Raw genomic sequence first — 144,179 nt, forward strand, 5'->3', positions numbered from 1 at the left:
AGAATTACTCAAAACTTAAGGTATGTGAATCTTAAAATAAACCAGGTTTGAAGGGACCTCAAGGATCCAAACTGGTCCAAGCCTACTTGGGAAAAGCAAGGCCATCCTTTCTCCCCAAACCTCTCTGCTCTCACCTGCTGGAATGTTGTTTCCTACGGAAGGGGTTGGGAAAAGCTCATGGAAGGTTGAAATCAAGGGGCTGCACACCTCCAGCTCCCCAGCTCTGCAGGAGGGCATGGCTGCCTTCACCTTCTGCCTCCTGCTCAGCCATGCAGCCAAAAAAGTGTGAGATGGTGATAGCGAAGATGATGCACATGAGTGGGGCAAAGACCCACCACAACCCAAAACCCTGAAAAAAAAATATTAATGACAAATCCCAAATGCCCAGACCTTTACACAAAGTGATAATGATTAATTGCTGTTTTGAAACAGTAGCATGTTTGTGTAAAAAAGCAAAACCCAACAACTGGAGTGGCTTGAAGAACAGTCTGGAACTGAAGAACATTGTAAACATGCCTGTGTGACACAGCTTCCAAGCTTTCAGACTTACATTACTGAAATTATAGATACCTGTAATGCTGGCACTGTATCTTTGGCAAGTTCAGTGGCAATATATACATCAACCTTTCCACCAGCTTATTGCTAAATCAAGGAAACAGTTATAGGCTTCCTTTCTTTAAAAGCAGCCTTATTGAAGAGAGAATTGGAACTGTGTATTAGACAGATACAAGAGGAAAAAATAAATCACAAACCCACATGGCTTGTTGTGAAAACTCTTGTGTTTCTGCTAATGCTGGTAAATCAACAAACCACTGCAGCAAACCCTCTGCCTGAACACAGTCAAATATTTCTTTCACTGATAGAATAGAATAGAATAGAATAGAATAGAATAGAATAGGACTAGACTAGACCAGAATAGAAAAGAGTAAGAATGGAATGGAATAGAATGGAATGGAATAGGATAGGATAGGATAGGATAGGATAGGATAGGATAGGATAGGATAGGATAGGATAGGATAGGATAGGATAGGATAGGATAGGATAGGATAGGATAGGATAAACCAGGTTGGAAAAGACCTTTGAGATCATTGAGTCCAACCCATCACCCAACACCATATAATCAACTAAACCATGGCACCAAGCACCCCATCCAGTCTCTTCCTAAATACCTCCAGTGATGGTGACTCTACCACCTCCCTGGGCAGCACATTCCAAGGGCAAATCACTCTTTCTGTAAAGAATTTCTTCCTATCATCCAGACTAAACCTCCCCTGGTGCAGAGGACTGTGTCCTCTTGTTCTGTCGGTGGTTGCCTGGGAGAAGAGACCAACCCCCACCTGGCTATAACCTCCCTTCAGGTAGCTGTAGACAGCAATAAGGTCTCCTCTGAGCCTCCTCTTCTCCAGGCTAAGCAACCCCAGCTCCCTCAGCCTCTCCTCACAGGGCTTCTGCTCCAAACCCCTCACACCAGCTTCGCTGCTCTTCTCTGGACACGTTCCAGCAAGTCAACATCTTTCCTAAACTGAGGGGCCCAGAACTGGACACAGGACTGCAGGTGTGGCCCAACCAGTGACGTGCCCCTTCCATACCGTTGAAACCAAGAGCCGACACTGAGGCAGGAAGAGCATCTGATAGAAATGACAACTCCAAACCGCTGTCCACGTCAGCAGAATAACGACAGAAAGTCAGACTTGTTGACGCATTTTATTGTGAGATGGGGAGTCTGGTAAAAAACTAGAAAATGACCATGATGTAACAAGGAACTTAAAAATGAAGTTTCAGGTTTGTAACATACATACATGAATACAGGAACAAATTGGCACAAAAATGTTAAACGTTGTTCCCAACACTGTTTATAAGATTATTCTAATTTGGCTTACTAAGGAAATGAGAGTTTTTATGGTTAGACTAATCTCTTAATAAAACTGCAGAGCATCATGCTATTAGTCACACAGTGAAATTCAAAATTTAAGAGCTTTTATATTAAAAACTGGGTAAAGGTAAAATGAATTGATTGCAATTGTAAAATTAATACATTCCCATTTTAATTCTTCTGTTCTACAGTCCAAGGCAAGTATAAATGTTAACGTAACACTGTTAAATCAAATCTCAATGCAAGAGAACCAATTGCATCTCTACTTTAAATCTTATCAACTTTCCAAATTTTCATACTAAAATATATTATTGTATTAATACAAACTACAGTATTATACACTACACTGTGTAATAAATAAAGAAATATAAAAATAAGACACATAAATATAAAAGTTTTCTAAAACTAAAAAGGTACATATGTCAGTAAGAAGGGTATTAATACTGCCAGGTTTGAAGACATACAGTACAAAATGTTGCACAGAGCTATAAACTAAAAGAAATAAAATAATACTGATAGGTAAAAATCAGCTAACATCGTTAATAAATGGGGTCCATAATAACTAACATTTGAAAGTACTTATGAGCCAGATAACATGTCATGTATGTGTCTGAAATCAAAAGTAAACCAATAAAGCAATAAAGCAGATTAGAAAATTTCCCTTGTAATCGTTGTAGAGAAATTCTGCGAGTCAGGTATTAACCCAAAACACCACCAAATAATTAAATAATGAACTATACCCAGTGTCCTTACTTCTCTGATGGCTGAGTGTTTTGTTTTTTTCCCCATGATTAGTTTAGAAGTTTGATACAAATCAACAAATGCTAGTTATTGTAGGCCACATATTGGATCAAGGCTGCTTCCAGCCTTCGTAATACTGATAAATGGCACTTACAGCACACAGGTCTTGCATAAGGCCAAAGGAGATACAAAGCTTCATATCATATCCTTCATATGGTTACTACATACTCCAAACACAATTACAAACACCGATTTTGACGACTTTGCTGTCCTTACCAGTATCAACACTGTTAGTCCCTGCAATCAGAACTCAACGACAATCTTTTCAACTACATTTTTTATCACATGAGTAAGAAACTCCAGTTCTTCTATCATCTGCTCTCTTAAGGCTAACAATACACTTTAAATGATAATATGCTCTACTACAACACCTAATGTCATCAACCGCTACCTGCCAGGCTGGATTCACCAAGGTAGCCAAGCACTGTTTGCGACTGCATTACAGGTTTCTGCAAAAGGGAATTTTTGTAGTGCAGAAGTTCTCACATTTTGAAAACAGAAGAAAATACTGAAGTGGATTTAGGAAATGTTTTACCATTACCAAAAAAAAAAACAAACCCCAACCAAACAAACCCAAAAAAACCCCACCCCCAAAATAATAATAATAAACAAAACAAAACAATCCATCACATAAATCTCTCCCAATTGTACAGCTCAGAAATGAACCAACTGAAGAATGAAAATTAATACTGATAAAACAAACGATGCCAGATGCTTGTCTGATAAATCAGGTTTCCTACAACCTGTCAAATCTTTGCTTCCAGAAGTCACTGTATTTTTCTAATCTGCTTCATGTTACAAACTTGTTCCTAACTTGGAAAACTGTGTGAAAAATTACTAAGTTTGAGGTTCAGGCACACGTGGATTTCTTTTTTTTTTTTTTTCTTTTTTTTTCTTTTTTCTTGTCTTCTTCTTTTTTTTTTTTTCCTTTTTCTTTTTTTTTTACATATATATTTTTTTTTTTTACACAGTAGTGAACAGAAATCACAGTATGCAGGCTACTGCGTTTCCATGAAAAGCATGTATAATATAGAACCAACTTCATTACCAACTTGGTGTTGTTTTGTTTTTCCTTATAGAAAAAAAAAAAAAAAAGGATCATTTAAGCTTCATTTGTTTTTCTCTTCTGGCACCTGCCCATTATTCTGTATAACCTCTGGTTCTGCATTGCTTGCTTCATTTACAGCTTCGTCATTCTTGTTACCTTCAGTTTTCCCTTCTTCTTCTTCCTCCTCTTCTTCATCCTCTGCTTCTTGTAGTTTCCTACATTCTTTTTCTTCCTGAAGTCCTTCTATTTCTTTTTCTTCCTCCTCCTCTTCCTCTTTTTCGCTCTCTTCCTCTTCTTCCCTGGTTAAACTCTCTCTCTCATCTGAGTCAATCTGCGATGGGGATGCCCTGGCACCAGCATGCTCGTTGTTGAGGACCTCCTGGCCTGTCTCCTCCTGCTCCGTGCTGTCACGCTCTTCTGCCTCCCTTTTGCAGTAGGAGTAGCGATGATTCATGTGCTGAGAGTAAGACCCCGAGTGTGAAAACCTCTTTCCACACTTGTCACATTGGTAGGGCTTCTCCCCAGAGTGCAGTCGCATGTGTTCGATCAAATGGTGTTTGTGTTTGAAGGCTTTTTTGCAGATTCCACACTCGTGAGGCCTTTTACCTACAAAATAAAGCACAAACAGTTGGACACCTGGCAGCTGAAGCTGCAAAGAATTGATACTGCTGTTTTCATCACACAATGGTGCTGGTGAACGTCTCTTCCAACCTGGTCTGGTCTATTCTATTCTATTCTATTCTATTCTATTCTATTCTATTCTATTCTATTCTATTCTATTCCCAAGAATTAATAGTTCTGTGTAACAAGACTCATGCATTGCCAGCCTGAATTTCTCGCTGCAGCCCAAAGGGCAAGAATAGAATAGAATAGAATAGAATAAACTGGGTTGGAAGAGACCTTCAAGATCATCGTGTCCAACCCACCAACCAATCCAACCCACCTAAACAACTAACCCATGGCACCAAGCACCAAGCACAAGGGTACATTGTCACAATTATGAGGATAACTTGTGAAGGTTTTATAGGACAGTTGACCATATGTATTGGGTTGGGCTAGCAGGAGTTAATTCTCCTCACAGCATCTTTCTAGTGCTGTGGGTTTTTTGCAGCAGTAGTTGATAACATAGCAGTGTTTTGACTACTGTTGAATCCAGTATCCAGGCTGTGTCCTTTCAACATTTCCCTGCCCCAAGAGCACATTGAGGGGTGGGCAAAATCTTGGGAGGGGACATGACTGAGCCAGCTGACTCAGACCGGCCAAAGAGGTATTCCATACCATATGACATCAGCTCAGGTGTAAGAATGAAGTGAAAGAAGGAAGTGTGGGATTCATCCATGGTGTTTATCCTCCCAAGTAACCACCAAGCTCAGAGAGCCCTGCTTCCCGAGACCGACCATCATCCTGCTGGTGGGAAGTAGAGACTACCATCTCTCTCTCTGCTTTTTGCTTCTGTGTGATCTATTCCTGTTTGCTTATTAGTGTTATTAAAATTGCTCCTATCCTATTCCTGGCTTCTGTTATATTTTTTTTCCTTTCTTCCCCTGTTCAGTTTAGAGGGGGAGTGACAGAGAGGCTTTGGTGGGCATCTGGCCTCCAGGCCAGGGCAAAACCACCACACCACAGAAGGACAAACAGATTCTCAGATGTAAATTTTAGCACAAAGCAAGTGCAAATACGAGTAAATTAGAAAAGAAGGTGTTTTTTTCTGATTCAAAAGCATTTTAACTTTTCTGTATTGACAGAGTAACTAATTCCACTGAGTTTTTATATTGTTTTTTTTGTGAACCAAGGAAGGCAAAAGGCAAATAATGCTAAAATCTAGGTTGGCACAGGCCTTATATACCAAACTTGATGGCTACATTTATTAAGAAGAAAAATCTGCTTTATTTCACTTAGTTCTCTTTCTGTCCTGTTTTCCAGCTTTCTACATTGTTGCCTTGCTTTTAGAGCCTCTTATAAACATAGCAGGAGCCTAGTAATGCTATTTTGATTTCAACACTCCAAACTGTTAACACAAAGTAACTTTGCACAGTCTTAACCCAGACATGAAAGACAGAGACAAGAACACAGCAATATTTTTGGCCCCAGTACTCAGATGATCAATGCCTCCACATCAGCATATACTAAACAAGCAGTGAGGTGAGAGTTGTTCCCTCTTGCCAAGTAACAAATGATGGGATGAGAGAAAATGGCCTCAAGTTGCACCAGTTGAGGTTTAGATTGGGTATTAGGAAAGATTTCTTCACTGGAAGGGCTGTCAAGCATTGGAACAGGTTGCCCAGGGAAGTGGTTGAGACACCATCCCTAGAGGAATTTAGGTGTGTTCAGATGTGGTGCTTATCAACATGGCTTAGTGGTGGACTTGGCAGTGTTAGTGAACAGTTGGAACTGATGATCTTAAGGGTCTTTTCCCATCTAAATGATTCTGTGACTCTGGACACTGCACTTAATTTAAAAATAGAATGAAAACAATAATTGTGTATTGAGAAAGAGTCTCAGGACAGGGAAGCTATGAAAGCAGATAGTTTTTAACAACTACAACCTGAGAAACGTGATCAAATGGTAAAAGGCAAAAGGGAGTATTTTGCCTTTTTAATTCCATATATGAGAAGAAATGAAAACATTAATGTGCAGAAATAAAATATAGGCACCTAACCAATTAAAAAAGAAAAAAAAGATTTGTTTTAACAGACATCACAGAAGAACTAAGCAACAGTTATTATTTAAAAGAGCACAGACACCAGAATGGGAACCAAAAGGAAGACCTATGAGAAATTCAATAGAAAAGTAAAAGCCAAAACAGTGTTCTTTCAGAGTTGAGATTCCATGCCTAAGGAATGGCTGTTGAAACACTTCAGATCACTACAAATGTGGCTCAATCTGCAAATCCCTCATGCTACAGAGACACACTGCTTTTCATGTAAACTATCATACACAGAACACAACCCTTTCCCTTAATTTATGACTTCTATGTATAACCAGGCAAAGTAAATTTGAAGTAATACATCCTCAATTACAGGTTGTGGCTGGCAGATGATTGTCCATGAGGCAGCTGGAAGAAGCTCTTCCTTTTTCTATTCAGGGTTTCAGGTCTTACAGGTTAAAAGGAACACAGAACTGCAGTTGTGTTCCACAGATATACAACACACAGGATTGTAAACAAAGCTGAGCACAGATGCTAAGAAGGACTATTGCACTTCCCTACAGTTTCTGAGAACTGGATTCCAGTTGAGACTATCAGTTACGCACTACCAAAGAGAATGATCTGAATCTGCTTTTTCTAGTACATACCTGTGTGTTCATACTTGTGTCTCAATAATGAACTGCTCTTCTGGAATATTTTGTCACATAAATCACAGGCATACATCCCATTCTCTGTCTTTCTCATCTTTTTCTTTGGGGGTGTTGAATCAGAATCATTTTGATCTTCTACATTCGATACTCCTTCTGAGCTAGTGTCTTGCCTTTCATCCTTAAGAAAAATCATGAAACAGGTAGAATTCATTAAAAAAACCCAAAAAGCACTGATGCAGCACATAATTCACAAAAGTAAGCTGATGCTGCACATTCCCATTCAATTCCCTAAACAGCCAAACAAGACTGTTCAGACTTACACAGTAAGAAAACCACAAATAATAACAACCTTTTGCTGTATTGCTCTGCTCTGCAATCCCTGCCACCATACAGATGCAGAATTCTTACTGGGGCTGACTTTAATCAGATCCAAACCTGACTGTTGGCCAGGTCCAAGCTACACTGACACAGCACATTTTAAGGTTCCTAAAATAAAGGCAATGGTAGGAAGGCGAAGAAGATTACAGACCTATCAAGTACCTAAGCTAGAAGAGCAAATTCGATATCTAACTGCATTTAAACTAATGTTTGTCATGCACATTTTGCTACCCTGTGGATCTGGTGGAAGTTTAGACTCTACTTTTAGGTGAAGTTTTCACAAAAAGCTGTTTAAGTTCCTGTATGAACTTCTGCCCTCCTCCTCATAAAACTGGCACAAATACTCTGGAACCCAAGATACGGGGGAACTTCAATGTTTCACTAAGAAAAAGTTCCAAATACCATAACTGTTGTCTATTTCTAAGCATTTCAAGGGCTGCAGCTCACCTGCAGGAAGCCCAATGTTATCTGCTGGTTTCAGCAACATCACTACAGACTTAATTTATTGCATATTAAATTTGAACATGAAAATGTACAAGTTAGCTACCTCAAATATTGTGTCTCTCAAACTTTAGCATATAAACAACCTTGTAACTCTTCAATGCTTCTCAATTTCTGACAATACAGATGCCTGCTTAAAATGCTGAAGAGCAGGTTACTAAGATTTAACTAGAAATGCTCAGTCTTTACATGAGCCACTTCACTGTGCTGCTCTACCCTTACCTCAGCACACACAGGTCTTTCTCAGGAGGACTGACTCTGATTAGATCACATCTGGACAAGCCCAGAGAGAAACAGGGCAGGATACAGGACTGACGGATGAAGAAGATAAATACCTGCCTCACTTTCAATTCAGAACACATCTGAATTTTGTTTAAATACCATTATGGTGTAGGATGAATCCAGCTGCTCTGCAAGTCAGGAAAGCAGAGCAGCGTGAAGGGAGTAGCCAAAAGTTCCAGAGAGTTTATTTGCTGGATGGTGGGGAAAGAGGAGACACAGAGCCAACAAGAAACACAAGCCATGGCTTTCAATTACTTTGCAAGCAGGAGAATTAGACTGCCTTTAAAATACTGAGCACTGGTGACCTAGAAGACACTTCTGAATGACTGACTGTGGTGAAGAACTGACTAATCCATGCACAGAACTAGACAGTTTCTGTCAGCCTGGACTCAAGCTGCCTGAGCTAACTAGTCTTGGAGGGGACTTCAGAGTAACATCATCTACCCATCACCAACGAAGCCAAATAAACCTGACAGATCACACTGACACTTTTATTTCACTTATCTGACAGTCTTCTATCAGCTCAGCATGGATACAGAGTGAAGGCATCATACAAAACAGACAAATGCAGGGACTGCAGTACCTGATTTCCATTGGCTTGGGTCTGTTTTGGAGGCGTTTCTTGAACTGCTGGACTAACTGTAGTAGAGTACGTATAAGCAACCTGTGGAATCAAAATGGTTTGCTTATTGGCAGCAAGAGCTCTCAAGCATGGGACACTGTTCTGGTCAGCAATGGCAACTATTGTAGGTAGCTGGGCAGTGACTGTAGGTATAGCAATATTTATGGGATTGGCACTTGGTGGGATAACATTTACAATAGGATCAGAGTCTGTAACACTGTTGTCCTTTTGTGGTTCTTTTTTTGCACAAGTTAAGTTCAAAGGTTCTTCTTGGACAGAGTAAACACTGTTCTGGTAAACACTAGTTATGGTAGATCTTTCCAAGAGCTCTCCTTGTTGCTTTGGTAGCGAAAGGTCAAGAGGTTCGACTTGCGGCTCTTCCGGTGCACCCTCTGCCGTGCACGCGTAACCCTGTGGATTTCTGGCCGAGGAAAGGTTTAGTGGCGACGGGGATGGTGTGCTGCTGCGTGAGCCATTTAGAGCCGATTCCCCTGGCAAAGCCTCGGATTTGATTGCACTGCCAGGATTCTGCGGGTTAGCTGTGCCGTTCGGGGGCTCGCTGGCGTTTGGAGCCGCTGCCTGATCGTCGTTACCTGCAGGACTGCTTAGCTTAACTTGTTCAGGAGAAGACGGTCCAGAAGACTGCACAGAAATCTGCCCAGCTTGCATTTTTTCAAACCACTTTTTTACCACATCCAGGGGCAGGTTTACTGAATCTGCAATTTTCGAAAGCTCTTCTGCGCTCGGTTGTGCATTTAATGCGTAATAGGCTTTTAGGAGCGATAAAAGGTTCTTTAAGGGTGGCTGACCAGGAGATAAGTTGTTCTCCCCAGTTTCTGATGGGACAGGGGAGCTGGGCTTCTCAGCTTCTGTTCCACCGGGTTGAGGAAGCTGAGGAGGATTTTTTGTTTCATAGTGCTTTAATTCTTGAAGTGCATTAAGATCTCCTGGGCAATCATCACAAAGAAGACAAGTGCTATCATTGGTCTCTCCTTCACAGTTCTTATCTTTCTCAGACTTCACTGTAAGATCTTCTGGTAATTTCTCATTTTTGCAACTGTTTGCAGGAACAGAGTTCTCTTTTTTCAGGTTTTGTGGAACAACCTGAAGTTGACTTGGCTGCTCCAAGCTATAGTTGATGATAATTTTGGTTGTCCCATCTTGGTCAACCAAAGGAAGACTGATAGCTGAAATGAGGGAATGGCCAGCTTGTTGTATAGATGCATTGCTGATTGTTTCTTGTTCTTTGGACGCAAGATTAGCATGATTGTTTTCCAATACTTGCCTTATTACATTACCATCCACTGCCACTTTAAGTACATTTTGAATGTCACTTAAGTTGATGCTTATGGGAGACACCAGACCTACTGTTGGTAGAACAACAGCTTGCACCACACCCTGAGGAGAACTGGTTGCCTGCAACGGGCTACCACCACTGAAAACCCCATTCTGCAAAGGGGTCGAACAATTAATTCCTGAAGCGACCACTATGGGCTTGAATTCATAATCCACAGGTTCAGTTTTAATTTGGTTAACAGGAAGTTGCTCTTGCAAGGGCTTGTTTTCTATCTTTTGTCGTATCTGTGGTCTTGCTGGGCTACCTGGCGATGCAGAAAGGGAAGGGGAGGAGCACTGAGACGTCTTGAGCCCTGAGCGGGCTCGACCATTCACGGGCATCAAACCAATACATTTCTTACTGCTGATGTGGGAACTGTAGGAACCAGAATGGGAAAAACGCTTCTTGCAGTTTGGGCACTCGTATGGCTTCTCTCCTAAAGGCAGGCAAACAGAGAGAAAAGGCATATGCAGGACTTTACTAGGTTACAGCAGAACTTCATCAAGCAACAGTGACTAGAAAAGAATGCATCAACATGAGCCCTCCAAAAACCCCAAACAAGCTAGGCAAAAAACAACCAAACCCCCCAACCTACACAGTGAATTGAACAGTAAGAGTAATGATGACATTCAGAAACCTGAACCTAGGGTCCTTTAATAAGCTTATGATCCACTAACAGGCATAGGATGAAGGCCACATGATTGTGCCATGTTGCAGTAATTCCCAGTAGCTGTCTACATTCCACATAAATGAGGCTACATGATACTTGCAGATTTCATTAAACTCCATCAAGTTGTACCACTACTAGCTTTAGTATTACTACTACCTTCAGAACTGCAAAGGCTACTGCAGAATGGACTAAAGAACTAAAGAACAAATTAACTAAAGAACAAATGCCATCAAACAAAATCATAATCGCATAAGGAGCTCTGTACGTTCTATTGTGGCAAACCCAAGCACAATACAGCCATCTCTCCCTACAATACTCATCAGGTGAAAACCAGCCAAAGTCTAGGTAAAGGGAAAACAGATGTAGAAGACAGATGTTATGTTTGCCTTCAGAGATGAACATCATCTTAAATCACCAGGAAGAGGCATACCACTATGCAATCACTACACCCTGTGCTAGAGAGGCAAAAAAGGAAGATCCAAAGCAGCTGGCTTGCTTCAGACTGCAAAGTATGTTGACTGAGGCTTTCCCACTCACAGGCACAGTGCCACTACCCTTTGGAAATGCAGTGAAGATGATGTTTGCTGAAGAAGGACTTCCAAGTGAGGATTTATTTCATTGCTATTATGTCTGAGCAACAAACAAGAAAGGAATAGATGGCTGAAAACCTTCTTTTCAGACTTTCTGCCAGTGGGTAAATTTGGGTTAAAACAGAAACTGGGAATCTCTTTTGAATGACCACATTTAAATGGAACTGGTTGCCCAGGGGGGTTATGGGTGACCCCTCCCTGGAGGTGTTCAAGGTTAGGTTGGATGAGTCTTTGAGCAACCTGGTCTAGTGGAAGGTGTCCCTGGGCATGACAGAGGGGTTGGAACTGGATGATCTTTAAGGTCCCTTCCAACCCAAGCCATTCTATGACTCTATGAACTTACTGCTATATCTTAAAATATATTCTAGATTAAATTTCTCATTAATGGGAGCTTTTCTTACAAATGGAAACTGTTGAGACAGTATATTCTGGTCCTAGACCTGTGTCCTGAGACTATTTTAATATCAATAGTTTAAAGGATGACAATCATAGCCACAGTAGGAAGCACAGTACTTATGTCCTGATTATTATCAATTAACGTTTTCTAGCAAGGCTCCTGAACGACCTCCAAGCATCAATTAAAAAAACAGGCAAGTGAAAGACAATCAGAAAGATGCCTCTGTCACAAATGAAGTTCTCCTCAACTGTGAAAGCCTAAGCTGCAACTATAAATCCTCTTGAGTTATTCCCCACATTTCCTGTGCCTGGCTGAAGGCTGCACTCAGTGCTTACAGAGTCCCAGAGGGAAAAAGAAAATAAGGGCAACATTAGTATTTTAAACTTAAGACTTACAAGACTTATATCACATCAAAGCTATAAAGAGTAGAAATGGCAACATGAGTACACAACTCAGTGCTGAGTTTATTTACCACTGTGGATTCGTAGGTGCTCCTTTAGGTGATGTTTATATTTAAAAGCTTTCCCACATTCAGTGCACTTGAATTTTCGATTACCACTGGACTGCGTCACATGTCTCTGTAAGAGAGAATTTGCAATGATTGCAGAGGACAGCATGCAGGAAAAGCAGCTTGGAGTTTCACATGGCGCCACAGAAAGCTCAATAGCAAACTGAAAAGAATCAATCATGGTTTGAAGAGGCTGAAGGTGGTAGGTGGTCTGCACGGAACAGAAACAGATGAGAAGTCAGGTGAGAACTGAACCACGTGTATCTCCTGAAGAAGTCTGGTGGAGTAAAAACAAAAATAAAACAACCCCAAAATATATTTGTCCTTTCTCCTAACTGCACTGAGACATGTTATGTGAGTAGGAAGTTCCAGGATGCACACTAATGCTACTTGTGAAAGCAAAAAAACCCCAAGAGAAACCCCAAGCCCACCACCCACAGAATATGTCACACAGGACAGAGAAACATTAAAGCTCCTAAAAGCCTGTTTAAAGTTTAATCAGCTGACTTGATTTTTCCATTTACATGCTTCCAAGTGCTTACTGTTGGCCTTGGATTCCTCTGTGTAATGATGCCACAGGATTGCTCAAGAGAAGATGGCTCAGTGACAACAAAGGCACTCTCAGATATGAATAGTTCTCAAAATAAATGCAAAGAAACTAAATAAAAACAGATAACAGCGTGGAGGGTACACAACATTAAACCCCTTCGCTATTTACACTGAAGATCAAGAGAGGTGATTCTGCCACATTGCTCTGGTAAGACCTCACCTGGAATACTGCATCCAGCTCTGGAGCCCTCAACACAGGAGGGCCATGGACCTGATAGAGAAGGTCCAGAGGAGGACCACCAAGATGACTGGGGGGCTGGAGCACCTCTGTTACGAGGGAGCTGGGGTTGTTCAGCCTGAAGAAGAGAGGGTTCCAGGGAGACCTAAGAGCAGCCGTCTAGTATCTGAAAGGGGCTACAAGAAGGCTGGAGAGGGACTCTTTGCAAAGGCCTGCAGTGATAGGGCAAGGGGCTATGATTTGAAATTAGAGAAAAGCAGGTTTAGGTTGGATATCAGGAGCGAGCTCTTTAGCATGAGTGTGGTGGAACACTGGAACAGTTTGCCCAGGCAGGTAGACGAGGCCCCATCCCTGGAGATATTCAACGTCAGGCTCAACGAGGCTCTGAGCAACCTGCTCTAGTGGAGGATGTCCCTGCTCACTGCAGGGGGGTTGGACTAGATGATCTCTGGAGGTCCCTTCCAATCCCTAGCATTCTGTGATTCTGTGTGATTCTGTCAAAGAGTGGCAGCGAGTTCCTACACCTCAATCTGATCTGCTGTGGCAGCAGTGCTGAGAGCAGACACTCATCCACAGCACACAGACACAGCAGCTGGGAAACAGGATCTGTGCTGGAGAAGTGAGGATGAATAAAAAGGCAAGATGCTGTTACTGTTCTGACTTAGGCCTTTAGATCTGAAGAACTCTCAGCTGTGCAGTCTGCTGGATGAGTCTGATCACTCTGCTATGAGACGTGCTGCCCAAATTACCAACCCTCCCTGTTCTACACCTTGTCCTCCTTCGTAGGATACAGATGTTAACAGGAGACAAATTGAAACAAGGTAATGTAAATTGCTTCCAAGTACTCTAATGTGACAGTTCCCATGGGAGAAGTATTTGGTTAAGCTGCAGTTTTCACCTCTCAGCAGATACTGCTCCCATTCTCCTTGGGGTGGGCTCCTTCCCATCTCCTGCTAAGCTCCGCAGTGAGGTCTCCACTCTGACTTATCCTGATTAGCACTTGATCCCCCTTATTCCCAGGTTTGTCAGCTGTCTCTTGCTAGTCCACATAGCTTTTCAGCTTTGTTTAACTGCCTCTTGAAGATGATCTAGTTGATTGTGCCTGACTCTCTGCATTTCACTTTAATGATCCAGCTTCAATGAGTCTGGAGGACCATGTCAAGATTTACTTAAGCCTGCAGAGAATCAGTTACTACTGTTTGACTTGAGATTATACAAGTCAAAGGATCTCAGCACATACACAGCTAGTGCAGATGCTGGACTACATAAATATTCATACTAAACATTACTGAATGCATTCAATCTGTCAGAAATGTTTCTGCTCCAGTCTTTAAAATTCAATCTTCTATGTCCAAGGCATGGAAGCTCACATTTCTCTTATCATGTTTTTAATGAGTTTTCCTGTTTTCCTGGTCATAGCTATGAGCTGCTTTGAACTTTCTGCTAGGCACTGTCTCTATTTATTTCACCTTACCTTCTTGTAATTTTTGTTCCACTTTCCTGCATCTGTCCTATAGATTTTTTATAAAAGAGCTCAGAGCTACTCTCCTGGATCTTCTTGAAAGCTGAGCAATCATAACTCTTAAGTATCATCTCTGATACTTTCTCACCTTCCTTTTCTCAGATTGAAATGGTGTTTTCCTCTTTCAGTACTATTAAATCCATGCTTTTTTGTGCCTCTGCTGTGTGATTTGTTTTTTAATGCACTGTACAAGACTGCTGTTTTCTGCTCATTAAAGAATTAACCACAGCATTCAAAAAAGACTCCTCTGCATTCCTATGAGGACTCAAGAAGACACATCAGCATTAAAGTCTGTAACAGAATCACAGGACCTTCCCTAGTGATGAGATAAAAGCAAATCACATCCTGGGCTGCATCAAAAGAAGCGTGGCCAGCAGATCAAGAGAGGTGATTCTGCCACGTTGCTCTGGTGAGACCTCACCTAGAGTACTGTGTCCATCTCTGGAGCCCTCAGCACAAGAGAGACAGGGACCTGCTGGAGTAGGTCCAAAGGAGGGCCACCGGGACAATCAGAGGGCTGGAGCACCTCTGCTATGAAGACAGGGTGAAAGAATTTGGACTGTTCAGCCTCAAGACAAGAAGGCTCTGGGGAGACCTTAGAGCAGCATTTCACAATATCTGAGTGGTACAGGAAGGCTGGGGAAGGAGTGTTTAGAAGGGCTTGTAGCAGTAAGACCAGGGGCAAGGGTTTTGAACTGGAGCAGGGTAGATTGAGGTTGGATATAAAGAGGAAGTTCTTTACAATGAGAGTGAGAAAACACCAGAACAGGTTCTCCAGGGATGTGGTAGAGGCCACATTTCTGTAGACATTCAAAACCAGACTTGGTGTGCCCCTGGGCAGCCTGATCTAGTTGGAGGTGTCCCTGCTGACTGCAGGGGGATTGGACAAGATGACATTTGAGGGTCCCTTCCAACCCAATGCAATCTGTTCTTTAGTTTGGAGAGGAGACTAAGGGATGACCTCATTAATGTTTATAAATATGTAAAGGGTGAGTGCCAAGAGGATGGAGTCAGGCTCTTCTTGCTGATGCCCAACGACAGGAGAAGGGGCAATGGGTGGAAGTTGAGGCATAGGAAGTTCCATGGAAACATGAGGAATATTTTTCTCCCTGTGAGCGTGATGAACACTAGAACAGGGGGGGTGTGGAGTCTCCTTCTCTGGAGATACTCAAAACCTGCCTGGATGTGTTCCTGTGTGGCCTGCTCTTGGTGATCATGCTCTGGCAGGGGGGTTGGACTGGGTGATCTTTTGAGGTCCTTTCCAACCCCTAACATTCTGTGAAACTTCCTATATGAATGAAAACACCAGAAATCAGATCTCATCCTTCGATAGCTATGGCAAAAGTCTGACTTCAACACCCAACACAAGCGCATGCTCCAGGACCAAGACCTCAGTGCATTCCAATGGCACTCACTTGATCTCTTCCTGATTTGTGCGAAGTCATGTGGCGGTCAAGCTGCGTCCTGTAGGCGAAGGTGTAGCTGCACAAGGAGCAACTGAAGTTGTCTTCGTTCTTCTCGTGGCGGTATTTGATGTGTTCCTTCAGAGAGGTGAACCGCTTGTACCCTCGGTCACAGTACGGGCAGGTGAGCAGCTGGGAAAACGCATCAGGTGTTCCTACATGGGGGGCAACACACCATGTTTAAATACAGCTAGGTGCCAAGCTGACTACACCGTAGAATCATTGAATGCCTTAGAGTCATTGAATCATTGGAAGGGTTCTCAGAGATCATCTACTCCAACTTCCTTGCTAGAGGCAGGGACTCAATCTTTGAGGTCTCTTCCAACCTTAGTGATACTGTGATCTCAACTAGACTCAGCTGCCCAAGGCCTCATCCAACCTAGCCTTAAACACCCACCAGGATGGAGCAGCAACAACCCCCCTGGGCAGCCTCTTCGAGAGTCCTGCCACCCTCTTACTGAAGAACTTCTTCCTAAGACCCAGTCTAAACTTACTCTCCCTCAGCTTCAAACCATTCCCCCTTGTCCTGTCACTAGACACTCTCATGGAAAGTCCCTCTCCAGCCCTCCTGTAGGATCCCTTCAGGTATTGGAAGGCGGTGCTAAGGTCGTCCCAGAGTCTTCTCTTCTGCATGCTGAACAACCACAGCAGAGGTGTTCCAGCCTTTCAATCACCCTTGTGATTCTCCTCTGAACTCCCTCCAACAGCTCTGTGTCCTTCTTATGATGGAGACATCAGAACTGGATGCAGTATTCGAGGTGGAGTCTCACCAGAGCAGAGTAAAGAGACAGAATCCCCTCTCCTGCCCTGCTGGCCACACTCTTCTTGATGCAGCCTAGGATATAGTTTGCCTTCTGGACTGCATGAGTGCACTGCCAGCTCACATTGAGCTTCTCATCAATCAACACTCCCAAGTCTTTTTGCTCAGGGCTACTCTCAGCCCACTCTGCACCCAGCCTGGATTTGTGTCTGGGATTGGCCTGACCCAGATGCAGGACCTTGCACTTTGATTTGCAGTGAACAAACTTGCTTTATATTTACATATATCACTGTAAGAAAACATGTGGCTGCTAGGAGCTCCATTTATTTTAGAAAAGGGTAAATGATTATTAATTTTTGACCCCCAGTGTTACATTGCTAACTACAGTCTGGTATGGTTGCCCCAGCGTACACTGGAATCATCACAGTAGGATTACCCAAAATGACACTTCTCAGTCAGTCCCTCGGACTTCCTAACACAGCTACTCTAGGTGTATCTCTAAATAGTGGCCTGAAATTTGTGAAACATGATTTAAGATTCAGTAATCTTTGCAGATCTGGTTAGCTCAATCACAGTCAATCCTCAAATCCCGTTTACAAACTTAAGTCTACCACTGACACATTTAATACTCATCCTGTTTTCAGCTCCTAAGGAATAAATAATATTTTCAAGCTGCAGACAACAGTTTTTCTTCTTTTTTTTTAACCTAACACAGAATTGTAAGTAAAAAGATAACTGAAAAAAGAATAAACCAGAAATGTGGTTTCTACAGACAGAATGATTTGCCATTGGAATGGGCTGCCCAGGGAGGTGGTGGAGTCACCATCACTGGAGGTGTTTAGGAAGAAACTGGATGGGGTGCTCAGTGCCATGGTTTAGTTGATTAGGTGGTGTTGGGTGATAGGCTGGACTCAACTATCTCAAAGGTCTTTTCCAACCTGGTTAATTCTATTCTATTGCTGTCTACTTCTGGTCTTGTTTGAATGGGTCCAGGAGGGCCACAAAACTGATCAAGAGGGATAGAACATCTCTGGTTGCTCAACTGGGAGAAGGCTCTGGGGAGACCTTACTGAGGGCTTTCAAAACTTGAAGGAAGTTTGTAAGAAAGGTGGGGACTGATTTTTAATTCCAGCTACATGAGGTTGTCACTCAGGTACCCATATAACTGAATCCCAGTGCACACCCTGTTTCACAAAATCAAGTAGTAATGTTTTTTGCATGGTGATCCCATCCTCTAGTAATTACTTGACTAAGATTTTTTCCCCCCCAAAGCGGCATGTGTATGTATTGCTGACTCCTAAAACACAACAGAATACTACAAGTAGTTAGTACAACTTATTTCCTAAGAACTGAACTGCTGGTCTATTTACCATTTTCATCCTGACCACTAGCTTCTGGTGTGCCTTGTCTCTGGTCCTCCTCAGGTGCTTCAGGATAGATAACTGCTGTATCTTCTTGCTGAAGGAATTCTTCAACGTTAGGGTCGTGGTTTTGTTCATTTTCTGCATCAGAATCACATTCATCTTCTTTTACTAAGAGTGAAAAACACACAGAAGGCATGAAATGAGCAGTTTAAAAATACGATTCAGTAAGTCACGTCTCCAAACCACCCTCTAGCTGAGGATCTCAAAATTCTTTACAAATACTGGCATTGGTCAAGTCCTGTGAGATGCAAGTTTTAAAACACAGCACCAGTGGAATAATGACATTCAAAAATCTGCTTGGAGAGAGTTCAATGGAGATCTATGAGGCTGACTGGGGGACTTGAACATCTCTGCTATGAAGAAAGACTGAGAGACCTGGGATGGTTTAGTCTGGAGAGGAGAAGGCTGAGCGGGGATCTGATCAATGTCTACAAATATCTGAGGGGTGGGGGTCAAGATGAAGTTGCCAGGCTCTTTTCTGTGGTGTCCAGTGGTATTTCAAGGAGCAACAGGTACAAGCTGGAACACAGGAGCTTCCATCACAACACGAGGAGACACTTCTTATGGTGAGGGTGACAGAGGCTGCCCAAATAGTCTCCTCCTCTGGAGACTTTCAAAATCCACCTGGATGTGTCCCTGTGTGACCTGCCCTAGGTCTGCCCTTTGGCAGATGGGTTGGACTCAATGACCTCTGGAGGTCCCTTCCAATCCCTAACATTCTGTGATTCTGTGAAATAAGGCTTACCCTGACAACATCTAAATACTAGATAGTATAAATGGCATGAAACTATTAGCCAGAGAAATGACAACATATCAAACATCAGTTTTCATTTGGTTCTGAAACTGAAGTACACATTTTATATTCTCTTTTGTAGAATCAGGATAAACAGAAAAGTTATTAGCATTAGCTTAAGTTTGTTTTGGTATATTCCTTATTAGTTCAAAACAGTATCTATTGTATTCTACACAACTACCTCCAAGAGCAGTGCTTTTACTTGCTTTCTCTCAGGGGCCAATGGTGTGGTGGTACTGGGGTCAGCCCTTCTGTGAGAAGACTGCTCTGAGTCACTGCCAGCAACATCTCCCCACCCAGGGCAGCCAGAAGGAGCCCAGACGTATGCTTCCTTAGCTAAAACACTGTTCACACTCCAGTGTGGAAGATAAAGGGGTTTATAAAGACAGGTGGGAGAACTTCCAAGACTTCAAAAGGCTACTCACCCAGCCAAAATTCAACAGCACTTTATGAATAAGGGACTCAGATTAACAAACAAATACCTGTACATCCAACTTCATCTGTCTGAGCTTCAGGCCCCAGGATTTCCTTTGCTTCTTTTCCAGCTGAAATAGTACATTTCACAAAAAGAAAAGTTAGTATTAAGACCACACTCTGAACAACAACAAAATAAGCCACACACATAACAACAACTTAATATTTGAGCTATTTCTACAGCATTTTTCCCCACCTATGTATTGTTTAGAAGAGCTGCATTCAAACACCACATATGGATTGCAGGGTACTTCAGCAGTGTGTAATCAGCTGAACCACAAAGAAGAATCCAGGAGGACTTTATAGCTGCCTTCCAATACCTGAAGGGATTCTACAGGAAGGCTGGAGAGGGACTTTCATGAGGGTGTCTAGAGACAGGACAAGGGGGAATGGTTTGAAGGTGAGGGAGGGCAGGGTTAGACTGGATCTTGGAAAGTTCTTCAGTAAGAGGGTGGTGACACTCTGGAACAGGCTGCCCAGGGAGGTTGTGGATGCCTCCTCAATGAAGGTGGTCAAGGCCAGGTTGGATGAGATCTCGGGCAGCCAAGTCCAGTTGAGAGGTGACCCTGCCCATGACAGGGAGGTTGGAATAGATAATCTCTGAGGTTCCTTCCAACCTAAGCCATTCTATGATTCTATGATATTCCACAGTTGAAGAAACACAATCCTAAGATGAAGCAATACTAAACACTAACCATTATTCGATGAGATGTAAAGACAAGGACAGCATTTCTGGATAGCAGAGCATAACAAAAGAAATCCATTTACAGTATTTTCCCCAATTAGCAGTTTTCAGAAATGATTGCTAATTTGCTGGTAATATCTGCAAGAGATATCTGTATGTTCTCTTTCTTGTAAATTGTCTAGAAACCACTTATGAGCCTGTGACTGCTTAAACAAAGAAGGATTTTAAAGACAAGCTCCTCACCAGATCAGCTGTGCAGGACAAAACCATTTCACCTATCAATTCCAACATTCAGTACGAGTTTGCAGTTACCAGACATCCACAGAACTAAGACTGTGAAGTCCACCTGCCTCTGAAACTCCACCAGCTCCTGCTGAGCTGCAGCACTCAAGGATGCAGCAAGGAAGTTTGAACTCACTGCAGGCTGCTGGTTTAAATCCATAAATAGATCAAGTCGTTCCCAGCTTACATTTGTTGGGTAGCTTGGGCTGGGAAGGTCCTGCTGGAAAAGCCACTGTGGAAATTTCTGAAGGTCCCTGGCTTAAGGCAGGTGTGCATATGAAAGCTGTGTTTGTTGCGTCTCTCCTTTACCAGTAGTAGCTCTACTAATGTATGTGAAACCGAAGTATTATTTCACAGTTTTATCATGGAAACATTGCAGAGCTACACTGCAGAAAAAGCCTTAGATATTACAGGTGGTTAAACCACACAGCTGCTATGAGCTGAAATAGCAGCTATTATACTTCTATTTACCTTACTGCGCTCTACTTCAGTGCAAAAAAAGTCCTTTGGTTTGGCTTGTCAAACCCCTAGGAGATTCTGGTTTTTTAGTTACAGGAGAAGTCAATTTGTCCTTTATATGGATGATAAACTCCAGGAGAAGGGTTCTCAGATAACACCAGCTTCCACAAAGGGAAAAAACCCCTGTTAATTCAGTCTACTTTGATAAAATCCCACAGGCCCAAAATGCCTGCAGGTAGTCACAAGCAAGAAATACACTTAAAAGGATGTTGTAACTCTTAAATCTTACTATAAATCTCAACTGGCACCTAACCACCCCCCCAACAATCTGCATTTTATTGGTCAGTACTGGATTGTGATCTGCTCATATTTTTGGCTCACAATACCAAAGCCTTGGTTCAGAGTTTGCAAGATGGATGGCTGCATGCAACGCAAACTGAAAGCCCAAATTCAATTTCTTAAAACCAATCAGGATGCAAACCCACAATTTTTCCTTTGAAAAGGGTTACTGATTTCTCTCCATCATGAAATAGGCTCTGTGGAAGAGGGGGGGGATATCAGTAAGTTATTACTCATTGTAATTTAAATTACAGTGTCTCTAGAAAATTCCATTGGCTTCAGTACAAATAAAAGCTATGCTTCCCAAGGGAAAGTAAGGAATTTATGGCACTGTAGATTAATCTCAGTGAAGTGATAAAACTCTCTCAATTCTAATAATAATAACCTCTCTTTGGTACTGTCTCTTCCCAATATCTACAAGAGGGTTGTAAGACATGAAGGAACCCTTTTCCACAGGGGGTGATCTCTAATGCTGCAGGAATAATTAATCATTGGAAAAATGTTAAGTAGAGCTCTATCTTTATAGCTACGTACGGTCCACACACAAAGGCAACTTTGTAATTTTACCCTCAGAAGCCCAATTACAGCTGCTGGGAAGAAGGGAAAGGGATGCAATGATGGAGCAGCAGATCTTAAGACACTGTTCTGCCAAGCAGAAGTCACAGCTCGGAATTCCAGAAGAAATTTGAGCTACCTGCTTACATACAGGTCTCCATGAATAGCATCCAGGGCATGAATATCCATCTTGGCATAACATATGGACATACCAGACAATGTAAAACATGTTCTTGGACTTCGGTATCTCCTCATTGCTTATGAGCAGCTTCTTAGCCATATGGGGTGACTTCCCAGGGGTCAATGTTAATGGCTTTCAGATGACAGGCAACGATGTGTACTAACAATTAGCACGTATGACACAATCACTGTGTCATAGGCTGACCATAAAAACCTCTGCATGGGTAAGGGAACTGATCCAATATAAAACACTAGCAAAATAGCAGTTTTGGTTGGACACAGAAAGACAAACTTCACTGAAATTTTCACTGCAGAGAATGGAATCAATTCCAAAGCCCATCAGAAGAGTTTCTAATTGAAAATCTTTAGAGCTGATTTTCTGATACACATGCAGCAAGCACCATTTACAGCTTACAACATTGCCTGCTTCTTTGCTCCTGTGAGTGGAAACTGCACCTAAAAGATGCCACACATTTTTAGCCTTCCTCCCAAATGAAATGAATACAAAAGAGCAAAGCAACCTTGCTCAGTAGCCCACCACACTGGGAGAACAAAACCCATCTTACAGCACACAGGCTTGACCTCACATCTTGGAACTGAAGGAATTTTGTGAGGTAACAAGATTTTTTGAGCTGAAGGAATTTTGTGAGTTGCAGGAAGTTTGTGAGTTGCAGGAAGAGAAAGAAAAAGCATAACTCCATGGATTTTAAAAGGTTATTTCAAGGTCTAGACAATTTGATTTCTTTTGAATGCATTTTTCAAAGGCACTTCTTAGTTCTGAGTCTGAGATTTCTAGATACTTACAATACATAATGATGCTTTTTATGTATATTTATATAGTAAGTGAGCAAGTGTAGCTTTTATTTTTGAATTGCAGAGTAGGTTTTACTGTCAACTAAAGCAAATTCCGCCCCCCCCCCCCCCCATGCTGCAGAATCATTGCACACATGCATGCTGGCACGCTGCCAACACCTCGTGCAGGATACACGTGGTTTGCTGTGTCAAACCCATTTGAGTGTTTCAGTTGAACTCCTGGAGATGTACACCTTATATTTAAAACACCTGTTGCAAAGGTCTTCTAGAACTTCAGTTAGAACGACTGGAAACGGAAGGAAACCAATCTGATGAAGAAATGTTACGTGTGCTGTTTCTATTCTTGGCCATTTGTGACCAGAGTATGTAAAAAAACTCAGTCTCTCAGGTTCAGCTAAACCAAGGGACTTTCAGACTTACTAAAACTGTTACACTGGGGTTTTTTTCCCCCCTGAAAATAATGGCCAATCCTGGAAATGGTATTAGTGTTGCACACACACCAACCCCAGCATCACTCATCATGCATTCAACACCTTTGTCCACATTTCTAATGTGCAACTAAGAATGATTCATAGATTCACAGAACGGTTTGGATGATGATTTTCAGCTCGCATCTTTCATTCTATGAAAGATACCAAAGTAAATACAGCCATCACCATAGCAAATCAAAGCTCCATAAAACTTCCACAGGACACTTATTCCTGAATACTGTGTCCAGTTCTGGTGTCCCCATCATGGGGGACATGGAAATGTTGGGGCGAGTCCAGAGGAGGGGCACAAGGATGATGCAAGGGCTGAAGCACCTCTGCTATGAGGATAGGCTGAGGAAGTTGGGGTTGTTCAACCCAGACAAGAGAAGGCTCCAGGAGGACCTTCCAATACCTGAAGGAATGCTACAGGAAAGCTGGAGAGAGACTTTTCATAAGGGCATCTAGTGACAGAACAAGGGAGAATGGTTTTAAGCTGAAGGAGAGTAGGTTTAGACTCTATCTTAGGAAGAAGTTCTTCAGTATGACTGTGGTGAGACTCTGGAATAGGTTGCCCAGAACAGTTGTGGATGCCCCCACTTCCCTGGAGTTGTTCAAGGCCAGACTGCATGAGGCCTTGGGCAACCAAGTCTAGTTGAGGCATCCCTGCTCATGGCAGGGAGGTTTGAGTAGGTGATCTCTGAGGTCCCTTCCCAATTTAGCCATCTATGATCCTACAAATCTTTTGTCTGTCTAAATGCTGATGACAGTCTCTGTCAGCAGGGGCCAAAGCAGAGAAAACTCTGCTTACATTGAGCTTCTACAAGCACAGCAGAATTTGGTTCAAGTGCTGCAAATAAGCAAATGAATTTTAAAAGATTCAAAATGGCACATTTGAAACAAGGCATAAAAAAAGAGATGCCATCACATGTCCTGAGTTCTGAAAAAAACCCAGAAAGCTGTCTGGGGCAAGAAGCTGAGCCATGTAGGTAACATCTCCAGGAAACATTCAATCCAAAGAGTCTTGACCCAATGCCTCTGTGAGCCAGTGGTCTTCTTCACTCCTTATGTCAGGTTTCCTACACCTACGCTGGAAGGGTTCAAGAAATATTCTATACACAGCCCATTTGTATGTAACTGCAATTCCTGATAGATACAGCCTGCTGCAGAGCAAATATATTATAGAACTAAGAAAAAGACCTAATAATTTAGCCCCCAAATCCTAATTTCCCTGCACAGCATACCTTGGCAACAGCAGCTATGTAAAACCAGGCTGAGTTGATGCTATTCTTTGAACTCTCAGCTGCTCTCTCTCAGCTGGATTGCAGTTAGGGACCATATGACTGCTTTCCATTTATTTAGATGTGAGGTCATGCAATTTGTCTTAAACCACCAGTTTTCACAAGGTGGATGCTGAAGAACTGTGGCTGGAGCTGAGAGACAGACGGATATGCCATAAAATGTTTTGTGTCTTTCAGGAGATTAAGGCAAAAGTCTGCAATAAATTCTGCTAATTTATACATTTATCCCAATTTGGCTCCAATGTAAGCATGCTGTGTGACATTATGAGACTCCCTATCTGTTTCCAGGCCCATTTCCTGATTGCTTCAAATTGTCAGATTCTAAAGCTGCTGCATAATACATACAAGATTTACCTCCTTCCAGTGTTTTCAAAATACAGGTCCATTACGAGTAAGATAGCCAATTCTAAAACTAATAACCTAAAAATTGTTGGCTTTTCTTTTCCCTAGCTATATTTTACATGGAAAAACGCAGGAGCAGCTCACAGGAAGACATTTCTATCTGTATATTATTTTATTTCATGGTTTTTTGGCTTACTGCTTGTTCCTCAAGCTGAGCTATGCCTTACTGGGAACCTTAGAATAGAATAGACCAGACCAGGTTGGAAGAGACCTTCAAGATCGTGTCCAACCTATCATCCAACAGCACCTAATCAACCAAATCATGCAACCAAGCACCCTATCAAGTCTCCTCCTGAACACCTCCAATGATGGTGACTCCACCACATCCTCGGGCAGCCCATTCCAATGGGCAATCACTCTCTCGGTGTAGAACTTCTTCCGAACTCCAGCCTAAACCTCCCCTGGTGCAGCTTGAGACTGTGTCCTCTTGTTCTGGAGCTGGTTGCCTGGGAGAAGAGACCAACCTCTGCCTGTCTACAACCTCCCTTAAGGTAGTTGTAGAGAGCAATAAGGTCACCCCTGAGTCTCCTCTTCTCCAGGCTAAGCAACCCCAGCTCCCTCAGCCTCTCCTCACAGGGCTGTGTTCCAAACCCCTCACCAACTTTGCTGCCCTTCTCTGGACACACTCCAGCAAGTCAACATCCTTCCTAAACTGAGGGGCCCAGAACTGGACACAGTACTCGAGGTTACTTACTGGGAGTTATGGCAGAAACCTGCCAGGCAAAAAGACTTGGACTAACTCAAAGCAAGTAACTGGTTTCTGCTCACCCTTGAGAAAGCTGCATCTACAGATCACAGTATCACAGTATCACTAAGGCTGGAAGAGACCTCAAAGATCATCGAGTTCAACCTGTCACCACAGACCTCATGACTAGACCATGGCACCAAGTGCCACGTCCAATCCCCTTTTGAACACCTCCAGGGACAGTGACTCCACCACCTCCCTGGGCAGCCCATTCCAATGACGAATGACTCTTGAAGCTCCTGTTCAGCAAAGCCAAAGGAATGAATGCATCTCACAGTTAAATAAAGAACATAAAATATATTACAATAAATCTAAGGGAAACAACTTCTTTGATGGTGAACATTACACATTATTCCAGCAACAAAGTGACCAAAAAAATGTCTACTGAATCTGTATTTCAGAAACCTTTCTGCACATAGCAGCATCAGTCAAAATGAACATACCTTCATCTTCCCAGCAACTGTTTGTACTCCCTTCTCTTTCACTGCTTTCTGGTAATACTGTATGGTCTGTTGGCAAGTCATCTTCTGGCACACTAGCATCACAGTCTGCTGCATCAGTTACACTTTCTTCTTCCACTATATGCAATTTATCTTCATCATCAGAATCTGAGTTCGCTTCTACCACGTTATTATAGTTGGTGACTGCAGAGGGACAAAAACCAAAAACAGTGGTCAATATACTCTTGATTTACAATGTGGAGGCCCAAAGCTTTCAGTACTGTGGCCATACACTGTATTTGGGTTATATGGAGTCACATTATTATTTCTTCTGTCTATACAGGGATGGCAGTAGCTTCCAAGCACCTCGGACATAATGGCAACACACAAGAAGGTAACACACAAGAAGGCATCACACAAGAGCAGACCGAGAGGGGGATCTTATCAATGCTTATCAATATCTAAAAGGTGGGTGTCAAGAGGATGGGGCCAAACTCTTTTCAGTGGTGCCCAACAAAAGGACAAGGGGCAATGGGCACTAACACAGAAAATTCTGTCTGAACATAAGGAAAAACTTCTTTGAGCGTGACAGAGCAGAGGATCAGACTGCCCAGAAATGCTGTGGAGTCTCCTTCTCTGCAGACATTAAAAATCTGCCTGGACATGATCCTGAGCGATGTGATTTCAGTAAACCTGCTTCTGCAGAGGTGGCTGGATACCCCCAACTTCTACCATTCCGTGATTCTGTGATCTGACAGTTGTTGGGCTGCCACCATTGCCAGCAAACAGGACACCTCTCACTTCTGCACACACACATAAAAATGCAGCAGAGTTGTCTTCTGGGACACACTGAAGTGTCCAACTGGATCACACCTACTTGGATACCAGCATCACTGTATACTTCCTTTAAGATTATTATGACCTGCTCAATAGTTTGTGAAACATTTAATACTGATAATCAGCATTTTGTTCCAGACAGACATGTATAATGAGGATGGGCTGTATGTAGATAGCAATCACTGCGCCAGAGAAGGGATAAAACCGCAGGGAACAGCCAGCACTGAAGACCAATTGACACTCCAGAGAGGGCAGTTCAGTCCTAGAATCAGAGTATCATAGGGTTGTTTGTTTGGAAAAGAGCTTTAAACTCACCCAGTCCATTTTCTAACTCTATCAACTCTACCAAGTCTGGTGCTAAACCATGTCCCCCAGCACCACATCTCTGCAAATACCTTCAGGGATGGGAATTCACAGAATTATAGAATCAATAAGGTTGGAAAAGATCTCAAAGATCAAGTCCAACCTGTCACCCAGCACCTCATGACTACTAAACCATGGCACCAAGTGCCACGTCCAATCCCCTCCTGAACACCTCTAGGGACAGTGACCCCACCACCTCCCTGGGCAGCCCACTCCAATGGCTAACAACTCTCTCAGTGAAGAACTTTCTCCTCACCTGGAGTCCAAACTTCCCCTGGCACAGCTTGAGACTGTGTCCTCTTGTTCTGGTGCTGAATTAAACCTCTTCCTTGAGGAACCTGTTCCAGTCAAGAACTTTTCTTCCAATATCCAATCCAAACCTCCCCTGGTGCTACTTGAGGCCATTTCCTCTTGTCCTAACACTTGTTACTAGGGAGACTTGCTGAGAGAGCCCATCTTAGGTGTGTAAAGAGCAATTGCTCTTGTCCACTCCTGTGGAGCAAGCCCTTGTCTGCAGTTAGCACAACATGGTAGCTGTGCTCACCGAGTCCATCTTCCCACTGCCTTCTCCTGCAACCAACGGTATCCTCATGCTCTTTATATGTGGATCAAAGGGTAATAAATGGAAACAATAAGTAGATTTGATTCAGAAGGGCTAAAGTAGTCCAGATCCAGGCTAAAATGTTCTTGTAGTCACATCCAAAGATCACAGTAAGGACTCAGCAGGATGAATGTGAAAGGAAAAATCTCAGAGGTGACTTAGAAAGAAAAGCTCACATAACATTTTCCCCAGGTACCATCAGAAGGTAATAACTCTACTTTTTCAGCATGGAGAACACATTGTGAGAGTTCTTGTGGACAAAGGATTACAAGAAAATGTGTGTTTCTGTCATATGGGAGCAGATTATTGCTAAAATAGGTCTTTATTTGTTAGCACAGAAGGTCATTTACAGCCATTTCAACTCAATCTGGAATGATTATGCTTTCACAGTCTGTTGAAATGTTTTGTTACTCACTGAAATTAAGTATGAAACATTCACATCTATATGTGTGTTACTTCTTCATTTAAAGCCAAGTTTGCACTTCTTGCTGAAATGCTTTGAAATGCAGTTTAAGAAAGAACACATTTATTGATGAATACATTAATAACACTTGTCTTGGCTGCAGCGCTCCTCCAGCTGTTACCAGAATTACACCTGGGAGGCACAACCACCCTGCTTCATGATACCTGCATCCTGTCACTGTTAGCACACAAGAGGACTGATTCTTTCATGTGGAATCCTGCCTATTAAGGTAGATAAATAGCAAACTAGACTCCTGCTCTTCTGAAGTCAGCTTTTTTTAAAAGAAGCAGATATTATAGTAATTTGAAAATGCATCTAAGCAGGGGAAAGTGAGTAACATTATCAACTGACAGCTACTAGCTCATTTCCTTCCAATTCAGGAGAAAAATGTCTCACCTAGAACATGCATAAGTATGACAAAAGAGCCTTCTGAATTTAAGACAATCATTCTGTGTTTCCATATTTTATACACACAGTGTTATTTGAAACAATCTAACACCCCATTATTCATGGTATCAACCTCTTCTAAGACAACAAATTCAGGCAAATTGCCTAAATATTCCTATCTGGTCCATTTCAATTCATAAATTGATATTCACTTCATATTCTGTAACTGATTTTGCAAAGTAAAATAGGTACCTGTAAGGAGGGTGTAATGTCATGTGGAAGACAAGATATATTCCACCACAGATTAGTTGCCAACAAGGCAACTGAGAAAACAGCAAGAACTTTAACATTCCTTTTCCCCTCTTACAAAGAGCTTTGGAGGAAATAAACTGCCAAACCTGCATCTAAAAGGTGGGATGGCCAGGAAACCTACACACTAAACACAGCAGAAAGTCATAAATTCATAGAATGGTTTGGGTTGGAAAGGACGTCGAAGATCATCTAGTTCCAACCACCGCCCTGCCATGGGCAGGGAAACCTTCCTCTAGCCCAGGATGCTCAAGGCCTCATCCAACCTGAGTTTGAACACCTCCAGAGAGTGGGTAAGCATGACCTCCCTCAGCAACCTGTTCCGTGTCTCACCACCCTCACTGGACAGAATTTCTTTCTAGTATGCAGTCTAAATCTCCCCTCAAGATTAAAGCTGTTCCTGCTCACTTTATCACTACAAGCCCTTGCAAAAATTCTTTCCCCAGCATTCTTATAGGTCTGCTTCCGGTACTGAAAGGCTGCTCTATGGTTTCCCCAGAACCCTCTCTTCTCCAGGCTGAACAACCCCCATCTCTTGCAGCCTGTCACCATAGGGGAGGTTCTCCAGCCCTCTGATCATGTTTGTGGCCTCCTCTGGACCTGCACGAGCAATTCCAAGTCCCTATTATGCTGATGGCTCCAGAACTAAATGCAGTGCTGCAGATGGGGCCTCAGCAGAGCGGAGCAGAGGGGCAGAATCACCTCCCTTGTCCTGCTGGTCACACTTCTTTTGATGCAGCCCAGGGCACGGCTGCCTTCCGGGCTGAAACCACCTACTGCCAGCTATGTTGAGTCAAGCATTTCAAATGGTGGAAACATCTCCATATCTCCAGGTAGCTCCAACTAAATGATTGCATGCTGGTTTGCCTCTACAGCATCCTTCTCTCACTGCAAACATGGTGGGGAACACTCAGTTTTCCAGTAAACTCAGCATTTGTAGGACCCTGCCTCATGTTTTCAGACTGCAGAGTGATTGCTCCGGGGTTTTTTTCATCCCCAGCAGCCTCACTTACAGGACATTAGCCAAAATAGGATTCCTCATTATACCTTATACATTCCATGAGGTATTTTTTATATATATATATATACAGATTATAACCATATAATTATATGATTACATATGAAACATAATTTCCTGACATGCCATTCAGCAGGAATGCTTCAACTAACTGAGCTGTAGCAGGGTGATGGCATCTCCATTTCACAGAGAAGGAACTGGCTACTTAAATCCAGAGGATTCTTTCAACAACCCTGGTTCTGCCACATCAGAGTAATGCAATTCAGGCCTTACTTTTTGGAGGACTTTGCATTTATACAGCATTTTATATATTCAAAGGAAACTTGCACTCATTCCAAATGCAGCTGAGCTCAGAGCCCAGGCACCTTGGCCTGCGTGCCACAGCAACTTGATACAGAGAGATCACCTGCAAAACCAGTGGCCTGCCAGAATCACGTACAAACCTTGAAAGAGAGAAATTGTTGTAATATAGAAACCCAGTCTTTCAGTGGAGTTTCAAATGCCTTGGAGAGTGTGCTTTTGATTCCAGCAATCCTCTCCTGAAACTACTAAGTTTTCCAGCAATTAAGGCAAGGGTTCTGGAGGCAACAGCTTCCTTTTAATAGACACCCTTGATTCATTTCTCTGGGCACCATTCCTCCTGTGAGAAAAACTATGTGATCACATAATTAAAGATCTTATCGTCACATGTACATGCGAGGGACAAATTAAAACAGCTTGAACAGCCTTCATGATGACATTTTCCAACTTGTTTTGGTTCTCAACTTTCAGAGTCAAGTGTTTCATTTCAAAGAATATATTAATATTCTTCAACAGAAACAAAGGTTGAAAAACAATCAAACCCTGTAATTTAATGTATTTTTATCTAATTAAAATTATAATTACAATCCCATTATATGGTACTATACAGATGCCTGCTCGGCTGCAAAGCTTGGGTTTAGCAATGCAGATCTGCTCCTGCCCTGGGAGACTAATGGGTGGGTAGCAGAGGGCTGCTCTCTTCCTTCAGACACGCCTTTCACAGCTCTTTGAAGATGTTAAAGAAACCCTGGAACTATGGCACCTGGCATCCAGCTCCAAAGCTAACCATCCTCCCCCATTCCAGTTCAAGTCTAGAGTCAAATTTAGACCTTTCCTGCCACTGAGATTTTCTTATTTGCATGTAGAATTTACATCAATCCAGAGACTGGAAGGAGAGACTATTCAGACAATAGCTTGCTCTTTCATTAAAAAAGGGTCATTATTTGCAAATCCAATAGAGAAATGACCATTGCAACCCCCTCTGTCTCACAGAAAGACTGAAAGCCTTCCTTTTGCAGATCTATAAAGCTTCCATTTTTAGCAAGGAAGAGCTGCAGAGCACTGAAAAGTCTCAAAGCAGCATGCTGCAAATTGCATTTTCTAAGTTACTTTTCTGCACCAGCCCTAATAGGAGAATTATTTCAACATCATGGGGTTTTTTTATGATGATGTTGGTATACATATATAGGCATACACTTCCAAATCTGATTTGGGGCTATCAAAATTGAGCCCCTCACTATGAGAAAGGTGTCAATGATCCTCAAGGTCTCTTCCAACCTTAGTTATACTGTGATACTGTGAAGTGTGTCCAAAGGGCAACAGAGCTGATGAGGAGTCAAGTGAACAAGTCTTATGAGGAGCAGCTGAGGGAACTTGGATTGTTTAGCCTGGAGAAAAGAGACTCGGGAGGAGACCTTCTCACTCTCTATACAACCCTGAAAGGAGGTTGTTACCTAAACACATATGGTTGCTGTGGTCAGGTCACCTTACTAGATGATGTAATATTCAGAGTTGATGCCAATCCACACTGCAGATGGGAACAATCATGCCTACGATCTTCAGGTCTTGCAAACAAGTGGAGGAAAAGGTTTTTATTCAAGCAGCAACTGAAATGGAGGAGGTGCTGGTGGTCTCTCTTTTACTTGACTCTCTGTACCACATATGACACCTTGTCCTAGAGCTCCATTGCCAGTCACTGATTTTTAACCCTGCACTGCAGTACTGAGTGATTTGCATACTGGCCAGCATCCGTATCTTCTGCATCATCGTTTTTCTGTCTCCCATGGGTACTTCTGAAGCTTTCCTATCTCTCCTCTGTCAGGATAGCTGTTAGCAGTATAAATCCAGACTATTTTTGAGGAGTATGGAATTCAATCCACTTTCGTCTCTAACAGATGGTAGTTACCAGCTCTGGCTGGCATCTGTCAGCAGAAGCTCTTGGCTGTCTGGAAAGACCATGCACAGCTTTCCTTTCAACCACTTGTATGTCCTGCACTCAAGAGTCCGTTGAGAATTTGACTGATCCCTTCAAAAAGTAAATTGTGAAAGAGAATGGATGACCTGGTTGCATGTAGGAGGATGGAACAGGGTAGATGGCCTAAGAAGCCCCTCCCCTCTACAGGCTGAGATTTTGGTGCCAGTCACATTTAATAATGGAATGATCAAGGGAAATTTTTCTCCTTCAGACTGCAGGCAAGAAAAATGTCCCACTTCCACAGGTGCTTGGCTATGAGTGCATGACCTTCAGTGTTTTAATTCAGATCAGAACTGTGTTTTTGAAGTGAATCTCCTGATTGCACCCACTGTGCTTTGACTCGGGAGCATGCCTTTTCTTTATACAGAAGGAGAAGATACACTGTGGTAGTGCATCCCAAGTGCATTGCAGTCACTAATGAAAATTTACTCCAGAAGAGCAGAAGAGCTGTTTTTTGAGGCCACTCTGAAACAAGGACTGTGAGTATTAGGTCCCCAGTGGCAGCAGTTTTACCATATATTTTTGTTGCTCTTTCACTACCCTGCCTGCGGGTACCAGATGCTATCCTTGCCCTCAGGAACAGCAACTCTTACAAATCCTTCACAGTCAGAGGTTTTAGATCCCCCTCCTGACTTGCTGTTGTGCTCAAAGAAATGATACAGATGTAAAATGTAGTCATTTGGTTATGTCTTTGACTAGTTTGGCAGAGTCAAAGGGAAGGCATCTATTCTTCTGCCCAGAGCTCACCTTAGTCATGGGCAAAGCAGGTGGTTGGCTAAAGCAGCTGCCTGCCAGGAGCAGCCAAAGCAGCAGATTCCCCAGCTGCTCTCTGCTTTTGTTCACCTTCCTGACAGAAACATCACTGTGCCCCAGAGGGAAACCTGGAGCTGCATAGGGACTAAGTTAGCCCTAAATCAAGCTATGAACCAAGACAAGCAGCAGCAAAGTTAATTGCTGAGGCTGGAATATTTGCCAGGTTTGCTCCAAGTATCACTTATGTCATCTCAGAGTCCAGTGCCAGAGCTATGGCCATTGCCCTAATGGTGGGGAACCGGTTGTGACTTAGATCATCAGGCTTTGCTCCAGAACTTGCCATATAAAAAGAAGAAGAAAAAAAAAATAATATTAAAAATCAACATTAAGGATTAGATTGGTTTTAATGTCAAATACTGACTGATTCTCAAACCAGGATTTAAAACTGACAAGCAGAAAATTGGTATTTACACCACTGATTTTAATGTGTGCTGTGCAAGCCAATTCTTTAGTCTTACTTTTGGTACAGCATTTAGAGAGCAGGTTTCAGGATGTGGTCCCCTTGTAAAAAGCATTTATTCTAAACTCAGACTTTCTTTGAGTTGACCAGAAGATCAAATAATCCAGCAGTGCTGAGTTGTTGTTTTTTTTAACATACCTTAGTGTGTAATTGAGATTCTGGAACTACAAGGGTTTTATCATGTCACAGCATTCAATCAAAATGTGTGACTGGACATCAGGATTCAGCTGAGAGGTGGAGCAACACTTTGAAAGAGATTTTTATTAGTTAAACAAAATTATCAGAAATGGGCTCAGCACATACAAATATTTAGACTTGCATTTTTACAACTGGTCATGTATTTATATAAACACATGTGGGAGAGGGAAGTCTGGTCCCTTCAGGCAGAGGAAGGACCGAATTCAGTTCCCCTTTTCCTGTGTGACCACGCTCACGTGTGGATACGCCTAAATAAACAGTGAGCCAATCTTTTCTATATAAAAATTAGATTTATTCTCCACAAATCCAGCACAAACACTGCTCTTAAAACAAGAATGACTTTTCTGAAAATGACAAGTAAGCCTTTAAATTAAAATTTAAAGTCGATTATTTCAGAAACTAATCTCTGGTGTGGAGTTGTGGATTTTTCCTTGAATTATTTAGTTAAGAGTGTAATGCAGTTTCCTCACACTATACACAATGAGATCTTGTTGTAGGGCATTCTTACTGGGTTCAAGCAGCTGCTTCACACTGTGGGTTCTCATAGAATGGCTTAGGTTGGAAGGGACCTCACCTACTCCAGATCTACTAAGAGATCATCTACTCCAACCTCTCTGCCAGAGGCAGGAATACCTCTCAACTAGACCTGGTTGCCCAAGGTCTAATTGATCTTGAACACCCACAGGGAGAAGGTATCCACAACCTCACTGGGCAGCCTATTACCAGAGTCTCACCACCCTCTTACTGAAGAACATCTTCCTAAGATCCATTCTAACCCTGCTCTCCCTCAGCTTCAAACCATTCCCTCTTGTCCTGTCTCTAGACACCCTTATGATAAGTCTCTCTCCAAGCCTTCCTGTAGGATCCCTCCAGGTACTAGAAGGCAGTTCTAAGGCCCCTCTGGAATTTTCTCTTCTCCAGGCTGAACAACTCCAGCTCCCCCAGCCTGTCTTCATAGCAGAGGTGCTTCAGCCCTTCAATCACCTTTGTGGCTGCCTCTGGACTCACTCCAACAGCTCTGTGTAAATTCCTATCAGAATGCAACAAACGCGATTGGGTCATTCTTCTTGTGGGGAATGTTGTCTCATGCCATCTAATGATTCTGAGGGCAGATTTGGATGAGGGAGTGATGAACCCTGCTTCCAGCTTTTCGAGGTTTGCTTCTGTTGCCACCCAGGTCACCTGCCTTTCGTAGGGGCTCTCCCATTACAGTATATGCTAAGGAAACAAAGTCTTTCATCACCACAGCCTGACTATTCATCTTACATTTCCTGCATTCATTAGTTTTAAATCGGAGAACTAAAGATTCTTTTCCCTGCAAAAACCATCTTGAGTTTGACTGAATATCTGTATCATGCTGTATTCAGTCAGCACAATAATATACTTCTCTGTTTTAGTACTCTGATCACTAATTCCATTTGAAGACAGTTCTTTTTTTTAATTAGAACTGTGCCACATCATACATCTTCTCTACATTTAGCACCGTAAAAATCCAGAAAGCAAAGCTCATTTTCTGCAATTCATTTTGCATTCCCTCACTATTAGGGCAATGAAAGCCTCAAGTACAGAGAGTAATTTATTCTTTAAGAATCAGGATGCTGTAAGCAGGAAAGTGAGCAACAGGAAGAGGAGCAATTATAGTTCATAAGATGTATGTTTCAGGGGTTTAAGTCAATATTTCATCCTGATTTCAGAAGATATATAGTAATGATACAAAAATAGTTTTATTGAATAAATAGTTAATCTTCAGTGTTATCTGTAACACATATGTTGAAAACAGGGCCCTTTCTAATCATCTGTGAAAGTAAAGCTCAAATTAGTAACAAAATTGTTTTATGGAAGAATGGACATTTTTGTGCTAAGGTTCCGTGCTTATACTGTGGGCAGAACAGGCCTGTATGTATTAGACTTCAGATATGCTTGTGTGGTGACCTGTTTACAGAGCCTTACAGCTCTGTAAGTCCCAGTCAGAGTCAGATTTAGTTTTTACAGTTCAAGATAAGATTCTCTTCAGTGGTCTGCTTCTTGTCCCCTGCTGCTCATAGCTGTCTGTGCAGCACTAGTGGCTGAGGATGATGTAACTTCTCAAGCCATCTTTGCTTTTCACAGAGCAGCAGCTCATGGTAGAGATCATAGAATCAATAAGGTTGGAAAATACCTCAGATATCATCAAGTCACTCAACACCTCATGACTAACTAAACCATGGCTCCAAGTGCCACATCCAAACCTCTTTTTGAACACCTCCAGGGATGGGAACTCCACCACCTCCCTGGGCAGCACATTCCAATGGCCAATAACTCTTTCTGTGAAGAACTTTCCCCTGACCTCGAGCCTAAACTTCTCCTGGTGTAGCTTGAGACTGTGTCCTCTTGTTCTGGTGCCGGTTGCCTGGGAGAAGAGACCAACCCCCACCTGGCTACAACCTCTCTTCAGGTAGTTGTAGAGAGCAAGAAGGTCCCCTTGGAGCCTTCTCTTCTCCAGGCTGAAAAACCCCAGCTCCCTCAACCTGTCCTCGCAGCAGAGGTGCTCCAGCCCCTGATAATTTTTGTGGCCCTCCTCTGCACCTGCTCCATCAGGTATGTGTCCCTCCTGTGCTGAGTCCAGAGGTGGACACAGTGCTCCAGGTGAGGTATCTATGTACACCAAAAAAAAATTAATTACTTTGCAACTAAATAATTCACAGCTTTCTGTCCCTCGATTCTTGTTTTTTAATAGGAATGGAAAAAAGTGCCTGCTTGCCTTCCAGGAGCTAGAGATATTTAGAATCTTAATCTAAGATCAAAACCATCAGAGACCAGTCTTACTCTCATCAGGAAGACAGATGTCTGCTCACATTCGTTTGGAGCTACTACTTCTATTCAGGAAGAACATCTGATTTTTCCCAAGTAAAAATGGATTTGTTCACTCTGATTTTAATAACACACTAAAGACACGTCATTAGACACAGGGTAAGCAATCAATTAACCTTACAGAGTTAAAGAAATAAAAATGTCAGCCACATATACCTGTTCTATGCACTTGTCAAAGTGCAGCTTCCCCTCAGAAAAAAAAATGAGGTACAACTGAGCAGCATAAACGTTCTAACAGCGGTTTAGCAAACAAGGAGCTGTCAACTTCCAATAAGCTATTATTCACACCTCTTTAATCACTGCCACAGAGTCGATTATAAATAGCCTCATACATTTTTAAATAAGGTCATTCTGAAATGAAACAACAAAGAGGGTAGTAAATATTCCAGTACATAAGCAATTTAAATTCTACAGCATAACAGAACTCTGCATTCTCAAATACTCAGTTTAAAGAAAGCCAACAAAACCGCTTATTAACTGGTGCAGTGTCAGATGTGCAATCTCTGGGAGATCAATAAAGCAGCCCAATTATGTGATAGTTCGCAAACAGATCTGAAAGAAATGGAACTATTAAGACCTGCTTATAAAATCCAGCTACAACAGTATTATTTACAAATACACAGTGATACAAATTGAATTAATACAATGCGTGCATTGTATCAGTGAATCTGCTACGCCAAGATTTGACATGAATATGAAGCAGCCTCTCCGTGCTTTCCCAGAAGCAGAGCATAAATAAACGACTTAGGGAGAAACCTGAGTCACATGAGACCCTGGTTTTCTACTTTTCTGAAGATTTTCAATAATTAGAAATGAATACAAGAGAAGGAAGACAAGAACTGCACGCGCAGCAGACAAGTTCTTTTTGCCCCTCTTGCTCAGTTTTTCCTCAGGTTCAGGAATACCTGACAAAAGGTTACGACAAAGTAATACCAGTATCAAATCGGTACAAATTAGCTGAGGGGTGGAGGAAAGCAGCTAGAAATGTTTATAATTATGCAAAGCTTTTCTCAGAAACACAATAATAACAACAACTGCGGATGTTAACAGCAATCTTTAAAAGTTAATTTAACACTAGCAGAAAAATAAAGAATTAGAAGGAAAAACAAACCACAAGTAATTCCCATCACTGACTCCCCACGGAGCTATTATTATGATAAGTACTGGAAAGCTCCTTCCTATTACAAGTTTTGTTTTTCTAATGTGATACTCATCTTGGCAGAGAGATATTTACCTCCAGGTCTGCAAAATGATGAAAGAAATTCCTGCTGGTACCTTGTGCTGCCTCTGCCCAAATAGCCCTTATGGCTCTGTTGCAGACAGTGTATTTCAAGAATTGGGTTTCATGTGTAGGGGAGCACAATACCACACCACTCTACGCACAACCTTTCTGAGGTGTCCAACTCTGTTACAGTTTAAGCCTCAATTATCTTTCAGATTGACCTCAAAAGCATTTTGAGCCTGAGGTGAAGTTTATTTAGCTCACAGGCTGCTATCTGATTCTTAAATGAAGTAATATTTCACACAACAAGCTCATCTAAATCTTTCAGGCTAAAAACATAACTTAGCATTACAGTTGCATGTTCAAGTACTCATGCATCTGGAGAGACACAAGAATGTGAGTTCATTCTGCCCATACTCCATACTTCTGGCCATGGCCAGAAGCTGTATCCCCACTGCACCATGCTGTGCCTTCCTGCCTTTTCATGTTCTAACCATAAAGCGAGACCTTCCAGGTAAAGGCATTCAGATCAGTTAAGAACTTCTGAATTGTCAAACCCTTTACCTACATCCAGAAACACTCTAGAAATCAGTGTAAAGGCTCCAGTGGTGGTTTTTTCCCAGTCTGTTCCCATAGTAAGGCAGCACTGCTATGCTAGGCAGCTATACCTTCTAACTGGATTCCCATGTCCTAAATAAAGCACAGCTTATGCAGTGAAGGGATAAAATTGCAGCTGACCACAGCAAGATCTACATAAAAGCAAGACATGACTTTAAGGAGCAAACTTTACAATTTCAGTAATACAGAAGTAGAAAAGGTTCAGATGTCAACAACCTCTCTGCAAATGCTCATTTCTGCATTAGGCATGTTACTTTTTCTTCCACTTCAGTGTCATCTCAGTCACAACAGCCTTTACTGAATACTTTAAGAGGGAAAGACAGCAACAAGAAGTTAGGAAATAGCTTACCCAAAGAAATACTCCTTGTTAACATTCATACCACCGAAGTCTGGCTTATGCCTCAAAGCTTGTAAGCTTTGCTTTCTTAGGTGTATGCCCTCCATCTAGCTTAAGTCCCACAATTTGTTTCTAATAGCTAGGACTATTAGATAGCTGCAAGTTCTATAAATTGCCCCCTTTTCTAACCTATGTCAGGGAAATGGATGACTGACTGAATAGAAAGTGACTTTTTTTCCCCTTCAAAATAATAGGCACTACCTTTTACTCTTTGTGTGTCATCTGCTGTTTTACATTCATTGATAAACCACCCCTGATTTTTCCATCTGTTCTGTAGAAGACAGAACCTCCTACCAAGTTGTTTTGGACCGTAACAAACTGTCTTACATGCTGTTTGTGGGATGTTCACAACCAGAGTTTTCTGGAAGAGACACAGAGTCAACTATATGCGACTTCTTACTTGCAGGAGCATTTTGGGAGGGGAAGCTTCAAACTCTTCTTAATACTGAGAGAACATCGTCATTGAACTGTCTGCAACAAAACAGAAACCTTTCTCCTCATTTGATATAGAAATTGGTTTGCAATCTGATAGCTGTGAGAAGACTCATGCATTGCAGTTTCAATGGCTGCTGCAAGTCTCGTGACAGTTTGCTTTCAGGTGTTTCACAACCTTGGAGAAGCCATGGAGGAATATTAGGTTCTGATAAAGGGAAGAAAGAATTGTGTTGCCCACCACAGTAAGAAGAAAATAGTTTGGATCTACTAAGAACTAAAGAACTGTGAAGGTTTTTCAGGACAAAGCTACTCAGCACTATCATCAGACACCAAGGAACCCATAGTCCCATAGTGACACTCCACAAGAAAGTATGAAAGGATCATACAGATGAAATTGGTCAAGTCCCATGATCTTAGAGCACCACCGACAATGATACATATTCCCAGCACCAAAACAAGCAAGTGCACACCAAAGTATGAAACATGAGCCCAAATACCAATGAAAAGAAGTGAAGACATAAAACATAATAAAACAATACCTGCATTTGTATTCATTTGTATCAGAGGTGACCTCTATGAAGAGTAAAAAAGAAAAATAAGGATTGAGTTTTATAAAATATATATAAAAGAATACACACACTTACAATCACATATATACATATAAATAACCACAGCTGTTTGTGAAGTGCCTGACATCCTTGAAAAGCATTGCAATCTATTTGACACTCAGCTAACCTACAGGGAACACAATATTATTGTAAATCCTGCAAGGGAGACACATCCCCCCCACAAACACACCCACCTCCCCTTGTTGCCTTGTTTGCACTCTTACCTCTGCTGAGAACAGAAGCAAGAGGGGAAAAGGGAACAAGGAAACAGGAAAGGTACAACTAGCTAAGACCCAAAAGAGTTAAAAAGAAACACAACCCGCATGATAGAAGAATATTACTCAGTATGTTAGGGGCAGTGGAGAAGCATGTGATACACATGCAGAGATGAAAGAATCACAGTAGCTACACCTATATGAACTGTAAATAAGAATGAAACTCAGTATTCACACAGTAAACCCTTAAAAACTAGCAGGTGGGCAGCCCACATGGGATGAAATCTCATCTAACCCCTTCCAGATCATTTTGGGGCACACACAAACAGGAACCTGCACAGGAACATGAGTTCACCGCAGCAGAGGCACTGCCCGAAAGCACAGCCTTTTCTTTTAATGTCTGACAAAAGAAAAGTATTTTTAACTGTGTGAATCTATGCTACTGAATTTCCTTAACCTACCCAAGATAAATTGAAAACCCACACTAGCTAGTCTGCTGCCCTGCTTATGAACAGACAAGGACCGTGGAGTCCTGGTTGGTAGTAAGTCATCTATGAGACAGCAATGTGCCCTGGTGGCTAAGGTGGCCAATAGTATACTCAGGTGCATTAAGAAGAGAGTGTCCAGTAGGTTCAGGGAGAATATCCTCTCCCTCTACTCGGCCCTAGTTAGAATTCATCTGGAATACTGTGTAGTTCTGGGATCCCCACTTCAAGAGGGACAGGGAACTGTTGGAGAGAGGTCCATGGAATGGAGAGCTGTGAGGATGGTTAAGGGACTGAAGCATCTCTCTTATGAGGAAAAACTGAGAGACCTGGGAATGTTTAGTTTGGAGATGAGAAGGCTGAGTGGGGACCTTATCATTGTCTACAAATATCTGAAGGGTAACTGTCAGGAGGATGAAGCCAGTCCCTTCTCAGTGATACATCAGTGATTGCAGGAGGATCTGCACACAGCAATAGCTGCCCACAGGCCTGAACAGAAACACAGGGTACAATACAGCCAAGAGCTAACCAGCAGCATTCAAGGAAAGGGATCCTTCTAAAGCTCAAAATATCACCTCCATCACAAGGTTCATGTTTTCTAAAGTTTAATTTGCATGCTTTCAATGTTCCCTACTGAGACTACGAAGTGCTCAAATTCCTTCTGGCTTTAGAGTGTGCTTCTTCCTTTGCTTTACATTTACAGTGCTGATGCCAGGTGACACACCAGGGACAGTGGGCACTTTATTGAGTCCCTGGAGAAACAAATCAGAGTAAGCAGATGATACATTTATTTTATGATAAATTTAACTTGCCACCAGGTACAACAAAGGAACGAGGTGACACCTAATCTTCAGTTCTGAACTCTGCTTAGCTCAGGCAAACGTGGGCTACTCGGAAGCTGTCCTGCACAACCGGCTGCAGTGTGGACACATCAGCCCACGTTCAGCTGTCCTGTCACACTGAGTATGTCTTCTCTTGGCTTACCAGTGGGGAATTTCCAGGAGAATTTTTACTTTATCCTGCTGAGCAAGGAATTAGAACGATGAAAAAAGGATCAGTGACAGAATGGCTTAATGTGGTTCTTGCCAATAATCTGAAAAGATGAGCCAGTTGTCAGAAAGTATCTATGGGAAGGTCTATTTTGCTTTCTGAAGTCATTCTGAATTAGCTACACACTTGTGCAGCTGGTAGGTCTGTTCAAAAGGAATATGACAGGAGAGGGTTTTCTCCTACTTTATATCTTACAGGTTATATATACACACCCAGGTCCACATTTCAATCATCCCCAAGATGAAAATACATCAAAGGATGACTTCTATACCCCATTTTGATTTTTTAAAACTCCTTATTAACTTCAAATGCTGAAGACAGACTACAAAAAGCTTACTAGTAGTAGGAAACATCAATAAATTAGTACAATACTTTGGAATTGAATGTACAGCTTCCTGAAGAACACCTGAACAACATCAGCAAGCGTCTTAGGATCCACACTATCACACTTCAAGAGGAGCAATGTTAAAAGTAGTTCCATTCAGATAGAGGCTCTCACCCCTCATGCTTCAATTAACCTAGCCAAAAAATATTTCTGCTCATTACACCTAATAAAATACTTCAGACAGTAAATGTAATTGGTTATTTGAAAGATCAGGTTTGAAATTACTTCACACAGGCAGAATTCCACAGGTTCCCTCTCTGTTAGGCTTGGAGAGCATAATGATAAACATTTATTTTCAGAACACAGAAAAGCATTCAGGGAAAGATATTTCTCTCTCTTTACTGTTGTTATAATTACTCTAAAATATAAAGGCAGACTCCACTGATAATGACAAAGAAAAGCCTACATTTACAAGGTAAGTGATAATGAGTCCCTAACTTCTCTTTCTAGCTAGTAAGGGAGAACCTCACATAGCAGCAGGGAGGTGAGGGGTGGAGAGACAGAACACGTTGTTCCTCAGACCTCTGCCAGCTTTATGAAAGGTCAGAGCCCGGGGCTCCAGCTTCCCAGAGCTCCTGGGCTTCTGCTGACCACACAAGAACAAGAAATGAGAGTGGGAAGGAGGCAGATTTCCCAGCTAAGTGAAGGGCTTGAGAAATCTCAGGACAGGTGGAGACTGCAGTATCAAAACAGGCTTAGATAACAAAAAAAGGTCTGGAATCCAGGTCTGTAGGTGCATATTTATGACTTTATTAATTAGCAGCTTAGAATCTGTGTTGTACACATTGGGTAGCATTGCCTGCTCAGACTGAAAATTGTTCTGAAGACTATCCTTTTGTTTCCTCCTGTAGAGCTTTGCCACAAAGTATTTACATGGCAACCTCTCCTCCCCAAGGTTAGTTAACCCAAATCTGTGTACAGAAAAACCTTCTTTAAAACATTCTCTAAGAGCAAATTTGAAATAGCCACATTTAAGCAAATGATAAATAGAGAGGTTTGAAGGTGAGAAAAAGTTTCTCATCACATAAAGTTAACTTAAAACTTGAAACTCAGACTTGATGTTGGCGATTAGAAAAGAGGAAGTGAAAAGGCAAAGGGAAAGTTATTTTTGCACCTTACCATGTGAAATTCAAGCTTTTATGTAAGAAATGTTTATACACTAATTTCAGCTGCTAAAACCAATTAAAAAAAAAAAAAATTCTAACTTAGCTTTAGAAAGTTTCTAAAACCAGACTGATAAGAAATGCCACCACATAAATTATTCCTCCAAAATCAGTGACAAGCAGTTAACAGACGACCGACCAGAAATGTTCCATCTGCAAGCTGTGACAATTACATTATTTCCAGTAATGCAATATCTTCTATACCCTAATCATTAGATCTTTCTTATTTAATCTAACTTTCAGCAGTGTCTCAGTAACACATTTTAGTCACAAAGCAGCATCAACTTAATGACTCAGCATCTCCGCCCGAGTGGCTGAAGGCTGTACACTGCACAGCCTGTCTTTGCTGTGCAGTCCACCTGCTGAACACACACCACTTGTCCACACATCTCCCTGCAAACATAGGAAACAAGTCATGGTAGCCCTTACAATTTTGAAATCACAGGTAAGAGACCAGAAGAAACACTTCATTTTTTATTCTCTCTGCACAAATGTGGTCTTTAGGTGTGGTAACAACTGCAATACAGAAAGGAAACCCTGACTGTCACTTCAGCAGATAAAGATGTCATCCTTACAGCACTGGCTAGGAGCAAATGTGTATTCAGCGACACAGAAGTCCCTGCAACACTGAAAGAAGTTTTCTGCACTGAGTAAAGAAGAAACAGAGATGGTAAAGTATTAGCAAGTGCATGACTAAAACAAGAAACTTCAGAAGGACATGAAGTGTTCCGAAATTTCAGAAGCTAACAGTAGTTGGCAGCTTGAAGTGAAATAAAAATTCATGGTACTAAAGGTTTGTTAGTATTGGAAGGAAAATGTCATATCTGGAAATCTGTATTCTAATTCTGACACTGTTCTAAATGCTCAAAGAGAGTGGTGGGCAGGCATGACTGCTAGCTTTGAGATGAAACACAGAAAATCATGCACGTGAGAGGAAAAGAAAGCTAAAGCAGGCCTAAGTTTTGAGATGCTTTGGGTTTTTTTACTTGTTTTGGTTTTGCTTGTTTGATTGTTCTAAGACTTGAAATTTACCTTAAGTAATTTTTCTTTAGGTCAGTGCTTCATTTCCCTGCTGTAGTTTAAGATGATCTTTAAAAGTTGACACTTTGAGGGTTTTCTGCAGGACACATTAAACGACTATTTCACAAAAAGAAAACTCTGCTGCCACAAGTGTACAATTTCTGGGGTGTGTTTGATGGAAATGTGGCCATTAGGAGGAGTAAAGCTGTTAGTTTTTATTTCAGAGATCAATAACATATTTTTAAGAAGGAAAATGTATTAACAAACTTGAATTAATGATCCAGCCATCTGCATCCTCACAGAGCGGAAGGCTGAAAGTCGCTGGCAGACAGCATCTGCGTGGCACATGACACATCAGCGTCCTGACTAACACAGTGCAGGGATTAATCTGAAAAGCATCGAGGCTTATAGAAGAGATAAGAGCAGGCTCAGCCTATAAAAATAACTCAGCATAGATTACATTAAAAAAACCCCACATAATCTGGAGTTAAAGGAGATTGCTTAGAGGAAAATAATGGCTCCATCTGCAGCATCAGGCTGAGTCCCTAAGATGTTTCACTTCTGAGTTTTCACTTAGGTGATTGCCTGTTGTTTCTCCACATGACTTCTGTCTCTCTCAGTGTACAAGACAAGCAATGATCTCTCACTAGGCAGGCAGTCAAATTTCACCTGCACAGGTATCACTGAGTGATCACTCACTCCACAATTTCTTGCATTCCTTTGTATTCATGTACTTAAACATCTTTATACCACTCTGACAATAGGAAGACTTTAGTCCACCTGACAGAGACCATATTAAAATCCAAAACCATGCACACAAAGTTGCTCAATGACTTGAAACTTCAATTTCAAGTACTTCAGTCCAAGTTTTTAAAAGTATTTCTCATTTTGACAGCCATGTATACGTGCAGATGAGAATTTCAACACTGCAGCTGCTCCTGTGAACACCATGTGCTTCCACTGAAGTGACCTGAGAAGCAGTTACAGAGTCAGAGCAACCTCTGTTCACTGACCACTGAATGAGGAACAGATGTGATGGAAAGTATAGAGCTATAATTAAAGATCATTGTAACCACTACTGTTCCAAGTATGGAGAGGCCATGCTTCACATTTTACATTTGCTCTTCTCCTTCAGCTGGTGACTGGGCTGAACTCTCAGAGCTTGGCTGTGCTGTGTAATGCCTGCAATCGCTCAATGCTCACACTGCACCTCAGACTTGCACCTTTACTTTCCTCTCAATGATGCAAATAATGTTGGGAAATTTATTTGGCTTACAAGAGCTTCCAGAGATCTGAAATAATAGCATATTTTGAAGATATCAGTGCAAAGCTAATTAAAATCTCAAGACTGTCTGTAAGACAAAGCTTCACCTGCACAGGAAGGATTCTCTGGAACCTTCAAAGCCTCTGCAAACATTTATGCTCCTCACGTCCACTCAAGCTTGGCTGATAGCAGCCCTGGCAAGGCATTGCAGCCTGCTCTTGGATTGTTTCCTTAGAGCCTTCGCTTCCCCATCAGTTAGTTTGCAAGTCTCCTCTTTACGGTTCCCTTTCATTTAACCCACAAAATTCAAACAGGTCAATGTTGTATCAAAGTAATGCAAGAGGAATAGAGAATTTTAAAATCCATTTAAAAAGCCTTTTCTCAATGCAAGCATCATTGGGCAGAAGCAAAGTTTTGCAGGCAGTTTTTCTGCAAATTAAAAAACCTTTATTGCTTTATTATTTTTCTTTCAGATGATATCCCAAGATTATAAGCAGTTAAGGAAATCATGTTAAATGGAACTACACTCATCTCTGAAGGTCAGCAGCAAAATCTTGCTGAGTAGAGTGGGTTTCCAGCCACAGATTCAATTTGGGTGATAAAAAAAACCACCTACAAATGATCATTCTGGGGACTCTTGTAATTACAAGAGCTATTATGATTAGTAGCAAAACATTTGTATAACTATTGAAGATGGAATACACCTTTTTTAACAATTCTCTGATAACTAAATCTTAACAACATTGCACTTGAGGGCCCTGAATTTCACATACAGCATCCTCAAGGCTACCTTACTAGCCATACTAGAACCTTCTTTCCTGACCTTGAATCTGCCATCCTTTTGTAATCCTTTTGACAGCAGCCAGGTACTGAATATCATCACCAGATTCAACTCAACCCATGACATTCTAGATACTTTTTCCCCCAACTAATAATCAAGTGAAAATCCTTAACGAAATCATCAAAGAATTGTGCTCACAGCTTATGACAAATGATTTACTCCAAATTCACTTCAAACTTTGCAAAGCTGTTCCAGTGCAAACAGGAACCTTTTCATGCACACTAAGGTAGAAATGCAGCATAAGCTCCAGAGTGAATACAGATTTTTTTTCCAAAGCAATAGGCAGCCAAAGAAAAAATTACTGCTTTTACAAGCATTTATAAGTGCTGCATGTATTTAATACATATTTTAAACTGTTAGTCAGATGTTGGTTCTAAGATTAAGTCTGAGAGTCTGAGGCTGCTCTTTGAGGAAAAGCTAGTGATTCAGATGTTTAAGAATGGAAAGGAAAGAAAAAGAACAGAGGAGGGCAGTGTAGATTTTTGTCAATTAATCCTCTAGAAGATAAGGAAATATTTGCAGCTATTTTTAGCCACTGCTTCCTGCTGTTTTCCAGCCTTAGAATGTTTAAATCAAAGCGCCACTTGCAGGTAAAGCTGCAACTATGACAACTTTAGGAAGCTGAAGTTGTTCCAAGGAAAGGGATAAAAACCCCAAAACCAGTAACAACAAAACAAACAAACCCAAACCAAACCAACCAACCAACAAAAAATCTCAAACAACCAACACCACAAAAAACCCCAACAAATCAAACAAACCCTTCTAACGCCTCTTGCCTATGTGATCTGTGCCATCTGTGTGATCTAAAAGGGTCATGTTTTCAGTGCTGCAATGTAAAACTAAACACTAAAAAACAGTAGAAAGAATATCAATCACTTGATTAAAGAAGGTTAAAAGTTAAAGAGAACCTAACAAAGGAGAAGAAATAAGCATTGTTAAGAAAAATATTAGTTAGCAAGTTTTGAAAGCAGAACAGACTAAGCTCACTAGTTGCCACATTACCTACTTAAAAATGCTTTCTATTTTGTCTAAGGAAGCACACCAAAATATATTCCATTTCAGTTTTACAGGTGGCCCTAATTTAAAACAGCAAGAAAATGATAAACTGGCAAAATGAAGCAACTGATCTCCTCAAGACTGTTTGTTATTTCAGTTGTCACATCCAATTCCAGCCCAGTTACTACCATTAAGGGATTTTTTTCCCTCCTAGATTTCACTGAAATCAGAGAGAGAGATTTATTTGTTTAGTACACTCGTAAGAGGTGGAGAAATCTAGAAAAGAAATTCAGAACTATTCTTACATATTTAAGACCAAAGATACAAAAGGTCACCTAAGTATTTTTTTACACAATGGCACAGGCTACTTTTTGTTTGTTTGCTTTTTCCTCTGTGTCACAGGAGGAAGGTTGTACTTACTGAAGTTAGGTATTGAAAGAGTCATGATCATAATGAAATCATATACACACAAATACAGATCGACAGATTGCACTGGCTTGAAAGAGACCCTCAAAGAGGCATCTTGTCCAACCCTCCTGCAGTGAGCAGGGACATCCCCAACTAGATCAGGCTGCCTGGGGTCACATCCAGTCTGATCCTGAATGTCTCCAGGGATGGGGCCCCAACCACATCCCTGAGCAGCCAGTTTCAGTGTTTCACTACTCTCATTGTAAAGAGCTTCTTTCTTACACCCAATCTAAATCTACCCTGCTCCAGTTTCAAGCCATTACCCCTTGTCCTATTGCTACAAGCCCTTATAAACAGTCCTTCCACAGCATTCCTCTAGGTCCCCTTCAGATAGTGAAATGCAGCATATACCCATGGACAGATGGGCGGAGTCCAATGGGATGGCATTCAACAAGTCCAAGTGCCGGGTGCTGCACTTTGGCCACGGCAACCCCATGCAGAGCTACAGGCTGGGGTCAGAGTGGCTGGAGAGCTCCCAAACAGAGAGGGACCTGGGGGTGCTGATTGACAGCTGCCTAAACATGAGTCAGCAGTGTGCCCAGGTGGCCAAGAAGGCCAATGGCATCCTGGCCTGCATCAAGAATAGTGTGGCCAGCAGGAGCAGGGAAGTCATTGTGCCCCTGTACTCGGCACTGGTTAGGCCACACCTTGAGTCCTGTGTCCAGTTCTGGGCCCCTCAGTTTAAGAAGGACATTGAGACACTTGAATGTGTCCAGAGAAGGGCAACGAGGCTGGGGAGAGGCCTTGAGCACAAGCCCTATGAGGAGAGGCTGAAGGAGCTGGGATTGTTCAGCCTGGAGAAGAGGAGGCTCAGGGGAGACCTCATTGCTCTCTACAACTACCTGAAGGGTGGTTGTAGCCAGGAAGGGGTTGGTCTCTTCTTCCAGGCAACCAACACTAGAACAAGGGGACACAGTCTCAAGCTGCACCAGGGGAAGTTTAGGCTCGAGGTGAGGAGAAAGTTCTTCACAGAGAGAGTCATTTGTCATTGGAATGTGCTGCCCAGGGAGGTGGTGGAGTCACCGTCCCTGGAGGTGTTCAAGAGGGGACTGGATGTGACACTTGGTGCCATGGTCTAGTCATGAGGTCTGTGGTGACAGGTTGGACTCAATGATCTTTGAGGTCTCTTCCAACCTTAGTGATACTGTGATCTGTGTGCTTAAGGTGATAAAACTGAAAACCAGCACACAGAATTCTAAACTAGTTTTACATCTAGTGAAAGCTGGGTAAAGCCAGTGTAATTCCACTAGCAGCACATAGAAACAGCCACATCAAATGCCTTTCGAGTACTGCTACAGGCTGTTGGTAAAAAGCAAAACTATGTTCACAAAGTTTCTAAAACAGAAGGGGAAATGTGGAAATCAACTTTCAAACACCCACAACAAAACAGAAAATGAAAGTTTTCACAAGCACTCACATAGTCAGTGCCTAATTTGCTGAGAATGTTTTCAGTGCATTTCATAACAGCTGCTAAACATTGACAGAGCTCTAACTCAGAGCAGATGTGAAGCTCACTGCTGCTTTTAACATGCTGAACAAAACAGCTAAGAAATGTGTGAGAGCTCAGGTAGAAATATTGGTTGTCATCCACTCAAAACACAGCAAGTGCCTTTTCAGGTAATATACTGCTATACCAAATAGCTCTTAACTATAGCAAACAGTGGTAACACTGCTAGTTTGCCTCTACCAAAACAAACAACAACAAAAAACCCCACCCAAACAAAAAAAAAACACACCAAAAAAACACCACCAAAACCTGGAGAATCTCAGAATGGTAGGGGTTAGAAAGGACCTATAAGCAAAACCCAGCAATTTAGAAAATGAAGAGTGAAATAGAGAGAGAAAGTCAGATGATCTAAATAGAAAGGTAACATCTTCACACAGCAATGATGAGAAAACTTGATAGAGTGACATAATACAGTGCACTGGATCATACAGAAGACATTCCATAGAGCAGAGAGATATAAATCCTTCTAGCTTGACTTTTAATGTGGGCAGAGATTTTGATTCAGGAGGTTACTGCTCAGTTTGGATGGTTTGCTGCTCCTCAGCATCTGCCATGAGTCCCCATCTTTCAGTGGTTGAGCATGAGCCTTATTGTAGCAAAATCAAACAGCCAGCTGTCATAATAAGAATAAATAGTTAAATAATCAACAGGGTTTGGAGGCTGAAAGATCAAGCAGAAGGACACACCAAGCAGAGCAGCCCTACATACGCCCACTGATCCTTGAAGGTGTCCAAGGAGATGCTGGATACTGCCTGGTGGTACTCCGCCCAGAAATGTGAGTCCAGAAGGACTGAGATTGCAAGATGTAAGGCATCCCTCAACCTTTGCAGCAGAGGGAGATGCAGCAGGTGGGCTAGACAAGCAGCATGAGATCCTCCAAGGTAAGCTAAATATAGCCCATGAGCTCTCTAGTCTTGGCTACCTGTCAGAACCAGCACATGGTAAAAGAGCCCTCAAATCTGCATGCTGGGATGGGGAGTGAGAAGCAGGTTCTCAGCAAGGTTTCCACCCACTCTCATGATGACCAAGTAGGATTCAGGAGTTCTGAGAAGCTTTCAGGTTCTAAAGTGGTTGTGGTGGAAGCCTAGAAGCTCAGAATAGTCTTGGAAAAGACCTTTTGGTACAAGGATAAAGAACTGCTGGTCATACCGGAGCCCTTAGAAGAGAAATAAGCCCATGGTGCTACACTGCATGCAAGAAAGCTTCCACCACACAGGAATCTCTGTGGAGTCTGGAAATAGAAGGTGTGAACCTGAGTGCAGGGGCAGACCAGGTCCTAATCCCACCTTCCCTTCAGGGATGACCTCAAAAACCATACCTCTGTAACCAATGCAGGATATTCATGAGCTAGATCTGTAGTCAGACACAGTGCAGACAGCCCTTATAATTAGATCTGATGACTGAGCTGCAGAAAAAGAGGCAACAGCTTTGATGAGTAATTTTTTTATCTTAGAAGACACTAAAAACCCCAATAATAGACCAAACTTTACTAGTTTGCCTCTGGTTGATTTACACAGTCTCACCACTAAGGGGGGAAGAACAAAGGGACAGCTGAGGTCAAGAGGCAGAAGAGAAGCTCTAATTATCTTGTCATCACAGTTGAGGGATAGCTCCCTTTTCTAACAGACCAAAGAGGAACCCAGGCAGCTGTTGTTATTCCAAGAGAGCTGTTTAAAATTATGCAGGCTAGAATGGCAATTAAAGATTGCTCAATACTCAAGCTGCCATTAGAATACCAGATTTTCACTTGCCAACTTTCTTAGAGTTTTGGCATATAATCTAATTCGAGGCAAATATTCAACATGGATCTTATCTGTCACACATCAGACCCAATCAGCCCAAGAAACTTAAATAAAGGAAAAATTCCAAAATCTTAGCAAAATGCATGTGCACACGCAGAGAAACCTCATCTTTGTGCATTCTGACACCTTAGTGTGCAGCAGAAGGAACCTGATATGTTTAACAATGTGAAATTTATATGAAGTTGCCTTTTACTGGGTTTGTCCCCCAGAGATGGCCTAAAATACATCTTTAAAGCCCTGTGGGAACAGAGTATTTGTACATACTCGTACATACTAGTAACATTAAAAAAAGGCTGAGATCCACAACAGCACACAGCAAGCCTCAGTAGATTCCTTCAACTTTATTAGCTCAGATTTCTAAAAACTGTGGCTATCCCCCCAATATTTTCTGGGGTTTCCAGGCTCCATTTTCACAGGAATAAAAGTTACCAAGTCGGAGCATCCAAATGGATTTACATAGTACACAGACACGGTGTCTTTAGTCCATTGACAGTATCTGGAAGAGTACTGCCACAGTGGCACTAGGGAAAGTTTTACAATCTATCTTTAACAAACACTACCCCAGGCATAAAGCTGGTCTTTTTAAAAATGGATTTCCCCCACAGTTTTATCCCTTTAGTTAGGTAAGCACTGAAAATAAACCCCAGAAGCCAGAAAGTTTCTCCTATGCTTTCAACTACTCTGTGCTGACACCTAGGCAACATAGAAAGGAAAATGTGACTGGAATACAAAGAGCATGAATGAAGCAAGGAAGAGGAAAGAAGTAGATTGTAACAGAGCTGGTGAGTGGGAAGCTGCAGGAAGCTGGCAAGTGAAGATTTGAGCCTACTTGGCAAGGGCAGTGGGAACTAGTGGGAGGGTCAGTGGAAAGCCAAATCATTTGGGCAAAGAGGATGGGAGACAGAGGTGATTGACTAAAAGTAAGAAAAATGGTAAAGAACTAACAGATGAAGAGTGAGAACAGACATGCTGAAAAGGTGGGATAATGCTGGGAACAGAAGGAAAGGCACAAGCAGGCACAATTACCAGAGCTGGGAAACTGGGAATGCAAGGAAAAGGACAGAGACACTATAACTGGTGCTGAAGGCAGCAGGAAGAAGGCAGTCATGTAAGCTCTTTTCTAGTTCTCCTGATAGACACAGGATAGGTGGGAGCACAACAAGAGGGAACAGAGATCAAAAAAGGGAGGGAAAATGTTCAAAAGAAGGAGGACAAATAATCCCAGGGATGAAACAAAGAATGTTAGTCAGGAAAAGGGAATCAGGTTAAGCTTCCATAAAGATACTGGTGTACACAGAGTGTGATTGATAAGGAACTATGAATGATGCAGTTGAGTATCATGAACAAGACTAAGACAAGCACCCCAACATGCACCAGAAGTAGGAGGGATGAAAGCAAGAGAGGAGAAGTTTTCATGGTCAGAGCAGCAGGAGAAGTAAAAGAATCTGTGCCTTTAGAAAGACTTCTTCAAATCTTCTACTGGGACATGTAACTTCTCAGCGTTCTCATTGTTCTCTCTTAGCAAGCACTACACAGCTTGCTAGCAAAACCTGCCTTTTGCTCTAGGGTGGTGAAGGCAACCAGCAGCAACAGCCCAAGCAATATAATTTTGTGTGGAATTTAAGTTTGCAACCCGCTGATAAACTGCACACAGGCTGACAGAATGAAACCGAAAGTGAAAAGCCATCAGTCAAGACTCTTCAGTGCCACTTCTCCCTCTCTACACCAAGCTAAAGTAATAGGAAGCCATTATTTACGTGGTCCTTCCCACCAAAACTGTATTGCTATTCAATGTAGAAGCTGCACCTCCACTGGGAAAGAATGAGAATCTGTACGTGGTGCTGGCATCGTTGGCTCATTTACTGCAGCATTTGCAAAGTTGTGAATGACACAAGGACTGCAGTCTGACAGCCTCTTAAGCTGATACAACCACGTGCTATTCCTGTCTTTGCCACAGAGTCTCTGTTAACACCAACCAGGCCATTTCAATCACATTTCTTACAGCTACTTTCTCAGTTTTTCAGATATCCAGCTTAATTTGCTCCTAAAGCAAACAGCTACTAAATAATCAGCTGCAGCATCAGCCAGTGGGAGCTGTTCTTGGTATTACACAGTATTTCTGGACTTCAGTCAGAAGTTAAGCAGGTTTAAGTATTGAGGCATTTGAGAACACAAAAAGTCACCTGAAAAAACCTTCCTTTTATAATCCCACCTGAAAACAGCTCTGTGAAACATCTCCCTTATGAGGAAAGGCTGAGGGAGCTGGGTCTCTTTAGCTTGCAGAAGAGACTGAGGGTTGACTTTATTAATGTCTATGAAGATGTGAGGGGCAGTGTTGGGAGGATGGAGCCAGGCTCTGCTCAGTAATCACCAATGACAGGACAAAGGGCAATGGGTGCAAGCTGGACCACAGGAGGTTCCATGTGAACATAAGGAAAAAGTTCTTCACTGTGAGTGTGACAGAGCCCTGCAACAGGCTGCCCAGAGAGACTGTGGAGGCTCCTGCTCTTGAGACATTAAGAACCTTCCTGGATGCACTCCTGTGTGACCTACTGTAGGTGATCCTGCACTGGCAGGGGGGTTGGACTAGGTGATCTTTTGAGGTCCCTTCCAACCCTTAACATTCTGTGAAATGAGACGACAATTGTGAAGCCTTACAAATATCCATTTAGAGGGAATTTTTATTCCAGAGGAGCACTAGAGTAAGACACAGAGCCACACAGGGAACAATAAGGTGGAAAACCATTGTGAGTAGCTTGCTATTAAATACACAGCAGACATCTGCACTGAAACTGGAGTTCTGTGGAAAAAACCCACAAGTGATGAGGAAATGAGGCAATTATCTATACATGTACATCCACACACATTCACTAAAGATTATTCACACCTGTGTTTGGAGAAGACAGAACAGAGGGGAAAACACTGAGATCCAAATTAAGCGTGTGCTTTGCCACTCTTTAATCTCTGAATGCTCACTTAAAGCCAAACAAATATTTAAGCACGTAGATCAAGAAGAATGACAAGTGAGAAGGGTTTCATTTGAGGGCTTATTTCTCTTTTTAATAGAACATGGATCCCAAGTTCTAGAATAACAATCTCCAGGTGCTCCATTTGCTGTCATGCTTCTTTCAAAGTGAATTACATTTTACAAGATTTGGGTATCAACAATTAATTAAACTCAAAGTTGTAAACTATGTTTGCAGCCCACTTACTACATTAAAAGCTTCTTTTGCTGCTAAAGTTTAATGAGTAAAATTGTCAGGAAAAAGACACCAATGTTTAAAAGCAATCCTTTTCTGGTCAGATGCAAGTGTTTGTTTCTTGGTTAGAGTATCCAAAGATCTGGCAAAGGCTGAGAAGAAACAAATGGTTTCTAATGGTAAGAGGAGAACCTCTCCTGTGAAGATAGGCTGAAAGAATTTGGGCTGTTCAGCCTAGAGAAGAAAAGGTTCCAGGGGGACCATAGAGCTACATTTCAATACCTGAAGGGGACCTATAGGAAGGCTGGGGAGGAATGTTTAGAAGGGCCTGTAGTGATAGGATAAGGGGCAATGATGATGGGTTGGACATGACGATCTTGAAGGTCTCTTCCAACCTGGTTTATTCTATGCCTTGAAACTGGAGCAAGGCAGATTTAGGCTGCACGTCAGGAGGAAGTCCTTCACAATGAGAGTGGTGAAACACTGGAACAGATTGCCCAGGAATATGGTTGAAGCCTCATCCCTGGAGACATTCAAGATCAGACTCAATGTGGCAGCCTGATCAAGCTGGAGGTGTCCCTGTTGACTGCAGGAGGGTAGGACAAGATGCTCTTTAAGAGTCCCTTCCAGCCCAATACAATCTGCAAATCCACAATGCCACGCAATTAGGTAGGTCATCTCTTCTACCTCTACACCATGAATAAAGAACGGGTGATGGTGACTCACTTTAGAGGCATATCAAAGGCATGACTAAGGATGAATCTCCCTGCAAAATATAGTAACCCTTTGTTCAAAATAAACCTCTAAACCTGTCAATCATTTCAAGAGAATAAATATAAATTCACAGCATTGCTGACATGTTCTCTCCTTTGCTACATGTGTTCTCTTAAGCTGTACTGGGAAAGCATGGTCTTAAAGCCTTGAGCAAAAAAGAAACCTAGAGAAAGACCGCAATCCAACATGCAGTGCATATTTAAAGTGGGTGTGCTTCATCTGAAACAAAAATTTCCATTCCTGCAGCTGAAGACTGAAGAGAGAATGTATTTTAAAAGTCTTCTCTCATAAGAGGCAACAGAAAAGGGAATGTTGGGGAGTGGTATGCCTCTTGAAAAAGAAGAAATTTACAGCAACTCCATGGACTCTGTGGAGTCTGCACCACTCTGGTTCAGATGCAGAGTCACTAAAAGTCTGCTGTTCCCATTTTTAATGTTATTTGTAGTCTCAAGAGGAAAATTTGATTTGACAGTGAATTAATGTGTTCTTACAAAAAAAAATTTAAAAAAATCTTAGTTCTGTGGTAGCAGCAACTATGTAAAACAACTACATTGCAGCTGGAAAGCTCCCAAACAGAAAGGGACCTGGGAGTGCTGATTGACAGCCACCTAAACATGAGCCAGCAGTGTGCCCAGGTGGCCAAGAAGGCCAATGGCATCCTGGCCTGCATCAAGAATAGTGTGGCCAGCAGGAGCAGGGAAGTCATTGAGCCCCTGTACTCTGCACTGGTTAGGCCACACCTTGAGTACTGTGTCCAGTTCTGGGCCCCTCAGTTTAAGGACACTGAGAAACTTGAATGTGTCCAGAGAAGGGCAACGAGGATGGTGAGAGGCCTTGTGCACAAGCCCTATGAGGAGAGGCTGAGGGAGCTGGGATTGTTCAGCCTGGAGAAGAGGAGGCTCAGAGGAGACCTTATTGCTGTCTACAACTACCTGAAGGGTGGTTGTAGCCAGGAGGGAGTTGGTCTCTTCTCCCAGGCAACCAGCACCAGAACAAGAGGACACAATCTCAAGCTGCACCAGGGGAAGTTCAGGCTCAAGGTGAGGAGAAAGTTCTTCACTGAGAGAGCGGTTAGCCATTGGAATGTGCTGCCCAGGGAGGTGGTGGAGTCACCATCCCTGGAGGCGTTCAAGAGGGGATTGGACGTGGCACTTGGTTTAGTCATGACGTTTGTGGTGACAGGTTGGACTTGGTGACCTTTGAGGTCTCTTCCAACCTTGGTGATTCTGTGAGTCTGTGTGAATATGATACTCTGATACATAATGAACTATAAAACCATTTTCAATATGCCAGTATAAGAGTTTTGGTTAAGTTTCATGGTATGTTACAGTTTCCCTATCCTTAGGGATGGAGGCTAATTATAGCTGTGGTAAGCAAAACCATTTGCCCCAGTTGAATGCTTTAAATATAAATCAAGACAAGGGGAAATCAGTTTTTCTACCACAAATTTTATCACATTTCATTCCAGCTCCCTCTCTCAAATTCTCTCCTTGTATGCTTAAGAAATTTGTCTTAACACTGGCAACAGCTGCAGTTTGTGCCACCTGATACTGTACTTCTGAAAAGTAGATTTTTACATACTTGAACTCACAATCAGCTGTTAGAACACAGCAATGCTTAGTACCAAAACTCAGAGCAAAACCCAGCTTTGATGAAACTGCAATTTCATTGGGGTCTGTGTCCAATTGCTTTCCAATGCTGCTTTCTCCTTTGGTCTGTATCTACACCCTATTTGCCACTTTGAATTTGCAGGCTGTCATTCCCCCTCTTTTGAATTGTGATTAGAATTCTCATACATTTTTGCTTAAAACACTGTCTTGTCTTTAAGAGGAAAATCCCTCCCCACTACCTTTTCTTTAAAAACAACAAGAAGTTTAAAGAGTAAAGTGAAAAAATTAATTATCTACTGCAATTTTTACAGAACTAAATCTACCAGGTCCAGTTTCAAACCATTGCTCCTCATCCCATCACTCCAAGCCCTTCTAAGTAGTCCCTCCCCAGCCTTCCAGTAAGTCCCCTTCAGGTACTGAAATACAGCTCTAAGATCTTTCTGGAGTCTTCCTTTCTCCAGGCTGAAGAGCCCCAACTCATTCAGCCTCTATCCATAGGATTCTCCAGCCCTCTGAACATCTTTGTGGCCTCCTCTTGACCTGCAGGTCCATGTCCATCTTGTGTTGAGGGCTCCAGAGCTGGACAGAGTACTGCAGGTGCAGTCTCACCAGAGCAGAGTGGCAGAATCACCTCTCTTGACATGCTCTAGTCACGACAATTAAAGAATAGCTTCAGAGACAAGAAAACAAACAAACAAAAAAAGTGTAAAAGTTGACCACAGTCCTTTGGAAGGATCCTGCACTAACATATCTTTTCTTTTTCAATCAAGAGTTGTTTTTATTGTTTTAGATTAACATTTTAGTCTGAGTTTACCTTGCATTCTTCAGACACAAGATACAAGAGTTCACCAATTACTGCAGTGAGGAAGCAAAGGCTGCCAAAGGTCGGTTCACTGAAAATTATTAAGCATTGGGCAGGGGAGTGAAATATGAAATCCATCTGAGATGGGGGAAAGTCTCAGTAGCTAGTTACTAAGGGTAAAGCTATTGCAGAGCACAGACAATGAGTGTGCTGGTCTGACACTGCAAAGCAGCATCAGAACAAAATAACACAGAACATCTGACCAGGTCCAGCGCTATACACCACCATTCATAGACAAGTAAGCATAAGATCCTTGCTCTGAGGTTTTGAATGTAGGCCATGAGACATTTGATACAATACTAAGAATAGGCGAACCTATTTATCACACACATCACCTCAAAAACCAGACAACAGAAAAGCTAACCCCCCAAAACTACAATACTGTACCTGATTCAGGCAAGCAAGAGGATCAGCTAGAGTTTGGAGCTCAGGAGAGTAGACTCAAAAGTCAACTTCTGACAGACTTAAGTATAGAATGTAGCACTTCATATTCTTGTCCAGTGATGGCTTTCAGAAGTGTACAGGAATAAACATTACAGGCAGCTCTTTTATGTTAAAAAGCAAGGTAATGGAGTATGATCATACTATCCTAATCAGATAGATAAGGTAAAATACATACTATCTGCCTCAGCTGGACTGTATTGTTCTTCACTATTCATTACAGTGCATATTTTGGTATCTATTTCTATTCAAATAGAGAAATATTTAGCAATACTTCTTCACCTACTGCCCTGAACACCTAGTCTCTGATAATTATTTCTTGAGTGCTCTTGTTTCCTATCTAAAACACCTAGAAGCCATTAATATGTCATAGCTGTGTAAAATTACTTTTCATCTTTAATCTAAAAGCAAGGAGGAAATAGTAACACTGGGGTTCAAATCAAAACTATTAGTTCTCGGGATGTGCTCTGGTTTAAGTGAAAGGAGAAGGAGGAGAAAGAAGGATCCTTTTTCAGGGGTCAAAGTTTTCCCCTTTTAACTTGCATGGAAGAAATAGAGATCTTTTGCATTATCAAAAGTAGTAACTGGACATCTTATAAAACTGCTTCATGTAGATTTAAAAACAAGCTAGTAATAGAAAAGTATTTTACAACTGGAAGTTATGAAGTTTCATAAAGGGAAGAGGGAAAAGAAGGCAAAAGGGTAGGATATAGTAAAGAAATAGTAGCATTTGGCTAAGGGAACCAACACCCACTTACATGCTGCAGTGGGATCTGCATCTTCCCAAGAGTGTAACAGGATTTATGATGGGCTAGCATTCTTTACCTATAAAATGTGGCAAGTCCCTTCTTCCACCTGACCTTTCTGATTTCCTTTGAATTGTCTTTCCATAGCCTCTGCACAAACAAGCCTGTGGAGGAGGTATGCAAGTCACAGAAACACACTGATGTGTAACTTCATCATTTAAATAGTGAAGTACTTTCAAGTACTGAATTTTTTTACTTGCCTTTAATAAAACATAGAACAATACTTACAACAAAAGCTGTTTGTGCTCATATTACACACAGGTATCAACAATCCAAATACAAGTACTATGCATAAACAGGTTATTTGCTTAAGGGTTTATTTATTTGGTGCCTATAATACAAACCAAGAGAGACTTCAAAACAGACTACACAAAGTATTTTAAAGTAGATCATGTCTACAGAGTTGGAGAAGATGACTTTGAGGCTCCCTTCCAAGCTGATACAATCTGTGACACAGGAGAACGAGTTCATTCTGCTCATGGCCAGAAGCTGCATCCCCATCACACAACGATGCTTCTTGCCTTTTCATATTCTCATCATAAAGCAAGAGTGACCTCCCAGATAAAGGCATTCACATCAATTAAGAATTTCTTAATCATCAAACCCTTTAGCTACATCCATAAGCACTCTGGAAATCAAATCATCCTACAGGACAAGAGAGCAGGTGCAAGGCCATTGCTCAGAAGTCACACATGTTTTCCAAGACAATACCTATGGTGAAGCAGGTATATCACCACACCACCCCCCCCAGTAACTATTTCTGGCTACACTGAATGTTTCATGTCCTTAAGAAAAACTGCATAGCTTAATGACAGTTACATAAGAGAAGGCCCATACTCCTTGACCAGGGTACAGCTGCCACTACTGTGCTGTTCCTAGCCCAGAAACATTTATTTGGAAGATGTATCTAGGCCACCAGAAATAGGAAGGAAAAGGAAGAAGAAAGTTCAGGGCCTGTATCATCAAACAGCAACCCTAGTACTGCTTTCTGATTATTCTCCACAGGAAATTCATCCAGAATTTTAATTTGAAACAATCCTGGTTCTAAGCCTTGCATATATGCCTAAAATAAGGGATAACCCTCAAGGGAAAGCCCTCAAAAGCAATGCAAATATGAAAAATGTTTATGGAATTATGGGTTTAAGTGTTGCCTGCTTGGTTCCCTGTTTGGATTTACATGTTCAATGCACAGTAAGAAGAGTACTAAGATCACAAAACACAGAAGTTATCTTTCTAACTTCTGTGTAACTTTGCATTACATAATGGCACAAGGGCAACAAAAGGAGTCAAGCCCTCTCTTTGACAAAGACTCTGGCTTGGTTTGGCTCAATAAATATCTGAAACAGGACTGGCAAGCTATGCTAACAGTCTGACATTCTTCCCCACCCTTTTGTCCCTCCCAAACAGAGGAGACTGGCAGGGTTTATTGTTGCTTTGCATAGTAGAGCAACATGAATTAATGTCATTGTTGCGCTGGACTTGGAACAACTTTATTTCAACACACTTTTCAGCATCAGTATGACAACAGCATCGCAGTCTCCTTACTTAGTGTGCAAAGCTTAGCCAAGTATTTTAATTTATTACCACTTATTTTCAATTAAGAACTATTAAAGGCACAGATATAGAAACTTTTGCCTCTCCATTAACAGAGATTTTAAAGCATACTTCACTTCTGACAAGATTATGCAGCTTAAATATTGAACACAAATAGAGTAACTGCATCCAAGACTTTTCCATAGAAGAATGAATGCTTTGCTACAAGTGTTCACAAGTTCAAGTCAAAATCTAGTTTTGAAACTATACTGGTGGCAGTCTAAATTTCATCTCATCTGGAGTAACATGTGTTCAAGCTGTATATTTGACCCATTCCCAGGCAATGACAACCAGCTACAAACAAATACAATTCCACCAACAAGAATGCATCAACCTTCTCCTGTGAAGAATCCTTGGGCTGATTACAAAGCTGCTGTGCCAAGCTCTGCAGGAGAGAAAGCATGATGCAGCAGTTTCCATTAGCACCAACTCTTGCACACATCTTACAAGAGCAGAGACTCTTTAAATAGTTTGCAAGGACACTCTGTAAGTTGTTTGGCAACTGAGATACATCGAGCTTCCCCTCCTCCTGCTGCTGTTCTACACACTGACCAGGGAAGGAGACGCAAGGGTAAGAATAAAACCAAAACCAAACCAACAACAACAAAGGGAAGTTAGTAGAAGAGATGGCAGGATGGTAGTTTACACTGAGAAATACAGTTCACAGTCTCAAAGGACTTTTTGAAATCCCTCACAGCACCCAACTGACATTGACTATAGATAGTGCAGATTTACATTGCTAATTCAGAGCACTGCTCAGTTGTAGTCTTCCAATGAGTTCCATAAGAAGGGAGGATGTTTATGGAAGTCAGAATAGTGCTTTAATTTGGTCCAGCAGCTTTACATTTTACATACTAAAACACTCAACATTTAAACCTACATTAGACAGCTACACAGATTAAACTGTTTGTGCCTCTTAACATGAAGCATGGGAAGTTAAACACAGAACAAGTGCCATTTCTCCAGTTTCCTTTCAATTTCCTCTTCAGTCAACCATTTTTTCCCTTCTCTCCCCTCTTCCCCTTCTCTCTTCCATTTTTTTTTTAAGCACTACTTCACTGTAAGCACTTTTTCCTCTTTAAACTTACTTTTTGTGTGTTCTACAAATCTGCATTGCTCAGTGCAGCTGTGCGGTGGATTGAAATTTCCCCCTCCAACATTAACTTTGCCAGACCAGCCCAGTTGGAAGCAAATGAAACTGATGCTAACTACGAACTAGACAGCATCTGGAAATGTTAAGAGTGAGCAGTAACTCACTTGAAAGCAGCACAAACACGTGGATGAGCAAAGATTATACAATATACAGCTGAAGAGTAAAGAGGGATCTGTTATAGTTATAACAGGAGAATCTTACCACAGCAGTACATTACCGAGGTATGGGACTGCAAACTGCTATGCTAATATGAAATGCTTGTAAAGCTGAAGCATCTACTTCATGCTGAGCACTATCACCCATGGATCTGCTCCACTGAAAACAAACCATGCTAAATTTTACATGTAGTCAAACTGCAAATGTTTGCCTCTCTGCTACGGTGGGGGCCAGTCACACTTAATTTAGAAGCGGTTTTTAATTGTTTCAACCTGTTCTTCATGCCAATAAGAGAAGTGTACAGCTTGTGTACAGCGAGTGCAAGCGCTCAGGAAGGATACTGAAATGCCTCCTCTGCCCTGCTTTTCAGGGAAAACTGAAAATACAAACACTTGTGTAGCTCGTGACACATTCTTCAGGAGTTTAATTTGCAGCCCTTATGCCAGATGAATATGCAGTCCTACACTGCTCTCTGCAAGGACAACTGCTGTCTTCAGAGATAAAATTCCTACACAGCAGACACTTATCATAAGAAAGACAGAGTTTTGAGTTGGAAAGGACCTCGAAAGGTCATTGAGTCCAATGCCATCTGCAGTGAGCAGGGACATCCTCCACCAGATCAGGCTGCTTGGAGCCCCATTATGCCTGACGTTGAATATCACCACAGATGGGGCCTCAACTACCTTGCTAGGCAGCCTGTTCCAGTGTTCCCCCACTCTCATAGCAAAGAACTTGTTCCTAACATCCAATCTAAATCCACTCTTCTCTCGTTTCAATCCTTTGGAAACAGTCCCTCTGCAGCCTTCTTGTAGGCTCCTTCAGGTACTGGAAGGCCACTCTTATGTCTCTCTGGAGACATCTCCAGGGTGAAAAACTTCAGCTCCCTCAGCCTGTAGTAGTGTTCTCCCCCAGGCATCTCCATGGTCCTCCTCTGGATCCATCCTCTGGATGCTTCCTGTGTTGAGGGCTCCAGAGCTGGATGCAGTAACCAGTTGAGGTCTCACCAGAGCAGAACGAAGTGGCAAAATCACCTCTCTCAACTTAAAAGTAGCATTTATCAAGAAGACAAATGAAAAGAATAAAAAAAAGTTAAAGATCCAAGTGTAGGTTACCTAAACCAAGAAGATGCCCAGGTAGATGATGAAAATCAACAAGCATTACATATAAAAGCCTGTAACAGAACTCTTTGTCTTGCTTCTGCCCCAACACGAACAACCTCCCAAGCAGTTTGCATATTTAGCTTTACTAAGCAAATTTAGATATTTAGACATCAGCTGTCAGTTAATACCATCACTTGAAAATGAAAATCCCACTCTAAATTGACTAGACGTTGGAAGGACCATCTTTTAGCCTGGTAATTTCCCAACTTCCCCATGAACAACTTTATTTAGCAATGCATGGGTGGGCATAGCAGATTAAACACTAATGCCCAGCCATAGTAACAGATCTATCACAGAAAGTGTTGGACAAATTAACTGATGTGAGGAGACATTTACAGAGAATCCAGCATCAGTTTTATGGAAATGCTCTCCCTTTCCAAATTAGAAAAACCCAAACCCACAACAAAACAAAATGAGAACTGCCCCAGAGCCCCCAAACATCACCTCAAAACTAATATTGAAATAGAGATGAATATTTCAACTTGGAAGAGAGGCACAGAAAAGGCTTCACATTAAAAAAAAGGGGGAGAAAAAAGTAAGTTCAAGTATCAGTCTGTACTTTAGCATCTAAATTTAAATATTAACCTTCATTCTACCTTCCTATTCCTGCCTCTCATCTAAATTAGGAGACACAGATCATCACTACTTAAAATGAACACCAAAACAAGTTAATTATTTCAGTCTGCACAACACATGCTCTTCTGGGCCAACTAAATATCATCAGGACACTTTGACTGGCATTTACACACAATCCTATCAATTACCAAACCTCTCAGCTGAGCACCCAGGACAACACAGTTACAGATCTAGGCCATCTCCACACCTAACCACAACATCAGTCCAACACCATTACACTTCTACGCCTCACAGTCAAATATTCTCTCACTTTCTGTGCAGTGTAAATACACAGCCTTCAGTCAACAAGGGATGTTTCCAGCAAGAGGAGCTGGTATTAATGCCTCTGGCTCACTGGAAGGATGAGCTAGGCTAATGGCAGGCAGCATTAGTCTTGTTGGGAGGCTTTTTCCTCAACAGAATCCCTTCAAACAGAACAACAGTCTTGCCAATATTGCTTAAAGTCAGGCCCTTCCTCTCTTCAACCTTTCCATAAGGAACATTGTTAAGATTAAGGGGAATGCTATTTTAGGTTTAATAGGGAGGCTGTCTTCCCAGAACACAAATATCCTCTACTATCCTAGGACACACACTAGTGTAATTAGTTCAGCAATCTCCTTGCCATCTCAGAAGAGGGGACATAGCTTGTTTGCCCTGCTTCCCAGCTTCACTCCCATCTTAGATGGGTAATCACTTACCTACACTTTCTGCCTCGCCAGTTAAGACCACCCCACCTTACATGGCAGAATCTACTGCAGAAACCCAGGCATTCAAAACCAGGCTCCCAAGCACAACTGCAGTGAATGGAAGACTGACACAAAAAAACATGGATTACAGTTTCAAACCTTCCTCAAGCATTGCAAGCATTAACGTGCTAGAGCCTTAAGGAGAAGCAGAAGCTGGAGGTCTAGGGAACCTCCATGGGCATGGGTGCTAGCAGTATGCCAAGGGCACACATTTGTGCTGCGAGATTACACAGTCTCCTGCAGAAGCATTTTTCTTTCATGTACTGAAGTGCCTCAGGATGGTACTTGAAAGCTTGACAAACACAAACTATTACAGCTTGAAGAACCTGGATAAGCTGAGTATTTCTTTTAACTTTGTGAACAACTGCACTGCCTAGCTCTCAACAACCTTTACGTGTAGTAAAAGCTTTACAGCTGACAGGCTTGATAGCACAAGTATCTAAAGGTATTCATCATTATTATGCAATAATTTGTCTGTTTGGGTATGCTGTCATTTGTCATCCTGCACAGTGCAAGAGGAGATGGTTATTAATACAGACAGACACAAAGGAGGTTCCTACATTTCTGAACGTGCCCATTTCCATCTTGCCACAGCACTTCTGGATGTGGTCTCAGTATGAAGGTCTAGATTTAAAACCCTGCCAGATATGATTTAGAAATATTAATACCATAAAAGCCTTAATTGTACTGACAAAAGCTGCCTTTCAAATTTACTTTGTCAGGAAATACTGCAATGTGCACTACTACAAATTAATATTTTGCTAATATAAACTGAATTTAATTAGAAGCAGTTATTAATAACACCACTTCTGGTTCTGCCCCCAGTGTACAGTCATTCTCCATTGAGAGCATTACTCTGAATTACACAGCACTTCACAAAACATCTGCAAAACATTCAGAGGAACTCCAGGCCAGGCCAGCATTTACTCAAACCATGAATGTAAGTTGTTTTGACTTCTGAAACTGCTCTCCTGGAGTTAGTTGATGGGTGTTCTGATAACTTCTGTCCTCGTTATATGAGGTCACGTTTCGATTTAATACTAGCAAAACTATCATTCAAATTCTTGGTTTGTGTTTCATTTGGTAAATGATCTGGTTCAAGAGCTTTCATTTTTCAGGTAAACAAAATAAACTAAGAATAGTCTTGGCAAAAAGCTTAAAAATAATTTCAATCAGTTTTCAAAATAGCTCTGCTTGAGGGATTGCTCTCGATGGCTCCAGTCCATCACCAGCCTTAAATAAACAGCAAAGTTTGATTTCTCCATTGTTTCATGGCAGCTTGAATTGAAGAGTACATTTAATGTATACAGTTCGCATTTTCTCCAGCCTGGGAAGATTTTGCCATCTCTTGCATATGCTTGAGCAGATTAAAGTTGTAGGACACGTTAGGACTTTCAACAAGGATATCCATACACCAAGAAGGAATCCAAATAGCCTAGAAAAAATAGTTCACCAAAACCAAGCTTTAATCTCTGATTCCGTATTTACCTGGAAGAAGCCTGAAGTCAGAAATGGAAAAAAAAGGCATCAAGAGCTAAATAATGCTAAGAAGTTTCTAACAATTTTAGAGACCCTTGATAGAAAGTCATTTGGTCCTTATTGCTTTGAAAATGGCCATCATCATATTTGTCATTGTTATAACCCATGGATCAAGTAGCATTGCCAAAGCAATGAGCTATTTATGAAGACAGTAACTGAAATGCAAGTCCATGGGAGGAGACCCTAACAGTAAGTGAAACACCTTTGGATCAAGCCTTAGGAAAAGCTCTCCATATAATTCTGGGGAATTCTATGAGTAGTTTAGGTTGGAAAGGATCTTAAAGATCATTCCATTACAACCTCCCTGCCATGGGCAGGGAAGACTTCCACCACACCAGGTTGCTCAAGCCCTCATCCAACCTGGCCTTTTGTTTACCACCACCAACAAATGAGTCATCCCACATTACAAAGGTTGATGATTATATAAAAGTGGCAGTCAAAAGCAGCAAGTAATACCCTGAACATTCAGCAGATAAGTTCTTACAACATACCAAAGGCAGATTATTGTACAGAATTTTCTGCAGTAACTTGGTGCCTAACAAGACATCTGCTGCAAGTGGTTGGACACTGCTGACAACACTTGGGGGCTACAAATTACCTAATGGTTCTAAGGCACAGTGAGTGGGAGATACTCTACATAAAGCATTGATCAAAATAAAACAAATCAACCCAAAAACTCCCAAACCAAGCACCTTAGAGCCAGTGTCCCAGACAACTGTTCAGATTACCAGAGTCTGATTATCAGAGCCAGATAGCACCAAAACCCAAACACAACTACTCTGTTTGAATCTGGTGAGAAATCAGGAGTCAAACACTAGGAAAAAATTAAGATGAGATTTATTTTTCCTCCATAGGGCAGATAGATCCCCCCTGCCCCGATTCCTGTTCTTTCAGGATGGCTATGTTTAGCTCCTATCTGAGGATAAACTACAGCAGTTGCTCTATCACCTGATGACCCCTCCCCCAGCAGAGCAGGGGCAATCAGGAAAAGGAGAGAAGAGCAACAGGCTGAAATGAAAATGGATTTAGCAAAATAGCCAAAGTAATACCAATGCCAACACAAGACCATAAACATTTTTACTTAGCCCAGCAAAGGTGCAGCTGTCACAATTTCCAGGAAGACAGTCCTGGAGAGGGAGGAGGAGCAGAGTGAGAAGCCCAAGCAGGAAGCTCCTCTCTCCTCAGCAAACTTCCATCTTTATAACCAAGTGTGATGCTGCTGATCTAGGATGCACCTGCAGCCAACTCAGCTCAGCTGTCCTGGCTGACTCAGAGCTGCTCATGCCCTGCAGCCCAAGGCTGGCCTGGGATTCTGTGCCAGCAAAACCTTGACATAAGCTAGCAAGGAAAAGCAAGTGTGTAATTTGAGAGGAAACCGTGAGTGCTTATTACAAGGAGGTGCACACAAAATCTCCAAATCCTTCCAACTAGACAGTTCCAGCAAGGCTAAAAGAAGTCACTTGTTTCACTTTGTCAGCACTTGCACACTAGTGGGGGAAAGAAGTGAAAAAAAAAAGGGTGGAAAAATGACTAAGAGAAACAGTGAGATTCAGTGTGGAAACAGTGAAGTGGTTAGCTATAAAAACCTTCCTTATAGCTAGCTAAGTCGAGCTGAACTTCTGTACCTTCTGAAATCTCTTGAAGAAGAGTGCAATGAGACAGGCATTTATTTCTTCAGTGAGGTGCATCAAGGTTATTAAAGATAGACTTGTTACAGTTACTTTAAAAGAATGCTTGTCTTTTCATACCACACATCCTTCAATACCCTGAGGCCGGATTACACAAGAGAAGAAAAACCTCTACTTAAAGTCCTCCTTATGATTTGAGTGTGCATTGCATGCGATGCTTTCACAAAACAGCTCTGGCCATGCTTCATCATTTAATTTATCAGCTTTCATTGTTCAATAACAGGTAAACTGAGAAGGACTCTTTTTCAACGTCAAAAACATAGCATAATTGTGTTTCTTTCAACCTGAGAACAAAGGTAACTCCACTGAGGATTTCCTGAGACATGGCCATTTCTTCTACATAGCTTTACTCAAGATGCAAAGGCTGCTCTGTTTTACACATCTGAAAGAGCCACTGTAAACTTAAACTCAGGTTTAAGTAAGCCACTGTAAATATAAACTGAGGTGTAACTGGCTGTCTAGGTGAACTGGGATAGGCTTCTAAGCAAAGCAGAAGATAACAAGCCATAGAGTGATATCCTCCATCCTCAGGAGCTGCAACCACACTGCCAACTTGGATGATTACAGGTAGCTCAGGAAGCACCCTGGTTAAAACAACAGTCTCCCTCTAAAAGCTCATCTCTATTTAACCATAAGATCTGTATTTCAATATAAGGTACATGGTGTTTATCTAGACATTTCTTTGTGCTCCAACGAGATAATTTACCCTGATAGTTACTTTGCTCCTCACTTGAACTCGGGATTCAGAACCTGTAGGTTTTAGGATTGACTTTAGAAAACTAGAACAAAGTGTGTGCATGTGCCACCTCATGCTGCACAGCTTTTAGATTGGGAAGAAAACATCAACCTCCTTCTGCTGAACCACACAAATTACTTAGCAACAAACCCAAGGCAACTTTGCTCCCATTGCCTGAAGATACTAACAGACATTGGAGCTGCTGTCCACTACACAGAAGTTCCTAAGCTACATTTCTTCCCCCAATGAGTTCACTTGGATCAATTCTGTGAGATTAAGAGGTAGTTAACATGCAAAAAGCCTGAAGTTTAATTGTTTCCGGATTCCCTATTCATGACCTCCTGTGAAACTTAAAATAAGGCCATTCCATCAGGAAATGGTACAACTCAACATGTGCAAAAGAAGTTCTGGACACATCCCATCCCTTTCAGAGGCATCACTGTTTTAAAGAGAAACACTTTCTGGAGTGTATGTCAGTGATGTCACTGAAGGTCTCTAACACAAAATGGATACAGCAGTATGGCCAAAAATGCCTAACCAGCAGCCTTACAAATCTCATTTTTATCTATGTCTGAAATACTCTGGCACTTTACTATCCCCCCTAACTCTATTTTGTTTACTGTAGTCAGGGAACACGCTCCACTTCTCTGTGCCATAGTTTCTAGATCTTAAGTGACAAAAAACATATACTAAAGACTGTAAATTAAAGAAACAAGCCTCAGTTTCCTCAAGGTGCAATGTTATCTTAAATTTATCTTTCTAGCCTGAGGATATAAATCTTCAGAGTTTAAAACACAGTGAGGGCAGGGAAAAAAAATATACTTGGAAGAAGTTTCCTACTGTTCTCTTGTGGCAATCCAAATACCAGGCTGATGTCTAACAGAAGTTATCTTCCTGTAATAATATTCAATCTCAAATTGTTTTCTTCAGCACTCCTTGCTCCTAAATTCTTCCATGATTTGCATGGTTCTGTTCACAGAGATCTAAAAAGGGCATTACTCCCCAGCAGACATGAAGCTGCACGCTCTTTTGGTGCCTGGACCTCTAGGCTTCTAGACAATTCAGTGTCTTACTCTAAGATGCAAGATGAGACCTTGCACCATTCCCTGAGAGAGAACAAAGGCTTCAACATGAAGTCTATCACAAGCTGAACAGAAGGATTACAATAGTGAAGAGTCACAAGGGGTGCAAATATCTCATACACTTAATTTTCCCATCGTGATTTGTTTTGCTATACAAGGATCCTCAGTGCAACGAAAAAAACCCCACCACACCACAAAAGTCCTTTGTGCAGAGGGCAAGTGTAGCTGAAATAGTGCCAAAAAGACTGACATGCTTTTTGCTCCATCTGCCTGCTAAAGTCCACACGAGCAATCAGCCAGCTGTCTCTACTGTTGCTCTCTAACATACACAAGTCCCTGAAAGACCGGGAAAAAAAGTCCCCAAACCCCCATCCACACACAAAACCACAGCAAAGAAAATGTAATGCTGTTGCCCAGAAAAGGCTGGAAGACAGAGGAATCAACAGGACGGTCACAAGGAACTCCAAGCAACTATTTTTGTGTCGTTTAGAGAGGATGAGAGGGAGCCTCACATCATGCTACAGCAGCATGTAACAGGCAGTGTTTGACTAGCAGTGGCAGTAGACTTATAATCAAGGAGATTCAACGTAACTCTTGCATGACATTAAGAGAACAACGCATGCAAGCTATTGTTTTAATGAGCAATTATCTCCTGGGCTTTGGGTAAACGCTGCCACTTTGCCAGCAAAAAAACCCCAAACCCAACAAACAACAAAACAAAAGAAACAAACAACAGGGAAGGGAGGAGGAGATGCCCACAACAAAACCGCTGCTGCCACCTTTTTCCCTTTTGCAATACAATAGGGCATTAAACAGGATGAAGCCTAAACAGATGTAAATGTAAAGGAAATACTACAAGTGTGTTTAGTCTCATCTCTACAAAACCATATTAATCCACATTGTCTTCATCTGCATAAGTGAAAGTACACTTATGCCACTGGAGGGCTCTTAAACCTGAAGATGTACGTATTTGGGCTCTGCTTCAAGTAGTTTTTACTTACATTTTCAAATCAGAGAAGCACAAATTTTGACCCTTTTGCATTTATTTAATGCTACTATTACACCTTGATCTCAAACTTACATGCTTTGCTTTAAAATTAGTATTATCTCCTACTCCCCCCCAAATGCCAAGGTATCATGATCTGTGGCTTGTTTTGAAGTAAGATAGGAGTAGAAGAGTGATCCAGGGTGCTAAATCTTAATGAAATTAGAATTCTTAAAACCTCAGTGGGAGGGAACCCCCAAACCTTTATTTTTTCCAAATTTGCATTCAGTTCTTGGCAAAAGAACATTTTAAAAGGCACACCAAGGTATGTCACAATTTGTTCTCTCTACCCGCTCAGATTACTTATTTTTGAGCTGTAGTGGCTTCAGACTTTCTTTGCCATTGTGTTGCCTGAAACCAGATTTCTTCTTGACAGTATGTGCCACAACTGCATGTTCCAATAGTGCAGGCTTACCTGTATACTAGTGATTAGAACTGACTCTCAAATATTTAATACAGACAGCTTTGGAAAGCCTCACAAGCAGCTCTGGTTTAAATTATATGTTGCAAACCTACGCTGAGGGAAGGGAAAGACAATTTAAGACATCCTTTGTATTGGTATTATAAAGTCATCTTCAGGCATTCATTAGGAAAAGGATTGCCCAAAAGGAAAGAATGACATCTTTAGATACAGAAACTGAAGGTATCTACTTTGATACTGCTCCAGAAACATTGTGTATGACTCAGAGTTTACCAGTGTAAGAAATAAGAAGCCAACAAACATGTTAAAAACAAACAGCACCAATGTAAACAGAAAACCCTACCAAATAGGAGCATGATTTAAAGTACCTTATACTCTTTTCCTCCTCATTCCCTGCTTTACAGCAAGTGGGTTTTTCAGGGCTACACTCTCTTAGAATCTATCTACCAAATAATTTAGAAGTTAAAAAAAAAACCAAAGTCAAACAACTTCAGAAGACTTCATTGCCACATCACAAAAGGTGGCAAATGGAACATTTGAAGCATTAAGCTTTGAAGCAGTTGGTAGCACATAAGACCCTTAATGGGAAGGTCATGAGTTCAAGCCTGCAGTGGGCAGTAGTGACAGGTTGGACTCGATCTTTGAGGTCTCTTCCAGCCTTAGTGATGCTGAAATGACAGTTATTCCTGAATACTGTGTCCAGTTCTGGTGTCCCCACTGCAAGAAGGGCACAGAAATACTAGAGTGAGTCCAGAGAAGGGCCACAAGGGCTGGAGCACCTCTGCTATGAGAACAGGCTGAGAGAGCTGGGATTGTTCAACCTAGAGAAGGCTCCAGGGAGACCTTATAGCTGCCTTTCAATACCTGAAGGGATCCTACAGGAAAGCTGGAAAGAACCTTTTCGTAAGGGTGTCTAGCAATAGGGAAAGGCGGAATGGTTTGAAGCTGAGGGAGAGTAGGGTTAGACTGGATCTTAGGAAGAAGTTCTTCAGTAAAGGGTGGTGAGACTCTGGAATAGGTTGCCCAGAGGGGTTGTGGATGCCTCCTCAGTGGTGGTGTTCAAGGCCAGGTTGGATGAGGCCTTGAGGAAGCAATTCTAGTTGAGGTGCCCCTGCCCATGGCAGGGAGGCTGGAGTAGATTGTCTCTGAGGTCCCTTCCAACCTAAGCCATTCTGTGATGCAACAGTTAAAGTGGTCACTTCTAAAAACTAGTCAAGGGCAACTTTTTCAGACTGATAGCTTTGGAACAAGTACAGACAACTAAACCCTTTTTATAGAAACCACATTATTAATGCAGAAGTATGCAAAGTCTATATAATATCAAGCTGTTCACAGTTTAAGCCTTCCAACTTTAACATATGAACGAGAATTTTATTTGGACACGAATTACAATGCAGCACTGTATATTCTTCTTCCCTAAAATAGAGTCATGGAATCATAAAAGAATTTGGGTTGGAAGGGACCTTTAAAGGTCAAACTCCCAGATGTGCTGCTATTGCCATCCCTCCCATGGTAGAACATAACTGGCTGCAACTAAGGGACAAAAAAAGGATTAATACAATTAGAGAGAAAAGTAAAGTAGAGTGTGGCAGTTTCATAGTCCTGATGGAGAGGACGTTCTTCTGAAGTAGACTAAAGTCTAACTGAAGGAGTTTAGTTCTTGCTGAAGTGTGGTGGGTTTTGAGTGCTTCTATTTTTTGTTCAAAGTCAAAACTCACAAGTTGCTTGCAGTAAGTATGGCATGTTAATTAGTTTTAAACAGGTCATAAAAAAGTCATAGTTCACATGCAAAGCAATTTAACCATTGACTGAAATCTATTCAACAGGCAATGAAGCTTAACAAACTGCTTCTTCCAGAGGTCTAGGCAAAGACAAGTTCCAAACACTCCTGGAGTGAAAATGTACACATTGACCTTTGTTAGCAAAACAAATCCAACATGAATCTTGCAGCCAGACTGAATCTCCCCCTTTGGCCAGCCCTCCCCTCGCCCCTGGCAAATGGAGCATTAAAAAATCACTGTCAGAAAATTTAAGTGAATTTTTCCACAAGTTGACCAACCATAAAATGTATCTTCAGGAGGGGGAGGAGGAGGAAGCCATCATTAACAGTTAACATTTACAAAAAGTTACTGCAAATCTGTGTGTATTAAGCCAGTCTCAAACTCATAACAGTCATGAAACCTCTCCCTCCCCCAAGAGGGGAAACAAATGGGTGGAAGATGAAAGGATGGGAGGCCTGAAGACACACAGGGAGAGACTCCCTTGAACATCATCTTAAGATTTTTGAATCCTACAAATCCAGTTGCTTTAATACAGCTGACTGTAAGTACTAGCTGTGTTAAATCTTAAATTTGTCTGCTAGCTGAAAATCTCCTATTAATATTTTACTCTGTTACATAATGCTTCCTTCACACAGAGATATGTTCCAGAATCTCACATCTTTATGTAATAGGAAGCTTACAATGCCCCTGTACAACTTTCCCCCACGTTTCACATTAAATTAATATTAAACCAATGCACCTCATCCCACAGGACAGAGTCTGCCATGTTTCCTTTCATGCTTGCTTCTCTGTGCTCTCCTCGTGCTGCAGCCCACTTCCCTAGAATGGGTGCAGAAGCTGTGAAAAACAACCCAGTACCACTTCTGCCTGCATCTTCCCCAAACACTGGATAATATTCCTACTTCTCTTCTTCCCCCACAGCATGATACAGAAGGAGATAAGCAGTTGAGGAGAAGGCCTCCTGTGGATGGTAGGAAATGAACTTAGAACAAACCAAACATCTTCAGCCCAGGTAAGCACACAGGAAGTGTCTGTAAAATGCATACATGCACCCTTATTCCAGTGCTTTTCTGGTCACACTAATAAAGTCATTATTTTCCCTGCTCTTTGGCTCATGTGATGGCAAGCAAAGTTGTCAGAGTATCGCTGAGACTTCAGTAAAGCCTCCAGCTTCTCAAGAAACAGTTCATTGACAGTTACAAACACACTTTCCTTCAGGGTTTTTATGCAGCCATAATGCCTGGACCATTCCTTCAATGCATCATGCAGGCAGGAGATCTTTACAAGAGACTTAAGGGCATGACTTTGCTTGGCTTGCATTCATCTTACTATTAGCTACAAACACATGACAGTATTCAAATATCACCTTGTGGGGTCTACTACAGAAAAATATAAAACCAAGACAAGCCAAGCAGCAGAAAATATCTGATTCCAAGACTTGAAATCCTCACTCAGTTTTGCACTTCCACATTCACGCTTTTACAGTGCATGCACAAACACCTCATGAATTCCTCCATCTGTATGGGAGTGCTTTTGTTCTGCCTTTTTTCAGCTACCATTCCCTCAGAAAGAGCACTGCACCAACCACCTGTTCTTAAAGTTGGATTCCTGATCCTTTTGCCTGATTTTCTTAAGTTCCTTAAAGAAGACAAAATAAAAGACCCCCACAAAATCAAAAAACCACCTTAGAACTACCTTCCTCCCCTAGAATTAAAGCACAGCCTTAAGTCACATCAACTCTCCTGTGACTACACTGGTTCCCAGAAGCCTGAAGCTTAAGGCTTGGGACATCTCAACTCCACAAACTCCCTTTTATTAGCTCTGTCTGCCAGCTGCTCTTCTCTTTTCATATATAAAATAATCTTTGGCAGCATATGGCCTTGACTGTGCATGTACATTCAGGCAGGTTCAGGCTAAAAGGGTTACAGGCCATTTGTCAAGCTGTATCACATTTCCTCCACACCCTTCCTCTCGTGAGTAACCCAACGCCGCTCACAGCCACAGCTCGATGCTCAGGAGCGGCCATGGCCAGGGAAGGCTATTATTTGAACCTAGGAAAATGTGCTGATGCACATACAGTCAATTACAGCTACTCAAATCAAGGGCATGACACAGCAGAAGTTAAATTGATCAGAAATTAACGGTTAATCAGGCTTGAGGAGGCAAATCTGGTTGTCAAAAATTGCAGTTTTATTGGGGCACAGACCTCGTTCCTGCGTTTGGCCAGCAGGTTAGCACCAGCTCAGAAAGGAGGTTGTGCTATGCCATCCTTCAGACTCATGGGAGAGGAAGCCCACAGTCTACATGCTCAGGAATCCTGTTCTACTCAGTGCAGCATGAGCCTTTCAACTGAAAGGCTTTGGCCAAGCACAGATGGCCTAAGAAAAGGACAGATCTAATCACTTTTACTGGCTTATCCGAGCATTTCCAAACACGTTACAGGAAAATCAGTTTTCTCATATTAGCTAACTCTGTGACTGTCATAGCTACACTGATCACAAGAGACACTGCCACACCTCTTGCCAGCATCACTGAAGTGACTGTAACCAGCTACTGTCTTGTCTTTGGTGACCTACTTTCTCTGAAGTACTATAGAGCTTTGGGACAAGGTATCAACGGGTGGTTGGAATGTCAATTTCCATTCCCCCACCCACAACTTCACAAACAAGTTGTTGGTACTTTAGGATTAACTGTATCTACTGAGCCAAACACTTTCCATTCTAAACCCTACATTGAAAGAGAGGCAACTGTTTGTAACAGCAGAAATATCTCTTCTTATTCAAAACAAACACCACAAAGCTATATTAAGAGAACAGGGATGAATTGTGAAAGATCACACCAAAAGCTTTACCAAGAGAATCAGTCTCACAGATCAGTGAACAGCTACTTTATAATAAATTCTTCAGTATCAGGAAAAGGACTTTTCCCACCTCTAGGCCAGATACCTTTGGGGAAAAAAAAATCATTTACTCCTCAGTATATAGTTAATTATGGTCAAGGAAAGTCTGTGGATACTCCAACCCTGGAGAAAAGGCCAACAAGTTTCAGAAGCTGAACTGCAATGTTACATGAAAGAGAAAAATCCATCTCGCTTAGCCAATGCCTCTGAATTTGCTCATTCCTAGATGTCCTAGGTGAACAGCAATTGAATCCATGTTCATTGTAATTAGTTACTACACAGTGCAAGAATATGGTGCAGAAATCTGCTCAGTCTATCTACATGAGTAAATATGAAACAGCCACTTATGAAGAGGTGGCTGCGTTTCAAAGTTTTTTGTCCAAAGCCAGTGGTGGCCTAATGCTTGAGAAACAGCAGAGCCCCTTCTGTTTTGAAAGCTTTCAGAACGCAGATCTGTTTGAGACAACAGAGCATATGGCACCACACATGCTAAACAATGAGACACACTAGCATGCAGCAATAGATTCTGGATTTACAATCTACTCTATCACCTCTGTCCTTATTTCCTATTCCAAGCAACTGCAGAACACTGCTTGGGGCAATGAGAATACACCACAGTGTCTACCTTCATGATCTTGCTAAAAGTTATTTCTAAGATGCCCTAAAAGAGGGAGTTCCTCTCCTGACACAAGACCAAGTAGCCATCTATAGGAAATACTCTTACTTTGGGACATGCTACTCTTGGAATTGCTTACCCTGTTTCTGATGGAAAGGTTTGAGCTTAAATAACAGCAACAAATTACAAAACTTGGCTTCTGAAGATATTCCTACGCAGAAACTTTGTCGTGAATTGTTAAGTGTGCCATTGAAATCATTTAGAGCACAATGTAAGAACCACAGGAATGCCCACTCAAGATAAGGCCAAGTATCATTCCTACACCTCAAGAAGTTAAGAGTTCAACAGTTTAAGCATACATAACTTCACTTCCCTGCAGTCCTCTCTCTTCCCCCTCCATCAGCATTCATAAAAGCAGAGTAAGATAGATGAAGAACAGAAAACATGCAAGAGGTGACCCATGACCAGACAAGTGTTGCCTGGAAAATACAGTTCTTTGGGGTCTTTATGCCAGAAGGCATCCACACAAATATTACAGAAGTGCCAAAACAAACTGCAAATAGCACTGCAGCAGTCCTCTCTACTGAGCTCGCTGATGGCACAGTATCATAGAAGAGAATTACCAAGTTTTCCTGTCTCAGTCCAAAGGTAGAGTGGGAGGAAAGGATGGTGGCAGCACATGTTTATATAGTGCAAAAACAATGAAGCATCACAACATTTCTAGAAGTTTGGTCTTTTGAAACAATTCATTAGCAAGCTGCACTTCAATTCCCACAAAGGTGCTAAAAAGGAGGTAACAGCTTTCAGGTTTGCATCACTGAAAGCACAGCCACGAAGTTGCATTCTCCAGTTCAAAACACAAGCCGAGCTCTTCATTTACAGCTCACCTCCATGGGTGACAGTGGAAGCCTTTTTAATAGTGCTTCTTGCCACACCAAATAAATTGTGTTGGCTGTGCTGTTTATCAATGTAACAAAAGCATGTGGCAACCTGGAATCGGAAACAGCAAAACAAATACCGGTGACATCTATTTCTAAATATGAGTGTCTAGATTCTGAAACCCTGAATTACTGAACTGGAGTCTGAACAGCTTCTTACCACTAGCTAAATGACACACATCTTGCCTGGAAATGAGCTGCAGAACAGACTGTCAGACATCTCCGCATTAGTCTGCTTTGCGGTTTGTTTCATCTGTCCCAACCACGTTTTCAATTGGTTTGGATTTTCACTGAGCTCAAAGCTACAGAAATACTCTTCATGGGACTCTTCCCAAAATCCTATACATTAGAAGCTCAGGGCAAAAACTGCACTTATTGCATGCTTCTCATGCCAGTTACACAGGGGGCTGGATCTACTGTAGTGCTAATAGTTTCAAGGTAAGAAATTCTCATATGAATAGAACTTTTTCCTCCTCTTTCCTCTCCCTTAACATTCACTGACTTTCCAAACTATGTCTGACAGCTGCCTGGTTTCTACCCTGCAAAGCTGTTAGAGCTCAGGGTATCAAAAACATTGCTAAGCATTTAAAAGAAATTCCTTATGGGTCCTTCTCAGATGTTACTCCTCAGGAAATGCTTTGAACCTGCCCCAAAACTGTTCTGACTCATTTGAAGCTGCTTCACTTGACTAAACAACTCTAGCAAAGTAAGTGCAGAACACACAGGTTTTGAATGGTCCCTCATCATGTAACTGCTGCTTTGGTGGTTCAAAATAGCCTCTGGAAAATAAGACACCAGCTGTCCAGGCTCCAGTAGACACCACAGCAGGGGTCTCAACTTCACCAAAAATTGCTTGAGATACCTCAAGGGAAATCACTGACAGATATGATAATGATGTTAGCAATTAGTGCAGTTACAAGACAAGTGATGTCTATCAGTTAGCAAGACTGTCTTGGTTAATTTTTTTTCACCTTGATTCCACAGCAGCAGGAACTTGCTGCTGTTACTTGGCAGGGAGGAAACTACTAAAACACTGAAGTTGAAAGCAACAGGTTTGCTTTGTACTTTACAAACAGCACGCATTTTCCTGACCTGTTCAAACTAACAAGTACTTAACTGCATCAAAAAAAAAAATTCCATTACAAACCCCAATTATTTAACAGAGGTGTCACTGTCCCTTCACACACAAATACAACATGTGGCTGAGAAAGTGAATCTAGCACATCCAGCCCCCAGAGAAAGTATGGCCATGTGCACTATTCAAAAACTCATATTTGGTTTCTGAGCAGGTAAGTGATGTAAATAATCCACAGTTCTACTTGAACAGAAGCTTTACTTGCTGTCCTCCTGATAAAACCCAAGAATCCAGACATCCTCCTATGACCCTTTAGACAGCACACATAAGTCAAAGTGGAAGTGGTGTAAGAATCAGATTTTAACTCGTCTCCAATTTTCCTGTTGGGGCAAATAACTCTCTAATGTCTCCCAGATTTCCCCAGCACTGATACCAGTGCTGTTTGCCAACTCTTTCACAGCAGTATACAACAGAAGGATGCAGGAATACCCAATTTAATCAAGGATATAGTGTAGAAGGTAGGTAGCTATCTAAAAGAGTATGTGAGAAGGTGGCTGCTTAGATTCTCCATGCTTAGAGATGTATTGCATGCACAGTGTCTTAACTAAACTGTGTTTCAGTGAGGTTTTCTTTTCTTAAACAACCAGTATCTGAAAAAGTTTCTCAGAACACAAACAGGTTTTATTGCATAACTTTAAGATGTTTTGATTTCTACAGAAATAGATTAACATAATGTTTAGTCCATGAAATTAAAGTAGTTCTTTTCAGTGGCAAGTTGGACAAGTATAAAACTTCTCATCTAGATTTAGGTTCTCCACAATTTTAAGTCACCTGACAACTCTCAAGTCAAAGGCAGGACACAAGGAACAGGTACAAGCTGCTGCTTCAAAGCACACAGTTACTACTCCGATACAATTATGGGAAGGAAGGGCACACAAGGACTCTTGCAAGGCTGTATGAATTTTTATCTGCTGAACAAGATACTGAAGAAAACTCACCACCAACTTTGAGAAAAGAGTTACAGTCCCCTCTAAAGTCTACTCCTGAGAAACCTGCTGGGACTGTTTACCCTGGAGAAGAGGAGGCTCAGGGGAGACCTTATTGCTGTCTACAACTACCTGAAAAGAGGTTGTAGCCAGGAGGGGGTTGGTCTCTTCTCCCAGGCAACCAGCACCAGAACAAGAGGACACAGTCTCAAGCTGCACCAGGGGAGGTTTAGGCTTGAGGTGAGGAGAAAGTTCTTCACAGAGAGAGTTGTTAGCCATTAGGATGTGCTGCCTAGGGAGGTGGTGGAGTCACCATCCCTGGAGGTGTTCAAGAGGGGACTGGATGTGGCATGTGGTGCCATGGTTTAGCAGTCATGAGGTGTTGGGTGACAGGTTGACTTGATGATCTTTCAGGTCTTTTCCAGCCTTATTGATTCTGTGGTTCAAAAAAAATCCCACCCATTTGACATTAGAAACTGAAGTTTTACAAGAGGTAGTTACAAGCCGAATTCCTGTGGCACATCTACTGTGTGTTTCAGCACTCCACTGATTCATTGCAATGGTGCAAAGCTACTCCTGTTCTAAGTCTCTTTCCCTCCATAAATAAAGTTGAAAAACCTGCTAAGAAATAAAACCTGTATAAATATGAAAATTAAAGATGGAGGAATTTTAGCTTTGCAGAGAGATGTAACTAAAGCCACCTACTTGTTTAAGCACCACTCTTCAGGTGGCTCTTCTGTGTCCTCTAGTCATTTAACTACTAAAGGACAGAACACATCCTGTGGTTGGTGAGCACTCTCAATATTGAGAGCATGGCAAAATCTAAGCTGTTTGTATACCCAGAGAGACACTCTCTGCCTATGATGAAATCTTTAAAAAGTATTAATACAATAAGAAAATAAGAAAAAGGAGTAAGAAAAGACACTTCTGCATCTAAGTTGCTCAGTTATATAATTGATCCTTAATCTGAAAAAAAAGGCAATTACTCTAACCACACTGAACTCAAGGCCATTGCACTGAAAATAAATAAATCACTGCTCTTGAAAAAAAAAAATAAAATAAAATCCTAGCTCTTTAGTGTGGTTTGTTACTATTCAAAGTGGATTGTCCCATTACCAAACCTCCCTGACCCGATGCCCCACACATCAGCTTCACTCCTGATCATCAATGCAGTACAAAAGCACTATTTAAGCAATCAATAGACATTAACATTAAGTTAAAAGCTAGTTGTGACCAACTCTGATAGCACAGGCAACTGAATAAGAGAAAACTGAACAATTCAATTGCTGTTTCCTAACAAGACTTCAAGATAGCATACTAGTTGGAGGCAGCTCATTCATTTCCTGTTATGAGATAGCAGAAACCTCACTTGAATCAGATAGGTCCCACTACAGCTCAACAAGGTATTCTGGAAGGAGGTGTTCTGAAAGGGCAGGAGCAAGACAGGATGCTTGCTTCCCAGCCAAACAAAGATACCAGTCTGAGTCCCAGAGAACTGCAAGATACTGAAGATCAGACTGTTAGAGAAAGCACTGAGATAGGCATCATCTTCAAGATGTAGCTGTTAGCACTCAGGAATTTCAACCACAATTCCAATTTAAAACAAAACAAAACAACAAAAAACCCAACAACACACACAAAAAATCACAGGACAGAACTCACAAGAGCACATTTAACAAGAATACGAAACAGTTCCTCAGCTGTCAGAAATTAAAACAGTAAAGAGGGGGAGAGACAGCTCACTGGTACCACAATCCAGACTTTATGCATCACTAGCTGCCTAAGTTCCTACTATCATCAGTGGTACCTAAAGCAGATACCTATGTTCAGTGAGCTGAACAGCTCTTCAGGTTCACTGACTAGGTCTCTGCAGACTATAATGGGAGCACGAGCAATGAGCTCACACCCTGGCATCTAAATTTAGGTGCTCTAGTCTGTGAGCCAACTCTACAGTTTATACAGCCAAAGTACATGAGCATGCTGGTAGGCTAAGCATACACATGCTGTAAGCAACTGCTGGGATGATGGTCCTTTAAAAAGCCCTTTTCTAAACCAGACTCTCATGAGAAAATGCAACTAAGTATTAGAAGAAAGCCTGGCTGATAAAGCACAAGTTGAAGTCCTGAACTACATTCCATACATGTTTCAGTCAGCATGCAAAGCAAATGGTTTCTTGATATACATAAGGAGGGAGATACCCTGTCCTACAAAAGTTGTCTTCAAAAATAGCAACACATTTGAGTAACTTCCAGCACACAACTGCTCAGGGAAAATATCCTTCATTCATGAACTGTGTGAGCAGAGAAGGGCTGACAAGGATTTATCTACTAATTAAGCATTATAGTTGTGCCCCATTTTTCATGAGATGCTATATATATATATATGCACTCAGTGCTGGACTTACAAAACTAGAAAGCTAAATAAATGAAGGCTGAGCAAAAGAAAATAATCTATTCTATTTAAAGAAAGAACAAACCCTACACTACAGCAGCCAGGAGAATTTGAGTTAGTGTATGCTTGGATACTACAAAATGACAATGAAGTACCACTTCTGTGAATTGCTGTAAATGGACCACTTGTTCTTAATCTGTCCCAGTTGTGAGATAAAATAAATACAGAGAATAATCTCTGCATAGATCCACTTGTTGGCAGAGCCAAGGACTGCACCAATTGCTTGCCCATAGAATAATGCTGGGACCATGTGTTCAACAATTCTTCAGGCTAGCGCCCTTCTCTCAGCCCCCCAGTATCACACAGTTGCAGAAAAGGACAAGAGCAGAACGCTGTGTTCTTGACCCTTAAGAGGCCAAGTCACATGAGGTGGTGATCTGCCCCCAGCTTTCCTGGTGACCAGGATTCTCCAAGGTAGAGGATGACTGACAGCTCAACTTGTTCTCCTTGGGGTTGTCTGCCACCTTGACCAGGAATGATTTCCACTCAAGGACTAGGATGTAAATGCATAGATTCCAGCAGCAATTATAGGGAAATTCGAACAAAATATTGCTGAAAATAATGTGACATTGATTCTACATTATTCTGTCTTCTTGAAGCCTCACAAAAGCTGTCACTTCCACGCTTTAACTAAGGTTTCACGACTACCAGAGCCCATGCTTTCCCTAAGCCTCTTATTTCCTTCATCTCATACTTTGTCAAGTCGTGCCCAGCAGTAACCTCTCTGCTATTTCACCTGAGCACATACATTTGTCATTATTTTGACTGCCCTGTATTCCCTTTCAGCTACTGGGGCAGGAACAGCTCGAAGAAAAAAGCCAAACCAACCAACAAATAAAACTCCCAGAACACAATTCCACGGTACGAGGAGTGCAGAGCTGTCAGCTCATTTAAGTCTTCAGTAGTTGCTATTTAAATAGGATCAATGTCAGTTTTAAACGAACAGGCAAAGTAACTTCAAGCTTGCCTTTTGGAATGAAGTATTCCACAACATAACCAAGTCAGAGTATTTAGCTAAAGCTCACAGTGAGAAAAAAACCAACACCTTGGGGCTGCCAGACATGCTAGAAGGCTCAACTCCACTGTCCCCAGAGGGAAACCTGGGGCCAACCCCACCTCTTCCACATTTTGAGGTGAGGCTGTTCACATGGCTTACAGCACATGTAGGTTTCAGCACAGTTTGAAGGAAGGCTTGACACCAGTGGACTCCAGGCATCGGAAGGCAGGCTTTCCAAATTAGCAGGGAGATTCTGCCGTGTGGCAAGTTGCAGGGGCAGATGAGCTGAAGGACCCCTGCATGGCAGGCTTCTGGTCAGTTATTCTGCCCAGGAACTGTGGCTTTGAAAGGACTTCTGCCTGTGCCTTTATGGTCTAAATTAATCCAAACGAGAAAGCCTTTAAGGCTCATTACAGTTTATTTCTTTCCCCAGGCACCTTTTTTTAGGACAGTAAGGGGAAATACAAGACCAGACACATTAAGTTTACATCACTGAACTGTCAGCTGTTGGTACTACTGAAGTATACAGCTGCCTCTTTAAACTAAACTGTGTTTGTGACCAACTGCAAAATCAGATCAGCAGCACACAGCACAATCGGTTTGCTCTTCCCATGATAGATTATTAGCATTGTATAACTTCCAAAACCAAGAGCATCATTACTTTCTTAATATTCCTATCACTTAGAAGAAGGAATAGTCTTTTATTCTTATCTGAAAAAGAAATGCTGCTCATTAGCAGGTATGACTGGCTGTTCCCTTGCTCTGCCACTAATTCACTTCCTGGCTTATCATTTCTCTATTGCATGCCTTCCCACCTGCAGCTGGCAGAAAGGAAACAGCTATTTCAACCTTCTTGGAAGACCCTGGAAGCAACTACGGATGTAGCTAGGTACAAAACAGCAGGCTTATTTCCTTCAGCACTGCTTCTCCAGTTCAGCCTTTTCACTTCTCAGCTGGTCGAGTTGCTTCTCCAAACCCCATCTTCACACAACCAGAAGTCAATAAAACCAACCCAAGAGAACACAGCAGATTTGGCAAGCCACAGGAGCATTAGTTGCTAGAAAATGTTTCTTAACATCTCAAGATTAAAATGGTCTTGGGAAAAGGAGAGCATACAGAGAAACTTTTACACAGCATGTATTTTCTTAACCTGACATAAAAACAGAGAGGCAGAAGTAAGAGAATAAATGCTGTTATATAATAGCAGCTTAAGTGTTATTTGAAGAAAGGGAGGTTTGATTTACCAGCTAAAAAGCTTTGAAAAAGCAAAAGGGAACAATGAAATGCTGCCTTTTAGTTATGATTAATACAAGAAAAATATTTTCTGGTATAATTTACAAGTACCCAAGACTGGTAGATGAGAGCTCATAACAACTCCAGAAAACATGCATCATTTTCACTGAAGTATGGTGGAATTGTTCAGAGCACTGCTTACTGTGAAACAGTAAACACTGTGGCAGGTGTTAGTAGGTTAATATTCTAGATATAATTTACTAGTTTAAAGCCTGCAAGAATAAGGGAGTCCTAAGATGCAAGTTCTGGCTGCCATTAGTCTTACAGGACTAAACAGGCAACGAGGTCAAAGGCAGATATGTAGGCTCCTGGATGCAGGTTGGTGACACTCAGGTATGTAAGTGCAACAGCCAAAGAAGTACAAAGGGACAGGTTGTGATGTGAAGGGGGTGAACAATTCGGAGGAACACCATATCGTGGAAATGTTGAACAAAGGTCCTACACTTACTCCTTAGAGCAGCACAAGGTGATGACGACAGTAAGACCTCTGAATTACTCTCCTAAAACACTTACTGGCAGCATTAAGCAGGCTGGAGGCTGAAAATGTCTCTCTCCATAACACACCAACCTTGAAAGGATGCAGCTATCAAGGAAATGAAAGCCATCACTGTAACCCTATCAGACTGCTTCCTAACACCAAATACTTCTTCTGCCCTCCTGCCAGTGGCAACTGCCTCCAAAGCACAGCCAGCTAACATGGGCATAGGTCCAGGCCTCCACTACTTCATTTTAGAATTGTTCTGCTAGGCTGGAGTCTCTTCATTTCAGCTCAAGTGTTGGGCTGTGATTTGTGAGGCTGTAGGCTCCTTCAATTGCTTCTGCAATGGAAGCAGGAGCCTGCCCTAGGTGTTCATGTCCAGCCACACAGTTGAGCAGCCACCCAGGGTCCAGGAAGAAAAGCAGAGCCCTGCTCTTTCCACAGTACTCCTTCCACTCTCTTCCAAGGTAGGCTGAAACAATTCAATTCTCCTTAAAAAAAAACCCAAACAAAACCCAAATAACCACAACACCCAAAAAAACCACCAACCCCAAAACCATTCAGTTCATCAGCAAAGTCTTCTGTGAAAGTGTATTAAAATTGGGTGCTGGGTGAAGCATATTTGTTTTCAAGAACTATGAACAGGGGTTTAAGTACTTCTCCAGTAAGCTATGAAAAGAGAAAGTAAACAATGAAGAGCGTGGAAGAAGCCAAAGAGAACTGCAGATTGAACACAGAGAACAACAAGTTTCAAAGTTTAGCTTAAAAAAAAAAAAAGCACACTCATGCTTTCAGAATGACTCTTACTAGATTTAAAAGAGAGATCCCTTTGTTGCTCAATGCTGCTTTTAATCTCTGAAGTTAGTGAGGAAAAGCTATTTCCTAGTTTGGAAGCCCTTAAAACGAACAAAAGTCCCTCTTTACTTAAACTTTGCAAAGCCTGATTAAAAAGTAAACAGAAAAAAAAAAATAAAAAGGCCAAAGAAGTGCACATGTAAGGTGGAAAGTCCTGGCTGAAGCGTCAGGTTAGGAAGTGCTCACCCCACAAGGTGCGGGGGCTCCGTGGGACACGTTAAGCCATTTCGGGCAAAGCCTCAGAAGGTGCAGGGTAAATCGACACAAGCTGAAAACCCACAAGTCAGAGAGAAATTTCCCACAAGCCTTGTGTGAAAGACTGCCTCCTTATACTCAAGTCTTTGAATAGTGCTTTTCTTCTGAAACAAAGTGTATGAGGTACAGCGAACAAACTGTAAAGGTAACTAGGCCTTTTGTCATAAGGTTCCTCCACCCACTTGTACTTTCCTGCACAATAGCTCGTTTACAGATTCAGACCACTCCAGCTCCACACAGAAACAATCCTGTATTGTGAAGTGAATCTACCACAGGAGTAAAAATCTAAAAATACTGCAAAAAGTCTATAACAATAATTTAGTAGAACTCTACGGTTCTTCCCTGAGAGACAAAGCCTTTCCCAATTCAAATGGGTAATAACAGACTTAGTCACTCCTTACTTATGACTAATAGCCTGCAAAAGCAACAAGATACGTATGTGCAGCCAATATTTGAAGCTTTTCATCTCTTAAAATAAAAAGATGATTTGCAATCAAGCAAAAGCAGTTGTAGTATAAAAAACACCCATGTGATTTCCCCCTCCCATGTCCACTGGGGAGAACAAAGCACTTTGTAACACAGACCCACTTCTGCACGCTACCCAAGGCAGGCTCTACGTGGTTGTTTACATCAGCAGATAGGTGCAACAGCCTCAAAGTAATTATGAGTAGAACAAACAGCAGATCACATGGATCAACCAGCAATCTGCCTAGTCAACTGTACATCAGCACAAGTAAATCATGGGAGACTAGTTAGGTTGTTGGGAAAGTCTGGAAGCAAAAGACGGATACCCTACCTACACTCTACTTGCACTTTCACCTCAGAGAATAGTTACTCCATCCCCCACAAGCCACTATAATAGAATAAAGATAAACGCAGGGATTATGCCAAGTTGACCCCAGGCTTTGTTCTTTCCCTCCAAGCACATTCAGTGAAAAGGTCTAAACACACATCTGATTTGACAAGCATTCAGATTGACAAAGAACGTGGTGAAAGTGAAATCATACTTGGGGCATTCATGGGTCCCTATGTCAAAGGTCATTCAGCAGCATTTCAGCTGCTGCTAGCTAGAATTTAAAATAAACTAGCTGAAACTCCTATTGCCACAGACATCAACATACAGTTTGTGCCAGCCAAGAATATTTCTTAGCATTCTGAAGCAAAATTGAACTCAAGAGTTAATATAGATTCTGCACAAACATTTAATCCCCACAGCTGGAACCATCACATCTAGAAAAGATGAACAGTTTTCATTTTTAGCCAGATTCTTAATGTCAACTCATGTAAGTCATCTGCAAAATACTGAATTACCATTAGAAAGTCCAAACAAGCATTTATATGCCTTCAGCCTTTAAAAAGTAAGCCACATTTTTTTTCTACCTAACTAAAGTTTGATCAGCTGATTCAAGTAGAAAAAAAAGTCACATTTAAATCACTTAGCTAAACCAGAGAGCTCAAAAGGCTTTATTAAATAACTTTTCATTGATTTTTCTCAGTTTATTGAACGTTATTTGAGTGTTTCAGCCTTCATTAAATATGTTTAAAGGTGCTTTAGAAACTAACTTGAATCAGTGGTATCAGGCTGGACAGCTTCAGGGCCATGAAAAGTAGGGGAGCAGCAACTGAAAACCTGCTGAGAAATAACAGCGCAGGCAAACAAATGCATTCTCCCAAAGCCTTTGTGAAGCTTGCTTTAAGCTACAGGCAGCACAGTGGTAAGCCCAGCTGTCGATTCAGCAAACTGCAAGACTGACACTCCAAAACAGGTCACAGTTCAGCAAACAAGTTGTTATTTGTTTTTACTGCAGATGAAGAGATCTACTTGCTGCAAAGCGGCATTTCTGAGGCAATGCTTTCTTAGGAACAACCATATGCCTTTATGTATTACAAATAACATAGCAGATTGCCACCAGTAGATCTCAGACTTTCTTACTGGTGAAAATTGTAAATCTCACTTTATTCCAGGAGGTTTCACAGAAGGATGCCATAGCTGGCAAGCAGGTATGTTTCTGTCGCTTCATTAGCAACTCAGACTTCCCCAAGTTCATAGACTCATAGAATGGTTTGGGTTGGAAAGGACCTTAAAGTCCACCTAGTTTCAACACCCCTGCCATGGGCAGGGACACCTCCCACTAACCCAGGTTGCTCAAGGCCTCATCCAACCTGGCCTTAAACACCTCTAGAGAGGGGACAGCCACAGCCTCCCTGGGCAACCTGTGCCAGCATCTCACCACCCTCACCGGAAAGAATTTCTTCCTAATATCCAGCCTAAGTCTCCTCTCCTCAAGCTTCAATCCATTCCCTCTAGTTCTATCACCACAAGCCGTTGTAAAAAGTCCCTCCCCAATTTTCCTGTAGCCCCCTTCAGGTACTGCAAGGCTGCTCTAAGGTCTCCTCACAACCTTTTCTTTTCCAGGCTGAACAGTCCCAACTCTTGCAGCCTGTCCCCAACAAGGAAGATGCTCCAGCCCTCTGATCAGTTGAATGGTAGGACATCAACATCGCCCACTACTACTCCTAGCTTCTGTGCCAAAGCATTTTGGGTGCATCTGCCAAAAAGCAGCCTTTATTCCAGCAAAGCCATACAGTTTGGTAACAACAAGCAAAGGACCCATTACTGCTACTCAAGGAAGTAGCAAGACAGCCTGTGTTTAGTGGGATGTGTGCCATCAGCCAACAGGAATTAGTTGCATTACATGCTCCCATACACTCAGGCATCAGTTTAAATAACCTTTGGGCAGAAGACAGCCTTTATCCTTTTGACAAATAGGAAAAAACCTCTCAAAGAAGCACAAAATGTGCTTGCTCTTTTTAGCTAAGGAAATAGGCCCTCAGACCTCGAGATGCTCAGCACAACTTCTTCATCCACACCCCTTCCCCACAAATAACTAAGAAACCAATCTAAACAGAAGACAGGGTACTTTGTTTGGGACTCATGCTGCCTAAATGGAAACCCACAAGTAACAGGCTTTCCTTTAGCATGCCGCTTGCAGAAACAGAGAAAAACGTCCAAAATATGGACACATTTTTCCAGGGTTTGGGACAAGAGAGATGACTAAAAAGAAATGTTTGTTCTTCCTCACGTGATACTACAAGGATGACAACACACATATCACAAGGCAAGGCAGGCCTCACTTCTCTCCTGATCCCTTCTGTCCCCCAGTGGAAACAAAGCATGTTGCTGTCCTAATGACTGGCAGGTCATGCTCAGGACAGTATGGAAAGCCTTCCTATTCTATCAGGCTGTGTAAGCAAATAGATTTATCATTTTGGTGCAGTTGCTGCCTAGTTTTAAATATTCTAAGTTCTGTAGATAGTGGTGATGGTTACCAAATAGTTTAAGAATCTGTGAGGTGCAGAAGATGATTAAAAAGAAACAAATCATGTCCAGAGAAAGGCAACGAGGCTGGGGAGAGGCCTCGAGCACAAGCCCTATGAGGAGAGGCTGAAGGAGCTGGGATTGTTTAGCCTGGAGAAGAGGAGGCTCAGGGGAGACCTTATTGCTGTCTACAACTACCTGAAAAGAGGTTGTAGCCAGGAGGGGGTTGGTCTCTTCTCCCAGGCAACCAGCACCAGAACAAGAGGACACAGTCTCAAGCTGTGCCAGGGGAAGTTTATGCTGGAGGTGAGGAGAAAGTTCTTCAGAGAGACAGTTGTTAGCCATTGGAATGTGCTGCCCAGGGAGGTAGTGGAGTCACCACCCCTGGAGGAGTTCAAGAGGGGATAGGACGTGGTAGTTGGTGCCATGGTTTAGTAGTCATGAGGTCTTGGGTGGTAGGTTGGACTTGATGATCTTTGAGGTCTCTTCCAACCTTAGCGATTCTATGATTCTAAATAAACACCAACAAAACCCATCAAAGGTATTGAATAGATATCATCAGTAGCATCCAAGGCAGTGATGTCAAGGTGCTTTCGGCTGTGTGGTTCTCAAAACACTCTTGCAAAAAAGGAAATCTAAGGGCAAGCACATGTAAAGGAATATGAAAGATTTGGAACACATGCTTCCTCCAAAACAGAGCTTGATACTCCTTGTTGGCATACTACAGGCTGATCTGCTGGGGATTACATGTTAATCCTCACAAAGTACCCAAATTAAAGAGTTCCCAACCATAACAGAATGCCCACTGAAGCACTCTGCAATAGTCACAGAAGTTCTACAGAATTGCTCCAAGAAACCTGAACCACCTATTATTACAGCAGAGATAATCATAACTCTTGTTTAAACTAAAAAACACAGTTTTGACTTTCTTTTTGGTAGGTTGGGGGTGTTTTTTTGTTGTGCTGAGCCTTTTTTCCTTTTCTAAAATAGTCTTCCATGAAAGAGGAGGGGGAAGAAAGGAGATGAACATACACTGTAGCCCTGCATATCTTACAATCATTAAGTTCCTGTACAGCCAGATGAGATAAGCATGGCAGAGTTCACTACCTCATCCAGGAGGGAGAACAACATTGTACTGAAGCCTTTAACTTCTTGTAAGAACTACCAGATAAGGAAAAAGCATGAAGCTTTTTAATATTTGTCTGTGAAACAGATCTAAGAGACTCTTCCTCAGAATTCATCAGAGAGGATTCATAAAGATTCCTCAAAACTGGAGTCACCAGGGTTCACATAGGGCCTGTACAGACCTGTACCCTCCAGACATCTCATTTTTGTGCCAAACACTGCACCTTCATTTGTACAAATCCCTCTGTGATTCCATAGTTTGTAGATTAGACACTTTACAAAGGAAACATTAAGGTCTCACCTCCTCCTCACTACAATTAGCAAATAAAAGACAACTTGTCCACAGGAAGTTTTAAAATCCTTTGTTCTTTGAGTTAACTATAGTGATAGTCTGAATTGGTTATCTTTTAAGCCTGAAAATATGGATTTCCAGGTTTGAGGGCTCTCCCCCACACCACCTGGGGCACTCCATAGCTCTGTGGCTGGTAGTCATAATTGTGTCCTACACTCGGGATTCCAAGTCTGCTGCATTAGTACCTTCCAACAAGAAACCAACAAAGTAACCTTTCTTAAGTATCAACTCAAAAGATGCCAGAATTGAAAGATAAAATATAGTCCTAGTACTAATAAACAGCCTTATTACTGTATTTTTAAATACAAAACCTTTATCACCCTAGTTAACTAAATGTTTATTTTCAAGCCATCAGATACAAAGACTTCAAGTTCTCAAGACCTCCTGACATCAGTGAATTTGTCCAAGAAGGGACATTTGGAAATAGTCTCAGCTTGGTCAGACTGACATATGATATCATTTGCCAGTGATTTAGAGCAACCATGCACCTTCAGGAAGCAAGAACAGTACATTCCCCTCCCTTTCATACCTTCCTCATACCTGCACTCAAACTTTCCTCATATCAGCCAGCTACTCCTCCACTGTAGTCTCAATATCACAGAAAGCAGCAAATAAAACTATGTGTCAAAAGAGTCATTTTCCCCCTATTACCTAAATACCTTAAGGCAACAAAAAACTGCTTCCTACGTTTTCTTCTGTTTAAGTGAAGCTGAGCTTTCAAGTGTTTCACTCTGTCTTTGGCATTCTGCAGCTTCCCAAGTCTTTCTGAAAGCCAGTCATGGCACAACGCTGTAGCCAGGTCAGACCAAGGCAACACCACCTCTCACTATGATGTGTGATTATAAAAATGACATAAAAGACATAAATAGTTCTAGATTTTAATTCATATTCATAAATCTGACTTCTCTGAACTGCATTAATGTACTACATCCTACTTTCAGTAGTGCCAATTAGGTCACAGATGAGGAAAGATTTGTAAAAATAGGTAGCTCCCTCCTCCTCCTCCCATAAGAGAGCCTGCTTATTTTCACTCAAATGTCTTTGCATTACCTACCAGTGACTGCAGAAACTCATGCCCTCCTACTGTAAACCACAGCAATCACATGGGGCAAGGAACGAGGAAAGACTAAAAACCCCACAGACCCCCTCTTAGTAAACTAGCCTGGAATGGATTTTAGTTGTCACCATCCACAGACTACCCACTGCTAGAGGTAGTTAACTAAGCTTTTATCACCAGCTTCCTTCAAAAGCAGCTACAGTCTTCAGTGCCATAAAAAGCTCATATGATCAAGAAACAATTCTGAACTGCAAAACTGAAGTGTATGTAAAGTGAGTTAATCGTGCTGTCAAGGGAGCAGCATCTGTGCTACAACCAGGTGTATGTGTGTCAGACTTTATTAGGAGAGAGGAAGAGAAAGAAGAGAAAGAAAGAAATACACATTTTGAGGAAGGGCTTTCCCTTAAGGAAAATCAATCCAAGAGGCTGGGGAAGAGTTGATGTGTGAAGTGCATCTAAAAGGAGAACTTCAAGGGACACAGCCAATGTAATGCATGGAATATACATCCAGAACAGCCAAGTGAAATCTGGCAGCAGCCAACAGAATGAAAAACACACCACAAAAGTTACTCACAGTATTCTAATTTTATTTATGACAAGTTGCAATGTTCACATTTTGCTGCTGAAGCACAGATTTCCAGAGTCCACTTTGGTTGCATCCACCGTGACATACTGAACCAACTCACAAGACGACAGATTGAACCAAATGCAAGTTAAGAGGTTTCTTTGAAATTAAGAATATTAGGACAAGTTTTGCATGATTTAACAATTCCTCTGCATTCCATATGCTGAACTGCTTTTATGCTGACTAGTCAGATAGTCTGGAAGCCTTTGTTTATGAGAAGCTGTCTTCATTTTCCAAGCAGATGTAATCCAGGAAGATCCTCCATTTAGCATAAATGAAAGCAGTGTTTTGGGGTTTTGTTTGTTTGTTTTTTTCCCCCCTGGAGAGTACCTTATAGAGCTTGTATTCCAGAAAAGTAACAAACAAGTCTTCTTGAAAGCTGTAAATGGAAGTTAGGAAGTTAGAGTAGGGTTAGACTAGATCTTCAAAAGCGGTTCTTCAGTATGAGGGTGGTGAAACTCCGGAATAGTTTGCCCAGAGCAGGCGTAGAGGCACCACTCCCTGGAGGTGTTTAAGGCCAGACTGGATGAGGTCTTGAGCAACCAAGACTAGTGGAGAAGTGTCCTTGCCCATGGCAGGGGAATTGGAGTACATCTCTGAGGTCCCTAAGCCGTTCTATGAAAGCAAGGGCAGCCACTACTGCTTCTGGACACAGTAAGCTAGAGAACTGAGAGGTTTTTTTAAACACCAGATTCTTATAGTGGCTAAGCACAGCTATGAAAAAATCTTGATAGGATTGCTAGTTACTTATCCTGCTACTGTGTGTCTGCACACAAACTTGTGGCTCTTCTTGATCCAATTCACTACAGCTTCATACTTTATATCCCTCCTCCAACATCATCTGTCTGTCAGTCACATTTCTGGCCCAATTTCCTTCAAACCTCCATTAGCACATCTTCCAAAAGATTTAATAAACCAAATACACTTCTGCAGGGCAGATTATGTAATCCTGTAACTAACCAAAACACTAGAAATATTTTTTTTAAAGTGTATGAATAAAAGAAAGGGGAAAAATCCAAACACCTTCATGTTAAAACGAAACTGAGCCCTCACACTATCGCTGCCTTCCTTCCCACACACATATATAGCAACCGGGAACAGCGAGTAATACATTATCCATTTTAGCTCATTGCTGTTTTCCTGCTGGAAGGTAGGATCTTCAGCACTGCTCTGAAAGCACCTAGGAATACTTTTGACAGTTGAAAAAAAAAAAGGAAAAAAACTGAGTTTATTTTACACTCATTAACACAATCATAAACCAAAGGCTACTCTCTCCATCTCCCCAATACAGATATCCTCCACGGCAGGCTTGTCATTTTTTGCTTTATAATGGAGTCATTTTATTGCATGCAAGAAGCCCGAGGCATTTTGTACAGCCCATTACTCTTTGCTGCCCACATTCAGATGGCTAATCTGCTATCAGCCAGAAGCTTGACAGACAAAAGGAAAAGGCAGGAAAACAGCACACATGGTTGCGCGTGCACGCACACACATTTCAGCTACAAAGTGTTTTGAGAGTAGACCCAAGAACCAACAAGGCACACAGTTGACTGCAGGCCTATTTAATGCTTCTGTGGTTGAAAGAAGACAGTGTGGCTAGGGAGACATTAAAAAAACCAAACCAACCAAGAACAAACAAAAAAACCCCACAACAACCAGGTTTAATTAGGATGCCTATATTAAGATACATTAAGACACAAACCTGGAAAGCTTTACTTAGTGAGCATCTTGGAACTTCAAAAGTCACAAGCATCTTTCTAGTCAGAGGATTTGCTATAAAAGGCCTTTGAAATATTGGCAAAAGTCAGATGAAATAAGGGCTATGTTTATAAGCAATTATAAACTATGAGAACAAGACATTTGGCAAGCTGTCAGTTTCAGCACTTCTGTTTTCCTACTTGCTCTGAACTCAGATTTACTTAAAAAGTTGTATATACTTTCCTATATCCCAAACTACTGTGAATTTGCAAGCACAAATGCAGTGAAACTATTTGCATCTCATACTGCGTAACAAGGAGCTCCTTAATTATTTTTAAAGCCATTGGAGTAATTCAGGGGAGAAGGCTTCCAGCTTCATATTAAAATAAAGAAAACACCCATATTTGCTGGAGCTCTTAACTAACTAACTTTGTTTCTGAAGGAGAGCATCTCAGCAGCCACAGGCAGTACTGGCCAAAATGTTTTTAAAGCATCACATCCACAGCAACAGTTTGCATCAAATATCTGGTGATTATTTGCATCAAATACCTGGAGACTTTTCTGTCAGGATTATAAACCTCTGTTGTGTGTGTGTCATCTATTTGTCCTTTGCAGCTGGAAAGATAAAATTTTCCCTCTTGTGTGAGCAGACTAAAAGAAACAGAAAGTCTGCCACTAGTTTGAGTCACTCGTGTGCTGAGGTACAAACCTGGCTCATCATTACAAGAAGTCCCTCTCCATCATGTCACTACCACATCAACTATGCAGGCTGATCCCTGTAGGCATGATTAATCACGTGGTGAAACACAGAACTATGGCATGTTAGACTGCATTCTGTGTCACTGGAACTATTTCCCTTTTCCTATGCTGCAACTACCAATATAATTTTGCTCCTCATATCTGTTTATTGTTCTACTTCTGTGCAGAAAGTGTCTCCCAGCATTCTGACTGAAATATAGAGCTGATGCTATCTTACATCCACTACTTACTGTAAAAGATATTTAGGGTTTCAGGAACACAGTATGGCAGTCAATTTAAAATCTGAAAAAAAAAATACAAGGTAAGCCTTACCATGAATAGTCTTTTCCACTTAGTCTCTGTAGTTTTAGTATCATTACAACACTGTTAAGAGGAACAGAAGTTTGGCTTGTGTGACTACGGGGAACACTCAAGACAGCCTAAGAAGATAAAATGTTTGGATATAGTAACTATATGTGTGTGGCTATGAAACAAATTCCTATTGTAAATGCAAATTAATTCTCAGCACTCAGAGGTAAAAAAAAAAAATGTATCAAAACAGGTTATTATAACAAGTTGTCCAGCAACCTGCTCCTATCTAAAGCTTAAAGCTTGCAAGAACATCTTTTGAGTCACCACAGTTCTGAAATCCCCTGCAAGTGTGTCCTGCAGGACAAGTAGTTCTCCCCTTCTGTAGCCATCTGCAGCAGCCCCTCAACAGCAGCACCATCCCCGGCCATACTCTGTAACCTTATCTTTCTCTCCCACATGTACAAGGTAAGAGGGGAAAAAGAAATAGTACATTTGCATATGCAATTATGGGGTAGCTCAGTAGTGAGCAAAAAATTACTGGAAGTTGAGAATAGATATGCCCGACGACCACACCTTAGTTTTTCAAATGAAAATGCTTTGCAAGGAAGGGGAAGGGACAGCAGCAGGGAAGGAAGCCAGTCATTAGAGCTCCAAATCTGCTTCAAAGTCCTTATTCACCACCTCATGCTTTTTGTGGGCCTACTGTACCTAGGTCTTTCCTGTGAACAATCACATAAGAATGAAACCAGTAGTATGGGATTAGTAATATTTCGCTTGACTTTACACTGCATAGCTGTGCCAGAAATAGTACCAAAGAAAGGAAAGGCTATGGAAAGACACAAACAAGCAGGACAGAAGACTGAACAGGTTACAGATTCTGCACCTCCTTTTATAGTCTAAACTTCACATCACTTAGATAACATGCAGGAAACAAAGAGAAAGAACAAAATGGACTAGAAGGTGGGAAGCAGGAAAATTTAATGCATACCTCAAATGACACAAGGCAGAAATTCAAGGCATTGAGAAAAACTGTTTAAAAACAAATGTGTGGGGTGGGGGGTGAAGGGATAACTCATCTACCTTATGTTTCTGAGCATTAAGAAAAATTGTTAGACTGGGAGAGAGGGAAGGTGTTAAGAAAACGACCAAACCTGCTTCTTTAGGTCAAATCCACCAGTTTAGCAAGAAGCAACCTAATCTCTGTAATTAAGGTCCGATTCTTCTGTTCTTTAGATTGCACTTTCAGATGGAATAGATTTCCCCAGGCATTTTTCAATCATGCCACACTTGTGAGGTTTTGTAATTTCATTTTGCTTTCACCCATATACAGTCTCTGGACAGATGTCTCCACAAAATGGAACAGAAAACTGCCCTCAGTGTCTGTCAGTCAGAATTTGAGAAGGAATGTTTGCTGAAATAACACAAGCATCTCCTATCACAATAACTGAAGGTGCTCCCTAGTGTTACTGGCCCAAGTAGCATTTGATTTTAACAAGGACAGGCACACTAGTTCATAAGTAAAAATACTCTCTACCACATCAGACTCTTAACACCTTTATTTCAAGTGCTGTCCATAAAAGTCGCTCCCAGCATCACACTGAAAGGCCAAGTTTATAATCTTGCCAGCTCCTCCAATGTTCCTGATCTAATACTCGACTTGTGTGAAGCCCAAAACACTTCTTGAGTTCTCAGAAACACAGAGGATATCTGCATGAAGTCCCAAAAGGTATGTAAAAGCAGCAGATAATACTAGTTAGTTAAGGAAGAATTGATCCTTTTGCTTCTGATACACTCCAATATCATATGGGGCTCTTGAAAGTTTGAAGTAGCCATTTTGCACAAGAAGGGCTACTATTTGTACTAACAGATCCTAACTGGAGAGGATGGAACATCAGCAGAATCAACAGAATTTATCCTTTTTTACCCTCTCCTCAGTCATAACTGAGCCCCCTAACATATCTGGCAGAACATGTTCATCATTAGACATGTTCACTTGCTTTACATAGCTCTGCAAATATGGCTAGATGGAACACATTGAAGGCACAGCAACGAGGGAGGTGCCACCAAACAGAAAGCACACACTTGTAAGGGAAGCAACAAAGGATTCCAGGTTTCAGGTTTTAACCTTTGGGTGACAGCAGTTGTTAACCAAACTGCTTTGCAACAACGGGGGTAAAGTCCTCGCATCAAGGAGACTGTGACAGCTGGGAATGACAGCTGAAAAGGAGAGAACTGAAACAGGCTGCTTTCAAACAGTACTGACTCCTCAAAGATGAGAAAGTGTATTTTTAGTTAACTTCTGTTGCTCTGAAAAAGCATGTTAAAAGATACAGTTACATTACAGTAATGGCATCAGAAACAAGCACACAGTGAGGCAAAGGTAAAACAAAATAACTAATAATTTCTTCTCTACTTGAAGTACCTTCAGTGACAAATGTACAAGTTTAAAGAATCCTGTTTAAAATGTTCAGCACTAGCCAAGCATGTGAATCACTGCCTGGCTGCTCCACACAGACACAAACTTAACGAGTTTCTTCTTTCTGCTCTACCACCACCTATACGCCTAGCATAGGAATGTAAGCTGTCAGGTACTCACACAAGGAAATCAGATGTATAGGCTCAGATACAGGAAGAGAAGACTCAGTACATACATTTTTACTGCCTGAAAGGGCCCTACATACTGTGGTGAAGGGGGTAGTATTTTTCTCAGCAGCACTGAAATAGATTTATAAAGCTATGCTGCAGTCAGTATCTGTCAGCTCTCAACTCTTCTTGATTCTGCTGCCCATTCTCTTCAGCTGTCACAGAAGACTACTACTTACCTATGCAAGAACAGGACAAATAGGTTATGAAGTAAACCACAGCTCAACACAAAAGGAAAATTGAAAACAAGCCTACCCTTTCTTTAAAAGGGGGGGGGGGGCAAGCAAAGATTAAAAAGCTGCAAGTGTGAACAGGTTTTAAAAATATCAAACTTCTGTTACTCTTTCCAATAACCTAAAAATAAGACAGCAGAAATGAGCCAGAGAAGTTCACCAAGACTCAGAAATACCTGTGCAATTGATAATTAGCTCAACAAATTGACTCAGTTGGAATATCAGAGGCAATGATTTAGTGAGAAGGTTAAAAAACTTGCAACAGAATCAGAAAGCATTACAGAACCACAAAACCCTCCTACAGAATCCCCCAATGACTCCAGAGTTTCAAGGCATCATTTAGCCACTGAGGTCAACACTACTTCCCAGTGTGGTGATCTCATGCAGCCAACCAGGACCTAGATTCACTGCTCTGTAGAAGGCCACCAAGGTGCATCACAAATAAGGTATCAAATCTCCAGTGAGAAGCGGAACACTCCCTTCCCCTGTTCCATCCTCCTTCCTTCCCACACATGCTCTCTGCCCTTGTCCATACACTCCTGCCCATACACACATCCCTTCACTCTCCATGGTGTACCTGGGAGTTTTGTTGATTAGGTTTGTTTAACTGAAGATCTCAAACAGTATTTACTTCAACAAGGTGTCTCTACCATAGCTGACCTATCGCAATGTCTCATGACTAGACTCAACCACACAAGCTCACTAACGAAGATACCAGCTCACTCTCCCCACCTGCCCAGGACCCCCAAGCAAGAGCAGTACCCACCTGCACCCATAGCCACTTCCCACATAGCTGTGTCATAGCAACAGCAGCCCCCTGTGACAAACAGTTGCAGTGGTAAAACCTAGACTTGCCACGTGTTTGTCCCAGTCAGACTTTCTAGGCCCAACATTTATGTATTTCTGGGGGAATTTGTTTTATGGAGGACTTAATGCTTTTATATTTACCTAGAAATCATTTTCAAATATCAGAAATAACAACTACATGCTGAGACTCCTCTTTAGTTGTTACTGTCCCAAGAAAACCAGTATCTGATTACATAGTCTGTGCTCAGATATTAATCTCTAAGAAAACAGTCCTCAAAACACCCCACACATCAGAGTAGGGATATTTGTGTTAAGAGTGTAGGCCTTAAACCAATTCCCTCCTGTTGTGTTTTACTTTTGTTTACCTATACATGGCTGAACTAGAGAGTTGGGAATGTAATACAGACGAGAAGACAAAATGCTACTTGTCCAGCACATCATTACATCAACACTCAGCATGCAGACAGGAAACACCACCAGTGAAGACACTGTCTCAATACCATCTAAAAATGGCTAAATAGAAAAACTGAGGTTTGCACAGCACCACTTGTTAGCTGTATGTACAAGTATTTCAAGACAACACATGAAAAAGCTTCAGTACTTAAATTGAAAGGAACAGTAAACTGCCAAATGATAAATCTGTTCTTTCTCTTTAAGGCTCAAGAACAGGACAAATGCAAGGGTAGTCTCAAGGATTAAAAATGGATTGAACTCAGTCTTGCTATGGACTTCCTGTGTGACCTTGGGTAAGTCACTGGAGTATTTAGTTCTCAAAAATAACAGGCCTATTATAGCTGCCAGAATGAAGCACCAAAGTTTCTGAGAATGCAGATGCAAGCCAGGTCCTGTGCTTAATTGCCTGTAACAGCAAAGATCCTACCTGGTGAGTCCTTTTCAAAAAGGTAGGTAAGTATGGCCAGAACTTCAGGAATATTGTTATTAAGCACTTGAGAGTTCATCTGCAACTGCACTTTGAAAACTGGTATGAAAGCCCACATAAAACCAGTTACTTCCCTTTTCAAGCTCTTGTTTTGTGCAGTTGTGTGAAATCTATCACCAGCAGAATCTTCAGGATCTCCAGAGATGCAGTATGTAGTGTTAAATATCAGATTTACAGTCAATGAAGCACACCGTATTCTAATCAGCTTGCAGTATCAATTAGCTAGAGTTTTGGAAATGACTACAAACAGCTAATGAGTTGAAAGCAGTGAGCTTATATTTTTGGTAAATAATAATGACTGAATGCACACAAAGAGATTCTTAAGAGCCATTTGGCTAAACGCTGTCATTCCAGCGGTTTCCTTGTAATAGAGATCACTTGCTCAAGAAATCAGTTAAAAACTGAACGAGCAAAAAGGCCACAAGCCAAGCTTCACAGAGGTTGGGTTTATTTCTTTAACACAGTAACACTGTCCCACGCATGTTAAAAATGCCTGCCATCCCTTGCAGGCATTTTAAACCCTATTAAAACAGATGTTTCCACATGAAGAAAGGAATGGCACTGATACTTTTACATTAGATTACTCTCACCACCAGGGCAAAACTTCCTAAGAAGAACTGACAGGTTCCTACCACCACCCAAGTCCCAGTGGGGAAGGAGACAGGGGAGGGCTGTGGGACCCCTTTCCCCTTCACTGATGGCAGAGGAGCTCGCTTAGAGAGCAGAGGCCTAAAATCAGCAATGCCAACAGTAACTGGACCAGTCACAAAGCCCAAAGCCCACAGAAAAACCTCAGCAGGGACAAACATACAACATATCAGTAAAACATTCAACAGAAAATCTGGGCTGAGTCCACAAAAATCAAATCATCATAGTTCTTCAAAAAAAAACCTAAAAAAAAAAATCAATCTGAGTAACTTCTCTGCTAGGGAAGCCCATGACAGAAGGAAAGTTTCAACTGTTTCAACAGCATGTTTACCAGAGTCATATGAGCAAAGAAACCAGTTTCAGGCAACTAATCACCTTTTAAAAAGCCTCTGCCTCAGGTAGCTAATTACTTTAAAACACTTTACAACTGTTAAAATAACAAACACAGATTACCCAGAGAAAAAAAAAATGGAGAGAGAATGACATTTCTAAGTGCATTCCTATTATATTTCAGTAGTTAACATTAAAACAGTAGTATAATTGGTTTATATGACAGAAGATTTCCTTGGACTCAAACAGTTAATGCAGTTGTCCATGTAGACCTTCTCACTGTGCCTGGAATTTTAACTCGGGCTACATTCCTCAACTCCCAAATTGCAAGTTTAAATTAATGCTGGAGTGAAAACACAATACTTAGTGAAAAAGAAAAGGAGGGTGTGCAAGAGAAGGCAGACACAGCAAGGAATGCTATATCCCAGGCATCGCTAACACCTGACATACTGCCAGGAGTTAACACCTTGGAGCTAACAGAAATACGCCATGCTCTTGCCTTATTCAAAGGCACTTAACGATCTTCTTGCAGTCTTTTGCTTTGAGGCAGAACTTTATATGAAATTATGTAATAAGCATAAAAAGAAAGGAAATCCAACTGCAAAGCAACTGAAATGGCACAAGTCAATCCATGTAACCTTTTGGGAATGAACTCAGTTACCAAGGGGTAGTAAAAAAAGCCTGCCTCATACTCCCTCCTCACACAGACCTGACAGCATGCAGAATTTACCCAGTTTCATGCATTCTTCTTTTTCTCTAGTAAATACACATCTGAAGAACAGAAGGCACACTTAGATTATTTTCAGAATATCACTATAAAAAGTTAGTATCTTTTTTCCCCCTTCAGTAAGGGAAGTTTTAAATATTTTGCTTGTTTTACTTGTCCTACAGCACTGCTGAAGAACGTTACTTCTACTTTTGCTGTTTAATAAGAATTAAGAGAATGCTATTATATATATATATATATACACATATGACAGAATCTAAGAAAGCAGCTAATGTTTTTTCCCACCCTGTGTTGTCTTACAGGGTAAGCAAACAAACAAAACAACAACAAACCAACTTTTGCTGGTACTGAATCTATTTAAAAGACCACACAGGATTTGCATAGTGTGGCAATTCAGGTGACTGGCTAAAATCACATCCCTCTTTTCTGCTCCTCATTGCCCTATCAAAAGAGAAGGGGGAAAGGTAGAAAGAAACAGACTCTCAACCAGTGCTATGTTTCTGCTTTATCAGTATGGTGCTATCGTCCCAACACTTTGCTAACTCCTTTGCTGCAGCAGATGCTTTCATGTACTAGCCCGAAGTAAGGACAATGACACAGGACAGTTTTCTTCAGGTAGGAAGTGCCAGATTTTCTTTCAAGTGGAGGTTTCAATGACAGTGCCAATCGTTTCTGTAGGGGCCAATAAACAAGGCAGAAAAGGAACCAGCTCCAGAGTTCAGACATTTCCAGCAACAGTTAATGCAGCAGGATGGCAGCCATAAGTTCTGGCCCACAAACACAGGGAGAGAAAGCCAAACCAAACCCAACCCAACCCAAAAGTTTACAGGAATAGCTGTGTTAAATTTACCAACAGATAAACAGGAGTAGTTTACAGTACAGTAACTCCATGTCATAACCCAGTATTATTAGCTGGTATACTGGATGTCAAGTGCAATCTCTGTCTAATAATCTCACATTCTGTGGGAAAGTGGGGAACAAGGCAACTGGACCAGCATAAATTGATTTAGTGTGTACTACAAACAACGCGGTTGCTGAAGCATCTCCTGTACAGGGATCTCTCTTTGACAGAAGATAACTCACCTGGAAGAGCAAAGTGCATTTAGAGATCTTCTGGGGGGAAGTCTCATACTTATTTTAAATATTAAGGGGTTAACTTTGTTCTAATCATTTTCTTTAGTAAACATTTGCAAGTCAAACATAACCCCACTGCCGAGAAATCTTTATTATCCAGAAGCTATTACCTAACTGATCCTGATGCTTCGATGCACCATGGCTTAAACAGCTTTTAATTCCTCAGAAATAGGAACCAAAACCTGCCTAAACCAAGACATACTTCTTGCTACACAGCAGAAATAGTTGACTCGGAGGCTTTTTTTTAATAATAAAATGGGTGCAGCGACAAGGTCTAAAAGTGATGAAGATTAAAAATACCTGGCACGATACCACGTCCTATACACCTTTTGTTTTCTGCAAGTGAGACATGCTGCAGACAAAATGTTTCATGCTAAACAGCCTCAAATCTGGTTTTCTAATATTAAGCACAAAGGAAAAACACTGACAGCAAGCATGGTAAATAAATCCCTCCCTTGAGAGCGAAACCAGCAGACAGGAGGGGGCTGACATGCATGCAGGAGAAAACTAAACACCATCTTTTTTTTTTTTTTTTCTACCTGCACAAGTTGCCATTTGCTGCAGCGATTAAAAATCTCTTTTCCCTGTTGATTTCAACAGCTAGGTTTTCACTAAATCTCTCTCTCGAGTCATCTGTTGATATGCTCAAAGAGTATGACAGTCATATCGCCGGATCTTTAAGAGAAAAATCCATTTTCTTTCCTGTTCAGGTAAACATGTTTACAGCTCCTGCACAGACGCTGGGTGGTTCAGACTCACATGTCACACACATGTCGTCAGCAACAAGAAAAGCCCCTTTCTCTGATCATCAACATTTTTAATAAGGTAAAGAGAACAGCACTTTCCAAACTTACCTTTAGCACAGCCCAATCATGAGCTAAACATAAATATTTACACTAGGACAAGGAATTAAGAACACGAGCGTGCAAACGAAAATACTTGCTAGCAAACGCACACGGCAATAATAAGAAAGCCCTCCTAAGTTCAGGGCAATCAAACCAACTCGTTAGCCCCTGGAAAGGCCGCTGTTTGTCACCACGTTATGCCCGAAACAGTCAGGATTAGAGAGGACAGGCACCGATCGTGACTCTGATCTATTTCGGAGACCGCTCACTGCGTATGAAAACATCTCGGATCGCAAGCGAAAGCCTTCCTATCCGTGACCCTGCACAGGAAATGCCACATACAACCTAAAATTGCCAAGGAAGGTTACAAAATCTCCTGCTCTGCACCCTATTGCGAGGAGTCGCTGCGAGAACTACTTCTCCATTTTCCAGAAAATAAGTAGAGAGTGGGTGTTACGAGCGTTTTATTCCCCCTGCCGTGTACCTTCCAAACGCATCTTAAAGTAACACACGTACCAAAGAGGAAAAAAGCACACCACCAGCCCCACGGCAGCCCTGAAGTCTGAAATGTAAATGTAATTCCTTATATAGACTGCAGCAGTCGGTCACACACGCACGGAGAGCGGAGCGGGGGCCCCTGGCCAAACCGTTACCACCCATCATTATACAAACAGGTACCTCCGAAGCCAGAGGGAAGGGAAGAAACTTCACCGCCCGCCCCCGCCGCCCGGGAGCAGCCCTCCCTTCCCCACCGCCCCGGTGGGACCCAGGGCGGGGAAGCAGCGCGGCCGCCGCCGAGGACCAACTCTCGGTGGGGAGGAGGCGGCGAAGGCGGCGAGCGGACGGCGGGGGCGCCGGCCCCCTCCCGCCGGCCCGGGGCGGCCGCGCCGCGCTGCCCCCGCACGAATCGCTGCCCGCTGCGGCCACGGTGCCACCCCCACCGCCCGCAGCAGCTCTCCCCGGGTGTGCCCCCTCCCCTTCTCCGGGTGGCGGTCGGAGTCCCCCACCGCCGCCCCCCGAAAAGCGAGCGCCAGCCCTCCCCGCGGCGCCGGCCGGGAGCGAGGGGAACTCCGGCGAGCGGCAGAGAGGCACTCCCGGGCGGGCGGCGAGGCAATCCCGCCGGCGGGGCCGGGGCGGGGGGGAGGCGGGCGGGGAGGCCCCGCTCCGCCGGGGCGCGCAGGTAACAAGTTTCGGAGTTAGGGCTGCCGAGGCCGGCCGGGCGGCGGAGGCTACCCCACCGCTCCCCGCGGGGCTCGGCGTCCCTGCCCGGGCAGGAGGGCGGCGGCGCGGTCGGGGGGGGCCCCCCGAGCCCGCTCCCCGCAGCGGTGGCGGGGCGGTCGCGGGGCGTGTGGGGGAAGGCAGCGTGTAACGGTCCCGGACAGGCGGCGGAGTGCGGAGGCACCGCTAGGCGGAGGAGGGAGGCAAGCGGCGAGGCGAGGGAGGCACCAGGTAGCGGATATAACGGTGCGGAGGGAGCCCGGCTCCCGGCGAGGAGCGGCGGGGGAATTACTTTCGCGCCCGCCCAACCTCCCCCCTCCGCGCTCGGGACGGTTTTGCCCGGCCCCCGCCCCGGCCCCGCCGCCGCCCCAGCGCGGCCGGGCTGCTGCCCCGCGGGCTGACTGACCGTTATTGCGCCTCGGGTTCGCCTGCTTCCTGCGCTTACACCTGGGGCCATCCGCCATGATCCTCTCGCTTGTGTCTAAATGCTCCAGTCACCTCCTCCCCCGCCCTCCCCCCTCCCTCCCCTCCCCTCCCCCCCGGACCTGGTTTACGACACTGGGTGGTTTTACTTTTACATCACCTTCCTACACCTAGTGCTCGGCCGGAACCTTGTTGCCAGGGGAGACGGGCGCTTTACGGCAGGACGTTTGAACGGCGGCGGGGGAAAAGTTGCGGCCGCAGGTACCGGGAGCGGCGGCCGCGGCCGGCGGAGGCTCCGCGAGGTGGCTACGGCGCCGCCCGGACATCCCCCGACCCGCCGCGGGCTGCGTCCCCCCAGCTTTTCGCTGACGGGGAACGGGGGCGATCGCCGCCGGGCGGGGCGGGACGAGGGGGCTGGAGTCTTGGGGGTCGGGGGGTGTGTCAGTGGGCGCCGGTCCCCGGGGCTGTGAAGGGGAATCCTCGCTGTTGGCGTGTCCTGCGGTGGAGTTCCGCTCGTCCCGTATCGCCGTGTTGAGGGACCGGCACGTATCCTGCCTCCCGGCCCGGGCGGGCCGCCCCGCTTCCAGGTACCTCCTGCCCCGCTGGCCTGCGGCCTGCTCTGTGCAAGCCCGCCGGCAGCCGTCTCCCGGTACAGCGGGAGCAACCGGGCCCGGTGAGGCTGAGCCTGTGCCCACCCAGCTTCTCGCTCCTGCGCCGGGCACCTGCCTTTGCCGTTGGAGCGGTGATGCGGCCGTCGCCGGGTCCGCTCTTCCCCGCCTCTGCAGCCCGTGTCCCCTGCGGGCTCCCTCAGCGTGACCCGGCCGGGAAGGAGTCGATCGGGGAGGGCAGCGCAGCGGAGCTGGAACGGGCTGGTTCACATCGTGACGGTAATCTTTGCGTTACAGGTCTAATCAAGAAACAAACAGCTGATTGAGAGTGATGCCGTTCCCACAGTATGGGAAATCTGTCACTCTTGGGGTTTCCTTAGTCATACTTCCTGCTTTCACGAAGAGGAGAAGAGGTATAAAATTTTATGCCCTAAAAAATAAAAAGGGAAGAGATCCCTTTTTCACAGATAATTCATAAACAACCTCGTTTGGGCTTAATAAACATGTTTAATGTATTGAATGCTAAAGCATTACCATCAAACACTTGTACTATTTATTTACTCTCACTTTTCACTTCAGGCAATAAAATAATTTAGTAAATTTCCATTTCTTTCTAGGCTTTCTTATTTCCTTTTTTTTCCCTCTTATCCTAGAATAACTGCTTGTGGGGAATTCTTTTATCCAAACAAATTAACTTTCAATGAAAACATTTCTGTTAGTGGAATACTTACAATAAGTAGTTGACCCACTAGTGAATTTGAGGCCTTTAGCTACTCTACCTTGTCCCCATGCGCTTTGTTCACACACTCTGACACGCCACCTCATCTGATGGAAGCAGCATAAGATGTCTCTAGAAAAGTACCTATTGAACACTGGAAGTTTGTGGAAGTACCTTGCATCTGAAGCTTCCCCAGAAGTCAAAACAATCAAATGCTTAGAAAAGAGGTAAGGGCCTGAAATGGAGGCAGTTATTCAAAGATCTAGAGATACTTTTTTTTCCAGAACTGTGGCCTCAGAAATGTACATGCATTTGGGTACTTGCATGAAAATAGCTGTGACAGGTACAAATAATTTGTCTAATAACCTCTCTTAAAAGTTGGTCCATCTGTGTGTAGTGTTTTTACATACTTATCTTTACCCAATGTGAATTGGTTGCTGACCTCAACCATTTAATGCTGATCTACCTGAGAGCGGTTAGAGAGGTAACAAATCAAACAGTACGAAGTGTTTGAAGGACTACTGGAAGTCATTTAAAAAGTCTTAGATAGGGTGTTAGCTGGAAGCACTGCACAAACAGAAGGGTAGCCAGGAACTGCAACATCAAACCAAGAGCAAGATGAAACTTTTCAGCAAAATTTTAAGTGAACTGCAAAGTCAAAGGGGGAAATCTCATTTTTGTGCAGCTGTAATATTTCAATGTCTTTGCTTGTCGAGTCTTTCTACAGGAGATGCCTGTAGTTGTGAGACTGTTTGCAAATGAGGGCATAAGGTGCTCCAGGATTCTTGATTGGTTTTATCATTCCATGGGTGAATTTAACCAAATTATCATGTACAGGTTTTTGTTCCTTAAAATGTGTCATGTCTTAGGAGGTACTTGCAATAATCAGAATAACAATAATGTAGCTGTAGAGGCATTTGTAACAATATTCCCTGGCAGTGTCCACACAGAATTCCAGGCCCTCCTTTAAGCAGCTTGTTTTCATCGGGTTGTGTCACTTTTCACCTCTGGATAAGAATTCTCCTCTTCATTTTGAGCAATATATGCTTCCTAGCAGAACAAGAAGAGAAACACTCTCCTGCTGTTTGTTATTGCTCTTTTCCAAGTAGGCATAGTGTCTATTTGAGCATTAGTTTATGGAGATCTCCAACCAGCTAGGGGTAGCTGGTGACAACTTTTGCTGCCCATTAGTTTCTGAAGAGCAGAACTGAAACTGGCAGAAGCATTGCTAGCTCTCCACTGCTATTGTTTTGATAAATGAGAAAACCAAAGCATGCTTTGTGTATGTTATGTTAGATACCTAAGGGGGTCTAGAAACTAAAAAAGCAGAGGAGACTGTTTTGCATCAAGTTATTGATTACCTCAATCACTATTCATTGTGGAAGTGTTGTATTCACAGCTTTTAAATAGGTACGTCAGTGATTTGGGTTGGTTTTTAAACTTTTGATGTATTTGATCCATGCAACTGGGCACTTCACATCCTTGTATACAAAGTTCCCATTATTGACTGTCCTAAAAAGCATCTCAATTAAGGATGCAGCCGCTGTCAAAGCATTTTGACCTAATAAATTCTAATGCTGGATGAAAACCCACTAGTTAAAATTCTTGCTCTCTAGTGTTCTGTACATTGTATATGTAGTTTAAACTGGTTTGTGATGCAAGAGTGAAAAGTTCCTTTATGGTGCACAGCTTTCAATCTGACTTCTCAGTCAGAGATGCAGGAATTTAAATTAATGTCCAAATCTGCAAAATCTTAGCAAAGCCTGGAATGGAATGGAATGGAATAGAACAGAACAGAATTAACCAGGTTGGAAGAGACCTATTGAGATCATCGAGTCAAACCTATCATCCAACACTATCTAATCAACTAAACCATGCCACCAAGCACCCCATCAAGTCTCTTCCTAAACGCTTCCAGTGATGGTGACTCCACCACTTCCCTGGGCATCCCATTCCAATGGCCAGTAACTTTCTATGAAGACCTTCTTCCTAACATCCAGCCTGAACTTCCCCTGGTGCAGCTTGAGACTGTGTCCTCTTGTTCTGGTGCTGGTTGCCTGGGAGAAGAGACCAACCCCCACCTGGCTACAAGCTCCCTTCAGGTAGTTGGAGACAGCAATAAGGTATTTCCTACATCCTCCTAAATGGGGCTGCCTTGAGAATATGGTTCTTCAGAGGAGGAATTCAAAGAAAGTGGTGAGTGATAACAAATAATTTTTGTCTCTGGTGACATAATTGGCGGGGGGGTGGGAATTTAGACAACCAAAATAGGCATATTGGGACAAAATGTCAGATTGCATAGCAGCTGTACTTCACCTATTTTGAGATTCCATTGTCTAAAAGCAGGAATTAAACCCACTCCAGTAGTCACACTGGAGTATGGATGCTCAAACCCCACCTGATTCTTGCAGGCAGTATTTGCCATTTTAAAAACAGTCACCTGTGCTGTGTTGTGATTTATGGTCTCTTAAATTTGTATTATTAAATAAAAGCAACCAGTCCTCTGTGTGCCCACTCCTTACTCATGTTCATGAAAGGAAGCTTCACATCCTATCTGAAGTGTTCTAGATTTAATGGTTTTCATTTAGTTGAATGAATTCAGAATTATAGTGGAAAAATGACTCAGTGAATATTTTCTATTTTCTTGTTTCGTTTCTGGTTTGTGGAGATTCTTTTTTTTTTTTTTTTTTCTTTTCTGATTTCCATTGGTGAAACTCCATTTTCACTTCCCTGCATTGTCTTGCAATGCCAGTTCTTAGAATTGTTTGGGTTGATGGTTTTTTTCTGTTTTGGAAATATGCTTTTTGTCCTCTATAGAAACTGACCCAGAAATACACAGCTTGACGGCAGCAAGTTGAGAAACTAATCTTGAATAAAATGTGGGGTTTAGAGATATCAACATACAGTCTTGGTGCCCTTCCAGATGGTCTTGCAGTTTCTATTTTTGCTTCCAAGTGAATCTAATAAGTTTTGAAGATGTACCCTGGGATGTTTTCCAGTCTGGAAAAATGGTAAAGCCACTTGAAATCTCCACATTCACTTAAAGTTTGTAAATATTTATCAGCTTATTCTTTTTCCTCTTTCAGTACTTTACCATGAATATATCTGTTCATTTAAAGCTTGAAGCTATGATTCCTAGTAAATTGTCATGACTTGAGAAGGCTGTACCCCCTTGAAAGATTTGCACACAAGGATGTAAGCTGCCAGGAAGCATGGGTAGTACATGGCTAGTTACAGTTGTCATGACTTGCACATATGTGATTGACTTTTCCACAAATCTTCCTTGTTAAGAGAAAGTGTCTGTGAATGTCACAAAGGCCTTCAAACCCATCCTGTTTCCCTTGCTGTCATTTTGCCCTGCTGCTTTCATGCTGTTATCCTCTTGATAGCAGTTAACCTGTGCTGATGCCTATGTCAGGTTGATATGGGGCACAAAATAAAAGTATGAAAACCAGGTCCTACAATTTCCATTCTTACGCTAATTTCAACTTTAGATGTGATCTCTGTTTCAGAGCCTTCACACACGTAGAAAGCAGGTATAGAAAAGGAAAGACATCAAAAAAGATTCTCCACAGGGTTCCCCCAAAAGGCAAATTTTGCCTGCTCAAAGTAGAACTGGGATGCAAATTTGGGTACAAGCATTGGGTTCTGAACAGCTGTGATTTGTTTGTTTGTTTGTTTGCTTGGGTTTGGGGGGTTTGGTTTGGTTTGGTTTGGTTTCAGAGTACCTGAACTCCAGTTGAGAATACCTGCTTCAATACTTTATTTCCTACTACTAGATGCAGTAGCAACACACTGCATCAAAATATTATTTCTTGTTTTAAATTACATCTGAGCTTGTGACTGATCAGATTACAGTTGTGGTGCACTTAGATTACCTGGTTTTATTAGTAGCACATTCTCCATTCATCTTTGCTTATGATGATTCTGCATGAGTGTCCTTAGCCATTACATTATCTAATTAAACACTAACGTATTGTGAAGATTTCCCCATATGGTTCTTGTTTGTCTCCTTCTGTAACTTACACTCTGTTTCTGATTTAGTTCTGCTCTCCAGCCCTCTTGCTGTTTGCTGTCTCACAGTTTTGTGTGATTGCTCATTTGGCTCTCATTTGGAGTCATTCTCTTTGTTATGTTATCTGTACAGCTGGCTCACCCAGCTCTTTAAAATCCCAATGTAAAACTGATTTCTTAATTATATTTGGGGATTTTAATTGCTGGAACACATTCTAATGTTAGATGTTATTCATTTGTTATTCTTTATTTGCCTTTTTTTTTTCTTCTCCTCACTGCAAAGTGCATAATACTTTTGCAGGCTGTGTTTGATAACACATAAAGGGAAAGCTATTGTTTTGGAGCTGCTGTAGCTTTGGAGCTTGCAGTATGTATTCTGAATACACAGAATTAATATAAAGAAAACCAGAGGAAAAAAAGACTGTAAGAGTCTACCAAAACAAAGAAATAAATACAATTTTGCTTAAGAGACCTCAACAAATCATCCATCAAGGCCATGAGTAGAAGCATAGATACTGAAATGGTAATTTTCTGAGATGGGAAGATTTGCTGAAGATTTGATGTACTCATCATAGTTGATCTGATTGTCCTGTTTGGCAAGGTAAGGGTCTGTCTGGTAGGTACAAAGAAGTGGTGTGAAAGTGGACAACAGCATGTTTGAAACTCAAATGCACACACCAAGTTTGTTGGCACTACAGAGCCGTGTAAAATCTAGTGTAATTCTATCTGAGTCCAGTTTACTGGAACAGGGAACAGCAGTTCAGTGCAAGAATGGCCATAAGTTGATAAAGAACTGGAAATGAGTTCTAATTCTGTAAGGCTATGCATATCAGGAATTCTTGATTGCAAGATCAAAAAAAGGAAAGTTTTGGATCCATCCAACCCAAAACCTTTTTTCCCTTGTGGAAATAAAAGCCTGAAAAGATTTTATGTGAGATCAAATAGAAAATGTCCTTTTTACCCCGGTTTTCTAAGCTTGGATTAGAGCAATTGTTTCAAGCAGGGCAGGTGGTCCAGAGATTTCCAGGAACCAAATGATTTGAGAATTCCCTTTATTAGATTCCTGGGCTAGTCCCTCCAGGCTGCCTCTGTAGTTAGTGGAGATCTAGTCAGTAGAGCCTGGTATACTTTAGAGGGATCTGAAGTCAAGTGAGATGGATTCCACCCCATCTCTTGACATCGCTCCAGTCAGTGAGATATGTTTTCCTGTCATATAATTGTTGGATTTTATGGAGATGACTTCATCTCTCCACTCTAATTTTTGCTTCCAATTTTGCAGGGTGAAGTCCTAGAATTTGTTACCTCACCTGCAGCTGGTGTCTCTTTTTGCCAAGTATCTTTAGACGCTGTTCCCTGACAAGGCCATGCCAGCTCTGTGCATGTTTGCGTAATGCACTATGTACCACACAACCTCAAAGGCAACAAAAACATTTGTTAAGGCATTGGGGGGGGGGGGGGGGAGGGGAAGAAAAAGGCCTTGAAAAATAAATAAATAATTAAAACATTTGGGCAGGCTCAGGGTAGAGAGGATAACTATGAAAACCTTATCCTGCGAAGATACCATCCAAAAGGTCAGTACATCCCTGCACACAGGTGTGCTTGAGTTTGGATTCATTGTTGCATCATCCTGAAAAAAAGGACAGAAGGAATTTGCCTAATTGTTTTATTAATAATAGTCCTTGGTGCCATGCCATTTATTCTAAATGACATCCAGAACTTCATGGGCCGCTCAATTTGCCAAATGGAAAAGCTCCTCACTACAATAGCATTCTTCACTCTGAATCCAGGACTATGCTTACCTGCATGCCTCACCTTGGGCTGCTTTATCTTTAGTTGGTGATTGCTTCATAAAGATTGCCCTGTTCCTAAATAACGGTTATAGGTTGTGTGATGCTTTTATCTTAACATTGTTGCTTGCTTAAATGTTTATTCCACAAAGGCAGAAAAATTATGTTTGCAACCACTGTTAATTTCCCTTGTGAAAGGTAGCTTATGCACAACTATTTTTTAGAGTCTGTTTCAAGACAGTTTAACTACAGTCTGGTCTTAATCTGAGTCAGACTAAATCAGTCACATTTTCTCTTGAGTAGTAATGCACTACATTAGTTTTATAGCCTCTGAAACTGTATTTTAAGGACATACACAACTGATGCATATTGATACAAATCCTAAGCAAATGGGCTTGGTACTGTTCCTCACAGCCTGTTTCTTTTCCTGTGAAATACTGATGGATAACCTTTTCTGTTGACTTGGGCAAGGCTGGGGAAAAAAAATCCAAATGGGGAGAGATGTGCCCACTGCTGTGACCTGTCTGAAATGCCAAATTCAGCAAACAGGACATCTTTCATGTGTAGAAAAAAAATACTAGACAGACTGTCCAGCCAGCCAGGGATCACCAAATGTACCAGAGCAAAACCCATGGCTAAAATAACACTGAAATATTTGGTGTGGATTCATCTGTATGCTCTTTTTCTTGCTTGCTACTGGATGCTGTCTCTCATGTCCTACTGCCCAAGAGCTCAGGGTGCCTTTCTTCAGTAACTTTTCTTTCAGAATGCTAAAAAATATACAAACCAAATTTCCTAAAATGATGGTGTATATCTGTTACTGCGCTGCAGCTGTTTGTATACACAAACACATGCATAAAGCTATTTTTAAAGATTAGGAGGGTCACAAAGTCATGGGCCTGGCCTAGATTTGTGATCCCGTGGTTACAGCTGCATCTGCCTGCCCCATCCCTCCCCAGGAGATTACCACCACCACAGCCCCGGCTGCTGTTCAAATCCCCATGTATTAGCAAACTGGAAACAGCAGCAGTTCAAATTAAAAGTACCACGCTGGAGCAGCAGCTGCAGACTCAGTCTTTCTCCCATTTATCTGAAGAGGTTACCATTTCTAGTTGTATAATCAATGTTTTTCTTCTCAGCTGCTCCAACTATATCCAAGTGTGGATGGCAACATTACAGAGTTGGAGATATTAATGCTTCCCTTTTCAAGTTACAGAGTTTTCATTTTTGTCCCCTGTTATGTGAGCTACATTAATCCATTTCTTCCTCCACCTTGCAAAGATGTGTCACTCAGCAATGCATTAATGTATCTTTCCTCCTCCTTCAAGACAGTTCCCAAATCCTAATCCTGCAGGTTATGCAAACCCCACTCTGAAGACAATCTTGGAATATCCATGGAAGACAGCTGTAGGCAGATGCTTGTGTTTGATTTTGACTTGTATGCCATATAATATACAAAAGGCCATACGTGATGTCAGTGGTGTTCCATTAATCAGAGTTGGCTTCCCAAATGCTTTAAAAAAAATAGTCAAAATCACAGCATGGGAAATTCCTTAACCAAGAAGAGTGTTTGAGGATTCCTTTGGATTTCCTTGTTCCAGCAACACCTACCATAATTATAAATACCATCTAGGGGTATACATCTCTGTATCTCTACAGTGCAGTGGCATTGAGTAACATGTAACAGAAAAACTCCAAATATTTTTTATTGCACTTTCCTGCTGGGAAAACATTGAAATTTCTCCCCATCTTTTGCTCTTCCCCATTAGAATCTCAACAAACTCATTAGGAAGCTCTTTGTCAATTAAAAGAATCTCAAAAACACTTAATTTCCCTTTTGCAGTTCTACTTGGGTCTAAATCTGCATTTGACATTTCATGCTACACTCAGTTCCAACAGATGTAGGCTCTGTGGCCTTGCAATTAGGTACTATGTTAAGTGATATCTAATTTTAGCAGCTGCCATATGGCTTTCCCTGTATTTTCCTAGACAATTTATGAAAGGTAAGTGTGCTTATGAAGATCCATCGCTTCCTGAAGTCGTGGGGAAGCTCATGCTTTCTCAAAAGGTTCCAGTGCTCACTGGACCACAATCCATCAGCAGACTATGCAGAACCCTTCCTACAGCCTCATTGCAGGTATGATCTCAAAAAGAAAATGCAGGCATCAAGACATTGATCTCGAGCCTGAGAACACACGTTTCAGGATGATGATGCAGCAGTCATTTTTATGTCTTTCCTGTTAGAAGATGCCATATGATTGTAGGGCCTAGTAATCTTCACTTTTTAAGTTACTCTTCATTTCAGTATAAGAGACCTCTCTTCTGTTATCTGACCATCTGGGATCCTTTCATAAGGAAAGCATCATTCCAATATTAGAATATTTCTTCTTGCCACATTTAATCAGAACATATTGAAGCAAGATGCAAAGCAGTATCAGATGAAAGCTAAACTCCTCTGTTAGATGCTGGTTGAGTACAACCTTCCTGTCTAAAGAGAGAGAGTTAAAGAAATTACTGGCTTAGTTTTAACACAGAAAATAATAATGAGCAGTCATGTAATAGTAATAGTAGTTACACAGTTAAATATAATTACAATAAAGCACTGAAATATTAAGATATGTTGGTTATTATATATGTTAAGACATCACAGAGGTAAAGATGTATGTGGAAGAGAGTGTCAGGTTTGTCTCCATGCCTTTCCCACTAGGGATTAAGTCATGTTCCACAAGGGTAAAGGGAATCCCCTTGTTACCATTTCCATTATGGAACTGCTGATGCTGCTCCACACATGAAGTTCTAAGCCAAACAGAGCTCATCTGACCAGTTGTCTGCTTCTGTTCTTGCTGGTGGCACATCCATCACTTGGAGCATGCTCCCTCCTCACCATACAGCACTGCTTAGCCAACTGCTCCCAGAGTGGGAATCTACAGAAGGCACTTAGGGAAGAGACAGAGGAGGCTGTTCTCCGGAAAGCAGCACTCTTTGAAATGAACACAAGGAGGTTTTTGGCTGGTGCCTCATCGCATTTTGCTGAGTCAAGTCAGCATTAAGTGATTACAAATTCTCCCTTGGGAGTCCTAATTACAGCTGAGGATCTGAGGAAGTTATGGAAGGAAACAGGAGAGCTGAAGTGCTTTCATAACCCCTTCATTTGAATATCCGGGAAAAATACAAGGAGAGACCCATGACACACAGCACCCAAGAACTACAGTTGCAGGTTATACCCAGCTTCATCCTCTCATGATTTCATCCATGGGTCTTCTATTGGAGGATTTTTGGCAAGACCCTACAGAGCTGTCTATAGTGGGCATCACTGTATGATCTGCCTGCATCAGTGCTGTACCTTATGGGTACAACTTACTCCTGGAGAGATTCCAATTGGAATCTAGAATAAGAATTTTCACAACGAGAACAGTTAGACTTTGAAATCTTCTCCCAAGGGAAGTAGTGGATTGTCCTACACTGGACAGTTTCAAGACACAGCTTGACAACGTGCTGGGCCATTTCATTTCAGCTACAACATCACCTAGAAACATTGGACCAGATGAGCCTTGGGAGCCCTTCCAACCTGGCATGCTATGATTCTATGATCTGTTGTACACAAAGGTGCTGGTGCATAGTGTCCATTTCTCCTTTCTTAAATTGATTTGTATGGCATCTGATTTTTTTTTTTGTCATGTGTATTTAGTATTTTGTAGTGATTCATGTTATTATGAGAGTGCTTCAACCCATTGGGAGTAATCAGCCCCTTCATTCATCCAAGGGCAGTAAAAAGCAGTTACAGTTGTCTTTGGACCTAAGAGTAGGTAATATTGCCTGCACTTGCCTGTGCAGACGGAAGGAGGGATGGGTGGAGTGGGTGTCACTGGCATACAGTCTGCAAAACTGCTCATGAGAAGGCAGAGAGGAGCAACAAGGAGAGAAGTAAAAATGTGCTTTGGGGAGAAAGTCCAACAAGACAGATTTTTCTGACAAAGTGGTGGCTGACAATAGGTTTGAAATGGCAAAAGAAGCTGCCTTCTTGTGTTTAAAACCTGCTTGGTTAGAGGAGCCATCAACCAGAGCGTTCTGAAAACTCTTCTGATTTGCATCTGGCAGCCAACAGCTTCAAGATCGGACCAGGGCAGGAAAGGGCTTAGGTCAGCCCCTGTCCGCTCTGTTCCAGCGCTCCCAGGAATACCTCTCGTCACCCCTCCTGCAGCCCGAGGAAAGTGCCCATTAGCTCCTTGTTCAGCACAACAAAGAGGCAAGATCAGATTGGACCTAAAGCATCATCCGGTAATTAAGGATCCTCCATTAGGAAGGGCCCTGAGGCAGGAAGATGACCTGAGTCTGGGAAGGAAAAGTTGGGCTGTAAGTCAGTGTCAGTAGCTGGATTGGTTTGGATTTAGTTGGTGTTTGGTGAGTTTGTTTGTTTGTTTGTAGGCGGATTTGTTTGGTTTTGTCTGTTGGTTGGTTTGTCTGTGTGGTTGGTTTTCTCTCTCATTTGAAACACCTTGACTTTACATTCCTAAGTGGTTTAGAACCAAATGCTCCAAAATAGTGAAGAACAGCTAAAATCCAGGAGAATTTTCAAACATTTCAACTAGTAATCATCCCCAGAATTTTAAGCACGAATGTTTGAAATGTGGTGTAACAAAAAAACAAACCCAAAACAAAACCAAAGCTACCTGCAGTGCAACATCAACCTCCCTTAAAATTCTCTGAAAATGAGCAGCCTCTTGAGTGCATCAAAGTGAATGTCCGGTGGAGTGTGGCACACTCTGCCTTGCTTGCATCCAGTTTTTACACTTTGGTTTTGTCCCTCCACTTTCAGACATAACAAACTTCCCGTGGGTGGTGACTCCAGCGCTGCTGCAGCAACTGTCCCACTGCACATTCTGTAAGGAAAAAGACCCTGCAACAGGTTTATATTTAACAAGGAAAAAGAGGAACAGAAAGTGGTACATCTGCACAATGAATATAGCATAGCATTGGCTTGGAATTTCCTGACTTCAGCAGTCCCTCCAAAATAATAATCCATTAACAGAATTACACTCAGCTTTCTACTTTTAAGAGGAAAATATTTGAAAGCAAAAATCTTTTCATCTTCCAAGTTCTTCTGGCTCTGTGTGTGAGATAGTGGAAATAACACAGGACTGTGTAACCACAGCAAACAAGTGGGGTGGGAATTTTGTAGCTGTTTGGCTGGCCCAAAACAGAGTGGTAGTGAAGGAACAGCCTGGATTTTGGATCTAATAGGTGGATTTTTACTTTTTTTTTTCCTCCCCTAAACTCCATTCATTGCTATGGATGAAAGTAAAATTACGCTGTTGTAGACAGAACTGGTGGCGACCTATAATTAAGGATGTCTGACGTTTCCATTATGAGAGACAGGTTTTAGTTGGCTATAATTTCAGCTGTTGGTTAGTTTAAGTTTTAACTGATTAGGCAGGGGTTTTCTTTTCTGGGTATCTTCTGTGGTTTGACTTTTTAAAGAGGGATTCATCAGAGAAAGAGTGAGGAGTTCAGCAAATTATTCATCAGCAATAAAGCAAAATGCATTATTTTGACCATAACTCTAAATGCCTTGCTTAAAATTTGGCACAGTTACCCTCTTGTTGAAATATCTGCTGTGCTTTCTGTGGAAAACTTCAGCTGATACATAGGCAGAAGAAATTAGTTCAAATTTAGCACATGGATGTGAAAAAAAAAAAATAAAAGAAAGGTAAAAATCCACCTAAGCCAACCATGCTCCGAAGCAGGGACAGAGTGAACTCACTGAGGAGCACTTGATTGATCCACCTGGAAAATGCTGAAAGGCAGCAGAAATAACCTCCTAGCAATTGCCCTTCCAGAGAAGGGTAATGAGGCTGGGGACAGGCCTCCAGCACAAGCCCTATGAGGAGAGGCTGAGGGAGCTGGGGTTGTTTAGCCTGGAGAAGAGGAGGCTCAGGGGAGACCTTATTGCTCTCTACCACTACCTGAGGGGTGGTTGTAGCCAGGCGGGGGTTGGTCTCTTCTCCCAGGCAACCAGCCCCAGAACAAGAGGACACAGTCTCAAGCTGTGCCAGGGGGAGTTTAGGCTGGAGGTGAGGAGAAAGTTCTTCACAGAGAGAGTTGTTAGCCGTTGGAATGTGCTGCCCAGGGAGGTGGTGGAGTCACCGTCCCTGGAGGTGTTCAAGAGGGGATTGGATGTGGCACGTGGTGCCATGGTTTAGTCATGACGTCTGTGGTGACAGGTTGGACTTGATGATCTTTGAGGTCTTTTCCAACCCTGGTGATTCTGTGATTCTGTGATTCTGTTACTTTAGTGGGGCTCAGCTGATGGAACATATAAAGTTATTTTTCTTCCCTGATTTGCCAGTAAAATTCCCTTTGATGTGCACACTTTATTCTCCCTCTTATAAATGAATTTTGTCTTTAGCATCCCTGTAAAACTGAAAACAGGCCCCTCTGACTCACTGATTTCTTGCTAGGTGTTTTTCTAGAAGGTATTACCAAATCCTCTTTGGGTACTGACATTTTCAACCATATCAATAAAAATATCAACAACACTTAAAGATGACACAACATGGGGATCTTGGTCAGTGGAGATCAATTGCGATTATCTGCACATGGCACTATGTCTTAGCTCCATTCTCCATTAAGCCTGGTTTTAATATCCATCCCATTGCTACCAAACAGAGGTAATATTGATGTGCCATAGTCAGAGGCTCTGGTTCTGAAGCTTTCTCTGTGTTCTAAAACAGTAAAAATCCTTTCTGCTCTTCATTGTCCACGTATCCTCCCCTTTGTGTTTTTTTCTGTCATCAATGAAATCTTCTAAGAAATAATTATCAATAAAATCTTCTAAGAAATAAAAAGATGTAGAACCTACACTACTACTGCTAAAAAAAAAATATGGTTGTTTACAGTAGCAGTACAAATCTTTTGTTTTCATTATAAGAGAACAAATGTGTTTGCTTTCCTTTGCAGGTTACTGAATATGCCAATAAATTAAGATATTGGGGTTTGACACTTCACTGCTTTCCCGTGGGAGTATTTAGAGATAAGTTCACAAACCAACAGGTTTTAACAGAGAGAGAGAGAGTGCTGCTGGTTTGGAAACAGCTCCTGGAGCTGGTTGTGCTGTACACTGAACACTAAAGGGTCTGACTGGCTAATGGCAGCATTGCCAAGACACCCTGAGGCACTGGTGGGTACTGGGTCAGGCCCTAGAGGTTATCTGTGTTCTTCCATTTAACTGGAGGCTTAGAGCAAGCCTGAGCAGCTTTTCCTGTGGTGAGCTAAGCGTGGGATCAGTGCAAACACATATGTTCTTGTGGCTTCCTTGGACCTAGAAAATTCAGTGGGAGTATGTAGGCAACTTAGTCGTGATTGCTGCAAGCTGTGAGCATGACCAAGGACATCGCAGAGCTTCGAAACCTTGTTGAAGACCACGTTAACGTTAATGACATTGGATATGCAGCTGATCTACAGCATGCTGAAAGTATCCCTCCTATAGAAGGTACAGAAGAACAAACAATGTGGACTGGGACTTTTTTGATGTCCAAATTCAACACCTGGCTACATCCTAAAGGCATTTAAGACATTGTTGCCTGCTAAAATCCTCTAAGAAGTTTTGTTTGTTTGTTTGTTTCAGACTAAAGCTGTAATACTGATTCTCCATAATTAAAACCAGCAATGTGTATGGTGCTTACAAGTTCCAGAAGCTAACTCAAGGGTTTGTCTATTGCTTATTTGTTATCTACTTGCTTCACGTCCCATTATTTAGCTTCAGGTGAATAAATTGGGCTGGCATCATTTTTTTTCCATCTGTTCCACACCTTCTGATATTGAGCTTTCAGAAAGCTCAAAGCAGACTAAACAGGTCACAGTCAAAACATTAAGGCTGCTTTTCAAGCATTCTTTAAATCAGATACTTTGATTCTAGTATTTAGTTTGTTTGCTAATTAAAAACCATGTCTACAATGTGGTATCTATCTTCTTTCATTTAAATCAATAAACAGAGTCATGAGTCAAGTCATGAGAAAGGGACCTCTTCCCTTCAGGGAGTCTTTTCTTGTTAATGTTGACTCAGGTTGTTAGTGCTTATTCTTGTCTCCTTTCCTCTTCTGCCTACTTCCCAGTCTTTTCTCTTTCAGTTCCCCCTCGTTTCCCAACGTGAGATCTGTTGCCTTATACATAGCATGTATGCCTTTGTCCTTCATATTTGAACTGCTGTGTCGTGAGTGTGCGGTGTTTTTCCTTCCGCACCATGGAAGTAGCTGCTCAACCAGCCTGAATGGTGCTTTTAAAGCCCCTACAAAAACCAGAATGTGAGCTTCACTTAAAGTGAAGCAAGACAAATCCTGCAGCTCTAAATAATGGCTAGGCACTTTTAAATAACTTGTGAGACCTGTTTGGAATTATCCTGAAGGTTTGCCTCCCACCTGAAAATCACAGTGTTGGCTGAGAAATGAGTACTTCGTGTGCTTGCAACTTGATTAAATTGAGACAAGTTCCTAAATGGGCTCACTTTCCTATTTTGCTCTGTGCTTTGGAGAGCATAGTCAGATTTTATAACTTCTCTTTTTTGGCTAGATGAGTTTTGATTCCTGCAAAGAATTAACCTGTATATTTAACTTTATTTTTGTTAACTGTCTGTCTAAAGACTTTTTGGATTTAGGACCCTCATTAGGCTCTTCCTTGCTGAAAAGATCACTGCAAATTTCAGTAGGGAAACAGAAAAGTCCCTTAATGATTTTTAAGGAAGCTCTTAAAACAATTATTTGAGGATGTACTCTTTAAAGTGAATTGCATCAGATACTGGGTTATTTTGAAATGAAAAATGTCTGAATAACACTGGCCTGCTTTTTGTATGTTTAAGCTTGCTTCTGCACCCCAGGAAATTCAGAAACTATTTGCAAAGGAGTGAATAATCCCTTACACTGAAGTGTGACCAAAGGCTGTGGGGTTCCAGGGCTGCAATTCCTGCTCATTTAACCACAAATGCAGGATCTTTGGGGTCCCTGCAGACTTTAGACCCACCTCGCTTGTACTCCATACTGCTCCTGTGCGTCAGTTCTGAAGGGCTTCTCCTGTCATCTGGAAATAAAGAAAGGTCAGCTAAAACAAACACCATAAAAGGAGAAAGTAGAATTTTTCTCATTTTTAGACACATGATCTATCTTCAAATCCCCTCACCAGACCTACATTAAAATAATGATCGCAACCCAAATATAGAACATTTGAACTGTCCTTTTCCAGGCCAGATGTGCTATGTTATGTAATGCCATTTTGGAGGGATTGCTGGAGCTTGGAGTAAAAGGAAAACGAACATGTTGTAGCTATTGTTCCAAAGAGCAAATGTCATTAAAAATGTTATAAAACTCAAGGCCATGAGCAAAACATTTTAGCAAGTATCACGTTCTTCACAGAGCTTTGCCTAGACGCAGGATGAACTCTCCTGCAAGGTACAATCCAGCCACAGGCCCCGGAGGTTATGGTAAGAGAGGAGACCAAATACCCATCCCTACAGCAGCCCACTTTACCCAGACACAAAAGCACTGTAACTCCTAAGAGTCATTCCTCCAGGCACAACACATTTCTAAGTTAAATGCACTACAGCAGAAATTTTCTCCACATGCTTTTCAAAGGCCTATTAAATAAAAACCATCCAAGCAAGTAGTTGTTGATACGTGTGTGCAACAGGCTTCCCAGAAATTCTGTGTAAATAGAGCATCAATGTTTTCCACTGTTCACGGCGAGGAAATCTGCTGAGTTCAGGCTGCTGTAATCAAATCCACATTGCAAAGTCACAAACAGAGAAACAAAGGACAATCACTGTCCATGGGTTTTTTTGCACTGCGGATGCATTAATCAGACTCCATTTTCTTCAGCGCTTCGCCTTGCCTCCTCAGGGTGATGTGCCAGCCTCCTGCCTCCAGCAGTTACGTAGCTGTCCTCTCTGACCCTGCAGCCAGGGCTGGGGCAGCACATTCACTGCTTTTTACAGCTGTGATCCCAAGCAGAAGATCAACATCTACACAGAGCATTGGAGAGGCAAGATACAGCGGGGGAAAGACTTGGAGCATCTACATTAAGTGTCTGAACACGTATGAGGAGCATACCACAAGAGCCAGCCAGTGCAGCTGACTTGGGGAGAATTTCTTCTCTTTCAAATCTCTTTTTGTAAAGATTTCTTTTTTTTTTTACTTTTTTTTTGGGGGGGGGTGGGGGCACTCTAGCAAGAGCAAAGATAGGAACCCAGTTATGCCTGGCCTCTCTGCAGGGAGGTGAGAGCAAGTGAGGACAGAGAGTGCTGTGCTGCAGTCACGCCTAGGGCACAACCTGCCCAGGAACTTACTGTCCCTGATGAGAAACGTGACCTTTAGTGACTCATTTCTTCTCAGAGGGGATAGCAGAGCAGCTACACTCTGCAAGAGCAGCAGGAGAGGCTGCATCTGAGCTCTGTTCCCTGAATGGCTTAGCCTCGGGGTGTTTATATTTTAGGAACCCTCCTCCTGCACCTCATAGATTCATGATGCAAGAAAGGATAAAAAGTTTTTCCTAGGTCTGTTTACAACATGCTTCCCTCAAGGATTGGGACTCAGCAGTAAATGGGCAGCATTTCTAGTCTATTAAAGTATCCCCATGGCTTTAGACTCTTTGTCAGTGTGACTAAGGGGTAGGAATAGGCAGGAGTAAGTAGGTAGGTTGGGCACAGGAGCTACAAGCAGTCCACCAGCTCTTTTTTTGCCATACATTCTGACTCTAGACCTGGCTAACTGGGCCTGTCTACTCCCATTCCAAGATCTCTGACTTGGCTCTGGGAAGGCTGGTGTGGCCATTCAGAAAAGCCAGTGTGGGGTTTCAAATCCATTTAGTTCTGCAAATGTGTTCCATTGCTATGGCATTTCTAGATCTGTTTTTTTGTTTGTTTGCTTTTTTTCTCTCTGGCATCAATAACATCAACAAGAGGGATTTAAAGAGAGCAATTGTATCTCCTCTCTGGCTTTATTCAGAAGGGTTTTTTTAGTCTCATAATAAGGCAGTTTAGTAATAAAATATACAGCTTAACCTTGTGGCTTTTGTCTGCACCTATCCTAATTTGGCTTTGTCTTTTCTGAATGCGAGTGACCCAGTTATTCAGAAGATGTCAAGAGAGGCGTCATCAATGTCTTGGACAAGGGACTGCATCCTTCCTATGCTCTGCCAACACTATCCTATGATCATGTTTTGCATCCTATAATCATGTTTCTAATTTCTCAGGGCTGTAATTTCTCACTGACTAGGAAGCTGCAGTAATCCTGTGATCAACCAGCACCTTCAAGCTTATCTCCCTCCTCTGGTGTTGCCATTCTGCTCTTCTTGTTAGCTGAATCTCTTGATCTCTCACTTTCTACTCTGAAGTTCCAGCTGATTTCTATTACTTCACTCTTTCTGAAAAAACCTCTGTGCTATATTGATGGTGGTTATAATCTAGTCATTTTCTTCCAGGCACTGGTACTTTATGTAAAATAATAATGTAAAACCCCGAGTGGGAGAATCAGGAAGCCTTGGTCTTTTTGAGTTGCTTCAGCTCAGATCATCTCACACAGCACGTGCCTGCCTGCTGCAGCACTGCTGGCAGCCTGTGGAAAGTGAGTGTTGCAGTAGCTGGCAACACACACAGTGCCTGCAGCTCACAGGGAACCACTGGAGGCTTTTTATGCAATTGATTAAGTGATATTGTACACAGTTGTCAAAAATGGGGTTTCACAATGTATGTGGTGATATGTTTTATTCTAAGCTTTGCCTGCATAACATCAGAGGAACAATCTATTTCTAGATAAAATAAATGAACATAACCAAACCTGACAAAGTTATTAGACTTTCTGGTTGCTGGAGGCAGCTGACAGAAAGTCCTTTCCCCATTCTGTTCCCAATATAATATTTTCAGAACTCACAGGTGGAGGATTTGCTGCCTTAGGGGGCCGGTACAGCAGGTCCTTGAGTGCTCATGCAGCAGAAACAGCAAAGCTCCACGTGTCCCACAAAGGTGGGCAGAGATTTTATAGTAGCTGAAATATAAATAAAGGAGAAAGGCAAATGTCTGAGGATGAGTCAACCAAGAGGTGAATGCATTTATTCATCTGTGGGCTGTTTTGTAGATCACACCAAGGCTTAGAAACCAAGATAAGGCTGCAGCGTCTGTGCCTGAAGTTTGGTTCAAATCTTTGGTTAATTGCTAGAGGATGACATCTGAAACATCCCTGCTCCTTCCCTTCTTTTATTCACCTCCTGTTTCTCTACCTTTCAATTCCCTTGCCTTTTCCTTTCACTCCTTAATTCTTTTTCTCTAATTAAATATAAATAACAAGGACTGCATGTTCTGTGCTGTCACTTACGATATATAACTTCTCGCCAGCAATCCCAGATTCGGTGGTGACTTTAACTGGCAGTTTGTAATTAAATAAAGATATCAGGTTTCTGGGTTTCAGCTGCATCTCTAAATTTCTTGTCTTCTGAGTGGGTTTTGCAATTTTAACAGCATGTATAGCCGGCCATTTTTACATGGGTATGTGTATAAATATTTCTGCTTTTACACCTGATCAGATTAGTATTATTTAGGTCACCTCTAAGTCAAGAGAGCCGTGCTGGTAGAGCAGTATCAGCCAGGGAAGTGATTATTTGGATTTTTTTCCCCTTTCTAACTGAGGACAATCTGGGTGTAACATGCAGTGAACCTAAAAGAATACCAAAAATGATGCTTTTTCCGGGAGCGTTTATTTCCCTTTGGGTTAGAGCTGTGCAGGTAAGATTGCTTTAGTTTTTCCGCTTTCCACGGGTCTGTGCCGCTTTCTCGGCGAGTCAGGGCTGGCAGCGTGGCTCCGACAGGACGGTCCCCCGGGCCGGAGAGTGGAGCGGCGACTGCAACCTGCTCTCCCTGCTCGGCCGTGCTGCGGCAGATCTGCGGGCTCGTCGGCCCTTGGCGACGCTCCCCCTGCGGCCGCAGCCTTGCGGGGGGACATAGACACAGCTGGAAAGTGATCCCGGGCAGCAGTGGTGGAGACAGAGGGTGCCCGACCCAGCTGTGCTCCCTTCCCCGTGTCACAGGTCCCTGTGGGACCGTGCATGTCCCAGAAGGCAGCTGTAGTCCTCCCACAGATTCCTATGGGACGGTGACGCCCCAGGAGGCAGCCGGAGCCCTCCTGCGGGACGCCCCTGTCCTGAGCCGCGGGAGGCAGGCAGGTGAAAAACTCCAGGGCCCCTCACATCATGCAAAAAACCCGGCTCTCTGGAGGTGCGCTGCTCTGCCTTCCCCAAGAGACCTGGCACAAACTCCTTAGTTCTGCTGGGAAAGCCATGCCACAAGGCCACCTCAGCCCCAGGCACATTCTCCACGGAACAGGATGCTGTGAAAGAGGAAAATCCCTTCCATTCTGTGTTCTATTCACATCTAACTCGGCAATCCCACTTCATCTCAGCAGAAGTATTAAAGACTGGGGAAACTCTATGCTGTTCTGCTAGAGAACTCCCCCCAGACTCCCTGTTTTGTTTGTATTTACTCCTTTCTAGTATCAGTACTGCTCGCTGGGAATTTGTTATGAACTAAAAGCCTTAGATGCAAACTACTTCCCAGGCCAGTAAGAAATATTTAAACACTTCAGGCATTCAGTCTGTGATTCAGAGATTTATTTATAAAACTGTTGATTTTGGGACACTAAACCATTGCATTTAAACTGCAGAAGTGAGTCATATTTGTGGGAGGTAATTACTACCAGAAAGCACAACTAACTTTTGTAGGTTTCTCTGTAAAATGTCCACTTCTGATCTGCAACTACTAAAAATAACACTCCTTGTTGAATTTAAGCACAAGTTATCTTTACAAAATTGTGTGGCTTTAAACATGTATTTTGTTTTCCTGATCAATGATAAACTAAATTACACACACGCTTGAGAATTTAGTTGGGTGTTTTATGTGGACTGTCCTGACCAGGTAATTTGTTCAGCTCACATAATTTTCATGAAAACCAAAACCTTTGTGGTAACTGCTAGAGGAAAGCCATTTGACATGGGAACAACAATTGTAGCTAGCACTTAACAAACAGTGTTTGTTCCTCAGGAAGGTTTCTCAGCTCTTGTATCATCCAAACCCACAATAATCTGCTCAATCTGTTCTCTTCTCTGTGGTTAACAGATCTTGGGAGCTGAGGGAGTTCCAGATGTCCAACACCTGCAGAAGCTACTTGCAGAGCAGGAGAGAACTTTCCTCATTATCCCTCTCAGTCATGACTGAGGAATTCAGGTTTATTTAACTTGTGGTCACTTAGCAGCACTCCCTAGTAGCAGATGAGTCAGATGCTATGCCACCTATCCCAAGAGAATACCCTGCAACTGGGTTCAGAAAAATAATGTAATCCACCCTGGCACGCTAGGTTTTGAATGGTTTTCCCCATGTCAGTCAGGGAGAACTTAAGGTGCACTATAATCCAAAGTGACTTTTCACTGTTAGCAGACCAGGAACTAGCAGGCCAAAAATGGAGTTGCTGTCCAGACCTTAAACCACAGTCCTCTGAATATCACCTTCCCCTTCAAATGGGCAGTTACAGAAGAGGCCTTCCTTTGAAAACTGCAATTACCTGTGTGAACAATTTGCTCAGGTAGTATGCTGCATTTCCCAGGAATCCTGTGACCAGGTCACAGTCAGGAAGTCTTTCCCCTGTTCTCCCTGCATCTCCAATGTGCATCCAGCTCCTAGCAGCTGCATAGCTTCCATGAAGTGTTTGGGGTCAGAGAGGAGGAGGATGGGACTTGCACCTGCCTTTCCATGGCTTTCTGAGGAACAGAGCTAAAGTAGTGTCACCTTTAACTATGCTTCTTCAAGAAGCTCCTCTCTATTCTACTCATGGTTCTTGGACCAATAAGCACTTGGTTTATTTTTCCTGGCTTCCCCCACCCCCCCACTTTATTAGGATGAGGTTTTAATTACCAGCTGGCTCTGGGCAAATGTGCTGCACTTGGCCATGGCAGTGGGGCTTGCTGGCAGGGAGTTTGTGCACATGAAGGGACTTCTTCATGCTGCTGGGATACCACTTTGATGTACTCACTCAGGAGGAGGCTGGGTGAGTGTCAGGTGATGGTCAAGACTAACTCATATCATCATTGGGGTGGACTTGAGTACACTTTACATTAAGTAACAAATTGCATCATGGAGGTGTTTCTCAGTGTTACTTGATACAGTAGAGTTAGAAGGCAAATTGCCCTTTCCCTTGAATTCATTCTACAGGAACACAGAAAATACGATTTCAATCTGATTAATGGCTATCCTGGTCTGACTTAGAACAGAACTAATTCTGTTCAGTGATTTTAGTCTCTTTTCTAAGTCTCTCCTCACTGACTGCACTTTCTGAAGTTAACAGCATATTTTCACAGACAGTATCTGCTTCCAGCAGTGATAACATTCCATGTTTATAGTTAGTACCAAGGACTGGTATGCAGAAAGCCTCTTGTTATACTTGCTCCTACAGAGGCCAAGGTCACTGCTAGATCTTGTGTACCCTGTTGGGGGTACAGTAACTAAAAGGCTGCACCTGCAGGAAGGAGCAGACAAGACAGGCGACCCTGAACTGACCAAAAGGGATTACATCTCATGGATGCATGGATGTCATATTCATCATAAAGCTGAGGGATCCCAAGGGTCAAGCTTCTTCAATGGTCAGTGTGCAAGGGGGACTCTGCCCATTCTGTCTTCAGTCTCAGTTTGCACATTCCTGAATACAGTTCCTAAATTTGGATTCTGTCTGCTTCTGAGTCTTCCCCAGTGCCTGCCCACAGCATTAGTGTTGATGGTGATTTTGTGTATATTTGTACATACTTCATTTTATTGTTGTTGTTATTGTTATTATTATTGTGATTATTACCACCATCATTAAAGTATTTTTTAGTTTTTCCCCCTAACTGTAAATCTGTCTCTCTTCCTCCTCATTCTCTTTCTCTTCCCCTTCTGGAAAGTGAGAGCATCTTTCACTTTTCTAGTGGCTGGCCCAGCCCCAACCCTTGACAATGGCCCACTCACCCTTGCACCATAAGAGGTTTACCACGTACCTTCTTACTTCTCTGCCCTTCCAACTTTGGTAAGGACTCCTCTGCTGAGAGACTTATTCCTGATATGGAGAAGTGTAAAAAAATGCTGCCTGCAGACAGACAGGGGGAGAACTGTGGGTTTGGTACAGAGCCTGGGCTCTGCAGCGAAGTGTTTGTAAGGGGAGTCAGCAGCATTTTCAAGCCAGTTGCTTCCAATGATTCACCTTCAGGGGACAGAGAAGTGTAGCGGAGATTGCAAGAATAAAGATTGGCTATAGGTTACTCATAAAAAGAATTTAGTGAAAGAATTGAAATGCTAGCTGACAAATTGTTTGCCAAGTTTTAGTCCAGGAGAGTTGCAATGGCCAAGTTTTAATGCCAACAATTGAGGTTTGTAAAGGAAATACCAAACCAACCTTGGCGGCAGCGAAGGAGGACATCAAATTACAGAGCAAAGACTGCCTTTGCTCTGTAGCTGGAGCAATAGACAAATTAAAAAGAAAGAAAGAGAGAAAGAGAGAAAGAAAGAGAGAAAGAGAGAAAGAGGGAAAGAAAGAAAGAGAGAAAGAGGGAAAGAAAGAAAGAAAGAAAGAAAGAAAGAAAGAAAGAAAGAAAGAAAGAAAGAAAGAAAGAAAGAAAGAAAGAAAGAAAGAAAGAAAGAGAGAAAGAAAGAAAGAAGGAGAGAAAGAAGGAGAGAAAGAAAGAGAGAAAGAAAGAAAGGAAGAAAGAAAGAAAGAGAGAGAGAGAAAGAAAGAAAGAGAGAAAGAAAGAGAGAAAGAAAGAAAGAAAGGAAGAAAGAAAGAGAGAGAGAGAGAGAAAGAAAGGAAGAAAGAAATAAAGAAAGAGAGAGAGAGAGAGAAAGAAAGAAAAAAAAAAATCTGGTTTGAGTTTTTCAGTTTGATTCCTCTGCCTAAGCAGAACAGTGTAAGATTTACCAGTAAAGACTGAGCTCAAGCCCGGCAAGCTGTAGAGAGTTGTTGGCGAAGGGAGCAAGGAAGGAGGCTGACTGGTCCAGGGAAATGCTGCAAAAATGCTCAGAAACTGTGGCTCACTCTCATCACATAAAGACTTAAAAAGAGCTCAGACCACAAATTCTTGACTGTTCTTATTTCAGCAAGTGCCAAAAAGACACATTCTTTAATGTATAGAATGGTTTTTCTTGGATTCATGTTGACAATATCCACTTGTCACTGGACATGTGCGTAGTTTTTCCTGTGTAGTGTGCAAAAGCGTGCCCCTGAATTCCTGCAGCAGCAGCAGGCCAGCTAAATTCACCATGAGCCCTATCTTCCATCCAAGAGGCATTCCGATGAAGTTGGAGAAACTATTCACCGCCTGGAGACTGCCAAGGCACACTGGAGCAAGGATAGCAAAATCTTCTCCTGAAATATTATTTCAGTCATTTCAGTTTTATAAAGGGCAAAAGAAAACATTACACACTGCATGGGTAGACTTATTTGTCTACTCCAGAAGGCAGAACGTGTTTCACCCAGAAGTGCCAGTGGTGCCTGAAAAACCCCTTCTCAGAATTAGAAAGTTTGTTTTGTAATGCAGCTTGCCAAGCCCAGGTTTCCAGACCCAGTAATGGACATCAGAGAGATCACAGTACAGAAACTCCAAAGTGGAGGCACTGGTTCTTGCACAGCAAATTCTACAGCATGGACATCCCCAACAGATGTGTTGTATGTGTACTTAGTGGCAGAGACTGGCAGTCACTGGCCATAGTGTCCAGACTGGGTAATCTTCAGCAACGAGAGGCCTTGAGCATAATTTTGCCCTACAAGGAGAGGCTGAGGGAGCTGGGATTGTTTAGCCTGGAGAAGAGGAGGCTCAGGGGAGACCTTATTGCTGTCTACAACTACCTGAAGGGAGGTTGTAGCCAGGAGGGGGTTGGTCTTTTCTCCCAGGCAACCAGCACCAGAACAAGTGGACACAGTCTCAAGCTGTGCCAGGGGAAGTTTAGGCTGGAGGTGAGGAGAAAGTTCTTCACAGAGAGAGTTGTTAGCTGTTGGAATGGGCTGCCCAGGGACGTGGTGGAGTCGCCATCCCTGGAGGTATTCAAGAGGGGATTGGACGTGGTACTTGGTGCCATGGTTTAGTAGCCATGAGGTCTTGGGTGACAGTTTGGACTTGATGAACTTTGTGGTCTCTTCCAAACTTAGTGATTCTATGATTCTATGACCATCCTTGTGTTTTTGTCTTGCTAGCTCAATGCACTGCTTTGCTGTGCAGTTAACCAGATGTCATGCTACAGCAAAGTATTTCTGGGGTTTCTGCTGTAAATGATTAATATCTGGGGGGGGATGCAGCTAACATTTGGGTACTCAATCACATACAGCAGTCACCTATAGGTTCCTTTTATAACAGCTGTAGTCATTGGCAATAAGCTGCTGTGCTTTTGCTTACTCTGTGCTATGGTTTTCTGGTCTTTCTCAGTTGTCGGTTCCCGCAAAATAGTGTTTAATAAATTTTGAGTAAATATGGCAGTGCTTCATCATGTGCAAATATGTAAATCTTGTGATGCACAGTAATATACAGACCACTGTTACTCTTTCTTGATCAATGCACCAACTTTGTCATTCTAACCTCCCAAATCAAATAAAAATTTACTGATTAAATGATGTGCAGCAGCAAGGATACATTATTGAGTTTTCCTTACAGACTCCTTGCTAGAGGTAAATAAGATATCATTGCAATACCATTCACTGCTACAGCTCTGCCTGTGTCAGCACTTAGGTTACAAACCTCTTCTTCCAGAGGTTTATAACTCAGCCATAAAATGCACTCCAGTCTGAAACCTGGCACACAGTCTCAGTCTGGCAATGAATTTGCTTTACAAAGAGGGAGAACAATGCAATATCTGTTTGGCTGTATCCAAGTTCTAATTGTTTAGGTTCTTAGCGACAGACTGAGCCTACACAGAGAAGCTCACAAAGTATCCACCTGCCAGGCACATTCCTCCAGACTCTCCCTTTCCAGGTCACCATAAAATCCAAGTGTGTCAAAGCCTGCAACGTTTCATGAAGATTTGCACGCTGCAGTGAGTTTAATCTGGATGGTGAAGTTTGAGAATGTTGTGCATTGCACTTCTCCAGGTAGCACTCCCACCGCTCCTCCTGGGAGCAGAGTCCAGCTTGAGCTCCTGGGCAGCTTATCATGGTTCATAATCAAGCCCCAGATCTGCTCTGATGGTAGGGAATGATGCCAGTTTCACTTACACTTTGTATCTTTATTTCACAGAGTTGTGAGCATTGTCTCTTACAGCCCCTGCTCTTCTTTCCCCTTTGCTCCTCACTCCGCAGCAGGAGCTGGGGCATCCCTTTTGACTCCATTCCTTGCAGCTGGGGGGTGTGCAGAGCTGGGCTGCCTCCACTTGGGGGGCCTTATAGCCACGGCCAGCCTTTGATTTCCTATCAGTCACCTAGGAAAAGGTCCCATAAACAGTGGAGCTGCTAAAGTCATCAGGTTTCGTGTTTGGAGATTGAATTTACCCTTGGGCCTGTTGGCAGTGTATAATGTTACAGTCCCGAGGCCAGGTGTCCTTCCTCAGCTGCAGGCAATGGGGAAGCAGTGCCTCTACCATGCAGCCACAAAACTCCTCCTCTGCAGTGTTTACCTAGACAAAGTCCCCACTCAAAGTTTCCAAGGGATCTGGCACTGTCATGGGGTTTTCTCCTCTTACTAGTACTGGGGCACAACTTGGATAAGTCTACATCCTTGGATTTATCATGAAATTGCCATTTCCAAAGACATTAGTGTGTTAGAAGGTGGATACTATCAGAAGAGCAGGCAAACCACTGTTGTGTGAAGTGTATCTACTCTACTCCCTTCTCTTGCCTCATGCCACACCTCAAGTTTTCTCCTCCAGTTTCAAGAATGTGTTTTGATTCTGTTTTCATTCCCAGCCAAACTGAAGAGCTGAGTGAGCACAGTCTGAGTGTGCTAGGTTTGCTCTGTACTCGTCAACTGGTAATGATAAAAAAACATTTAGCGTATATAACATATAATAATATATAGATTCTGAGTGATATTGTTATTAAGCACTGAAGTAAATGCTTTATTTAAATAAAAACAGAAAAGGTGATGAGATTGTATCTAGAACCCTTCTTTAAGACGAAGATATGAGCTATAGTTTCCAGTGTAGCTCCAAACTTTCATCTTATATTTCCTTTTGGAAAGCCTCAGCCCTCAAGGTTGTCTCTGTTTCTGCTCTGCAGATGGTGGAGAACCATGATATTGATTGCACGTGTTCAAAAATGAGCTGTTTGCTTCTGTATCTTTCATCCCAGTAATATAAGAAAATGCTGGGTGGGGAAGAGGAGGGGGGGATAAAAATCACAAAAGTGGTTTTGAGCACATGCATGCAGAAGCATTATATTAATAATGCCATAATCTTGAAGTATAACTCAAATAGACACTTAGTATTCTATAAAAATCAATTTAAAGAAAAACAGACACAGTGTTCTGACTCGTTTAAGCCAAAGTTTGCATTGGATGTACATTCAGCTCATATTTTGCCTGTATTGTTCAACTATTTATGTCATTTGGAAGGAGATTATTTCCAGTCTCCCGCCATGTAACCGATCTTCCAAGCTCACTGGCAATTTGTATCACAGAAATAGAATCCCAGAAATTAGGTGATTAAGTCACTGACATGAGACCAATTCAATTAAATAGTTGGACTCCATTTTAAAATTTGTGTTAACTGTAGTCAAGCTGTTTTGCTGTCTCTGGGGAGCATTAGGAAATAGGAAGGAAATAAGTCTTAAAATATGCAAGCTGTCGTAACAAGGATTTGAGGAGAAAAATAGGCAAATAAAATAAAGTGAATCACATGCTTAAAAACTAAGCCCACACTGTGCACTGCGCACTTACAGAGCTCCACAGAATGACAGCAATGTGTGCAATCATGAAGGTTAAGGCTTCACTTCAGGCTTTTTCTTTTCCTGGCCAGGGAAGGCATTGGCATTTTGTAAGCGTTCTAAAGGCACGCGTTAAACAAGTATATTCTCCCTCACACTGGAAAAGCAGGACATATTCAAAAGGCAAAGACAGATAAAGTGCTTACTGCCATCAGCTTCCATTCCTGAAGGAAAAAGACAGCAGAAACATCCACCTAGCAGAGCATCTGAAGAGCAACATTAGCAGAAATATTGAACCTATGAATCGGAATAAGAAAACACTTCTGAGGCAGCAAACCCAAGTAATTCAGAAATCTTATAGAAGATTTGCTCTGATAAATCATTAGACTGAATCTGAAATTGGAAGAGGGATCTGCTTTGTTGTGATGGTGTTTGTTTGTGGTTATGGAGACAAGGTATTTGTCTGGGTGCTGCAACCTTCGACATGACTGGCAAAACTCAAAGAATGAAAATATAGGTCTCAAGTGACAAACTGCATGAAAACATCTCATCACCTTTCTTGGAAGTTTTTCTTTGAATGTACATCATACAAGAATATACAACATACAAGAAACATCGTGGCATTTTGAAGAAAACAAAAAGGACAGTATTTCTTTATCTCTCTAAGGCTTTCCCTCATTGGACTTAGTGGTCATGTATAGCTGAGCTGGAAAGAGCGTGCTAAGGGGAAATTATTTTTGCCTGCCCACTGAGCAGCTGCAGTGGGGGCCCAGCCTTTTCTTCCCCATCCCACAAGCAGTGCATCAGCGCCATTCCAAAGAACCAGTATCATCAGCCTCGTGGCTTTTGTGGCCTAATAAACCCTGGGGTTTATCCTGACACCCAAAGGAGAGCCATCTGGGCTACGCTGGTTGCAATTTCCGTGTACTTTCACATGAGTTTGGCCATCAGCTGAGAAACAGCCTTTGAGTGCCACCAGTCCTCAATACATGAAAGGTTTTCTCTTTCCTTAATGGTTCCCAGAGTCATTCAATTCTTCTACTTTGTCTTTGGCCTTCTTTAGGGGCAGGTGTATGTAAACTAGATTAATTTCTCTTGCAGAGGCTGGCTTTCCCCTTGTCATCTGCAGACCCAGATTTACACCTTGGAAATCACGTTGGCTAACCATTGAGTGCCTCTACTGGGATCGAAAGCTTTCACCATTTGGTTACACACTTTCATTCATCACTTATGAATGATCTCTCATTTGCTTTCTGGTCCATGATTTCTGAGAGATTTATTTGTCACAGAGCTGCAGTCTGAACTGTGGTTTGACCTGACAGAAAGGCAGCACTGGTTTACGGATTATTTTATGCAGCAAAACCAAACAGGAGGCAGAGAAGGGAAAAGACCTTCCAATTATTCTTTTCAAAGTTGACAAACAGCTTTGAAGTGTAAGTGGGCATTCTTTTGGTTCTTTTAAAAAGACACTCTCAGCTAAAGACTGCCCTGTGACTATCCTCAGTGAAACAAACTTAACAGATGCTTTGTGGTATGAATCATGCAAATCATTGGCATGTTCTTTGAAACAGTTGGGGTCATCAGCTGGGTGAAAGTAGGAAGTATCTACTGAAAATATATCATCATCACAGTTCAGACAAGTGTAAATTAGGTTGTGTTCTCATCCCCAGCAACTGGGTCTGGTGCTGTAGTCTTCCTCTACACCCTCTGCTTCCAACTCCAAGCTCATGATGACTGTAGTCTGTGTACTCACGTATCTGCCATGATGATGTACTGGTGATTGCATACTGAGCAGCCACCTGCCCATGACGGTCTTAAGAATATCAAAACTAGCAAATCTGATCAAACCCAGCCCCTGGCACTGTCCCTAGTGTGTTTAAGCCATGATAGAGCCCCATGGAGAAAGGGGGAACTACAGAATGAGCCATAGACTCCCATCTGATAACAACCAGCATTCTGAGGAATTTTACAGTAGGAAGTCCAGTCTGGAGCATGGGGCTCATCACCTGTTGGTAGTCATATCCTCTATGATTGTGTTTCATTACAAAGCACAACTCACTCTTTTTTTTGCACTCAGCTATGCCTTCAGCTATATCCTGTGACAACAGATTTCAGACTAATTATGAACTGCAAGAAAAAGAATTTATATTTGACTGCTTTAAACCTGCTGTTTGATAAGCACATTGGCAGCCCCTGGTTCTGTTGTGACAGTATCTAATTGCTCCTTTTCCCCCCACCCTGTTTTTCCCCCCACAAACCCCTCATCATTTCATAGCTTTCCATAACAGCCCTGTAAAAGAGGAGTCACCTCATTTCTGAAATTGAGACCACTCACAACTGCAGGTCCCTTGTGCAAATGCTGTTCCAGATCTCTGATCCTCGTCACACATCTTTTATTCTTTGCAGTTCTACTGTGTACTGTCTGAAATGAGACAACTGGACCCATATGCAACATCTAAGAAACAGGAGCACTGAGGACCCTGCTTACTGTTTGTCTCCACATAACTCTTATAGGCTGCTTGTCTTTTCAGCATCACATTGGTGTGCTCAGATTCAGACCTCTCAGAAACATCTCTGGTTTGGAGTGACACAGGCTGTTTAAAAATTATTAGTCTTGACAGTGGAGAGCTTTCTGCTTTTAGAGCTGCCCTTAAACTTGCTATGATTTCAACCTAAAAAAACACAAGGGCCAATGTATGGCTGCAGATACAGCTTTTCACTGTCATATTGAGACTAGAGCAGGCTTCTTGCTAATGCAGTCATAGGTGAAATCTACAGCTGTCACAGTTAATCCCTTTGCACTAGTGGGTAGCTCTGACCTCCTGGCTGGGACAGAAAGGCACATGGGGAGAAGGGTGCCAAAGATTTGAAGGAACAGTCCATGTAAATATTTTATTTCAGTTTGCACTGTAAAGCAAGTGCATTCTTCCTTGCATTAATGAGTCATTATGTGTTGTCTGGGAGAAATGGCTTCAGATTACAATGAGAATTTGATCTAATGAAAATATTTAATTAACTTTATATAGAATGGGATGGAATGGAATGGAATGGAATGGAATGGAATGGAATGGAATGGAATGGAATGGAATAGAATAGAATAGAATAGAAACCCACTAGTTAAAATTCTTGCTCTCTAGTGTTCTGTACATTGTATATGTAGTTTAAACTAGTTTGTGCTGCAAGAGTGAAAAATTCCTTTATGGTGCACAGCTTTCAATCTGACTTCTCAGTCAGAGATGCAGGAATTAATGAATGTCCAAATATGCAAAATCTTAGCAAAGCCTAGAATAGAATAGAATAGAATAGAATAGAATAGAATTAATCAGGTTGGAAGAGACCTTTGAGATCATTGAGTCCAACCTATCATCCAACACTATCTAATCAACTAAACCATGCCACCAAGCACCCCATCAAGTCTCTTCCTAAACACCTCCACTGATGGCGACTCCACCACCTCCCTGGGCAGCCCATTCCAATGGCCAATCACTCTCCCCATGAAGAATTTCTTCCTAACATCCAGACTAAACCTCCCCTGGCACAGCTTGAGACTGTGTCCTCTGGTTCTGGAGCTGGTTGCCTGGGAGAAGAGACCAACCAGCCCCCACCTGGCTACAACCTCCCTTCAGGTAGCTGTAGACAGCAATAAGGTCTCCCCTGAGCCTCCTCTTCTCCAGGCTAAGCAACCCCAGCTCCCTCAGCCTCTCCTCATAGGGCTTGTGCCCCAAACACCTCACCAGCTTTGTTGCCTTCCTTCTTTGTTCAGAGAGCTTTCAAAAGGTGATGGAACCCATATTCTTGACCAAATCAGCCTATTGCTAATGACATTTAACCTTTCACCCCAGTGAAAAAAGAAAGGGTAACATAAATATTGCTTAGTCTCATTTTCCATATTCCCAGTGTTATTATTTAAGTGTCACATGGGCCTTCCACATACATTTAAAGCACATATGCTGAGAGGAGCCCTTTGACTCTGCCCTTTTTGTTATTTCAATGTCCAGGAATGAAATACACTGTTTATGTGACTCTGGGCTTTGCACTTGTTCGTATGCTGTGTATGCTGTTCATAAGCTGGGTTTATTAAATGGAATTACCTCAGCCACGTCGTTTTCAAGCCCCAGGTCCAGATGTTGACACAAATCCTACAGTCTCAAGCTCATTTCTTTATGTTATTGACAGTTCCAATTTTGTATGGTTTTGCTTGCTAATTAGAAAAATGCATAATTAAAATTGTTAAATTAAATCACAGTGTTAAGCCTTCTCCTTCACTGAAACTTTAAAACTCCCTTAGAGGCCACAATTCCTTCCATCTTTATTTGCTTTACCAAAATATGCTTTTGAGAAGCTGTGGCCTCTCCTCTTTGCATAAGACAGAGAGAACAAGGTCCTAGCCAGGTTCTGCCCTAACAGGAGACTTGCAGTACTTTTAGAGTGGGACCTGCAAGCACCTGTGTTTCTTAGACAGAGCAAACAGGAGAGCCCAGTGAAGGTAACTTTTACTCTATAAAATGCTTTATATTTACACAGTCTACTCTTCATGATTTCCTAGAATTCCTTTCCTGCCCCACTTTAAAGAAGGAAATGCTGTTATCCTTCTTTGTAGTAAAACAATTATACTATGATAATTGCTCTTTGCTTGGAATGAATTAGAAACATCTGATTTCCTAATCTATCATGCACCAGGCCATGTAAAACTTTCTCTTCTCTGTTCTTACATTTTTACAGGAGTAAAATTATTATTTTTTTCCCCCTCTTTCTTACAATTTTTATTAAAATATTTTTTTTCCCCCTCCTAAGGCAAGAGTTGCACTTCTGGACTGTGGTTCCCTATTTGTGAAATAGAGCCAGACTACCTTGGAGGAATGTTTTAATAAGATGAGTGATTTCAAGGTAGGAGGTCATGCTGGTAGGAGGTCTCAAGCTAGACTGGATATATGAACCTGCTTGGAAGCCAGGGGAAGAAACCAGCCTGCACAGTAGACTGTTTTGGAGATAGCAGTGAAAGGTCAATCTGTGTGCAGATGGCTCAGTGGTTGCTAAAGGTGCAACACCTTTGTGCGTCATCCCCTTTCCTTTCCCAGCTTTGGCCCCCCACACTTCAGATGTGCAGTTAGCAGGTTGTGGGATTAACAAATGAACTCTAAATGAACTCTAGTTGGGATATACCAGTGCTGAATTCCCAGGCAAAAGATAATTTGAGCAGGGGACAAGTGGGAGGAAAACCTGAATGCCATGGCCATAGTCATGAAAAGAAAAAAATGACGGTAAAGCATTTTTGTTTACTTTCTTTCTATTACTCTCAACACTCAGTGGGCATGTCTGGGAATCTAACAAAGCATTGAGGAATTCTGGGTTCTATAGCAAGGCAGCTCGTGGCCACTTTTAAAGGGATAATGCCAAAGAAACTACTCCTGCTGCTTGGTAAGAGACCATCTGTAGTCACAGCAATAGTGAGAGCAGGAGTCCCAGCAGATTGTCATCAGGAGATAGTCATGCAGGCAAGCCAGGGAGTATCTCTGCCAACCAGATTGGGATGCTCAGCTGATGTATATCAAATAGAAAGATCATTGAGTGATCAGGCCAGGAAAATACCAGCACTAAAATAGAGTCAGAGCTGACTTTTTCAATTTTAAAGACAGGAACTACATGGCCATTCTAAACTGCTACTTCTCTTTCTAAAAAGTGGGCTATGTGGAGGGTGCTCAGACAAGAACTAAGATCATGAAGCACTAGGTACTTCTCAGACACTAGGTTGTAATGCAGTGCAGCAAAATTCAAAGTGTTCAGTGCCATGGGAATCTGAGCACAAGACCTCTTCCCTTGGGTACCTTACAAAACAAGTGAAAAGAAGGAGTGACAGTAAAGAGCCAGGAGCAAAACCTGCACAGACAAGAAGAGAAGTCTACCTGGAAATGCAGTGCTCTTGCAGCAACCCTCCCAGGGACTGAACACCAGCAAAGCAAGAGACTGAGAGTAAGAAAAGCAAGACCCCAGGGTAAGCTGACAGACGGGCTGTCAGCAGGCACAGGCACAGTGACACTGGGATCAGCCAGAGCTCACAACAACAGAGGGAGCCCAGGATAAAGACACTGCAGGACGGTGACCAAGTGGAAGAGCAACTATCAGGCAACAGGCATCAGTGTGATCTGCAGTGACACAGGGGCATAGATGGTACTCAGGGCAGCAGTAGAGGTAGAACTGAAGATCGGGATAAGGAGGCTGGCAAGCACAGAGGAGAACAAGGAAGACATAGCAAGATCTAAGGAATGAACTGATTTGACACAGAAGTGCTGGGGACATGAGTGTCCCAGGAAGCCAGAGGAGCAACATGGCGCCATCCAGAAGGACTCAGGCAACCAAAGAGTCTTGTAAAGCCCCATCAGTAGCAATAACACAAACAAGATGTGGAAGGCTGAAGCAGAGCAGACTTGAAAGTCAAGAAAGTTGAAGGTAATGCTGGGCACTAGCAGTAAAAGTCAGAGCCCAGTTCAGGCTATGCAGTGGTAACTAAGTGCTCAGCAATAGCTGCCAACATAGTGACAATAAACAGCTAAGAGGACAGATTAATGACCTTCATGGGTCCTGGAAAGAGCATGCGTGGCCATGGCGAGTGGCTTGGAGGGGGCTGCAGGAATTGCATCTGCGTTTGCTTGGCTGGAATGGCTGCAGCGGCTCAGGTTTTACTGGTGTGGAGCCCTTTCATGTTGTTGTCCAGTACCCAGAACATGAAACACTTGAGGTGAAAACCTGCCCCCGCTGAAGTTAATGGGAATTTTGCCTCGAGTCTGGTTTCTCTCTGCTCACACTATCTGCTATTAGGAAAGACAGATCCCACCTCAAGAGAGAGGGTGGGGAGGAAAAAGGAGGCTAAGAAAAGCGTTAGTGCAGCTTTGCTGGTGAGTGTGTGCCAGGGGCAGTGGGACAGGGCTGGTGACCCTTTCTGCCAGGAACTGAGGCAGAGCCAGGGCTTGCTAAGCTGAGCAGAGAGGCAGGGAGAAGGGCTGAAAGAGCAGGAAACCCCCTCAGCACAGAGGGAAGGCAATGAAAAGGGGAGCTGGCAGGGTAACAAAAGAGCAAACAATTCAAAGCTGCAGCAAGAAGCTCCTAAATGGCAAGAGTGGACCCTTCCCACAGGGCAGGAGGGTGGTCAGGACCAGGCCACCAGAAAGGGACCCCAGCAGCACTAGCAAAGACACAGAAGAGTTGGGGACATCATGGGGACAGGTTTCTCTCAGTGCCTTCATGGTGTCTTAGTTTCTCTACTGTTGCCAGCAAGGCAGAACACACTCCTGCTGTACTGGGTGGGTTGTGTTGGGGCTTGGAAAAATGAGAAATGAGTGAGTTTATTTACAGTCATCATGGGGGCAAGGGAACAACACTGCTGTCAGTTCTGTGTATCTCAGCACGAGACCTGAATCCTGTGGGTTAGTAAAAAGCAAGAGAAGAAGCAAGGAGATAGAAAGATCACATGCAAAAGGTAGTTCAGTATCAGGAAGTTATGTAAGGTGCTGCTAGAGGGAAAGTAGCAGCTGCATGCATCTGAGCTGTGCCAATTCCTTTGTCTGAAGCAAGTAGCTTTCGTTGTATCTTTGGAAAAGATACTATGGAAGACACAATGAAAGACTTTGCAGAAGAGGTCCTTTCCTTTAGCTGAAAGCTGCAATTGTGATACATACAATTCCTGATTGTCACAGTGCTGAAAGTGCAACAGAAAAATCAGAGAGAAAGGAAATTCCCACAGCAGAGCTGCCAGTGATAGATGACAGCAGTGCTGAGGAAGGTAGAAAAAGAGCCAGAGTGAGAGGAGCTGCAAGCAAACCTGCACAGGACTGGTTTTTCCCCATTGGCTACAATGTTGTATGATGGGAAATGCTCACTTGGCTACACTGACATTTCCTGTTTTCATTTCGTTCAAGAATGTACCTCTGAAGCCTCTTGTTCCTCTCTGGTCAAAATGGACATGAATTTCTCAGGAGGCTGTGACGACTGAGTCCCATGTCTTTGCCCCATGGGACCTGGCAGTGGTGCCAAGGTCCCCATCCCACCACCAGTGCTGGGGGCTGGACTGGGCCACCATGAACTCCTGGCAGAGGGAGTGGGAAGGCACTGAGGAAGCAGGAATTTCACTCATTCATGTGGAAAGAAACTTCTGTGAAAAAGACTGTGCTTTCTATGCTCTTTCCTGCTGTACATAAGGGGGACCATCCTTGGTGCAGACCCAGCTCCTAGCACCTTGTGGCTGCTGGGCTGTTGCATGTCTCGCTGGTAGCCTGAACCTCGCCTGTCTCCATGCAGCCCCAGCTCATCCCTCTGCACCACAGCGAAGAGTTGTTCCCAGGCCTAATTACTGAGTGTTTATGAAGAACCTCATTCATTAGAGGAGCTTGAGCTATATAAGTGCATATTATCATTTAGGATACTTCAAGATGAAAGGCACTTAAGTGCTTGACAAACTGAGAAAGCAAATGTATACAGGAACCACGCCGCTCCCTCTGAAACGAAGCATCTGGGCTGAGACGTAACAACTGCCTCAGGCAGCGGCACAAGGCAAGGACGGCAATCCCCCGAGGTTCAGCTAAACGTCCTGAGGCAGCAGCAGTGACACTGCCTGGGCAGGTAGGGGGCTGCGGGAGGGACCCTGGCACTTCGAGTGATGTCTGAGCACAGAGTCCGAGCCAAGTCTGAGCCGGAGGTTTGCACATCTCGAAGTACACAGGCAGCAAGTTGGCTGCTCAGAACTTCCCCTCGTGGTTCTTTACCCAGGAGAAGAAGAGAAGGGAAGGCAGGGATGGGACAGGTTGTGTGCAACGGCTCTGCACCACAGCAGGTCATCTAGAAGGGGCAGTGCAAGTTCAGGGCAGGAAAGATTCACCAAGCCATCCTTTTTATGGCTGTTTTGCATGCATAACTTCAAGCTGAAATAAATACCAGTGGATGATTTAAGCCCCCTCCAACAAGCCCTGTAGCCTTGCAGAGGTATTAGCAGTGTGGCTCCAATAAGGAGTGCTCTGTTTTTCCGTGATAAATCCGTGCTACACCATGCCTCCCACGTACTCAAGTACTTGATTTCTGCAGCAAGTAGAGACAGAAATGAAGAGGCCTGGAAGGAAACCAGAAAGTAGATTACTGAGTACTACAGACCATTTAAAACACACGCTGTAGCGAGAATGAAGCTTTTTAGAGTGTCTTTGTGAGCTACATCCTTGGTCTTGCTTTGCCCAAGCTAAGAGTCTTGACAAGCATATATTCAACAGTATTTTTTGCCAAGCTTAAACCACAGAGGGTTTGTAGGTATTGCTACAGCTCCCTTGTTCTGTTTCTTAAACTGTGCATAATACCATGATGTCAAAGTGCTGTATGAAAAATAAACCTGGACTACATTTTGAAGACTCATTAGGGACCAAAAAACCCCAACCAAAACCTTCAGGTAGACTTAGGTACTTTCTAAGCCACTTAGCCCTGAAGTTTGTGTGGCAGTACACAAAGGGTGAACCAAAGAACACCACTCATCTGAATTGTACGTTATTTCTTTGGGTATGGGACAAACTGTTTCATATTTACCACCTAACAGTCATGGAGGGGCTCTATTTCCCAAGTGTCAGTGCTCCTATGCATGTTTTAATTCTGAGCTCATCCATTTTTCTCTCACTAATTGTGCTCTCAGAGGAGATCTGATCATTAGCAACTGCCCACCTGTGCACTATTGCTCATTGTTTGCATCCTTTGCTCTGCTCTCCTCTCCCCTCCTTTCGACCTCTTGGCCTGAGTTGTTTTGTTTCCATAACTTCTAAGAATGTGTATGGTCAAATTCCCAAACCTTCCCTGGCCATTTTACCTGGGCTGTAATGTATTTTGTGTCTCTACTTCACATTTTTCACTAAATCTTTTCCCTCACAACAAGAGCAGATATGAGTTATTTTAAAAAATTGGCAGGGCTTAGACAATTCTTTTTGGTTTGGGAATCATAAGTAATCAAATCCTGATGACAACACCTTGTAAGTCAGCGGAGCTTCACGATCTTGAAAAGCATCAGAAGAACTTTCCTCTTTTAACAAATCCCAAGCTGTGTGGGCTGAGTGCCACAGGGCACAGCCCTTGCTGATCTGAGTGTGGGGCTAAGGAGGGGGAGAGTGCAGGGATCATACCCCACTGTGGAGGGCAGCTGGGGGTCTTCTCCCAGCTCCTGGCATGCACTGAAGGGCTTTGGCTTTTGGCTGTAGTGTGCCAAATGTTATCATTCCTGTGGCATCCTTTCCTGCCTCTGACATGCTCTCACCAGCCATGCCTGCTATCTTCCCCTGTAGATGCAGCACAGAGGGGCTCTGTTTCTGCTTTGTGCACACAGGGGCTGGGGCCGTTGGTTATCTGCAGGACCATACGTGAGCAAGACAGCAACTATCAGCCTTGCAGCTCACCAGCCAAACAGAACTTAAGCCTAGAGTAATAGTTAACATTCACTGGCATCTATAGTCTACTTACGGTCTACTTACATCCATCTGTCTTGACAGAGACCCTCAGTCGGGAGTCTGCAGTCTCCCACAGCTTCCTGAGTCCTTGCACTGCTGGATATCTTCACTCTGGGTGACTCCCAGGAGAGGCATTTTGCTCTCTGCACCTCTAAAAGCAAAACTGTTTCTACACATATTGCTGCATTTGGAACCAAAAGTGTTCACTCATGCTGATAAAGACACACTGAGCTGTTCTGATACTGACACAACAATATATATAACAGTAAGGAGTCATTATTACTGAATGCCACTTTTGCCTGAATTTAAGGCTGCAGAAAGAGTAAATCAATTTCATGCTGTGTTGTGTAAACCCAGACAGTTATTTTGCTGTGAAAGAGTATAGCACAACACAAGGAGGCAGAGTATCATTTAACTCACGTGAGCATATGGATGTATCTTTCATATTTTCGTATGAAAAGTCAGTGATTTAGAGGCTATATAATAGAAAGGGTCCTGTGATGCAATCAGTACTTTCAGCTCACTGGGGCGGAACTGCAGCACCTCTTCCAGCCCTACACGGGCAGGGACTTGCTCTGAAGAAGACTGAGCTCCCTCCAACATCATGGACATGGAGCTTAACACATCAGGGTTCTCAGACAAAGTTAAATCTCATGGGTTCATAGATTCACAGAATGGTTTATGATGGAAGGGTCCTTAAAGATCACCTAGATCCAACCAACCTGCCATGGGTAGGGACACCTTCCACTAGTCCAGGTTGTTCAAGACCTCATCCAACCTGGCCTTGAACACCTCCAGAGAGGGGGCATTCACAACCTCCCTGGCAACCTGTCCCAGTGTCTCACCACCCTCACTGTAAAGAATTTCTTCCTAATCTCCAGTCCAAATCTCCCCTCCTCAAGATTAAAGCCATTGTCTCTCATCCTATCACTAAAATCCCTTGTATAAATATCACTACAGGGTCTCCCCAGAGCCACCTTTTCTCCAGGCTGAACAGCCCCAACTGTACCAGCCTGTCCCCATAGG

The 144,179-nt window shown here is 42.4% G+C and overlaps 1 protein-coding gene and 1 long non-coding RNA gene across 3 annotated transcripts; one reads left to right on the forward strand and one right to left on the reverse strand.

Moving 5' to 3' along the window:
• Positions 1-3,608: 3,608 nt before the first annotated feature.
• ZEB1 (zinc finger E-box binding homeobox 1) lies at positions 3,609-104,797 on the reverse strand. 2 transcript variants are annotated; one of them, XM_054171221.1, is made up of 9 exons: positions 104,653-104,797; positions 26,198-26,398; positions 19,535-19,597; positions 18,206-18,367; positions 16,028-16,230; positions 12,268-12,373; positions 8,764-10,574; positions 7,017-7,197; positions 3,609-4,328 (listed from the first exon to the last, which is right to left on the reverse strand). In XM_054171221.1, exons 1-9 carry the CDS (start codon positions 104,708-104,710, stop codon positions 3,784-3,786), a joined length of 3,330 nt encoding a protein of 1,109 aa, XP_054027196.1. In that variant the 5' UTR covers positions 104,711-104,797; the 3' UTR covers positions 3,609-3,783. The 2 variants fall into 2 exon arrangements, with proteins under 2 accessions (XP_054027196.1, XP_054027195.1); XM_054171220.1 differs by lacking the exon at positions 104,653-104,797 and adding an exon at positions 103,707-104,588.
• On the forward strand, positions 104,405-105,850 carry LOC128898289 (uncharacterized). The gene is made up of 3 exons (XR_008462795.1): positions 104,405-104,477; positions 104,844-104,930; positions 105,575-105,850. It is a non-coding gene; the product is annotated as an uncharacterized LOC128898289 (long non-coding RNA).
• Positions 105,851-144,179: the final 38,329 nt, after the last annotated feature.

Source organism: Dryobates pubescens, chromosome 21 (assembly GCF_014839835.1).
Source record: "Dryobates pubescens isolate bDryPub1 chromosome 21, bDryPub1.pri, whole genome shotgun sequence".
In the NCBI taxonomy this organism is placed as follows: domain Eukaryota; kingdom Metazoa; phylum Chordata; class Aves; order Piciformes; family Picidae; genus Dryobates; species Dryobates pubescens.

Excerpts from the sequence above, each read along its gene's own strand:
- ZEB1 (XM_054171221.1), bottom strand. The coding sequence starts at position 104,710 with ATGGCGGATGGCCCCAGGTGTAAGCGCAGGAAGCAGGCGAACCCGAGG. Across the intron at positions 10,575-12,267 it reads GCACCTACGAATCCACAGTG|GAGAGAAGCCATACGAGTGC; the intron begins GTAAATAAACTC and ends GCCTGCCTTTAG. Across the intron at positions 4,329-7,016 it reads ACACAAGTATGAACACACAG|GTAAAAGGCCTCACGAGTGT; the intron begins GTATGTACTAGA and ends TTTATTTTGTAG.